Here is a 125,424-nt window from a genome sequence, read left to right on the forward strand (position 1 = left end):
ATTCCTTTCTTCGCTATAGATTGTCAATCCTTGTTTCCTCTTTGTCGAAATATTTACAATAAACAAAAAAACTGCTATAAACCTAAATAACAATATGCAATAACATAAATTCTATTAACTATATTATTATCAACACTATTAACACGAAAAGCAAAGGATAACTAAAGCAATACAAGATTTGTGGTATACTGAAAACAATTGTCTTATTGAAACTAATAAAACACTACAGTAAAAACCCCACTATTATTTTCACAAAGTCGCAAAGACTCATAGACACGTGTAGTAGATGTTTGTGAAACAGGAATATTGCAGTGAACAGTGCGGTGCGCATGCGAGACTGTTTCCCCTCCGCCCCGTCTAAGTACTGCAGCCACCTTCTCCTGGCGTGACAACAGTAGTTTACTTAGGTGTTTCTGAATTGGAATAATTCTATGTGCATATAGGTTTGGTACATATTTAATTATATTAAATATAGCCCCCTTGGAGTCGGTAAGTATGCAAATAGATTTTTCAGAAATTTAAGTAACACACTGAAGAGCAGCATAAATAGCTAGCAATTCAGTGTCAAGACTGGAGGAGGATGAACATGGTATGAAATAACTTTCTTGATATTTTGGAATATAATACCCTGCTCCTGATGTCCCATTATTAGGATTTAGAGATCCATCTGTATAAATCTGAAGGTTGTCCTTATATGTGCTGCAGAGTAGTTCCATAGCATCAACTTAAGAATGGAGGATCATTTTGGAATGATTTCCTGGAATTTGTATGCTATGTTTTGGAATCACCCATTTCCACGGAGGAATTTCGTTCACAACTGGAGTTTTAGCAATGAGTGTCTCTGTGATATAGATTGGTATTTCTTTTTTTTTATTTTATAGAAATTACACAGGATATCATCTGACAGTCGTTAATTGTGGAAACATGCCTTGCAAATATGCAAATTTACTGCCATCCTTGATGAGGGCCTTAACAAAATTCTTCATCAGCCGAAGTTTTATATGTAATTGAAGAGGAAGAATCTTATCAGGTGGAACTCAGTGATGTTTCTTGTATATCACTTTTCCCCAGAACATATTCCTCCTGCTTGTCCCACTGTTGCACCACACAACAATTTTCTGTAGCACGATTGTCCCACAAACACAAAAACCAATATTTTGTGAAGCTCCCCTACAAACAAAGCAACGAACCAAATACTTTAAGAATACCATATGGGCAATTCTATTTGTCACGGAATCGGCTTTGGACTGTCTTCAAATAAGTAAATGCTGACAGTTTTAAGAATATAACAAGGAAAGTAATATGCCATGCACATTGCAGTGTACAGTTACCTCTGTACATCAAGGAAAAATGACATATTGAATTGCAAGAAGCATACCACAAATAAATAAATATAATATCACAGAATCATCTTTGGGTCAACCATAGTATGATGGCATGTTGTAACAATACCATATCTCTGGGATTTATAAAGCAGAATAAGGAAACTTTTTTTATTCAAAGGAAGTATATAATGCTAGAAAAACAGTGCAAAAAAACATATCTATTAATTTCAAGTATACAGGAGTTCTGTAAGAATATCTAGAAATGACATTATGTCACAGTATCAGAACCTGTCCCAACATCACTAATGTACATACAAAACAAGTAACATTTTCAAAATTAAATATATTGTCAAATCAAATAATAATAATAATTTATATATCACCTGATAAATGCCTGTTATTATTCGGTTGAGAATCTTTTATCATCCAGTCTGTTGTCAAAAAAACTGAAAGATAGAATTTATAAAACAGTTATATTACCGGTTGTTCTTCATGGTTGTGAAACTTGAACTCTCACTTTGAGAGAGGAACATAGGTTAAGGGTGTTTGAAAATAAGGTGCTTAGAAAAATATTTGGGGCTAAGAGGGATGAAGTTACAGGAGAATGGAGAAAGTTACATAACATACAACTGCACGCATTGTATTCTTCATCTGACATAATTAGGAACATTAAATCCAGACGTTTGAGATGGGCAGGGCATGTAACGCGTATAGGTGAATCCAGAAATGCATATAGAGTGTTAGTTGGGAGGTCTGAGGGAAAAAAACCTTTGGGGAGGCCAAGACGTAGATGGGAAGATAATATTAAAATGGATTTGAGGGAGGTGGGATATGATGATAGAGACTGGATTAATCTTGCTCAGGATAGGGACCAATGGCGGGCTTATGTGAGGGTGGCAATGAACCTCCGGGTTCCTTAAAAGCCATTCAAAAGTGTTACATGTTGCTGTATCATGATATGCACTTTTTCTCTTGATGAATGTGTGCTTTTTGAATGTAGGAAGTTGACTGTCCACCACATCAAAACACAAGAGTCTCCTATTTCTCGATCTTAGCATGATGGTTGCCTGTTTTTTTTTTCGCACTGCTCCCACTTCATATGGAGCTCTGGCTCTGGGAATATACTCTGAATGCAGTGTAAGTGAAATTGATGGAGTGTGTGTTTGTGACCTCACGCTATTTAAATATGCAAGGTTGGCATCCTGTGATGGAACATACATTTTCACAGTATAAGACTGTTCAAAGACAATCGACATGCATCTAATATCCAGGATTTGGAGATGACATTTATTATACACTGCAAATCTAATTAAACTACTAGCAACTAATGTTTTGCTGTTATTGGTGAGTATTACAAGTTACCTTTCGTCTATAAAAGAAGAGTACTTCAGCAAAATTTGTAATGTTTCGGCAGGCCTCTTTGGTTAAGTCAAAACTTATCTCGGAATGATGTTGTCTATTATCATAAAAAAAGACTAAACACAACAGAAATATAGGAACACAATAAATACATCACACTAACATACGAAAACAAAAACACATACAGATTGCATCGTCTTTTAAGAAACTAAAATACAACAATGCACACAAAAAACAATACAAAACACCTCAATACACAGACAAGACACATGAACATTTACAACCTAACAGGTGTATACAAACTAACAAGCAATAGAGTTGTAATGACTTCTACATTGAACAAACTGGAAGATTTTTTCAAACACGTTACAAGGAACATATCACAGCCATAACTAAATCACACAACAATTTAACCTACACAGAACACATCACAAACTCCAACCACAATTACAGCAACATAGAAGCTGACATTAAAATACTACACATTCAATTAAAAAAACAGAAACTCGATACTCTAGAACAATACGAAATTTAGAGACACCACACAAAAACACACCCACAACACACCTTCAACACTCAATTGAATTTCAGAACACATCCTTTTCGATACATTACTACCAATCATGAACACACTCCACCATAACAGAAACCCAGAAGATATCACGGAAATTCACTAGGATGATGGAAATTACACCAAAACTAGTGAATCAACATAATTTTAATATTAGCACAGTAAAGTTGTTACTGTATTTATTTAATTTAAAGAACTTAATAGTTCATTAGTGATATAGGCTATGTATTAAAAGAGAGTAATCAAGAATGAAGTTAATTTTTGTCTGACATCAAGAAATGGTTTCCTCTCGAGGTTTTCTCAGGAATTTGCTATTCAGACATACTTTTTAACATACGAGAGTTGATCCTTATGCTGTAGCCTCGACCTATTTCTAGTTGAACTAAAATTTCTATTTTGTGGCACACAAATGACTGGAATGTATTACGGCTACATGCCAAGTTGCAAGTCTCAACATGTTTGCGTTGGCTCATAGCAGGTGTTCGAGTGGCCAGAGGTGCTGTGTCAGTAGAGAAATTAGCCTGTCGGACAAAGAGCTGTGATTAAATACCTGCAAAGAAGGAAATGTCTTCATCTCAAATTCACCAAGATATGACAGGTACCTTGCGAGAATCTACCGTATCTTACGATATAGTAAAAAGGTCGTGTCAGATGTTTAAATAGGAAAGAACATCATGTGAAGATGAACACAGTAGTGGCCCTTTAAGAACAGTCACAATAGCAAAAAACATCAATAAATTGCATGATTTAGTGCTGCAAGATTGACGAGTCATCATCGGGGATATAGTACAGGAAACAGGCTTTTCATACTATAGTGTGCACAATATTTTGATAAACGAATTGGGCATGAAAAAAAGACTTGCAAGATGGCTGCCTCAAATGTTGATGCTGATGCCAACACAAAAACCACAAAGAGCAGCATTTAACTAATTTTAAAGTGAACAAAAATAAATCTCTTGAATGAATGTGACTATGAATGAGGCATGGGTTCACCACTATGACTCTGAAACCAAAATTCAAAATATGGAGTGGAAACATAAGGGTTCACCAATCCATAAAAAATTCAAAGTGCAGCCATCAGCAGGCAAGGTTTTGGTCTCTCTTTTTGGGATTCCCAAGGTGTTATTTTGACAGGCTATTTGCAGAAAATAGCCACAATAAAAGGCCTTTATTATGCAAATTTAATTGAAAAATTTTTGGGATGCTATCAAGGAGAAACGTTGTGGAAAATTGAGGCAAAAGGTTCTTTTCCACCAAGACAATGCTCCTTAGTTGCAATGGCTGCAATTTAAACAGCAGGAACTTGAATTGCTGGGCCATCCACCCTATTCACCAGATCTGGTACCCAGTAACTTCAGACTATTCCCAAAACTCAAAGAACACCTGCGTGGGAAGAAATTTTCATTCAATAATGAAGTCATGCAATCCGTAAACCAATAGTTTGCAAGGTTGGGCAACCCTTCTTCCAGGAAGCTGTGGAAATGTTGGAACATCACTTGGAGAAGTGTATCAATCTACTAGGAGACAATGTGAAAAAAATGAGGTGACATTAATTTTTTTTTCTCAATTATAAGTAAGTCAGGGCTGCAGCATAAGGACCAACTCTAGTACTTCAAAATAAAACCCTTGATACTGAATATTGTAATAAGGAAATTGTAAGTATAATAGCTGAAGATTCTGATGATATACGAGGCCTGTCTAAAATGTATCCGACCTTAAATTTTCCCGCGCAAAGTAGTGATTCTAAGGCGGTGCCACTGTGCACGGTGGAAGGAGGAACCATAATGCGCATGCTTGAATTTTTTCACCGCATTCGCTTGTGCCAGTCACTGGCTGGTGGTCGCCAAGTAAGGTGCTGTTCTAAGTGTTTGTCGGATTTAGTTTTTTCGCAAGATGACTGAACGAATTGAGCAAAGATACTGCATCAAATTTTGTCAAAAGCTTGGTGATTCTCAAAGTCAAACAATTCGTAAGATTCAGCAGGTGTTTGAGGAAGATGCGATGGGTGTAACACAAATTAAGGAGTGGTTCAACCGATTCAAAGATGGCCGCACATCAGCGGAGAGTGAGCAGCGTTGTGGGAGGCCCCAAACTGCTCGGAGTGCAGCTGTTGTTGAGAGGGTGCGAAATTTGGTGATGGCAGATCGTCGTTTGACCGTGCGGGAGATTGCCGAAGAGGTTGGAGTGAGTAAAGATTCTGCACATGCAATTTTGCGTGATGATTTGAACATGAACCAAGTAGCTGCGAAATTCGTGCCCAAGTTGTTGTCCCCGGAACAAAAAGACCTCTGTCGTGACGTTGCACAGGACCTTCTGGACACCGCCAACATTGTTCCTGGGTTTCTGAACACCGTTATAACTGGAGATGAGTCATGGGTGTACGGGTACGACCCAGAAACAAAAAGACAGTCGTCGCAATGGAAGCATCCCGAGTCTCCAAGGCTGAAGAAAGCGCGGCAGGTGCGAAGCAAAATCAAGGTGATGCTGACTGTTTTCTTTGATGTCCGTGGAATTTTGCATCACGAATACACACTGGAAGGACAAACGGTGACAAAGGAGTACTATCACGATGTTCTCCGGCGACTCCATGATGCAGTTTGGCGCAAAAGACCAGACATGTGGACGGCGAACAACTGGCACTTGCATCACGACAACGCCCCCGCACATTCATCCCAATTGATCCACACTTTCTTGGCCAAACATGGAATTACAACCGTTCGCCAACCTCCCTACTCTCCAGACCTGGCTCCTTGCGACTTCTGGTTGTTTCCAAAATTGAAGACACTACTGAAAGGATCCCGTTTTGAGAGCAGAGAAGAGATAATGCGGAAAGCAACGACGGAGCTGAACACTATTCCAAAAGAAGACTTCCAGAGGTATTTCCAGCAGTGGAAGGATCGGTGGGCTAAGTGTGTGCAAGCACAAGGGGCCTACTTTGAAGGGGATTAGGGTTCCAACCCCGTCAGATATTTGAAATATTTTTTCCGGCTAAAGGTCGGATACTTTTTAGACAGGCCTCGTAGACTACATGACCAGGAAACTCACTGAAGAATATGAGAAGTCTGGACTAAAGTTTAATTTTGAAAAATCTACAGTAACTATATGCTTATAGGAGGAGAGAAACAAAATTTTATAACTGAAAACAAGGCGTTATTAAGTGCAGTAACAAATATAAATATTTAGGTGCTACAGTCACTGATGATGGAAGAAATGACATAGAAATTAAATGTCTAAAGAAAAGAAAATATGCAATATCAACTCTTAATCAGATATTATGAGATAAAAAAAATCACAAAAGAAACTAAACATAAAATTTATAAATCAATTGTTACAAGCACTACTTTGTATGGTGCAGAAACTTGGCAATTAAAAAATATAAAAAAAAAAAAGCTTTTGGCATTGAAAATGAGTTACTGAAGAAGATCAGCAAGAATTTCAATAAGGAATAATGTAATAAGAGAGAAAATGGAAGTTAAGAACAACATTGTAGAGGATATATTAACAAAACAACTAATATGGAAGAGGTGGTGAAGAAGAAGAAACCCAGGGAAAACATCCGAATCACTGGCACTAGGGATCAAGGAAATATACCCATAACAGCTGCAGATAAAACAGCATGGCTGTATGGGGATGCCTACACCAATCTGTCGAGAAAGATGGCCTGACCAAATATCTAGAAGTAAATGGAATAAGTCGAACGATAGAATGCGAAGAACTAAATGTAAAAGGAACAAACAAAGCCTTCAGAGTGGGCATCCCATTTGAACTAAAAGACCTGATGGAACAACCGGAATTCTGGCCAAGAGGAGTCATCGTAAGACAATATATCTTTCGGAGACAGGGTAGACAAAGTATACGATTATAATATCACGAGCAACATCTTAAAGACGGCTACATGGAACACGGAAGGCTTAATAAACGCTTTGGACATGATACCAGAAGATAACCTCGCAAAGTTTGACGTGGTAGTACTCACCGAAACATTTCTGAGAAAGGAATGGAATGCCAAAGGCTTCTACATGATTAACATGCTTTCCACTCTAGGTCAAAGAGGCAGACTGGTGAGTGGCATCACTTGCCTCATAAAACCAGAATTAGCTCCATTTAAAATTGAATGAAATGCTGATAAATAGAACCAAGCTGTGCACCGTCATAGGCGTGTACTACAAAGAAGAGATCATAGACATCATAAGTGGCGGACTAGCGAAAGTGCAGCAGCATGAGCTTGTGATAATCGCAGGAGATATGAACTGTAGGATTGATGTACACAACCGTAAAGCTGAAACTGTCCTACAATTTCTCGAAGAAGAAAGATTAACCTTAATAAATAAAGCTCCCGAGAAAACCTACGTGTGCCATAGTGGGAGCAGCACAATTGACCTTGTGCTGAAGAACATGAAGAGCGTCAGAAAAGTGACACAAGAGGTGCTCAAAATAGCAGCAAGAAAACACATGCCTGTTGCAACGACATTTACACTTCAGAAGGAAAGCCCGACCTGCCCCTGGAACCCAAAGATCTCAAGGAAATTAGATACGCAGAGGACAGAACAGTCCCACACCCGAATCAAAGAAGCAGAATAGATACAAAACGGACGCATCCACAGACCGATAAACAAGTTGGAACACATTATTACAAATGCCACAAGAACCACGAAGCCCAATGAAAGGAAGGCAAAACCCTGGTTCAACAGGATCTGCTACCAGGCTAGAGTCAGCCCTCCACAAGCTCCACAGCGCCTTAACCTCGCGATCAGAAGAGACTCTTAAAGAATACGCAAATGAAAGAAGAAAATACAAAACACTCATAAGAGAATCCAAGAGGGAGTACTGTGAAGAAAACGCCAGAGAGATTATAGAGGAGTAAAAAAACGACCCATTCAGAGTCCTGAAGCAAAGAAAACCAATGTTTCCAAGGGATATCCCCAGGGACACATGGGTCCAACACTTCACTGAAATTCTGCAATCAAAAGACATCAGGCCACACAAGGAAACAGCAAAGAAAGGAGAAGACTTTTCCCTCGAGTCATTCACATAGGATGAAGTCTTGAGATTGGTCATAGGCTCAAAAGACAAAAAGGCCAGCGGTCCGGACAATATCTTTAACGAGCATCTAAAGAACGCAGCCCCAATGCTCATAAAAGCCTGGACAGACCTCTTCAATGAATGCTTGTTGAGAGGGAGTATTCCAGAGCGTTGGAGAACATTGAAGATCAAAACGCTGTATAAGGGGAAAGGCAACACTAGTGACCCTCATGCATACAGAGGCATCACTCTGGAGTGCACAATCCTGAAAATACTGACAAAACTTGTCGTGGAAACACTAGTGGACCATCTTATACCAGTAGAGCAATTTGGCTTTAGAAAGAACTGCTCCACAATCCAAGCCATGGAATGCCTCCAAAAAAAAAAAAAAATAAAATAAAATAAAAAAAAAGCACTCCACCACCCGAAAAGGAAACTATACACGGTGTTTGTGGACTACACAAAAGCATTCGACACAATCAATAGAACAAAACTCACAGCCAAATTAGAGAACCTAATAGGAAGGACAAACCCAATAGCCAGACTGATAAGGGACATCTTGATAGAGAATAACATCTGGATTGACGACACAGTAACAGTATCAATACGGATCGACCAAGTTCTGCAGCAGCGAAAGCTAAAAGAGTGTATCATCCTGCACATTGTTATTATTATTATTATTATTATTATTATTATTTTAATTAGCTTCTAAGATTATTTCATACAAACACACAAACATTCTCTGTAAATTAATATTGATAAACATAAAGGCCGCCTTAAATAGAAGGAGTCATTTGTTTTGATTTCATTATAGCCATCATCATCGTTCCTTTAATAACTCTTATGTGACATATTTATCAATTTTCAGATTTTTGCTCTATTAAATAACTTAAATAGTGATATAGCAAATAATAAAATCTCCTATATGTAATTATATTTCTTTCTCTCGAAAATGTAAGAATTCATGATCTCCTATGTACCACTGCCATAGAATGAATAAATGTGTGTTTTCTTCCTACTTAAAAATTTTATATTTTGCACATAGGAGTTATTGCAGGAACAATGACGCTATAATCTGAGGCGGCAGTGAAAATGTATTGTATTGTTATTTTAAAACTCTTGTATAGCCTTAAATATCAGTCCTATCAAAATTTTGCATAGAATAAAACTTATCGGAAATCATTTTTAAAGAAACTTTTGTTATGTAACATTTTTCACAAAAATCAATAATAAGCAAGATATTTCGATTTATTTAAGGCCCCCTTATAACCCCCTTTTAAATAAAGTATTTTGAATGCCATATAGCCTAAAATCTAAGTTACAACGAACTTAATTTATATTCTAATTTTCATCAAAATCCGTTGAGCCATTATTGCGTGAAAAGGTAACAAACATCCATAGAGACACAGACAGACAGACATACATACAAACAAAAATTTCAAAAAAGCGATTTTCGGTCTCAGGATGATTAATTATATAATTATGTTAACACCAATTATTTTTGGAAAAGTGAAAATTATCAGAAAAATTTCAGTTACAGATTTATTAGTATAGATTACATAAACTAAACATGAAACTAAATACTTCAGCTGCAATTATTTCACCATGACTTGTAAATATGTGTGAACTATTTTTTTCTTTCTTTATGGGAATACCAGGGAAGGCATCACACATTTGTGAGTTTTGTTTATAGTGTGCACAGTTCATTATTTTAATTTTACGTTTTAAAACGTCTGATTAGTGAATTATGTTACCAGTCAGTGATGTATACCATAGAGGGCAAGCCACCAGCATAGCTCAGTCAGTTCAGCTAAGGTGCTTGCCTGTCGATCTGGAGTTGCACTCGGGTGCGGGTTCAATTCTCACTTGGGCTGATTACCTGGTTGGGTTCTTCCGAGGGTTTCCCCAAGCATAAGGAAAATGTCACGTAATCTATGGCGAATCCTAGGCCTCATCTTGCCAGATATCATCTCACAAAATTCCTACACTTTCCACATTAATTTTATTTCAGGTTATACAGGTTTCGTTTATTCGTTTTTCATACTTATAAATCATATTTTAAACTCCAGAAGATACGAAACTGTAGTGTTCTTTGTTAAGATGAGACCTACTGTGAAATTCGTCGAAGTTCGCAAATTTTGCCTAAAGCCTTTCCATTCACAGACAGGGAGACAGGGTTCCTTTACATGTTGTAAGACCTACAACACAGGTCTGCCCTCTACCTTCCCTCTAACAAAAGCAATATTAAGTGATTTCTTCTTCCTCTTCTTCTTATTTGGTATTACAGCCCAGGTGGGCCTTAACCTCCTCTATGGCTCTCTTCCATCCTTCTCTATCCATCGCCAACTCCCTCCAATTCCTTATTCCTAATCTATTCACATCCACTCATACACAGTTCCACCATCTTGTTCTTGGTCTTCCTCTTAATCTGGTTCCATCTGGGTTGTTATTGAAGACAATCTTCACTTTCCTTGTTGTTTCCATCCTTGTGACGTGTCCCAACCATCTCAGTCTTTGACATCTTATGTGCGCCTCCAAATCCGATTCCTTGTACAGTTCGTATATCTCATTATTATATCTGGCTCTCCATCCATCCACTGTTTCAATTGCTCCGAATATCCTTCTTAAGATTTTCCTCTCAAATACTGCTAGTTGTTTGCATGTATTTTTATTCAGAACCCATGTTACTGTACCATATGTTATAATGGGTCTTATTAGGGTTTTGTAAATCTTGATTTTGATTTCTCTAGATATTATTTTATTTTTAACAATTGGTAAAAGTGAATAATATGCCCTGTTAGCCAGATTTATTCTTCTTTGTACCTCATTCCTTAGGTCATTATTTGCTGTCAATATTGATCCGAGATATGTAAATTCTTTTACTTTTTCAAACTTGTATGTTCCCATTTTAACTTCCTTCACTTGATCATTTTGTCTTTTGGTGACTGACATAAATTTAGATTTCTTTGTATTTATTTTAAATCCCAGCTTCTGAGTTTCCTTATCCAATGCTATCAAGGCTTCTTCAACGTCTTGTATCCTTCTTCCGGTGATGATGACATCATCCGCATAGCCTAAAATCTGTTGTGTCTTATTAAAAATAGTTCCATTAATTTGGACTTCTGATTTTATTATTGCAATGTGTAGGGCTATATTAAACAAGAGAGGTGCCAGCCCATCTCCTTGCCTGGTTCCTTTCTCCAATTTAAAATGTTCAGTTGTGATCTTTCCTAATTTCACTGTTGCCTTTGGTTCAGATGACACAATTCTGCATACATTTATCAGTTTCCTTGGAAAACCGAGTTGATGCATGTGTCCCCATATTGTCCTAAGTATTAGATTATCATATGCAGATTCAAAATCTAAAAAGAGGCAGTGTAAATCGATGTTCTGTTCCCAGCATTTTTCTGTCTCTTGTCTCATTATGAATAGCTGGTCCACCGTCGATCTTCCCAGTCTGAATCTGCACTGATAGTCCCCTACTATTCCTTCCATATATGGTAACATTTTTATATAGGATGTTAGTCAAAATTTTATAAACTGTACACAGTAAAGTTATTGCCCTATAGTTCTCACATATCATATTATCACCCTTTTTATGTATTGGAACTATCATCCCTGTTCTCCACTCCTCAGGAATAGTCTCGGTTACCCATATCCTTTGTTTAAGTGATTTCTATCACCCTTAAAATCCCATCAAACTCAGCAATATTTAAAATTCACAGGAATCAAATATGAATTATAAACTGCACATTTATTTTTTCAAAATATACTATAATAACACGACTTGCAATATGAAAGTATGTGTGTCTATTTACTACAAGCATTCTGTTACTTAATTTTATCTCGGTGTTTCTGAGGAATGCCAGTTCTTCGAAATTCACTGCGTTCACTTAAGTATTCTTCTTTACAACTATTCTTGAATTCTTCATTTTGATACCAACGATTTAAGCATTCCTTGAGGGCACTGTTTTCCTTTCGACATGTAACAACCATGAAGAGACTGGATTCCTTGCAGCATTCATTGAAGGCTGAAGAAGAAACTATATGTTAGTATTACTGTATTCAACACAATAATAAAATGTAAAATCGCACAACTTCATATTGACAGATCATCTTCTTCAAATTTTTTTTGCACATTTTGAAAAATGACATTATTTTATAAGATTTAATCTTATCAATAGATGCTACTAGAGATGTATGGAAATAAGCAGAATATTTTTCTAAAATATGCACTATAAATATTAAATTAAATTAATGCAATTAAGGACCTAATATTCTAAAATGTGCTAAGTGCCAAAAACAACTTTCTGAGATAATGATGAAAAACACTGCAAAATTCATGTTGAGTTATCCACAGCACCATCTTTTGGGGCACAAATGAGACACTTACAGTTGAACTACGACAAAAACAATTTAGTATTACATTGTCTCCCTTAGATTGAATAAAATGAAATTTGAAAAAATTTGCACTTAGCACATTTAGAATGTTAGGTCTTCAGTTGTAGTGACAATGAGATATTTCATTCTCTGCTGTTGCAACGAAAATCATCCTGAGATATTCTTGGATAAAACTTTTATGTCTGCCAGTGAGGACTGCTTTATAAATTCAAAATGCTCTTTTACTTTCTACAATAGAGAAAAACGTCTCTAATTTCGACTAACTGGGGGAAAATTCAGTCTGAATTAATCAAAGGCCGAATATAGAGAATTTACTGGAACAAGATTATTTCGACAATTTAAAATATGATAGGTACCAGCATTGTCAGAGGGCTACTCATAAAGTAACTTCCATTTTATTGTAACAAAAAATGGCAATGTGTTTATAGGATTTGTTTACAACAGTTTGAAACTGCAAATTTTTATTTATTTTTCAACATAGTTTCTGACTAAATTGAGGCACTTATAGCATTTAACGAGATTTTGAGTACCGTAATATAAAAATCTCCAACTTGTGACTGAAGCCAACCTACGACATTGGACTGCAACTCTTCATCATTGTCAAAGCACTGCAATGCAAACCACTTCTTCATATACATGACTGCTATCACTAGGCATCAAATCAGGGCTGTATGGAGGATAACCAAACACTTTCCAGTTGAAATTTTGCAGTTCGGACACAGTATGCAGGCGTTGTCATGGAAAAAAACCACTCCAGAGTGCAACGTGATGGATTTTAGCTACTTTACAGTTTTTGTCACAAAAAATCATATTACCGAGTTCATATCTGACAGCTGGAGGGATTCCCAATTCGAGCACATATTTTGAACACCCATAGCACTGCAAGTAACAGCCACACGATCCTCTCTGTACCACTAATCAAACCAAACTGAATCACACAACAGCAAAGATGACATCACAATGCCGATTACTGTATACTCTATATGAAAACAGAAGTTACTTTACGAATAGCACTTGTATATTTGTTTAATTACTAATCATTCTATTTTACAAACATATGAAACACAAAACATTATTTTAAATAGAATAAGTTTGAAGTTCTTCAGTCCAAGACAATTACTGCATGGGAAGAACATACTGTAACTAGCTTTTACAAACAGATGGAACACAAAACATTAACTTCTTTAGTCCAAATCAATTACTGTACGGAAAGTAATAGGTTTGGAAATTTCAGATTGTAATTTGAAGGAAGAGGTAAGTGTTGTCTGTATCTGTTAACAGTGTTGTTCTTTATGCACACCAGAACACATTTCTTTTATGACAAGAGAACATTTCTGATACTTCAAATTACAATCCACAAATTCAATTAATGTATATAAATGAATCTTATGTTGGATAATTTGAATTCATAAACAAATTTTTCACTCTTTGCTTTCACTTCTACCTTCAATATGTTGAATATTAATCTCCAAGAGTCATATGAGAGATAATTCCCAATTATCAGGAATTCCAAATTAATGAAGTCCGAATTAGCAGTTTCACTGTACTTACATATTACATAAATGGATAAGAATATATTATTACCAAATTTAAATATGTATTAACAGTCACGAATTTTCTTCCTGTGATCATATCCACAAATATCTCTTAAAATAAAAGTTTCATTATATGTAGAAGTAGGAAATGTGATTGCAAAATATTTTACATAAAAATGACTAATGTCATAGGTCTAAATAGCTCCCTAAACATATACTGTCACCAAATTAATATAAGCAAACTTATATTTCAGCTTTCCAACCGCCCTCAAATACAAAACACAGAAAAGTGATTTCTGGCAACTACTGTATCATCTCTGAATGCGTGAAGTGTTATGCAGTTCTTAAAAACATTGTTTTAACCAGCACAATTTCATATCCTATCCAGTGACTTCCTGTGTCTACTGTTAATTTCATTCAAGATTATATTATTGGCATGGCTACAGAGTGAGTTCTACACAGACTTCACAAACTGGCATGTAATTTTATTCCAAGAAGATAACTGTATACTGGTAAGTTAGAAGTTAAAAAGGAATAGCATAAACACTTTTAAATATCATAATTTGCTAAAATGGGTGGTAGTGGTGGTGGCGATGGTGGTGGTTGCAGTGGTGGTGGTGATGGTGGTGGTGGTGGTGGTCATGGTGGTGGTGGTGGTGTTGGTCACAGTGGCGGTAGGGGGTCGCAGTGGTGGTCACTGTGGCGGCATTGGGGGTTGCAGTGGTGATGGCAGTGGTGGTCGTGGTGGCGGCAGCAGCAGCAGTAGTAGTAGTAATAATAATCACCACCACCACTCATGAAACTCACCTTTCACTTCGTCAAAACATTTTTCATCTCTAGCTTTTTCTCTCATTTTCTTAGGAATAAGGACTTCAATCTCTACATTTCGCAGTGACCTGTCCAGTGGATCACCTGTAAACATTATAGGTTCATCTCATTTTCTGCCTACTGAGCAGTAAAATTTAGTTATGAATTCAGTTCACCAAATTGATATAACTGCTTTCAGTCCGCCATCCAGGTACTGTGAATATTAGATTATACTAAATTCATTCTTTGCTCCGTAAGTATATGAAGAATTGTTTTGATATTAACCTTAAATCATACAGACATAAAGACCTGAACAGTGCAAGTTACAATAATTATTAAATTGTGCGATGAGTCTCAGTGCCAATGTAGAGGCATAAAATAAGACTAGCAGTTAAGCAATCGAGCATGTGAAATTTTCCCTAGACTTTGTACTGCCAGATCTGATGGACATTTCTCAGAAACAACGGTACTTCTGATGGACCTTCGTCTTTTCTATTTGTAGTAAATCTCCTTCAGTTGAAGAAAATATCACAAATGGCAACAATTCACAATATTCTAATGCATTCCCTACACTTCCAGAGTTTTTTTTTTTTTTTTTTGCACAGCGTGTAACTACCTTAGCATTACAAACAATTCCTAAGAGACTATCTGAACCGATGCGTGACTTCAGAAAATAAATTACAGACTTTGCAAAAATCTGTCCCTAACTTGATTCTGATGTAATATGTTCCAAATATTCGGATCCTAGCTCTTTTAAGTAGGAATATACTCCTCTCTTACTCCTCTTCGATTAAATGCATTCTCAGTTTTCCTTAGCACAGTGTTTTGTCTTTTCTACCAATCCTTTCGCATTCAACTGTAAAATCACTTTGTAAATTGGAACATTCCTTTCCAGAGACCTTCGAACTTTATTCCTGTCAATAACAGAATTCGTATTGTATTTATGATGATACCTATGTCTTGCAACATAGCCAATGTAATCGCTGCAGCTGAACAATCAGAGACGCCAAATCGATCACATAGTTTTGCCACAGTAGGAAGTGGCACAGGCATTTGACATTTGTGAATCATTCCCCATTGGTTTTTCTATACCCGCAACAGTTGAATGAGAAGTATTCAAACAGATTCAATAATGAACATGATCAGACTAATGATTAACTGATTCACAACTGCGAAAATTAAAGAAAACAACTTTTTACTTAAAGTTGTTTATATACTTCAACGTTTAAAGCCTGATAGAGTCCTCAAGATAGTATTTAAAATTGCTGAACTTTTGCAGAATTATAATACTAGGTAATTATGTTACCCATCATGACAGCACAAGTAAAGTACAAGAATCGCATTTTAAAAGTTAATGTCGGTTTGAGAGCATTTATTTATTGTTAAGAAATGGTGACCAAGTAATAAAAAGAACAATTGTTGAATAATGAAGAGCTACCATATTTTTCTGTTGAGACACGGCCTTATTGTCTGATAAATGTGTGTGTAAATTGTAGAGTTATGAAATAAGCAAGTTTTCGTACTTCATTGTTTGGTATACTCTTTTAACACTTGTATAATCACTGATTAATAACTTCTTTACTGTGTTAATATTATAAAAAATGACTAGTTTCGAGGTGTGTTCCTCAGTGTAATTATTGTAAAGAATCAGTGAAGTTTTCATAAGGTCAAGGATCAGTGACAGGCTAGATTTGTTTTGTACAGGCTTTTGGTATGCCTTTCATGTACGTATTTTGGCAGATAGGTAGAGGCAGTAGATAAAAAGCGAATTTTAATAAGGTCGAGGATTAGTGACAGGTTAGGTTTTGTTTGTTCAGGCATTTAGTATGCTTTGCCTATACGCTTTTTGGTAGAGAAGTACATAGATCTAGGTTTAACTGTGCTATGTGAAAAGTTATTCCGTTTTTTTTTTGTTTTTTTTTTTTAGAAATTATCCATTTCTAAAATTGAGTTTGTAACCTGTTAGCCCATTTCATGAGGTTTTAGAAATGTAAATTGTGTTTTCCACCATCGAAGTTTCAGATATGTTGCAAAGTTCTGTTTATGAAGATGAAGTTAAAATAATGTGTCTCAAGAGTTGTGGATTATTTTTTAAAATAAATGAAGAAGACAGATCTTATATGAAACAACCAGATTTTATGCAAGTTATCTCAGTTGTTGAAATGAAAGGGGACAGAATGTTTTACAAAATTGATAAGAAGCTAGATATCAGAGAAGTATAAATGGGTTTATATTTTATATGTAACATCTTTGAATTTAATGTTCTTTTGAAATAAAATGTTCATTTGTCAGTGTGTGTGCATTGAAAATTTAAAATGACAGGGGCATAATATACCATGTGATAAAGTAAGAAAATCACCTTGGATGGCAATATTATAAAAGACAGTTGTTAAAAAAGTTTATTTTTCTATATTTTCCACTAAGATTTATGAATCAGCTGTATAACAAAACACAACGGTCACAAATTTACACTTACAGACAGAATGTGATGCGAGTTATATAACACGAGTTACTAGCACTTTCTAATAAAATTATTTTCTTTTATTTCTTTTTTTATTATCCATGGTTCAAGAAAATGTTGTAAATATATTAAACAGTAATAATGATAAAACTGGAAACATGTAAGGCTTTTACTTTCAGAGAGATTTGAAGAAATATTATTGACTTCACTTAGAATATCTATGTAACATGAGTTAACAACTATTTCATTCCCGATTACTGGCTACTGCCATGAAGAATGTGCCTAAATGCAATGAATAAGCCAAAAAACTTTCGTAAAAAGCTTGTTTTAGTATATAAATAAGTTCACAAATTTGTCTACAAGTAACGTGAGTTACCATGAAATGACCCATATAGGCCTACATGGTTACAAATCACACAAATCAAAACAAGACAATGACTTGCTAATAAATGTTAAAGATAGGTAGATAATGGGGTTTAAAAAGGGCGCATCAGGAATTATGGCTATTTGCGCCCTTAGCTACAATTCTTTAAAAAACAAAAAACAAAGATTTGAAGAAATACCTATTATTGCCTTCACTTAGAATATCTATTTTGTGTAACATGAGTTAAACAACTATTTCATTCCCAATTACTGGCCACTGCCACGAAGAATGTGCCTAAATACAATGAATAAGCCAAAAAACTTTCGTAAAAAGCTTCATCTCTTGTTTTAGTATATAAATAAGTTCACAAATTTGTCTACATGTAACATGAGTTACCATGAAATGACCCATATAGGCCTACATGGTTACAAATCACACGAATCAAAACAAGACAATGACTTGCTAATAAATGTTATAGATAGGTAGATAATGGGGTTTAAAAAGGGCGCATCAGGAACTATGGCTGATTACAGAAAAAGATACAATTCCCAATCAAACAAGGAAAGAATCGGTAGCAGCATTCCGCATAGCAACAGGCCACAATTTATTTTATGTGCACAAATGTAGGAATTTTGGAGGTAGAGGAGAAGGGAGAATGCCGTGAACTGAAGTTTATCCCAGCAGAGCATCTTCACCGACTCTCCATTCTTCCCTCACATGTGTTCTGTGCAAAGATTGCAATTTGGTATCGTGTACTGGGACCATGTTAAAAGTGTAGTGCTATGATAAACTTCAAGTAAGTCTGTTGGATAGTAATTGTACTGGGAAGTATTATGAGAATGATCTTATGCAAGGTGTCTGGGCACTAAATTAAATTAATAATAATAGGCCTACCTAGTTAACAAAACACTAGCATAAGGCGAGATGGTAACAGTGAAATAATGCATAGTTACAAACAAATAATATTATTCTTCGACAATAAAATTGGGCTTAAATCGTCCAGTCTTGTATTGTTTATTCAGCGCCAGAAGCATTTCAAACAAGTAAAATTCGAAGAAAAAAAATAGGGGGGGGGGGAGGGTTTCTACAGCACACGACATTGAAGGCTTTTTGACGAAAAGGGTGAAAAAATGATATAATTTTGAAAGGAATGGTAATTTTGAATGTGAAGAATTTATATAGGACGTCAGTTGACTTTAAGACATATTAGAAAATAGCTAAAAATTGAAAAGAATTAATCTGTGTAGGTAACCTAAAAGTGATTATTTAATACGTGAAATAAAGAGGTAGAACACTTCAAAATGAACGCGAAACATATATCTCACTTCACTTAGTATATGTAAGTCATACCAAAAGCTTAAACTAACCTAACCTGTCACAGATTCGTACATGTGAGGCATCGAAAACCAAACTAACCTTTCACATATTCCTGAACCATAGAACTTTGAAAAATCCAAGTTAGAAGTTTCGGTGTCGTGTGCTATAGAAAACGCAAATGATTTTTTTTTACATTATTTAACTTCACCTAATCCATGTGGTCCCCCGCCAAGTTTCTTAGATAAGACAGACGGATCTCCTACTGACTCCATATTCTTTTTATTTTATCAGGTTGCAGTGTTGCCAACACATAAACTGTATCCCCGTCAGCCTAACACAAGAGGAGTACTCCTCTTGCGCCAATGTCAACAGAAATCACACACAGAGGTTACCAGGAACAAGAGGAGCTCGTTGCCCATAACAGAGAGCAAATGTTTTATTCTCTCTGGTCCAGAACCCATCAGTGTCGCCAATATAGCGAACTTATCGCTAACTCTTATGACTATGAACTGCTTTTCAATGACAATATATTATAACTTTATCATTACTTAGATAGGGGTTTAATGACATTTTCAGCATCCTCTAGCGACAAAAGTAAAACTTTCTCTACTGATAATAGGGAATATAGCGACTTTTGTACTATTATCTGGCGACTTTTCGTACACTTTTGTGACAATTCTGTAATTAATCCTGCTGTAATCGTCGATTGTCTTTTTTTCCCCGATGCAAGCCGTTTTCATATGTTGCTATAGCTGTACTTCGTGAGGTTGCACATTTGAGGTTGCAATTGATATTCTGTTATTGTGTAAGCTATACTCTTAGAAAATAAGTTGATGTATATGTTACACTATTCGAAAAGATATTGAAGTTCTGTAATTTGATAAAATACCGAAAGGTATAGTGCTTTTACTTTGTAAGTTGAAAATATGTGTGTACGTGTGAATTTGACATGTTCAGTGGCATGTGTTTTCATTAGCAATTTCTTGACATTTGTATACACAAACTTATGTTGTGGAATTACGAATCTTACAAAATTATTGAAAAGAAACTTTACAATTGTTTCAGATTTTGTTACAGAGGCGGAATATTGACAATGGACCGCTTGTTGAGGTTAGGTGGTAGCATGCCAGGTTTGAGTCAAGCACCACCACCATCTGACGCTCCAGTAGTAGACACTGCTGAGCAAGTGTATATTTCTTCACTTGCCCTTTTGAAGATGTTGAAGCATGGTCGCGCTGGTGTACCAATGGAAGTGATGGGTCTAATGTTGGGAGAATTCGTTGATGATTATACTGTTCGAGTTATAGATGTTTTTGCTATGCCGCAGACTGGAACAGTGAGTATATTTGCGAAGTTCATAATCTTACAAATTACAAGATAATTTGGACAATTGAGAAAGTACAAAGGCTATCCAGTACAAGTTAGCAACGCAGAACTAAGTTAATATTAGATTTCTGACTGTGCACCGCTGTTTAGGTACCTAATTGACTATGTATAACTACTTAAATGGAAGTAGGCCTTTACATGAAATTAATAGCTCTTGGAATTTTTCAAAAAGAGATGGTGGCAGTGGCCATCAATGAATGTGATTGGTTCTTATAAAGGGCGGAAATTGACAGATGAATGATATCGTGCACTGGTGTGTCATGGTGGTGTGTTCTGCTGTGTTGTTTGTATTGTTTGTAATGAGCACAACGTAAGTAAAAAAAAATAATAAACCCTATGTTAATGGCTTATAAACGTAAATGTCAACGGATCAGTTATTACTGCTGGTTCAAGAAATAAATTCTTTGTGCTCTCCTTTCTTTGAGAGAGATGTCAGTATGAATTTTTTTTTTCAAAATCTTACTAGTAGTGCAGGCAACAACTCGTACAGCCGCCATGATAGCCATTGAACCTTCCAGCAGATTTGTTCCTAGTTCACTGCAGCGTGGCGTCATTGATGTCCACCAGTCCGCTGAAATTCGGAATACGCCGTATGTGACAAGATTAGTGGGTTAGTTGAGGGGGATATCTAAGTGATGTCACTTTCGTGTAACGAATCTTGGAAATTAACGATGTGTTTGTCAGACTGATGTGGAAGTCGAAATTCAGGTTAGATTAAATTAAATTAGGTTACCGGTACCTCGCTACTTTTTTTTTTTAAGTTCTTTTGAAAAAGGGGTTAAAAATTGGGGGTTTTCAGGGGAAAAAAACCTGGGATTCTTTTGTTATAGGATATCGCTTAATTTTCGTCAAGTCTGACAAAGTCGATGGTGGAATGGATCTCCACAATTACCCTCAAAAGTACATTGTGACTTTCAAGAATACTTGATACGCGCCACTGCAAATGTGTTGTAACTCTTCTCAGGCTTTTTAGTACAATATATGAAATTAGGGACAAAGTAGAGCATTCACCCACCAATGTAACGACATCCATTCACCATGATGTAACGAATATTGCACACTTTTATCATTGCCAATGTGGCGTTATAAAGCAATTTTCAACACTTTTATCACAGTCACAACACTGTTCTTATTGAACTATATATATGGAATTATCACTATATTAACCCATTTATTATTTCACAAAAAACACACTGAACGAACTAAATGTATTAAAGATTTTATTAATTTGTCCTACAGAATAATATGTGTAATATTGAACTAAATATAATTATGAAAGTCGCCATATTTTCTTCCCACCATCACGATCCACTTCCACTAGGGGCATCCAACATGGCACGTGAGGTAATCTATGGCGAGTCCTCGGCCTCATCTCGCCAAATACCATCTCATTATCATCAATCCCATCGACGCTAAATAACCTCGTAGTTGGTACAGCGTCGTTAAATAACAAAGTAAAAAAAAAAAAAAAAAGAAAGAAATGAAAACAGGCTTGCAATTTTGGTATTGGTTTCTGATTTTGTAGGGAGTCAGTGTGGAGGCAGTGGATCCAGTATTTCAAGCGAAAATGTTGGACATGTTGAAGCAAACAGGGCGTCCAGAAATGGTGGTTGGATGGTATCATTCTCATCCAGGATTTGGTTGCTGGTTATCTGGTGTGGATATCAACACACAACAGAGTTTCGAAGCATTATCAGAACGTGCTGTTGCAGTAGTTGTTGATCCCATCCAGAGTGTGAAAGGTTAGTATAAACTACTGATAATTCACCTTATAAAATAAACAGTAAGTATACAGGTGTCTGTTGAGTGTTATGGGTTAAATTCTGTCAGTGATCCAGAAGCTTAATAAGCAACTGCTATTTATAAGTTACAATGTTTTCAATTTATAGATGAAGAATGAATTTATTCATTGTGACTTTTGAAGTTCTGTTACAGTGCATGAGGTTTTATGTGTCAGGTCCTTAAAGACACAGATAAAGATACCATCTTTCTCTTTTCCTGTGGACATCCTTCCTTATTGGGATGACACTCTCCAATGATGATGAGTTGTCAGTGACAGAACACTCATCTTCTAATTCTTCGTAATCAGAAATTGCGTTATTTTCTACATTTTCATCATCCAAATCCTCTAAATTAATTATGAACTATCACTAATTTCATTCATTAATCCAGCCTTCTCCCAGTAAAACTATTCTCTTTTTTGTATATGCTCACTAGCTAGTCTCATTTTTATTCCGTAACTTTTTCAATAGCATTCTCAGACACAGAGGTATTTCTATGAAATGACAAAGAGCGTAATCCTAAGTATGATACTGTTGTGGAGAATATTGGATAACAGTTGATTAAGAAGCCAGTCTTTAAAGACAACACTGTCCATATCTTGATGGTAATCCTTTGTGGACTTTGATATTTTCAAAGTTAGCAGGATGTTGATGAAATCAGTTGAACATGCGGCATGTAAAACTATGAAGCTCTGACCTTTTCCTGTTAGGTATTTTAAGTGGAAAGTCATCGTCGTTTTTTTCCTCCATACTTTGCTTTTGGTATGATATACATTCGTACAGGTTTCATTTTAGTACACAGTGGAATGACCCATAGCTCTTAACTGTTTCATTGTTCTTACAAATTTAAACCTCTTTGAAACAATATCCAGCCTTTCCATTAAGAACTTTCTTCCATTTGTGTTTTTAACAAATCTCCTCCTCTTCCTCCTCCTTCTTCTTGTTCTTTTTCTTCTTCTTCTTCTTCTTCTTCTTCTTCTTCTTCTTCTCTTCAAGTATTAGGCCATATGGCCTGTTACGATCTCACAGTTGAATTTTCAATCCAGTGCTTTTTGGACAACCGAGAGATCTCTTCCTGTTTGGACGTTGGTGGAGCATGACTTTTGGGATTCTATCTCTACGCATGCGATGCGGATGATTTATTCAGTTGTTTCGATAATGTTTCACGTGATTAATTACAGGTTCTAGGTGTAATTCTTCCATTACATCTTCATTGCGTTTGTGATCCCATTTCATATATCCTGCTGTATATCTCATGAATTTCATTTCATTGGCCGTTATTCTGCTTTTGTCTTTCTTCCTCAATGTCCATGCCTCACTGCCGTAACAAGGCACAGGTCTCGCCAAGGTCTTGTATATGCGAAAATAATTTATTTTTCTTAAAACTTCCCTTAAACTCCATGTACTTGCCTTGAACAAATTATCTTTTTAGAGCATCACCTACATTCTGTAAACTAGGCACAACATCTGTCTGATATAAGGAATAGATGGTTCATTCTATAGCAGCTGCACAGAAATAGTCTGCTGATGTTTTTTTAGGTGTCCATTTCGGGAATTTCTTTTCTGGGATCTGCAAAGTATAGTCACTTGCATGAACTTTCTTTTGTTCACTAAAAATTCTATGAATCTTACGAGCAGATACAGAAGTAGATGCAGCAGTTCTTTTGATTATACTTGTTACTTAAATTGTTTTTTTTTTTCCACATTTTAGTGCCTTACATTCATCAATGAAGAATTTATGAACTTTAATAATAATTTCCCTTTTACCTGACTTTATGGCTTTTTCCTGTTTACTAACATCAGTTGTTTTAAATACAAGCTCAGTTGCAAGAACAAGATTTAGAAAAATAGTACAGTTCAACACAAACATGTTGCTGATTATATGTGTTTTTAGGCTTTCACAGTGAACGTAAACAGAAATGGACTTTTGGGTATTCTGCCGTGTTCTGGAACTTGACATTTCCAATTTTCGGAATTACATGCAGGTCCTATCATAATGGCAGATAGGTATGACCAGAGGAGTCATCAGTTCTGTTGGGCTTGTTATATCTGGCTCAGTCGCCTGGAGTAGCCCAACAGAATAGGCAACCTGTTTGATTATGTATGTAATTCCAAAATTTGGAAATGTTAACTTCCAGGACATGGTGGCTGGAATACCCAAAAGTCTAATTCAGATGATGCTCATTGTTTACACTTTGCAAGTTGTTTAACTTAAAACAGTATGTACTCAAGTTGAAACCGCACCTTCTCACAGAATACACATGATTAATATTTCCCTCATCACTATGACTATAGCAGTATTTACGTAAAGATTATTATTTTTTTGGTCCTACAGAATATATCTGTTATGGTAACAATTAATATTGAGAAAAATTCTCTCCGACGCCGGAGGAGGGGAGTTCGATCCAGTGCTGTGAATTGAATTTTGGCATAGCTCAATGGTGAGAGCGCTTGGTACGTAGAACCAAGGACCCAGGTTCGATTCCCGGTGCTGAAGCGAATTTTTCTCCTATAATATTAATTGTTACTATAACAGATATATAATCAGGTGGCCCGGGTTCGAATCCCAGTCGGAGCAAGTTACCTGGTTGAGGTTTTTTCCGGGGTTTTCCCTCAACCCAATACGAGCAAATGCTGGATAACTTTCGGTGCTGGACCCCGGACTCATTTCACCGACATTATCACCTTCATATCATTCAGACACTAAATAACCTAGATGTTGATACAGCATCGTAAAATAACCCAATGAAATAAGTAACAGATATATTCTGTAGGACCAAAAAAATAATAATCTTTACGTAGATGTTTTAGCAACAGTGCATATTTCTGTACAGATTACTGTGCATATTACTGTGGAATCCCGGCCACCAAGTCAGTCAGAGTGCACTCCTTGTATAATAGCAGTTGACTTAATATAAAATGTGAACATAGTGCCCAACTTGCAGTCAGGCCACAAAGGGAAAAACACTGGTGGAGGGGAGTTCGATCCAGTGCTGTGGATTGGACTTAATGGCTTAATGGTGTAGCTTAATGGTGAGAGCACTTGGTACATAGAACCAAGGACCTGGATTCGATCCCCAGTGCCGGAGCGAATTTTTCTCCTATAATATTAATTATAGCAATATTGGTAAGAGAGAGGAGTTGTAAAAGGCCTGATATTTCTAAGAATTCAGACAAAAAGAGGTAGTTGACCATGTTTTTCCCCACCCTCTTCTTTACAAGCCTAGACAAGGACAGAGCAAAATCTGCCAGCTTAGCCCTCCGCTACTGTAGTAATGCACACAAATTGTTTTGTTTAATGTTAAATAAGGTTGTTTTATAACATTTGTTGTTACTAGTGGTAGAGTGTCTGGCTACAAATCCAGGAACATGGATTCTATTTATGGCAGAGAAGTGGAAATTTATTTTCCTTTATAATTGAATGTGTTTCCCTTGTCCTGTTTGCTTTTCACTGCCTTAAATGGTGGCCTTGCTTGTACTGTACTGACCATATGATCAAGGAGTCTTCGTGTTTTTTGTATGTTTAATGTTGGGTCGTAATCTTCACATTGGTGAGGACAGAATAGGTCATGAAAATAGATGATGATAATTCTGTAACAAGACGACCTGGTCTTCTTTGGTGTTCTAGTGATTTACATGCTTGCACTATAAGATTCGAGGGATGCAGCTTCAAATTTGGTCGAGAATAATGAATTTTTAGGAGCTATAATATTTCTTAGGGTAACTTTCTCTGGAAGTAAAATAAATCAGGGATCATATTTTGTGCATTTATAGCATTAAAGAGAGATCTTCTACAAAATTACTTGCAAACATTTCTCTGCTTTATGCAAATACATCTATCTGTAGGCCTGTTACACTGAAGTGGTCTTTAGAGCTTGAAGATACTAACTTACTTACGGCTTTTAAGGAACCCACAGTTCCTAACAGTGTTGCAAATATTGTGAACCATTCTGCAAGGTTTTTAAAAGTTGCAGAAGACATAGAATTGTGTTAACATTGTTTATGCAATCTATTTTGTTGTACAATACAAAAATTGACATTCTCATTGCGATGCATTTATTTGGAAATACTTTATGGGAATATATATCTTGTTGTTATTTTCTAATGCCAGACGTTTGACAATAAAGTCATTTGATCTCTTGCACTCGAATATTTTCAAAGATATTGTCATGGTCAGCCACTGAAGCACAGATTTTGAGTGTTCCGAATTCATTTCTTGATTTGAATTGCACACTGGGCAGTTAGGGGACTGATATATTCCAATTCTATGCCAACATTAAGGTTTGCTTCTTGAATAATGATATCTACATTATTATCTGAAAGTATATTGGCTAGTACAGTCTTCTTAGCTGATGTTATACCGCCAGCATTCCATTGTAAGATGTTTAGTTGATTCTGTACCATTGAAGTAGTCCCCGCCCGGTGATCTGATTGGGGGACTATTTTACCTCTGGATAATTTTACTTTAATGGTACTTATTTCATATTGGAGTGGTTAAATGGCAAGTTGTAGCCGATTTAAGTGAACACCATATTTTAACGTTTTGGTGGCTACTTCATCCACACACAAACCCCAGAATGTCTGGAGGACCACACCTGCTGTTGGTCGACGGGTCTACTAGACTTAGTTGAGAGAGCTTGTTGATCACCAGCTTTCCCTCCTTAAGCCACTGGAGGACGATTTTAGTGCCATAGCAGGTCAGCACTAGGAACAGAAAAGTAGAAGGGTAGGAAAGAAAGTGAAATGAATCCCTAGGCCTCAAATGTTCTAATACTGTCGAGGTCGAAGAAAGTAAGAGTTCAGTCAGAGGACTGGATAGGAAAGGGTAAAGAGAGAATTAGGTATTGAATAGAGGAAAATTATACCAAATTCGGTCATTAACTCATCAAGCTGACCAATGCTAATTGATGAGTAGCCCCTTCCTTTAGTTCAGCTTGTAAAATTATGCTTACTAACAGCTGTACCACGGGAAGGTAGGGATGGGACATTGGGTATTTGTCCAGGTTGGTTCCTTAAAGCCTTCAGGGGGAAGGATTAATGGCTCTCCCCCCTGTATTCGACAAATACTCTTTCATATCACTGATGATTTGTTAGAAGCTGGTTGATGATAGATTATATTTAGAGTATACTTTGTAAAAATTTTTAAAGCCTCTATTCTTTAATATTATGTATGTCTTATTCATTTTACTTCTTCTGTATTTAGAAAAGTAGAATTAAGAATTAAAAAAAACTATGAATATATAATGAATTAAGTTTTTCTTCATTTTTGTTTGACAATAGGAAAGGTTGTTATTGATGCATTTCGGTTGATAAATCCTAACATGATGGTATTAGGCCAGGAACCACGTCAGACTACATCCAACCTTGGTCATTTGCAGAAACCATCAGTTCAGGTAATTCTGTTTTCTTTTTCTTGCTCTTTCTCTCCCTTCGGTCTCATTATGTAAGATTTATGTGATATTATTTACACATGGGTCTGATTTTCAAGGACATAGCCTCCAGCAGTTGTAGGCCTAGCTTGTGTGATCTGCATGTAGCTACTACAGTCAGGAATAAAACTGATACATTGACTATTGCAATTGAAAGTTTTAATATAAGTCTCGCTTATTACGAAAAATGAGAGCATTGGTCACAATTATTTTACACGTTAAATTTATGGTACAACTACATTCAGATTTGTTGCATTGTTAATTGATACTTTTTGATGATAGTGATTTACAATTAAAAAACCAGTGATGTTAAATGTGACTATCAGTGACATTATCAGTAAGGTTTTGTCTTAGAATGTAAGGGAGTTATTTATATATTATGATTATTTAATTTATAGATTACTCATCCATGAATTAATTTTTTATAGGCTCTGATTCATGGCTTGAACAGACACTACTATTCCATCAGTATTAACTATCGAAAGAATGAGTTGGAACAAAAGATGTTGTTAAACCTCCATAAAAAGTCATGGATGGATGGACTGATGCTTGCGGACTATTCAGAACACTGCAAACTAAATGAGACAACAGTTAGTGACATGCTGGATTTGGCACGGAACTACAACAAGGTAATTGCGGCTTTTTTATGTGTATGTATTTATTTACACTGCAAGTGGGCAAGCACCCGGTGGCAGTGGTATACACAATAAAATTACAATACACAATACAATAAGAATACACAATACAGTTTAACATAATAATTACAATTAATAATGAAACATAAAATAACCTAATTTTACAATACAACCTACATATGTATAGGCCCTACATAAGTTTCAATAGTCTTTCACTTTACTCTCATCTCACTCACTGTAGTGGCACTATGACGCATTTCACTGACACTCTATAACACATTTCACTGACACTATAGAACACATTTCATTGACGCTATAAATTATCACTGATCGGAACTATTCACTGCACTGTAAAACCATAACTTCACTGATACAACAGTTCAAATAAGACAAATAATTACACCCTTATGCATACTTATAAACAGAACTACATTTAAGCTAAATATTTCTAGTCTAAGGCCCTCTTACACGCTATTTTTAAATAATTTACAATTCAAACCAAGGGAGTAACTCGTCAGGCTAAATAAATACATGTCACCTTAAAAAATTAAATGTTAAATGTCACCTTAATTTTAATTTACACGTTATACACAACTTTTTAAGTTATTCTTGAATCACCTTAAGGAAGGACAGCCCTCAAAGACCACTGCAGGTAGGTCATTCCAATCATTTATAGTTCTATTTAAAAAATGAGAATTTACTTACATCCGTTTTCTGTTTCCTACATTTGATTTTAAAATCATGATCATTCCTACCATAGTATGTTGGCTTTTCTAACCAAGCCGTTATGTCTACCCATGCTTTCTGACCTAGATGTGCTCTATACAATGATGTTATTCTAGTTTTCCTATGTCTGTTTTCCAAAATTTCCCATTTAAGTTCTTTTATCGTATCGTTTCCATCTTCTCTTTTACCTTTAACAAATTTAGCTGCCCTATACTGGATTCTTTCTAAGGAATGTAGATTTCTTTAGAAGTAATATTTTATTTGCTTATATTACATAGAGACTGTTTCTTCAGCAAATAGCATTAAATGAAGGTGGTATTCCAAGAACTAAAATAATGAATATTTTAATAGTCATTATTTAACCCAGGGGTCAGAAGCTCATACTGAAGGGGCAGTAGCAACCTCACCCCACTTTTTGTTCATGCACACAACACTAAGTCAATGAAAGGCCACTCAACTTGAGTGCAGTCACAGTCTGCATCAGTGGCGTAGCATTATCATCTGAAAAGTTAATGACATTAAATATGGCTAATTGAGCAATATCTTTATTATCTGTACTTTCATCTAGTGCCAAGGAGTACCACTTCATAGTTTGTATTTTATTCATTAATTGTGCCTCTTCATCAGAACTAAGAGCCACTATTCTGCCCGCAACTGTGTGAGGTGACAGACTGATGCACTGGAATTGTTCGACTATGTTAGGGCAAACATCTTTTGCAGCTAAAACTAAACAGTCTTTAACATTCTCTCCCATTGTGAATGGTTTCATTCTATCCGCAATATATTTTGAAATGCGGTAGCTGGCACGAACCAATTTTTGTGCTGTGTTTGTTCACTATCTTGTGCGATTTTTTTAGTGTTTTGCCTTTTTAGACTTTGTAACAACTACTTCCTCTCATCCCCTATAATTAAAGACTGGAATTTTTTGTTGAGTTCAAAGTGCAAAATGTGGGATTTTCAAATGGAAAAATCAATGTTTTCAATTGAATTTTTCGGTATTTTCAAAATACACAGCTTTAATAGCACGACAAATACCCTAGCTTTCAAAATATATTTCAGAAAAAAGATTGACATTTTCTGTTGACAAACACGTTTTCCCAGGTATTCGCAAGTTTCCTTTTTCTTTTTGCACACTGCTAAAACAAGTAGCAATAGAAGTCTGCACAGAAGATTGTTCGTCTTCCTTGCGAAAATTAATCGCCGATACATGTTTTGCCGACTTCAAATGTTTCTCAACAGTATCTCTTCCTTCCCACGAGACCTGACAATTACAAAATTTACACATAATTGTACTTTTGCCTGTGCAATAATATACTGGAAAGCTCTGTCCCTTGCAGATATTTTATTATTAAGCATTCTTGTAGCCTTACTTGCACAGGGACACAATAATGTTCTTTTGGCTATGTGCAACACTATAAACAGATAAAACAAGCACACGCAGCATGCTCCAAAATAATATCACAGTCGTATATACAGTCACGAAGCTTGAGTTGTTGAGGGTACTAGGAACAATAGACTGTGCCGGTACTATTTCGCATTGTCTGTGATGAGGCAATATTAGCGATCATAGTGGTTAGCAACTGTTTGTGATTGCTATAGAGTTTTAAGCCTAGTTCGCAGAAGTCTGATATGTAGTAATAGACAACAGAGTCACAAGGACTGGGTAATGAATCTTGTAAACTGTGCACTAATTTGTAAGAGTTAGTTAAGAGGATTAGAGACCTTTAACAGTACCAAAAGGAAAATACTGAATGACAAGAATGATGTGTCAAAGAGGTGGAGGCGTGGCTTCTATTTTATAAACTATACCGAAGAACAATATTAACTTTTAGCACCTAAAGTTCCGGGCTCTAGTGATAATACCAGTGAAATGAGTCTGAAGTCCAGCACCGAAAGTTACCCAGCATTTGCTCATATTGGGTTGAAGGAACCCCCGGGAAAAAACCTCAACCAAGTAAATTGCCCCGACCAGAAATCGAACCTAGGCCACCTGGTTTTGCAGCCAGATGTGCTAAGCGTTACTCCACAGGTGTGGACCGTATGCATGTATGTATAGATAAGGAGGGAAGACCTGGCATGTGAGCTGTGAGAGAGGGGAAAGAATGAGGTATTAGAGAGTTTGTTTCGTAACAGTTAATATTACAGGGTGTAACAACTTTAATATTTAGAATTGCTGGAACATGTTCTCTGACACATTCTACGTTGATTAAACCTAACATATCTATATCCGAAATTGAGAGGTTACAGAGATAACAGAGCTGAAAAAAATAGAATTTCTTGCAGCTCCAAGCATTATACCGTTTATACAAGGTCTATTTTATGGCATTACTAAGTAGAGATGCATAAGAAACATTTGAAAAGCAGTGAATGAAGGAAATTTTACTTTTAAGATAAATTAAATTAAAATTGTTTAGGTTGTTAAGGAAACGAAACAGACAACAGTTTAAAATAACAGTTGTGAGAAAAATAAACCGTATTGTGACTAGTCTTTTTATTGAGTTTTGACCATTAAAACATGCCTTTTGTGTACACACATCAGGAATACGCCGACATAGTTTATGTGTATGGACTATGTGATGGCAATGCAACAGCATCTGTTTTGGCATATCAAGCACGGTTCCCAAATCGTAGGATTTCTAGTGCACAGGTATTTTCACGTGCCTATTGGCAAATTTCAAGAAGTACAGTGTTTGGAATCTTAAGGACATTTTTTTTTTAACTTTACACAACCTATCTTCCCCTCCATACTCATTGATGATATAGCGAGGCACATAAGGTCACAGGGCAGATCTTGCCTCCTCTACTGTATGTATGTATCTAATGCTCTTGATTTGGCAATAAAGCCATTATTCTGCATTTAATTTCCTCTCGAGTGTCATTTCTTACTGTTGCTTCAAGGTACTGTACTTGAATTTTTCCTCCTTTTCAAAGGATAAATTTCCAATTTTTATATTTTCATTTCGTACTATGTTTTGGTCACGAGACAAACTCATATACTTTGTTTTTTCGGGGTTTACTTCCAAACCTAACTCCTTACTTCCAGTACTTCAGGTAAAATTCCCTTGTTTTTCCTAATCGTTTGTGGATTTTCTCCTAACATATTCACACCATCCGCATAAACAAGCAGCTGATGTAACCCTTTCAATTCAAAACCCTCTCTGTTTTCCTGGACTTTTCTATTGGCATATTCTAGAATAAAGTTAAAAAGTAGATTAAGATGTACAGTTTATTTAAATATCTTGAAAACTTTCAATTTTATAGTTGCACTGTTCACTTAAATTGTGGAATATGATCTGAAATCCAGATAATGTGATGCACAAAATGAGATGGTTCTTTTCAATTTTGGCACATGACAGCAATTTCACGACTAAAATATTCTCCACTGTAGTAATAAAAAATTTTGTCCCCTACCAGGCACTCGAGGATGAAGAAAAAATGACGCCAGAACAGTTGGCAATTAAGAACGTTGGTAAGCAAGACCCAAAGAGGCACCTGGAGGAGAAGGTTGATGTTTTGATGACAACCAATATTGTTCAGTGCCTGGGGGCAATGCTGGACACTGTTGTCTTCAAGTGATGTCGAGGATTGCCGAGGAGTTTGTGCTTCAGATTCACCTGTCACACATGCAGTTACAGAAAAATAAAAACATTAATCCCTGTGACACGTTGGAGAACATTTATTTTATCAAAATTATTTATTAAGAACTTGCAGTTAAGAAATCTATTTCTTTTAACAGTCAAAGGGATAAAATGTTTTAATGACCCTGCAGTGTTTTGCTGTGAATGATAACTCAAATTATAAAACGAGGTATGCAAATGTTCTAGTTTGCAATTGGGAAGTTCTTGTACTGATTCTCTTCAATAATAAGATATTAAAAACAAAATTATTAATCTTTTTAATTATGGTAACATTGTGCTGTTTTTTTTTTGTACAGCCCATCTTGTCATGTGATTTTATATTGATCAAATGATATACTGAAATGTGACTTATTCACAGAATCATCTTAAGTGATGATGACCCCCAGCATGATGATCATGAAGAATATATACATTTTTTTTTTCTAGTTGGTTATTTAATAACATTGTATCAACTGCTAGGTTATTTAGCATCGATGGGATTGGTGATAATGGGATGGTATTTGGCGAAATGAGGCTGATTCGCCAGAGATTATCTGACATTCGCCTTGCAGTTGAGGAAAACCTCGGAAAAAACTCAACCAGGTAATCAAACCTGCGTCCAAGTGCAACTCCATGTCGACAGTCAAGCACCTTAGCTGACTGAGCTACACTGGTGGCTTTTCCATTGTTGAAAAACTTCTTTCACACAAGTGGTTCATTGGTCGTCATCATCTGTTTTCGTGTCCCTGATTCTCGTTATCAATTAAAGTGGCCTCATTTGATAGTTCTTTAATAACCACTTCATGAATTCACATTTGACCAAAATATTTGTCGTGCGCCGGTCTCCGCTGACGTCCCTCTGCTGAATGCTGTGGTCACAGGTGTTGAGAGGGGAAACAGAAGTGACAAGACAAGATAGGTCGAAGTGTGTGTGTGGGGATGATATTGAAAGGAAAAATTCTGCTTACAGATACAGATATTTATTTCAATAATTAGTTCCTCTACTCGGTCTTGGGCAGGGAAACGGGAGTGTCATTAAAAAAATCTCGAATATTGAAATATATGTTCCTGTGACTCTGATTGAGACTAGTTAAAGAGCTGACGGAGCTAGGACGGGAGATATAAGAAGTTAGGGGTAATGGGAGTATCTGGAAAGAGGTGAAACTAAACTTGCTCGAAAGAAAAGGGGGCGACTAAGGTGAGTAAGAGGGAGATGTGAACTAGGTACCTTCACCTATCGAGCTCGCAAACATGGCTCGCGAATCCGACCGATGAAGAGATGGGATGCAGTTATCGAGCTTGCTAGACATAGCCCGCGACTCCGACCACTGCAGGGAGTTTGAAGGAAGGACTAGGGTTGAACAAGCCGGGGGGGGGGAGGGGATGAATGTGGGAAGAGAAGTGAGAGAGTGAAGCGCTCAGAGGAGAAGAGAAGTGGTTAGTTTGAAGATGAGAGACCGACTGGCTCTAGCACATTCGACACGAGCTTATAAAGGCTGGCTCCCCCATCCATCACGTGACTAGTGACGTCACATTGGTGCAGACCAATGGGGAGAAGGCAATTCCCCCAGTTAACGATGTGTCTTGCCTGAATGCCCTCTTGTGGATTTTAAAGTAAACTACTTGTGTGGGCTACACTGGCCGCATTGGTAGGGTGGGTGATGCAATGTTGACGAGGCAAAGTAGCCGGTCATTGGGAGTAAAGTCTTTCTATTACCTGGGTGGCCAAACCGTTCTCCCCTTATTTAAGAAGGGTGGCGAGGGTAGAAGGCAGGGGGAGATGACCGTCTGCTCTCTAAGATTTGCCATGTGGCGAGTGAAACTAGAGAATAAAGAAAAATCGAGGCAGGCTCGCAAGGAGCATAATGAAGGAATCACAACATATTTTATGAGATGTTTAATGAAAAATTGTTTTAATCTGTATTCACATGAAAATTCGATTAATTAGTCCTCCAGTTCAGTGACTCGATGTTACTCTCCATGTTCTCCTCAATAGCCCGTGGTCCAGGTAACACAGGGGTTTCCTCCAGGAATTCCAATTCCCCTCTAGCATTCCAACAAATCTCCATGATCATCTCATTTTATCGGTGGATGTAGTGTAGACCAGCTTTCTATGTCACACCCTGTTCAACGATTCTGTCAGTAAATTGGTCTACATAACTGGCTTCAAATGGGTGAATGACGTAAATCGAGTGATATAATCCTCAGAAAGGCTTCCTCTGGCAAAGTAGTGAAGATGTGGGTTCCATATAGTGGATTTAAAACACGTAAAAGAGTCCTGTCCATGATAGAGGGCTCCAGGCAAGACTTTTTAGCCATTTCACGTTGAAAACCTCTGCAGTTGAAACCATCATTAAATAAGATATTGCAATTACAACTGCTGCTTCTGATCTCTTGAGGTGGGTTATGAGTAACGATGATTACTCAACATGCTTAAATTCAAATAGATGCGCTTGCTTGGATGGCATTCTCGAGAGTATGGCTTCACTTGACTTGTTGGTATAGAACATCAAGGATATAATTGAACTTTATATAATTTTCATTTAAAATCATGGATGTCTTTTATTTACATAAACTCATTTACAGTTACGTTACTTTCCCTGTCTCTCATATGTACTGACACTGTCTTCAGTGGCGTATGCTGAACCTGGAGTATGGGTGTTCTGTTAAAAATATATAATTGGTCTATAGTCGCACAAGTTTAGTAGAAATTTCAAATTCATTAACTACTCGTGCTACGTGAGTAAATAAACCATCTGCTGTTCAATCAGCACTAACATCTACAAAGTCCAAGAATCTTTCATAGACATAGCAGAGAACTGTAGATAGTTGAGATTTGTTCTCAATATAGAAGTTTCATCAAGTATTATAGCTACAAATGAAACTGAGTTAATTTCATTTTCTATTTATTCGTTTTTTACATCAGTAATAGCTTCTATGGTATCATTTTGAATCAATGAAAAAGTTCCTGGAAACACTGTGGAAGAATTTAGATGGTTTTCTAAAAGTAAACCATATTTCTTTAACACGTTCAAAAATTCTAAAAAATTTCCTTTGTTAAAGCTATCTGATTCGTCATGTCCCCATAGAGGGAGCTCCTGGTTAGCTAGAAAACAAATAGCATCAATGATTCGTATTAATACATCTCTATTTTTCTTTACCCTTTCGTTGTATTTATTGGTATCAGTTCTTCATTGATCATCAAATAAAGTATCAATTCACTTGAATAATTTCAAGAGAAAAATTGTTCCGGGGCTGGGTATCGATCTCGGGACTCTTCGCTTAGTGCACAAATGCTCTACTGACTGAGCTACCCCAGGAACCATACACGACACCGTCACAATTCTTCCCTTTATATCCACACAACTCATCCCCATTTAAGTTGTGTGGATATAAAGGGAAGAATTGTGATGGTGTCGTGTATGGTTCCTGGGGTAGCTCAGTCAGTAGAGCATTCGTGCGCTAAGCAAAGGGTTCCAAGATCGAAACCCGGTCCCGGAACAATTTTTCCCTTGAAATTATTTAAGCCTGCTTCACAGGAAGCTTCTACCTGAAAGTCAAATTTGCATATTAATTCACTGTTTGCCAAAAAGTTTTGATTTCAGGAAACATTGTATGTGAGTTTGAGATTTTGAATGTTTTTGCTGTGCACTACAAAAGTGATTTAAGTCAGCAAATCCATACTTACTCCAAACCCCATTTTTGTTAGAAAACAATAAGCATGGCCAGCAAAATAACCTGTTTGAAATTTCACAGACCTGGCACGAGCTTTTCAGGCCTTAGGAACAAATTTTACTGCAAGACAGGTCTATCTACAGTAGCGTGCAAATTAATCCGAACAACGTAATTACTTATCCAAAAACACTCAAATGGGATAAAAAAAGGATCTAAGACATACCTCAGTAATCTATGCGGCCTCCCTTGTTCCTAATAATAGCTCTGAGACGATTTGGCATGGATTCCACTAATTTCCCATAAATATTCTTCATCGCGAAACCATACACCAATGAGGGCAGAAATCATCTTCTCCTTTGTAGAACAATCCATTTTTTGCATTCTTCTTTTGCAAATTGACCACAAGTTCTCAATGGGGTTGATGTCAGGTGAGTTGCCTGGCCAGGGGGGTACCTGAATATTCTTGTTGAAGAATTCTGTAGTTTTTCAAGACGTATGGCATGGTGCCAGGTCTTGTTGGATCACACCTCTGCCATCTGGAAATGATTTTTGCAGCTGGGGTACGCTTCTGGTTTCCAATAAGTGAATATATTTGTCAGAATTCATCATTCCCTTGATAGGTATTAAAGCTCCAGGCCCTTCATGTGTAAAACAACCCCAAAACATTACTCTAGGGGGGGGTATTTGGGTGCTTGTTGGAGATGAGCTGCTGTTACTTTTTCGGATCCTTTGCATACGTAAGAAACACGGTGACCGTGGACCTCGAAATGAGACTCATCGGAAAAAAGTACATTCTTCCAGTCATTCACTGTCCAGAGTTGATGTAATTTTGCCCATATTAAGCATTTTTTGCACATAACAGGGGTTAGCAGTTGCTTCTTAATAGACTTACGAGCCCTTCGTCCAGCTTCCAAAAGCCTACGCCGCACTGTTGTGACGTGAATATTCGCCCCAGTGGTAGCCATTAACTCGCGGGTTAAGTCGACAGCAGTTAGTCTAGGATTTAATTTACTTTTCCTGACAATCTGCAGGTGAAGTCTTCCTTTTCTGGCCACAGTTTCCTTTTTTCTGGGGTGTGATGGATCCAGTCTCCCTGTATCGTTTTATGATCGAATTAACAGTAGCCAAACCGATGTGACATTCTGCAGCAATTTGCCTCTGAGTCATAGAAGAATGCTCTGCTAATGTTATAATTTTAGACCGTTTTCATGGAGTTATATCCATTTGTGAAGACGACAGAATGTACACAGGATTGCAGTATTAAGTCTTCAACACAACTGAAATGCTTATAAGTACAAAACGACAGGCAAAATGTCACATATTATTAAAAAAAAATGACAGACCTTCAACAATGGAATTACACGTACTACAGATGTCAATTAAAGCGGTATAAGCAACTGTGAGGCCAACAATGACAGAAAATGTAAAAATATGTCGTGTTCGGATTAATTTGCACGCTACTGTATATATATCACAAAGTTTTCAAATGGAGTACTTCTAAAATGCTATATGCTTCATTCAGTAAATAATATATTATAAAAAAGCACAACATTCTTTAATTAATTTCAGCCAAGTGACTGAGGCCTAGCCTCAGCTGCTGTGTCACAACTAGTATAACCAGTTTCTGAAAGTGAATATAATTTTGAAATATTTGTAGGCCTACAACTTTCTTTTGCATAATTTCCTAATTGTACACTTTATTTGCTCGAATGTTCTTTACTCTTCAGTCTTCTCAATTGTCACCTCAAGATCTTATTGAAAATCAACTTACTAATTTCTGACAATCTCTTTTTATGCTGTGAAATATACTGACTACAATAGAACTTCAGGTAAATATTGAATAGATACGACTTTTATTTAAATCACGTTGAGTAAATAAGTGAAATTTATTCAAATTTTTAAATGCACAATGGTTTCTAAGTACACCAGTAAATACAGTTTCGAGAAACAGAGAGTTTAATTTAAGTAATGTGAAGAGAAAAAACTGTTGCAATTGTCGTTCACAACATTCTAATGTAAATCCGTAATGCAATGTTCTTTACAAAATCTCGTTTTCTTCTCTCTCTTGTGATGAAATCCACCTTCTGATTAGCACTTCATGAACCTGGAACTTCGATAACACTGAAGGAAACTCCAAATTTTCGGGGCTTTCCTCAGAAGGCCAGATCACTTGGCACAATAATATTTCCTGAAAATATAAACACAGTTCCAATCAAAGTTTTTGTAATAACTAAAAACAAACATTTTTTTTTAACTTTTCCATAATTATGTTTCAGACATTCTAAAAGTGGGCTTTTGTTTTTTGGACTGCACATAAAAAGTCATTCTTCATAATCCTAAGAAGTTAGATATTTAACTTATAATGATGTAACTCTCAATACATTGTATTTACTTCTAGTATTACAGCTTTTTTTTATGAAAATCACTATAGTAACATGAAATTATATTAGTTCTTTATAATGAGATTCTGTGTTATTTTCCAAGTAAGAAGGTATTACAGACTCAGGTGAAAGTAATTTATGGACAAACCATCTACAAAACAAAGTAAACTATTGCATCTGGCAGTAAAGACAAGGTAACTTTTCATTACAATGAGCAACCTTTCCTTATTATTTACATACATAAGTGTTCTGCCTAAGGACAGGCCTTTCTCTGCAAACCCAGCATTCTCCAATCTTTCCTATTTTCCACCTTCCTCTTGTCTCCGCATATGATCCATATATCTTAATGTCGTCTATCATCTGATATCTTCTCCTGCCCTGAACTCTTCTCCCCTTCACCATTCCTTTCAGTGCATCCTTCAGTAGGCAGTTTGTTCTCAGCCAATGACCCAACCAATTCCTTTTTCTCTTTCCAACACGGCTTCGTTTCTTATTCTGTCTGTCCACTCCACATGTTCCATTCTTCTCCATATCCACATTTAAAATGCTTGTAGTTGCTTCTCTTCACTTCGTCGTTTCTACCCCATACAATGCCACACTCCACATAAAGCACTTCACTAGTTTCTTCCTTAGTTATTTTTCCAGAGGTCCGCAGAAGATGCTCCTTTATCTATTAAAAGCTTCCTTTGCCATTGCTATCCTCCTTTTGACTTCCTGGCAGCAGCTCATATTACTGCTTTTAGTACTCCCCAATTATTTGAAGCTGTCCACTTGCTCTATTGCCTCATTTGGTATTCGCAAGTTTACCTTCTTTATTTTTCTTCCGACAACCATACTGCTCACAGATGTCATTTAGCCCCAGTAACATTCCCTTAGTATAGTCTCCTCTTCTGCTAACACCACCATATCAGCAGCAAATCTTATGCACTTTATTCTTCTTCCTCCTATTATCACCCATCCCATGTTCTGAAAACAGTTCTTCACCAAATCCTTCAAGTAAATGTTGAACGGAGTAGGTGACTTTGACTCGTTTCATATAAAGATGTTATTCATTAACGGTCTTACTAATAAAAACTCTATATACAGACATTTAACTCTCTTATACTTATGCAATGAGTAGCTCGTTTATAAGTCCTGTGTAAATTCCTTACTAATAATCACTCCATACGTCGTGTATAACAGTATAACTGTTAACACAGCTACGTCATAGCTTCGTCATTACTTCATTACGAAAGGTAATGGAATATCTGAGATTCTCTATTGCATCCAGTAGAGCGCTCTAGTGTGCCGTGTTAAGAATCGATAGTACAACTGGCTCTGATCGATTACCACACTATATTTTGGTCAAAGAGTACAAGCTACAGCAATAATATTCTGCTTATTCTGTGCTCTTTGGTGTGTTCTTCTGTGGTTACAAGGCATTCATCATCATAAAATGACAGTCGATACGAACAGCTGTTAGAGGGGCGGCCATTTTTTCTCTATATACAACGCTTAAACAAGGGGTTTCGTGTATACTACTGGGTTCAAAAAGTTCCCGGAATTTTACTACCATTTTTCGTATTAATATATAACAAGGGATATTATACATTTGTTTTGTTGGTAACATTCATGATATCATTTTCTTAAAGTTTGTTGATAATGGCGATTGTTGGTTTTGAGTTGTAGGCAATTGTTTATCATAGTGTTTTGTTTGTTCAACGCATTTTGTAATTATGTCCACAGAGCAAAGTACAAACATCAAGTTCTGTGTTTTGTTACACAAAACTCCTGCAGAGACATTAAGATTGTTGGAAGAAGCATATGGCGAAGCAGTAATGAAAAAAACTCAAGTGTATGCCTGGCATAAACGCTTTTCTGGTGGCCGCGATAGCATCAAAGATGACGTACGCAGCGGCCGACCAACAACTGCAACAAATGAAGCAATCGCTCAGCGTGTGCATAATGTTGTGAGGGACGACCGACGTAAAACCATAAAAGAGATAGAAGCAGAGGTCGGAATATCAGTCGGAAGTGTACACAATGTTCTTCACAAGCATCTCAACATGCATTACGTGTCTCAGAAGTTAGTTCCGAAAATGTTGTCGGCAGAACAGAAAGAAACAAGAATGACTCTTGCTGGGGACATGATCAGTATGGCTGATGAAGATGGTGATTTCTTAAACAAAATTATTGCTGGTGATGAAACTTGGTGCTACTTGTACGACCCAGTCCCTAAATGACAGTCATCTTAGTGGAAATCGAAAACACCTCCTCGGAAGCAAAAATTTCCTAGGGACACTTCCAAAGGCAAATTTATGTTGGAAGTTTTCTTCGACTCTCAGGGTCTCAACCTCCATGAGTTCATTCCAGAAGGTCGTACTGTAACGAAAGAATTGTACGTAGAAATCCTCCGTCGCCTCCGGGACGCAGTGAGAAGGAAAAATCCAGAAAAGTGGGTAAAAAACAACTGGTTCTCTATGCATGACAATGCACCTGCTCATCGCGCAATTATTGTAAAGAATTTTCTTGCCAGGCACAACATAACTGCTTTGGATCATCCACCATACTCTCCTGATCTCTCACCACCTTATTACTTTCTGTTTCCCCGTCTGAAAAGTCATCTGAAAGGACGGAGATTCAATGCTGAAGAGGTTATCGCAAACGCGACGAGAGCACTAAGACGGGTTTAACAAAATGGCTTCCAGGCCTGCTTCCAGGAACTCTACATGCGTTGGCAAATGTGTGTTGTTGCGGAAAGAAACTATTTTGAAGGGAATGCTGTAGAATAATATTTAAGATACGTTGTTTCTATGATACTAGCAAATTCCGGGAACTTTTTGAACCTAGTATGTATAACTACTGCAAAGCAATTCCCATTGTATAGTTACAGATTGTTTATACATCCATCGCTTATGCATGGTTTATTAGTAACGTTTTCTGTCTCAACGCTGCATAAGTCTCGTATAAAAACTATACACAGTTTATTAGTAAGACCGTAAAAGAAAAAAGTAGTCGGTTTCTTTTCATAAGAGATTTACTCAGTTACTTTTAAAATATTTTGTTTATGAAATAAACATTATGTATATATCAGATTACAGGTATTTGGGAGAGATCTGTAATAATCATATATGAGGTAGATACCTAGACTAATTCCTACTGTCATGTTTTTTGTTAAATTATGTTGAACACATAAGCATACAGCTAATGTTTCACTTTATGCAAGAAATCTTACAGCACTTCCAGCTTGTGCTCGCTACTATAAATGAATCGACGGTTGCAGAAACAGCACATGTCAATACGCCACATTTCTGCAATCCCCGATTCAAATAAAAAAATGATAAACACATTACATCAACACCAACTACTTCTCAATGTAAAAAATCATGCTGCCTTTCACATCTCACCTTTCCAGCTGACTCTGCAAGTCTATTCAGTCCCATCAATCTTGTCCAAGATAATGTTCTTCCAAATCCTGCTATCCTTGTCCTGCTAGATTTATCTACAACCTCTATCACAACGATATATGATGCATGATAGAATGGAGGACCATGTTTATATAATACTGAAAATAATAATAATAAACATAGTTTTATACTTTATAATATTATTATTTTCAAAATAAACCTTTACCTTCATGACCTTTTAAGAAGGCATACTTTAATAAGAATCAACACAAATACTTCATACAGCGCATTCCCTGGTGAACTCAGCCAGTCATTGTGCTCTAGCTTGCCCAGCCGATACACCTGTTGTCTCGCATGTATTATGACTTCTCTTTCCGCATTCTAATTTGCCTTCAGTTAACCATAGTGCTACCCCCCAGACTAGGCACGTATTATCTCATAAGTTAAGTATCTGCCCTTCCCACGTTCTAACTTTCATTTCCCTGTCATGTCAGTCAGAGCCACAAGAAAGGACGTGTTTTTTTAAGTGTTTACTTTAAAGTGAAGTTTCGTAAATTAGGAGTGTTGAAAGTTGTGTTATTAGTGTCTGATTTTTCCAACAACTTTTTGTTGAAGTGTTATAAATAGTGCTGTGATAATGCCACAATATACATACACATTAGAACAGGGGCGGCCCGTCCTTATGTGCTACAGTACAATGATAATTATTGCTCAAATAATGTATTTGTAATACCATAGTATTTGATCTATCATTTGACAATTTCCCGTGGTTATGTTCATGACGCATTATAAAGTGTTTAGTCTTTGCTCTTCACTCTTTGGTGCCTCAGGGGGTTCGTTGTGCTACTCAAAACTCCACATGAGAATGTAGACAGTTATGCGCATGTGCGAAGCTGAAATCATTGCTCTGATTGGCTATTTTTACATGGGAAAGTGCTGTAATCAGCTTCAGCACTACACAGCTTGGAGATTGCAAAAGTAAAGCGTAACGAAAGAATGCTTGTTTGTGAAGGAACTCGGAACTATTTACAATGTATCTGGTAATTCAAGTGTCTGACTGCTGCTGCCATCTACCTGTTGAAGTTGCTGTCGACAGCTATACTATGCTGAACAAAAGTGTGTTCCATATACGGATTTCTATACGGAAGACCTGATTTCCGAAATATAGATGACTATTCAATTGTTACAATACATATAGTCTCCAACAATTTACAGGATCCATTCTGTGAAGTAACGAAGTTGTTAAATATTTTGGTTACAATAACCAATGACCACTGCTGAGCCTGAAAGATGTTTTTCTTGCTTGAAAAGCATAAAATTGTTTTTAAGGAACACTATGTCCCAGGATCGTCTCACTGCTCTTGCAATACCGTCAATAGAAAAGAGTATGATGTCCAAGATGGAGGGGTTTAACACTAAATGGCTGAATGGCAAGTTCTGCAGTACGAAAGAACGTCGTATGGACTTCATATTTCATCACTAGGCGAGACTCAAATTAAGATAAATACATATAAGTGTAGGCCGATATACAGATTGTAGCACACTCATTATTTTGACCACCAGCCACTACTGGATTAGAACAAAGAATTTTTATATATGATACGTATGTGATTAAAACTTCTTGCAGGGAAGTTACAAGGCGGTTTAATTCTCTAGTGTGCCTTCACCACACAGAGAGACAGTGCGTTTACTTGTTAACAGATTTAGGGAAACAGGAAATTGCTACAACTTGAGATGAATTGAAGCATGTGAACACCGATTTTCTTTGCAGATGTCAGAAATGTGTGGATGTAAGACATCATTTCCAACATCTCGTGTGGCAAAGCACATGCATGTAGTGATTGTTATTGTAATTTTATATTATGTAAAATGTAATTAAGAAACAGCCAGAGCCTGAGCCATGGTGGTAGTATATCTGATTTTGCGGGAGTTGGTGCATTGGCAAGCCGCCAATTTTGCTGCGAACTGGCCAAGTTCACGAGGGAATGCACTGTTTTTACAATGAAAAGACTTAAAAATTAAGAATATCATTTTATAGGAACCATGTTTTAACACGACAGTCAATTGAAACATGGAGAACTTATTGGTAATTTCCGAAAAATGCTTGTGACTATATAGTTTACTTACTTACTGGCTGTTAAGGAACCGGAGGTTCATTGCCGCCCTCACATAAGCCTGCCATTGGTCACTATCCTGAGCAAGATTAATCCATTCTCTATCATCATATCCCACCTCCCTCAAATGCATTTTAATATTATATCTTCCCATCTACGTCTCGGCCTCCCTAAAGGTATTTTTCCCTCCGGCCTCCCAACTAACACTCTATATGCATTTCTGGATTCGCCCATACGTGCTACATGCCCTGCCCATCTCAAACGTCTGGATTTAATGTTCCTAATTATGTCAGGTGAAGAATACAATGCGTGCAGTTCTGTGTTGTGCAACTTTCTCCATTCTCCTGTAACTTCATCCCTCTTAGCCCCAAATATTTTCCTAAGCACCTTATTCTCAAACACCCTTAACCTATGTTCCTCTCTCAAAGTGAGAGTCCAAGTTTCACAATCATAAAGAACAACCGGTAATATAACTGTTTTATAAATTCTAACTTTCAGAGTTTTTGACAGCAGACTGGATGATAAAAGCTTTTCAACCGAATAATAACAGGCATTTCCCATATGTATTCTGTGTTTAATTTCCTCCCGAGTATCATTTATATTTGCTACTGGACTATATAGTTTATATAATTAAATTCTCTGTACTTTTCTAAACATCATGACTATGTTGTCTTCGTAATATTTAAACATGGCAACAAAATTTGTGGGAAGTTTGAGGCTGTGCTGAGAGAAACATGAAACTACATCATTGTGAATACTGAAATTTCATAAAAATAATCTCTAAAATTTTACTAGGGAGATTTTTCATAATTTGATCATATAAAAATATAATTTGTGCATGCTATAATTAATTGAAATTATATGAATAGAAATAGCTATGTAGAGATTAATGATTGATAATTTGATGCAATCTACACTGGCCATGCAAGCATGTCTGATGCGTGTGTTCCCAACCAAGAGCCAAACAACGTTTTGTGCAATACTATAGCAATATTTATCACTATGCAAAATTATGAACTTAAAACTCATCTACCAACACTATTGCAGCAGGTCTTGTGATCTCATCAGTGTGGGGAATAATTATTATGTACAAAATATAAACCCTATTCATATTTCTTGTTTTACATTTATATTAAATTACGTGCTTATTTAGCATAATTAATATGTTACTATACAAGGAGTAAGCAAAAAGGTAATGAAAAATAATTAAAAATATATACTTACAGAAATCACCTCCAAATTTGATTCCTGGCTTCACTATCCATCCTTTAGAGCGGAAATAATGGTATATGACATATTTTGGAATGAAATCCTTTTGAGACTTGCAGAATAATTGCCACATTCCATCCAGAGCAAGGTAATTGCCAAATAAATCTATTACTTGTAGACATCCAAGACCATAACTCAAAAAGAAAGCTTCTTCAAGTGTAAGATGTAAGGTTTCGCGAATTGGAAAAACTTCTTTTTCTAATCTAGGGCAAAGGTTGGTCAAATAGCCTTCATCATCACTATCACTGTCAGGCACAACCACAAACATCCTTTCTTGCATTCCATCTGTAGGTTTCGTACCTTCTTCTTCAGTAATGTGACTCCCTGACAAATTCACTGTACTGTTAACTTTGGATCCATCACATTCAACATGTGCAGTTCTTTTTCTTTTAATCCCTGTAATACTATTTTCTTCACAGTCATTCACTTCATTACTCTCTGATAAACATCTGGCATTACTTTTATTGTCTTTTGCATCACCTGATTTTGCTGAATTCTTGTCTATGGCACTAACATTATCTTCATCTGTAGAGTCAATTGTAATAATTTCATCATCCGTATTCATTACTTCATGATTGATTTTTGTAGTTCTAATACCAGAATTCTTAGTGTTCTCAATTACACATTCAGTTTTCTCGCTTGAAATTGTCGTAACATCCAGCTTACCTGATTGTTCTATTGAACTCTCTTGTTTAGTATTTATGCTTGAACATGAACCGGGGCTTGGTTGGTTTTCTATAGAAACTGTTTCTTTTTCATTATCCTTATTTTCTACAACAGTCTCCTGTCCATTAGTCACTTCTTGAAGAGTTTCTCCTTGTTTTCTATTATATTCCACCATCATAGTTTTCTGCTGTTCTGCCCATTCACATCTTCGTTTCCACTGACGATGACGTATGAAAGGTGGAATTCCTTGTCTTTCCTTACCAAACTCTGGACCTGCACGAGACAATGATCCTTTGCCAAAGAAACCCTATAAAAAAGCAAAAATGATGTATCTAATGGTACATGTATTTCAGTAATGCAAGAAAACAGCTTCTACAATGCTTTTCACGCGAATTAGTTCGTGTGTCTCATCTTCTTCGTGGCTACAATATTTTGTCTGGGTGCATGTAACATTTAAATTGCCAACATTAACAGCGACTAAGTCTTAGCAATATAACTAGACAACATTATTTAAACTCGAATGGCTCGTGTTGTTCTGGGTGGCTAAAAAGCTGTGACCTCCATGAATTAAGTCGCATGAAAAGGGGCTTACAAGCAAACGTTCTGATGGGGGCAGATAAAAAAGTTAATTTTTTTCTTCCACCATGTTTATAATGTCAAAAGAAGAGCTTATACAAATTTTGGTCACTCGACCGCAATTACGAGGGCCGTAAAAAAATAAGCTCGCCAGGGGCTGTTAACAGAAAAAAAAACACAATTTCATTGGACAAATTTATTGGAATGGACACAGCAATTGTTGAGCTATTTTTCAATATACTCGTATTTTCCATTGGAATTGAGACATTTCTCATATCATGGGATCGACAGAGAGAAGTGCAGACGCAGTGAAACGCCGATTCCGATCTGAGTCAACTGACTTCTACGACACAAAAATTGATCCTATGGTATGACAAATGTTTTAATTCCAGTGGGGGATATGTTGACAAATAGCGCAACAATTGCTGTATCTGTTTCAATAAATATTTCCATGCAATAGTGCTTTTTTTTTTTATAAACGGCCCCAAGGAAAATCACTTTCTGGACGGCCTCATAATTGCGGTCGAGTGGCCAAACTTTGTATAAGCACTTCTTTTGACATTATTAACATGGTGGAAGTAAAAAATTTAACTTTTTTATCTGCCCCCATCAGAACGTTTGCTTCTTAGTGAAAGTTTCATTAAACTGTGCAGAAGGATAACGATAATGATATTGATAATGATGGTTAGATTAAATTACTTTCAGTGTCAGAGGTGAGCAGGGGCGTAGTCTCTGTGAATTGCTTACAGATCAAAGTTACTAAAATAAATAACATCTCATTTTCGTTAAGTAAACCACAGTAACTGCAACACTGTTTATTGTGCCTATAGCTTTAATGTTGGGGATTTTCAGTTAGTGCATTAGCGTTGTAAGCAGACTTGAAGTGTGTTTGCATGTAGGCAATACTGTCGCTATGTGCATGTGTGAGGAAAGTTGGCTAGTTTGGAGAAAGTAAAAAAGAAATGGAACATGTTACTGCTCAACACTGTGAGTAAACATTTAGCGAGAATGCTTCTGTGAATCTGTATTGTGGAAATACAGGTTCTTGTGACAGTGAAATGGGTTCACATAGTGCGGCAGTATGTCTAGGTACATAATTGAAGATGTATTGTAAAACTTCTAGAGACTGTACTGAAAAACTCAAAATTATTTCAGAAGGACAACCAATTCCATTAAATAGACCTTATGAAGAAAGCTTTATACATACGAGACAAGTTTCCAAGAATCAGTAATTTTCTAAAGTGAAAGTGTTTGGTATTTAACATGTGATAGTTTCACACGGATTGAGATATATACAGGGTGTAACAACTTTAATGTTTAGAATTTCTGGGACATGTTCCCAGACACATTCTACGTTGATTAAACCTAACATACCTATATCCGAAATTGAGAGGTTACAGAGATAACAGAGCTCGAAGAAATAGAACTTCTTGCAGCTCCAACCATTATACCGTTTATACAAGGCCTATTTTATGGCATTACTAAGTAGAGATACATAAGAAACATTTGAAAAGCAGTGAATGAAGGAAATTTTACTTTTAAGAGAAATTAAATTAAAATTGTTTAGGTTGCTAAGGAAACGAAACAGACAACAGTTTAAAATAACAGTTGTGAGAAAAATAAACCGTATTGTGACTAGTCTTTTCATTGAGTTTTGACCATTAAAACATGCCTTTTGTGTACACACATCAGGAATACGCTGACATAGTTTATGTGTATGGACTGTGTGATGGCAATGCAACAGCAGCTGGTTTGGCATATCAAGCACTGTTCCCAAATCGTAGGATTCCTAGTTCACAGGTATTTTCACGTGCCTATTGGCAAATTTCAAGAAGTACAGAGTTTGGAATCTTAAGGACATTTTTTTCAACTTTGCACTGCTTCTTTCATACTCGCAAGTAGTTGATATTAAAATGTAATATGGTAATAATAAAAACAATGACATAGACATGTCACTTTCGGAAATTGGTGTTACTTCTTTCATTATTCAGCGATAAAATCAAACTCAAAAATTTAACTTTAGGGTACAAATATTCCAAACCTATAGAACTTTGGATATAGGTATGTTAGGTTTAATCAACGTAGAATGTGTCAGGGAACATGTTCCAGAAATTCTAAACATTAAAGTTGTTACACCCTGTGTATATATATATATATATATATATATATATATATATATATATATCGTTAAATAAGACACTAAAAATACGTATTCAAGCGTAAAATATACCAACATACAACATAAAGAACAGTAAATTAAAACAGTACTGCTAAGGTCGGCAATATACTGCATCGAACAGGACAGTTTTGTCTCAGACTGTGTGATGTGATGGTTATTATACGCATTCTTATGAGGATGCAGCATGTTGCATTGGTATTCAACTGATGCGGTATGCTGCAGCTTCATAAGAATGTGTGTAATCACTGTCGCATCAAATGGTTCAAGACAAAAATGTCCTGTCCGAGACAGAATGACTAAATTAATATTTATATGGAAAAGTAATAATTGTGTACAGAAGTACATAAATTGTAAAATATGGGTAAAATAATATGTATTTATGAATAAGCACACAAAGTTATGTACTGAAACATAAAATGTACCAAAATATGTAAAGGTATGTAATACAAACAAGCCTGTAATGTGTGCAATTACTCTATTGACTGACAAATATACATGAGCATACATTTTATTTATTTTTTTAATAGGTTATTTTACGACGCTTTATCAACAGCTTAGGTTATTTAGCGTCTGAATGAGATGAAGGTGATAATGCCAGTGAAATGAGTCCGGGGTCCAACACCGAAAGTTACCCAGCATTTGCTCATATTGGGTTGAGGGAAAACCCCGGAAAAAATCTCAACCAGGTAACTTGCCCCAACTGGGAATCTAACCCGGGCCACCTGGTTTCGCGGCTAGACGTGCTAACAGTTACTCCACAGATGTGGACAGCATACATTTTACTAATTTACATCAAAGACAAGTTTGCTTTGTTACTTTCAGTTACTTTTAATCAATACTCCGTAATTAATTGAATAATTATCCATGCAGTACCTATCAGTAATATTAAGATTTCTGGTATCTATATTAAAGTGCTTACCATAGTATGAAGTGCTAGCATTTCATCTGGTGCATCCACTACAACAAAATCGCCACTGTACTTTCCAGTGTACACTTGCCAGAGTTCTTTATTTGCTGATATTGCATCTCTATTAAGAATAGGGAAAGGCTGCTGCACAGAGACACGAACTCTACGCTTTCGTTTAGGCTCTCGGAGTTCCATTTTCAACCAATAGTCTGTAATATTAAATTATTCAATTGGTATACAATGCCCTGGTCTGTGGGAATTACGTAACTATTCACACACGTAATCTCGTTGTACTTCTTTATGACATCACTAATCACTATGTGTGCACAAATGCAAAGATTCTACAACCATATTTGCTGGTTCAATATGAAATAGCCAATTTACAAAGTTTTGCAAGATAATCATAATAAGTGTAAATAAAAAATGTTGCTACTTCTTCCGTGATAATTAGGAATTAAATCTGAATCATGTAGAAGTGTTCCTATTTTAAGTTTCTTATGACAATAGAAGAAAAAGCACTGATTCAATATGAAAACCTTATCAGATTACCAGGAAACAATTGGCATTCATACAGTCCTCTCTGTAGATTGAAAACTTAAAAAAGTTTCATATCCATTGTTCAAGAATTAAAACAGAAAATCAATATCCCGAATTTAAAAGAAAACTTACAAATTAAACCAAACCCTTTAACTCTATTAAATATAGAATATAATCTAAATTTAACAGAAGAAATACTGAAATCAGAAGTAAACACTGAAATACTGAAACAATTGTCTTTAGAGACAATTAATATTAGGTACCCTCCACAAAACTGGCTTCATTTATACACCGACGGATCCTTGATCTCCAGAGAACAAGGTGCCGGTGCAGGTGTTACGTGCTGTCCCTTCTCGCTTTATAGATCTCTTGGATATGGAACAACAAGTTTTGATGGTGAAATCATTGCAATAAGTGAATGTCTCAGGAATCTTCTATGCCACATCAATAAAATTTAGGAATGCAGTTATATTGTCAGACTCCAAAGCAGCTATTCTATCAATAGTCTCTAAACACACACCTTCATCTCAAACAGCAGAAATAACTAAAATGCTCTCTCAATTAATATCACTCAATAAAAGAATTGTATTCCAATGGATACCATCCCATTGTGGAATCCTGGGAAACGAGAATGTGGATGCTTTAGCAAAGAAGGGCAGCACTGCTACTTACAGACCTGTTACTAAATCTACGTATTACTCTGTGAAGAGATTTATTAAATCTACATACTTAGACTTCAACAAACAAAATTTGTTAACTCAATCCCAAGGGAAAAAATGGAACTCTCTGCATCAAAATCCACAGTTAATTCCCGATTTACCACGCAAATCGTCTGTAGCTGCATTTAGATTGGCAACAGGCCATGATTGTTTGGCCAAACACCTGCATAGAATTGGAATATATCAGTCCCCTAACTGCCCATTGTGCAACTCAAACCAAGAAATGGATTCGGAACATCTCAAAATCTGTGCTTCAGTGGCTAGTCATGATAATATCTTTGAAAAATATTGGAGTGCAAGAGGTCAAATGACTTTATTGTCAAACGCCTGGCATTAGAAAACAACAACAACATTTTAAATTTCTTATATTTTCAGCAATTTTAACTGTAAATCATTTATTAAATTTTTCTCTTTTCGCTGATGTACAGATATTGAAATAAAATTTGGAGCTGTCGGCCTAGGTGGCACAGTCGGTAGAGTGCTGGCCTTTTGTGCCCGAGGTTGCAGGTTCGATCTGGCCCAGGTCGATGGCATTTAAGTATGCTTCCTCAACAAGCTGGTTGGGGTCCATTTTGTACCCCATACCACTTTTTTTTTTTTTTATCTTTAAAACGAATGAAAAAATGCGTATCTTGAATTTGGTCTTGTTAATTCTAAGATAGTCCAAACAGTTTGGAAAAACAGAACCAAAATTGTTGGTGCATTTCAACTTCACAGATCAATAATAAAGCAATTACGAAAACCTGAATGATGTGATGCCAAAAATGTTATCATTCTACATCTCCCTTGGCTGACAGTTTGTTTAATGTATGTATTATACATGCATTTCCAGAAAAAAAAAAGGCTCATCTGAATTTTCTAAGTTCCGGATTCAACACAAAGTACATGCTCAGTGCTCCAAAGCAGTGATACACATGAGATCGTGATTGTTGTTGTAACCCAAAAGGCATTTGAGAAGATGTGATGAAAACTGATCTATTCTTAATAGTAGATGAATATTTATAAATCATGCAGTTAAATACAATGATGTAAACGAAATTAACCTGCATAATTAATTTAAAAAAACTCTTTCTCAACAATATCCTAATCCTAAACTTTGTTAGTTTGCAAACAAGCACTCTAGCACAGAGCTACCAGAATGCTTGCTATGAATTATCATAATTTGGGGTATCATACTGTATCATGTTTGTTTATTAATGACTCTTAGGCATCAATTTGATATTATTTTCAGATTAATACCTTCCTGTAATACAATTCAAATAATACTGGGTTGAAAACTGTGAATCGTGCTCTGTAAGGAGCTTCAAGAGTTGGGCTGTGTTTTGTTTCTAGGATTGTACATCTCGGTTATGACGACACTCAATTATAGCACAGTTTTTCAGATCATTTATACTGTATTTATTTAAATACAAATTATTCTTAATTATTATAAAATCTTATATGTATTACATCCAACATTTTATTGAGAACAACTAAATTAAGATGATGAAAGATGAGTGGAACGGAGAAAAATTCTCTCCGGCACCGGGATTTGAACCCGGGTTTTCAGCTCTACGTGCTGATGCTCTATCCACTAAGCCACACTGGATTCCCATCTTGATGTCGGATCGAATCCTCTCAGTTTAAGTTCCACCTCTTGTGTTCCCTCTAGAGGCATACCTCATGCACTGCGTCATAGATGTATGACAGTGGGACAGTGTCCACATATGTGCAGAGATGCACTTGTTATGAGTGACTAAGTGGCCGGGATCCGACAGAATAAGCGCAGTCTTAAATCACTAAAAAGTGATTATTTTTCGCATATCATATATTATTATGATATACGAAGTACATATGATATTTCCGTGCAGTCACTCATAACGAGTACACCTCTGCACATGTGTGGACATTGTCTCACTTTCATACATCTACGACGCAGTGCAAGAGGGTAGGCCACTAGAGAGAACCCAAGAGGTGGAACTTAAACTGAGAGGTTCGATCCGACATCGAGATGGGAATCCAGTGTGGCTTAGTGGATAGAGCATCAGCACATAGAGCTAAAAACCCGGGTTCAAATCCCGGTGCCGGAGAGAATTTTTCTCCGTTCCACTCATCTTTCATCATATGATGATGCAGAATATCTGCACGGAAATATCATATGTACTTCGGTACATCATAATAATATAGGCCTAAATTAAGATGGTATAAAACCATTATCCAACCTGTATAATGTTATGGTTACAATTCCAAGTGATCACTGAATGAATTATACATATTTGAAAACAGAATACTTAGAACATTTTTGGCCCATTTGCGGAAAATGGGCTATGGAGAATTCGAAAAAACAGAAAAATCAAAAGCATGTATCAAGAACCAGATATCACAGCAGTCACAAAAGTAGACAAATTAATTGGCTATGACACGTTCTCTGGCGAGAAGAGATCTCTCTGTTAAGTACCTCTCTCGAATTAGAACCATGTGGCAGATATAGGTCATGTTTAGAGTTCCGTAGTTGATGAAATATCATCTTTTTTCTGAGACATTATAGACAATGCAGGATGCAATACAAATTCATTTGTAAACTGCTGTAAAAACAAACATATAATTTAAGAGTGTATCCCAAAACTCGCTCAGCTATTTTTATAATTTATGCATGTATATAATTAAGCTTGAGCCCTCTATTATTATATTTTAAGCATATTTTCTTCCAAAATAGCGCCAGTCCTCGTCTGAAAGACTGTGTTATTGTGCATGCCATTTGAAAACTCGTACAGTCTGTACAGATGATGGTGGATGAAAATGTTTGTCTGTAATGTAGCTCAACACTGGAGTCACTCCAAAATACTTACTGGTAAGTAGCTACAATTCGCAATGTTGTGAGAAATCAAGGCCAACTGTACAGACAAGTTTGTGAAGTAATCATTTCAGAGAAAATCCTTACCTTTCAATTACTGATTTTTCTTTTTGTGCAAGGGAAAGTACTCCAATTTTTTGGTCCAGGGAAAATATTCGCCTTCATTCTCTGATCAAACATATCACTCATTTTTACTTGATATTTTGCAACAATTTCACTAAGTTAGCCGAAGATTTTGGTCCAGGGATATTAATCGGAATACATTACATAGCCATCTTTACCGATCTGCACTTATTTCTTCTCTCCTTTGGTTCGAGGCTCGAGATGGCATGATCACTAATACTGAAACAATTTGTTTACCTTTACCTGTATTCTAGAGTTAGCGTCACCAAACTCAGTAGCTGAGAAATCTAAAAACTATAAAAATAAACTTTTAATCATGTTATCACCACCATCATCTATACAAATATATCAAGCATCAATATATTATTCTTTACTTTAATTATTATTCCCTTCTCACTGAATATACGATATAATGAATTTGACTTGAATTAAAGATTAGCACAGCAATTAGGCATAGGGTTTTGCAGAGGTCTTGAAGTGATTGTACTGTAGTACCGGTAAATTATTTCTGTACTACTGTGTTACCACATTAAGATACAAATGTATTTAGCATCCTTGGCTTCTAGTCGAGTCATACATATCGTAAACAAACAAGAAAAATTGAGTGCCCAGGGTATTTTAGGGCAGAGAGGGAGAAAGAGTGAGTGAAAGCGTGTGTGTAATATTACAATCTGAAAAGTTGACTCGAACATTTCGGAAGGAGTACCGGTTATTATTTACTTAATCGATACCGTAGTTAATGGTGTCTAAGTGTTAAATCATTCACATCGGCATAGTGCATTATGTTTGTAACATGGCGTTGTTCAACATAAGTAACTAGACGTAATATAGGTAACTAAACCTAGACACCTGCGGTTGCTGAGTGGTTAGACCTCCGACCTGTCACGCAGGCGGCCCGGATTCGAGTTCCGGCTAGATCTGGAATTTTTCACTGAAAAATCCATAGTGACAGTTGTGGTGGACAAGATCGCAGTTGGGGGTTTCTCGGGGTCTCCCGTTTTCCCCATATTAGGCATCTACATCATTCCGTCACAATTTCCCCATTTCGTTATCATTCCATAGGATTCCCCGATCAGCTGGCGATGCACGGAGGGGGCTGGTCTAGAGACCGGGGGGGGGGGGGTTGTCTGCTCGAAACCTGGGTACGCAGAGAACCTTAGTGTAGTCAGCCAGTGTGGGTTTGGGAATGTACTTGAGTGTTGGAGCAATAGATCGTAACAGATTGCAGTGCTGATCCATAGCGCCCCCTCCCGTAAATTACATTCCAACCTAACCTAACCTAACCCGGAGGAGTGAGGGGTAGACTGAAGCATAGCTAGATGGAAGTCACATAGGAAGGAGAGAAATAGTGAATACAAACAGAATCGACAAAGTAAATACTTCGGCATATCATTTCTTGCATTAAATGATCATACAACCTGGCAACCTTACCAAGGACCTACGTCAATGCTTACAGCATAGTTCTAGTGGTTCTAGTACCGGTACTTACTGAACTTCGTATCACACCTGATCGCTTATATACTACGATCTAGGGTATCACATGTGATCTGTAGAAGACACTTGTCGCTTCATTTCGTGGTTATTTATATACGCTGCTGCCAACCTCTCAGATTGAGCTCGTCCTGCATCGAGGCATTATTGGCATAACGGTAAAGTTTGTTTCTGCAGCGAGTTTGAAAACTATTCCAACCTCAACTATTGCGCATTCGAACAGAGGTGGCCATGCTAGTTTTAGCGCTGAATTGAGAGTGATCCTCGTATTTAGTGCGTTAATATTGTGAATATTTCAACCTGAAGTGTCAATTTTAGTATTTATAGTTGTTTATTTGGTTATATTGTTATTTACTTACTAAAAATAATTGCTTAATTAGTGCTTAATTTAAAATTAGTATCCATTGGTGCGAGTGCCTGTTGTTTAATTACTAAAAATAATTGTGTAATTAGTGCTTAATTTAAAATTTGTATCCATTGGTGCGAGTGCCTGAAAAACCTTCTTCAAGCATTGGTTAATCGGATGGAAACTGTGAGTAGTCATGGATAAATATATATTACATATTTATCCATGGAGTAGTGATGTAAATACTAATAATTGTTGAAAATATATGAGTCGGTTAGAGTCATAACTCAATTGTTCCAAAAATGAAAATTTTCACAAATGAGGGAAAACATATTTGTAATACTTGGAGTCCATTTTCTTCACAATGAAAGTTAATAAATGAAAGAGCAATGATTAAAAACTACTATTCAGATTTGTAACCGTATTTATTTATACAGGAGTAGGCCTACTTAAAAGTTATTTAGCTTTAAATTATTTAAGATGATACTAGTTTTGACAATGACATTTGGATCATGAGTGTTCTGAGAGTGCTCCGTTCGGAACATGTGAGTTTAGAAAGTGACCAGTTGGGATCATGTGGAATTTAACAATAACAAATTAAAATATTACACTAGAATATTGCCTCCAGCATAGTTTTAAATTCAATGTAAAAAAATAGGTTTCCAATTGTTAAATTCTTTACATGAGTCAGGAGCGGCCGGTCCTTAGGAGACACCGGGGCCGTGCCCCACCAATATTTCGTCCCCCATAATTTTTCTTTTCACATTTTAAAATACGTAAATTTTGCTCAGCACAGTGTACTGGATTCATAAGTTGGCAATGGTTGTTGTTGTTTTCTAATGCCAGGCGTTTGACAATAAAGTCATTTGACCTCTTGCACTCCAATATTTTTCAAAGATATTATCATGACCAGCCACTGAAGCAATGGTGCAGGGACTGCTAAAGTTTACCATTGCCGCTATAATTGTTACAGTAAATTTCGTCACATTATGCGATGTGTGTCGGTGAAACGTCAAAGGCCTCCACAACTTGAATCACTTTAGCGCTCAACTGCCATGGTGCGCGGCGTGCAATGTCGCATTCGCTACCGACTGAAATTCACGAAGTGTTACGAAGTTACCGTTACAAGAATATGTTTCGTTGGGGCCCGTCCAAGCTGGCCCGCCTGACGGACGGAAGCAAGTGTCGCAGATACTTGCTCTTCTGTGAACAACGTTGCTTACGGGATTACACAAGCTGGCGCATAGCACGATCGAGAGTAGGTCTCTGTGAGTCATGACAATTTCTGCCGCTAGGTTCGCCTCTCTGCCCTATGAAATGATGAATAGTACCATTACAAAGCATTGTGCATCGTGAAAATAGTTCGATTAATTGTGCATTACTGATTGAGTACGAATATTATAAATATGCCAAGCATATTACAGTGTTATTTGAAGCTTGTTCAGCTAAGTTATATTCGAAAATTGTCTGTGTTTTGCTATGTGAAGAACTCTGTACCAACAGGTCGTATCTTTATAGGTTAAGGTAAATGTCAAAGTTCTCTCATATAACAAGCAATGCTATGTTAAAAGTGGCGAATTGCATTTTCCGACTCTCGAATGATGTGACCCGAAATGTAAAATAATTTCATGCATTGTTTCACTTACCAAGCATTACTGATATAGGCCTAATGAAAATTTGAACGACGTGATGTAAACATTGAAGATAATGTTGTTACTGTTTTCCCTTTCTCTTTTAGAAAATACCGACAAAAGTAATGAATTATCTTCATGCTGTACTTATTAGGTAATTAATGTGTATTTGTCTGTATTTTAGACCTGTGTATTGTTACGTAATTATCAGTGAATTAGGTTAGAGAACTTAACAAGGTTAGTATGAGATTAGGTAATGCACCTCAAACTGTAACTAATAATGGCTGCTTCCGAAATAGGCTGAGGTGATTATCGTGTGAAACAAATTATATCTGGAATATCTAGTTTTATTATATACGGATACGTAAAGGTTTTTTTTTTTTTTTGTTTTAGCATGTGTTTGTAATTTTGTGAGGTTATGTCTAGCCTAATTTCTTTTTATTCTTGTATCATTACCAATACATTACGCGTACACGCACTAAAATACTACAGCGTTTACTATTACTATGCTCAATAGATTAATCAGTAGGCCTATAGAAATGTTTTCACCACTGCAAGAAAAAATCGCGCAATAATTATACTTCTCAGTTATTGTGACGTCCGTATTTTTTTTTTAAGAGAGGGAAAAGTTAGGCCTTCTTGCAAATGCGTAATTATGAATTCAAGGAAATTAAAGATAATGCAGTACCTTAATTAGTTGCAATATCTTATTTAATAACAATATTAATAATATTAGGTGAAAAGGGTAGGCTATAGTGCGTATATGTAAGATGTCAAGTTAATTTATTTCCGGAAATGTTTGGTGTATGAACTGAAGTACAGAGCAGACAGTCCCTCAGTTTATATGTAATATGTTTTAATATCAAGAATGACAGCCTTTTATTGTAATATAATTGAGGAGTAGAAGTTTGGAAATTACGTCTATTGTCCATAAAATATTGTACGAAGCATTTAATAAGCAATGGTGAGTCCTTTAAATGTCCCAAATGTCAATGTCATTTAAGTGTTCTGCTATGAATATATAGGGCAGAACAGCGCTCCGAGCGGCGGAATTGGCATTACGAGGGAACCACTTCAGACTCGTTTTTCAAGCTCTATGCGCCAGCTTGTATAATCTCGTAAGCAACGGTGAACAATCACACGGCTAACGGTCTGAGCGAGTTTCTAAAACAAAGTCTAAAACCTCAATAAACTCGTAGCTCAAGCATAAGATGGCACTGCAGTAATGAGTGGAAACCAGGGTGAGGTCCAGACTTTGAAATGAAATGAAATGAAATGCGCACAATGTGCATAGGATTTGTAGGTTAGTCTTTGCAGAAGTTTGTGAGCGAGGTTTTCCTTTCTCGGCAGTTTTCAACGTGATATCGTCCACATGGCTTCTGACACAGTTCACACACACATTCGTCGTTGGGTTCGTGGTATCTCTTGGTGGTACAGATCTTATGGTGAAAACCATGTACTGCGTAACGGGTCACTATGTGTCTCAGTTCGTAGTTTGTGTTTGCCCAGTCTCTGGTTGTCATGGCGTCTGTTATGTAGAACTCGCTCCAGATGGCGTTCTTCTTTCCTCTGAGTACTTCCAGGGCTTTCTCGTATGCTGGGGTGTTCGGCATAGGTCCAGACTTTGATGCCTTACAAAAATGCATCATTATGATAGATTCATCAAATGCACACTGGATACACTCGCAATCATTGTCACAACCACCTGTTAAATGGCACACTTACTACAATGATGTCGATGCGCGAAGGGTTTCAATTTTGTACAGCACAGCAGCGCTCGCTGTGCGTCTAGGTAAGTATACTAGGGGCACAAGAAATAGGCGGGTATGGCGAACCCCTCATTCACTACCCCGACTCCTACACCCTCTGAACCTGCTTGGTGTATGGTCCTGTCCCAAGTAACTTACTCGTCCATTCACACGTTGTGCACTATCGGAAAACTTTAAAGAACAAATAAAATAATATCGTGATTTATAGTAATTACAAATACCTGATTTACTTACTGAATATTGTTGTTTTGTTTAGCCAACTCTCCGAACACAGGTCTGAAACTCGTGACAGCAATAAGGCATCACTCATGAGGTAACTAAGCATACATCGCTGAATAGTAACACATTACACTAATCAGACTTTAGATGATAGTATAATTTATAATATTTAGCAAGTTAGCCATTTCATGTAATAATTATTATAATGTAATGTAAACCTAATACGAGAAATAAAATATTTAGTATCACACACAAGTAGACCTATTTTGTTTTTATGTGTTTTCAGAATATTATATTGAAATAGTAAATACTAAAATATAATGTTTATACAGTTATCAACTTTGTGAATCATGAGAAAATAAAAAATTAAAGTGTAAAAAATTAATATATTATTTTGTACTGTGTGTAGAAAATGTACACATTATTATAACATGAACGGCTTAGCTTAACAAAAGAAATAACACAATAAATATGACTAAAAAAATTCTTTTATAAATAAAATTAGGCACTCAACACTACACCGAATCTATACGATGAGTAGACATCGGATTTTTAGGCACTAAAAATTGCAGTTTTAGGCGCCTAAAATAAGCTCAAAATTTGTAAAATTAGGCTCTATTTTAATGAAAATAGGCATTTTAGGCACATCAAGGTATCATACTTATTTCTTTCACTGAAATTTTTAGTTATACACTAAAATACGCACAAAAAGTATGTTTAAACATTAAAAAAAGAATACTATATTATATTTATAAACAGAGCTGCACAAATTTAATATATTGAAACTAATGAAATAATGATTATTGATATCAAGATTACTTATTTTAAGTTATTGAAATTCAGTTCCATGCTCAGACTTTATTATAATTATCTGCACAGTACACCACCAGAATTTTTTCTAAATTCTCCTCAGTTAACCTTTGCCTTTTGTCACTGAGAATCATTTTGAAAGCAGAAAAACTTCTTTCAACCGAAACTGATGTGAGAGGCGCAAATTTTAAATTAGGTACAATAGGAACATCAATACTTACTGGAAAATTTACACTTTCCCCCGATATCACTCTTGATACTTTTTCCAACAATGAAAATCCTACATTCTTATTTAATACGTTGTCCCACTTATTTTTAACCTTTTTCCCAGTTTCGCCCAAAGCCGAATGTATGTTCACTTGAGCTTCCTTTACTATTGCTATTTGGCTACAAAGAGATTGTTTTTCACGTTCTAATTGTTCAATGCTTGCAGGTATGAAAGAAAAGTTTGATGTTATGTAGGCAATATCGTTTTTCACTCGTGAGTCATTCAGACAATCTTTCACTGCTTTCACACACGCTGCACTATCAGTTTCAGGTAATTTATCAATAACTGTGACCGCTTCTTTAAAATACTTAGAATAATACACCACTGACTGAATCCAGGTTCCCCATCGTGTAACAACCAGCTGAGGTGGGAGTGGGATATCTGGAAAGTTCTCTCTGAATATTGAAATCCTGGATGGGGCTTTACAAAAACAATTTTTGTGATAGAAATAAACGAATTGATAAGAGGAAATTCATTCCGGATTGTTTCAGAAACCCTGTGAAGGCCATGTGCTAGACAGGTTACATGCGTGAGGTTAGGATAAAATGTTTTAAGAAGTGGAGCTGCAGCAACCATGTATGAGGCAGCATCAGTACAAAACAACAGAACTTTAGAATCGTCTATATTACCTGAGTATAAAGACTGTAGGCCTTTATTTACAAAATAAGCAATGGCTTGGCTATTCACTTTCGAAAGTTCCTTAACACATACGAGGTGTGGAATCGAAGGTCCATCAGGACTAAGTTTTCCTACTACCATATTTGCTATATACCTATTCATAGGATCTGAGGTTTCATCCACAGAGACCCATATGTAAGAATCACCTATATCCTCCCGAATGGAAGCTAAAGTTTCATAGTATATTCTGTCTAAGTAATTTTTTCTTAGGGTCGACTCAGATGGGATATTTTGTTTGCAGTATTTTTGTAAAAACTGTCTTAAAACCGGATTTTCAATTGCATTCCAGGGCATGTTAGCAGCAACAAACGCTCTGGTTAAATCAGCATAGAAATTGCTGCTGAGATTGGATGAAGTAGGCTGTGTTAGTAAAGTTTGTTGCAGTTGATTTTTCTGCTGAGCTTTAGCCTTATGAGCCGCTCCTTGCACATGCTGCTTTAGGTGGCACTTCTTTTCTTGCGAAATCTAAAAATGTAAAGTAAACTGAATTAAAATAAAATCCTAATTGTTGTATTGCCGTATTTCTATCACAAAGTTAGTGGGTTCCAACAATCAAAATTTTAATGACCTGCAAATACTTTAACTATCGGAATTTAAAAGGTTAAAGTGTAGTGGTCTTAAAAAGAATTATACCTCAGGATAGCTCAGTCAATGTATAAATATTATAGGCCTACTCATTAAAATTAATAGAATTTATATATTTCAACTATTGTTACATACCTGTTTGCTACAAATCTTGCGGAATATTATTTTTCCATCATAAGTGAATTCTGAATATTCTGTTAGCCATTGCCGGATCAATGTAGATTTTGCACTTAAATTTTTCGGCATTATCGCGTTAAACTTCACAGGAAAACGTCCTACCGCTCAGAACTTCTCAACACAAATAAGGTGAGGGAAAGAGCAACTGTTTACGAGCATTCAAATGAACCGTTGTTATTGAGATTCAATTGGACAAAAATACAAAGTTCCACTTATTGTTGCATTTCCTGGTAGTGTTAACACTAGGAGGGCCATTCTTTTAAATATTTTGTAACGGTTTACCCTACTAATTCGCAGTTTTACGACTTTTCATAAATATTTCAAAAACACTCTTTCTCCAAAAATTGTGATTTTATGACACTCTGAAGGGCAGTACAGCTAATCGGTTTCAGACCGAAAACAGTCATTTTTATAATATAGTATATCTCTGAATCGGTAGCAGCACATGTTGTGATTGTTGCCTGCTTCAAAACTAAGGTTGGTTCTTTGTCGGCATTTATGCCTCCAAACATGTTAAATTCGGTGAAATCTATTGCGAGTGTCGTGAGATTCAAAACATTTTGTTTCCTTTATCAATGGTTTCATGGCCGGTGTGAAGCAAACTTTCGACTTTTTAAATGCCTTAAATTTCGCAGTGAATGCATGTATAAATTATAAAAAGTAAGAATAAAATGCGAAACATTACAGTGAGTTAGGCATTTTTAGGCGAATATTAACAAATTAGGCTCTAATAACCGTTTTATGTCATTTTAGGGCACTATAAAACTCTTTGAATACCTTTCAATTTCCATGAAACACAAATATTAATAATTATTTTTACTTTTCTCCTAAAGAAACAAAATAGGCATTTGCCCTAGAATCCGATGTCTGACGATGAGTTTCCTTCAGTTTAAATTTGTATATGAGTCTGTATTATTGCAACCCATCAACAATTAAATACAAAAATAATTGTGGATCTGCATTATTAAAGTAGTTGGTCCACATATAAGTTACATATCGCGGAAACAGTAAAAATTAATGTATTGATTTCGACTCCGATCAAAGTAGGTAGAAATTATAAACAAATAAAACATTCAATGTAATGAGAAGCACTGCCATTAATGTTTGTATCTTTTAATTATACGATTATAACTTTCATCGTCATCATCATCTCAGTCTGAAAATTTGTCAGTTTTGTCAGTAATTATTCACATTAGGCCTACACAACAAATTATTCACTTCTTCACATTTAAGGGGATATTACTTATACGGCATAAGCAAAAAATATTACAGCAAACTTTTAGAGAACTGATAAAATATAGGCATCATAAAATTCAATTTGTTCAATGTTTAAAAAAATCCACTACTTCGAAAACATGCCAAAATTCACCGTCATTATCACTGTCTACTTCAGAACTATCACTTCCTAGATTTACTACAATTATTTCCATTATCACATCCCTGGCCACTTTCATAAAATCCTCTTCCTGTATTTTCTCAGAGTGCGTCACACATTTTTTCCAATCATGCATTATTACTCTGTCCAAAGCTTCTTCCAGCAACATTCTAACGTCTTTAATTTTAAATGTTTTATTTTTTTCTGCAACCTCCCCTTTTACTGTCGCCCATATTAGTTCGATTGGATTATACTGACAATGGTAAGGCGGTAGACGAACTACTTCATTACCCATCTCTGCAGCAATGTTGTCTAACTCGTACACTTTGGGAAACAATCCTTTATATTTATCCACAATCTGGAGTAATTCAGGAACGGACTTTTGAGGATCATGAGGAATTTCTTTACTGGCGAGCCAGGACACAATTTCTAACTTTCTGAAATTTGTTGTGGGAATGTTCTCGAACACGCGCGAATGGTACGATGCATTGTCCATGACGATGACACAGCTTTCTTCCAGACTCCGGAGAAGATCGATGAACCACTCTTTAAACACATCGCTGTTCATTTGCTGATGGTAGTCATCATTGTTGCTTGCTTGAAATACTATCTTTGCCCCTTCAATAAATCCACAGTTCGATGAGCCTGCGTGGCAAACAGTTAGTCGTGACCCCTTTCCAATGGGCACCTTAAGACCACCAGATGATGAATAAGTCCATATATATTTTCTACTGTGGCTTTGGTTCACCCATGTTTCATCTATATAAATTATTGGGCGCGGAGTTTCTTCTTCTCTGATGTTGTGCATTTTCCTTAAGAAAGAGATTCGTGCTGCAACGATGTCGTTGCTTTCCACAAGAAAACGTCTGCCGTCATTGCTCCTCTTGTATGTATATCCAAATCTTCTCAGAATTTTGCCCATAGAACTCTTAGAGCCTTCGAAATTAACAGCTTCCATCATTTTTTCCCGCGTGGGGTACATACCTTGGTCATAAAATTCTTGAATTTTACGCCTAATGAGATCCTTCTGGAAATCGTCTATATCAGTGACAGGCTTCTTATGTTCTACAGTCTTCTTCGGAGACGAAAAAGATGGCTCCGCAGCATTGTTTTCTGCTGTTCTTCTCCCTTCTGCACAAATTCTCTGAACCGATCGCATAGAAACATCACACTCCTTGGCAGTAGCTGTCTCCGTTGATGATAGTAGGGGAGAGAGGGGATACAGTGGACATGGGGATACAATGGACATATGCAAATTTCCGTCTATATGACCTTCCATGTTGGCATCAATGACCAGAGATATTCATTTGTTCATATCTTATGAAAGTACAGTGTTTTTGACCAGAAGTACAAAGAAGATTTTCGAACAGCAGCATTTTCCAGTTTTTCGTAGTTTTGATGTAAATCTTGAGGTAAGTGCTATTCTCTATTAAATAGTTTCTTTTCAAATCATAGTGCAAGTTATAACGTTGTATATATGTGGATATTATGAGAATTCATTTCATGTATAATACTTTAGTGAGGTTGAAATCCTTTGTGAAAGAAAAGGAAAAAAGTACCAAACCAGAACATGGGGATATATTGGACAGCGATGTCCAATGTATCCCTTTGCATTAATATTCTTTTTTATTTTTTTTTAAATATGTCTACATTAGATCAATTAACTATTTACTTTATTTGTCTGCAGATGCCTCGAGTCTACACAAGAAAAACAGATCGTGAGTTTTCTGAGGCGGATATTAAAGCAGCAGTTGATGATGTATTACATAATAATATGTCTCTGCGAGCTTCTGCAGAACAGCATGGTGTCAAAAAATCCCGCTTGGCAATGTATGTGAAGAAATCAAGGGAGGTTGGGTTTGATTCAATGAATTTCAAGTCCAATTTTAAGAATCGTCAAGTAAGTCCAGGTCACTTGGAATAAGCTCTTGCTGATTATTTGTTGTTATGTTCAACTATGTTTTATGGGCTGACACCAAAACAAACAAGACGATTGGCTTTCGAATATGCTAAAAAGAATGAACTGATGACAATACCTGCATCTTGGAAAGCAAATAAGGAGGCTGGTTTGGATTGGTTCTCAGCATTTTTGTAAAGAAACCCAGCACTCGCCATCAGAACACCAGAAGCTACAAGTCTAGCCAGAATGCAGGCATTCAATAGAGCAACAGTGGGCCAGTTCTTTGATAAGTTGGACATTGTGCTGCAGAGACGTAAATTCATGCCGTATCAGATTTTCAATTTAGACGAGACTGGCTTGAACACTGTGCCACCTGTGGTAAAGTAATCGCAAAAAAAGGTGAAAAAGAGGTAGGACAAGTGACTTCCAGGGAGCGGGGTGAACTTATGACACAAGTTGGTATCATTTGCGCAAATGCCTTACCTCCTGTGTGGATATTCCCCCGCGTTCGCTTTGACAAAGCACGCATGATGGCTGGTGCACCTACAGGGGCTTTGGGTCTTGTCCACAAGTCAGGTTGGATGACAGCGGAAAATTTCTTGAGCGTTTTGATATTTTTTAAAGAAAATGTACGTTGTTCAAATGGAAATCCGGTGTTGCTGATCATGGATAATCATGAGTCCCACCTGAGTGTAGAAGGCCCAGATTATTGCAAGGGAAATGGCATTACCATCTTGACCCTCCCACCACACACATCCAATAAGCTCCAGCCCCTGGACCACTGCGTGTTTGGTCCTTTCAAGAAATTCTTCAATGAAGCAGTTAACGCCTGGCACCTTAGTCATCCAAATGAAAGTGTGACAATCTTTGAATTACCACAAATGAGTGCAACTGCATGGGACAGAGCAGCGATCCCAGAAAACATTAAATCGGGATTTAAATCTTGTGGAATTTCACCATTTGACCGAAATATATTCCCCAATGAACATTTCTTGTCGTCTGTAGTATCAGATCGCCCACCTCCAGTGCTTTTGAACCATCAAAGTTCTCCAGGATCAATTGCAGAAGAACAAGCAGGATCTAAAGTAGAAGATGCTGTAATTACTTCAGTTGTCAGCTCTAGAACATTAGAAACTCCAACATCTTCGACAACCGAAAATACATATGTCAGTCCTGAAGAAGTAAGGCCCTTTCCAGAAGCACCACCTCGCAAATTGTCCTGTCGTGGGCGAAAAAGGGGTCGTTGTATGATAGCAACAGATTCTCCAGAAAAAAATGAGATCGCAGAATGGAAGTGTAAAAACTCAAAGGAAAAACAGGCAGAGAAGAGGAGAGTTCGTCAGAGGTCTTCATCACCTTTAGAGGAAGTTGGTGAGAATACCTCTGACTCAGATCAAGATTCACATGAAAATGAAGTTGAACCCATTTACTCCCTACATTCTGGCGATTTTGTAATTGTCAGAGTTAGTGGCAAAAACACTTCAAGAAATTATGTAGCCCAAATTGTTAATCGAGCCGTGGATGGATATGATGTGAAATTTTTTAAACGTCAGATCGCTTCTAATCGGTTCATTGAAACTGATGAGACAGTATCATTTGTGTCATACGAGGAGACTGTGCTGAAATTACCTGAACCTATCAAAGACAACAAAAAGCGTTTTGAAAATATGACCTATTTTGACTTTGATTTCATGCCATTTTGTATCCAATAATGTATTGTATTGATTGTACATATATGAATTTAGTTGTAGTTTGTTAGTATTATTGTATTTGAAATTTAGAGACCATGTATGATCATTTTTTTCTGTATACAAAATATTTTGATTTCTGTCCAATGTATCCCCATATCTGGGGATACTCTGGACAAAGTGTATTTCTTCAAATATATTCAAAAGATGATTTCAGTTTTACTAATATGAAAATGATTAAAATTTTTAATGACAGCCAGATGTCCAACAAATCAAAACCAGGTGGAAAGAATATTTTTAATTCATAAGCTTAGTGCACAAAAATTTAATAAGATAAACTGTCCAATGTATCCCCTCTCTCCCCTACACTTTTAATGTCCTCACAATCTTTAAGTTCTTTCAAGAAACAGTAAACTTGATAAATAACGCCTTTAGTATGACTTCTGATATCAGGGCTCGACTGAGACTTGATAGCGATTAATTGGATGATTAGTATTTAAAAATACTGTTTGTAATCAGTAATTAGTATTTAAAAATACTGTTTATTGTTGTATATATTTGCGGACAAGCTATAACACAGTAGTATCATAGATCATTATTGCTTCCACTTTCATCTTGGAACACGCGAACTTTGATTCACAGAACTTCTTCGCTAGGCCAAGAGTTAAGCACGGGTAAACCGTGGTCCTCCAGCCGACTACCTGTACAGCAGTAAGCCCACTAAGCCTACCCGCGGTCCTCGTGGACTCTTGCTTCAGAGTTCGAGCTCGAGCAATGAACTCTAGCCCAACAGAGACCGAGACCGCTAGCCCGAGGAGCCCAAGCAGACCTGCCTGCGAACCGCAGCGATTCCTTCACAGTTCGCTTCTTTACTTGGTGCATAATATTTCTGTAGCATAATAAATCTTATTCATTTGGAAATAGTACCTCAAGTTTCAAACAATAGTCCCATATCTGGGTTGGGTGAAAAGAATTTTAGTACATCACGTTATTGTTTTACATCGAAGCTCCATAGTATAAGAATTATTTCATACTTCATATATCTATTAATTGTAAAATATTTTTCATTTGTTTTTTCTTTTTATTTTATTTTATTTGGTTATTTTACGACGCTGTATCAACATCTAGGTTATTTAGCGTTTGAATGATATGAAGGTGATAATGCCGGTGAAATGAGTCCGGGGTCCAGCACCGAAAGTTACCCAGCATTTGCTCGTATTGGGTTGAGGGAAAACCCCGGATAAAACCTCAACCAGGTAACTTGCCCCGACCGGGATTCGAACCCGGGCCACCTGGTTTCGCGGCCAGACGCGCTGACCGTTACTCCACAGGTGTGGACTCATTTGTTTTAGTAAGACAACATTAATTGTGTCATTAACAAAGGGATTGCAATACCGCATATTTTATTTCAAGATACAAAGTTACACAACATGAATTATGGTACAAATTGCACAATTAAATTATTAAATAGTATCCACATATCAGACCTAAATAATAAAATTTCATATTTCAAGCGTATGATATATTCATATAGGTACGTACGTTTGCATAATTTGTATTCGATACATTCCATTCGGTGAAATCGCACAGAAAGAAATTCGCCTTTTTTTAATTGTTAGCCTGCTTACTTATAAATGACTTTCACAGAAACCGGCCCTGTCCTGAGGTAAATTAATCCAGTCCGTAGCATCATATCCCACCTCTCTGAAATCCATTTTAATATTACCCTCCCATCTATGTCTCGGCTTATCCGAAGTGTAGAACGCTGAAATACACAACACAGTATGACGAAATGACATTGTTACGTTTTCATGGTTACCAATTACCTTTACGATTATGAACATCTATTTCAATCGATGCATTTAATATCGTGCTAATTGTGACTTGATTAGTGATTAACAGGGAAAGGATTTATATGTAAATACATATTTACTTATAAAGCTAATATAATTTATATTTTGCATTATCTTTATGTTTCACAATGTGTAGGGTTGAAAAATCCTACTTTTATTTTCCATATTTTTCCATATTTTAGAGTTTAGTACATATTTTCGTTAATTTCCATATATTTTCCATATTTCATATAAAACAGTCCATATTATATTAGGTTTAACAATAAAACAAAACAAAATTCCATTAACTTTTAAAAATACATTTCAACAATAGAGATTTAAACACATGTTCAGTAATCCCTTTAACATCAGAGTTATCTGAAAATTAGCAGTCCTATCAACAATGGGAAAGTAAGTTACAAAACTGTATTAATTTAATTTAAAATTTTTAACAGACTTCAGTTGTGCAGCTCAACAGTTAAATGCCAGTCAGAGTACACATAGGTTCAGTTTTGTAAATCATACTATAAAGACGGTAAATATGCCAAAAGTACGTCATTCAGTCAATTTAAAATCAAAACTAACAAGTTACATTTCAGAATTTAAAGAAGATGGTTTATCAACTGACAATAAAATATTATTTTGTAATTTGTGTCAGTGTGCAGTATCATCTACACAAAAGTTCCTGGTGCAACAACACATTACAACTAGTAAACATCAGGCCAACAAACAACTAAATTCCAAGCAGAGACAATTGTTTTTAACACAACCAACAACATCGAATGTAAGATCTGAGTTTAACATCGACCTGTGCCGTTCTCTCATCTCTGCTGATATTCCTCTCTACAAACTAAAGAATAAGGTCTTCAGGGAATTCCTTGAAAAATATACTCAACATACAATCCCGGATGAGTCAACACTTAGGAAGACGTATGCTCCATCCATCTACGATGAGACAATACAGAAGATAAGAGATGAAATTAAAGATAGTTCAATTTGGGTTTCCATTGATGAGACTCCCGACAAAGAAGGTAGACTTGTTGGTAATGTAGTTATCGGTTTGTTAAGTGAACAATATTCTGAACGAATTCTTTTACATTGTGATGTTCTAGAAAAGTGCAATAACAAAACTATAGTTAAACTGTTCAACGAAGCTATGGGTATCCTGTGGCCAAAGGGTATTATGTACGATAATGTGTTATTCTTTATTAGCGATGCTGCCCCTTATATGGTCAAAGCTGGACAAGCATTATCTGTTGTATATCCTAAATTGACTCATTTTACTTGTGTGGCGCATGCATTTCATCGTGTGGCAGAAGTGGTCAGAGACAATTTCCCTAAAGTAGATTTGTTGATTTCATCAGTGAAAAAAGTATTTCTCAAAGCTCCCAGTAGAGTTAACGTGTTGAAAGAAATGTACCCTGAAATTCCATTGCCACCAAAGCCAATTTTAACTAGATGGGGTACATGGCTAGAAGCAGTTGAATATTATGCCGAACATATAGACTCTATTAACAGTGTTCTCCTTGCATTGGACTCTGAAGATGCAGTCTCAATTGATACTGCGAAAACAGTTACCTGTGACATAAGTGTGAAGAATGACTTAGCTCACATTCAGCATACATTTTCATGCATCATAAAAACGCTCAAAAGTCTCCAAAATAGGCACCTTTCACTATCTGAAAGTTTTGAAATTATAAATAGTACTGTGGAACAACTGAATCGTGGTAGAGGTAAAGTTGCAGATGCAGTAAGAGCTAAGGTGGACACTGTACTTTCAAAAAACCCTGGATATGAAGAACTACAAAAGGTTGTTGCTGTGATGAGTGGTGAATCAACAGTGAAGATTAACTTGGACTTATCCCCAGCAGACATTGTGAAATTGAATTATGTACCAGTTACTTCTTGTGACGTCGAACGCTCTTTTAGTCAGTATAAATCTATCCTCAGAGACAATAGAAGAAGATTCACTTTTCAGCACTTGAAAGAAATGTTTGTAACCTATTGTTATGGTAACAGACAATAAAAATTGTGTTTTGTTGAAACTACATTGGAAGATAAGGTACGTCCATTATATTTTTTGTTTAGTTTGATTAAAATGTACCAATATTTAACGTACATAGTCATTTTTTTATAATTTTAAGTCCATATTTAATTCCATATTTTGGTAAAAATCCATATTTAATTCCATATTTTGGTAAAAATAACTACATATATATTTACATATTTCATATATTTTTAGTCCATATAAATCCGTTCCCTGGTGATTAACAAAGCGCGTGAAATGTGAGCAGGATCAATCTACATCTGTAACAAATATCTAAAAGTAACGCTGTGACGTAGGTATAGCCTACAATGTGATCCGTAATCAAGTCTTCAGATAATTCAAGCAAGACATGGCATGGATCCTCAGTCTGCAGCCTAACGTTTAGTGATCAATGAAACTTTTCATCGGAAAGATCAGTTGCATCCTTTTTATTAAATAATCTAAGGTTAGAAGTTTAATTGGCATTAAATTAACAAAGGCTATGTGCTGTGTATGTATATTACTTCCAGCACAATATGATTAATAACGTGACAATAATTATATAACTTGTGAGATACTAAAATTCGGAAGTATTTAGTAAAACTTTACTTTCAGTGTACTTCAAAAATACAGCAAGGGACAATAAAATATAAATTCTTCCTACAATGTGATTTGTAATCAAGCCTTCGCTTACTTCAAGCAAGACATGACATGAATCCTCAGTCTACAGCCTAATATGCAGTAGGCCTTTAGTGATCATCGAAACATTTATATACCGGTATCTAATATTAGAAGTTAATTCACATTAAATTAATAAGGTTTTATTCTATGCACATTATTTCCATGTAGACCTACTTATGTTTTCAGCAAAATATGGTTAATAACGTGGCAATTCTTATCAAACATATGCGATAATTAAATTATTTTCTGTGTAAATATTTCAAAATGCTTTGATTTTCAGAACAGTAGGGAACAATAGGCCTAACGTACAACCTCTTACTACAATGTGTTTTGTAAAGAAGATACACGTTAATTCAAGACAGATATGATATGAATCCTCAATCTGTAGCCTAACATATAAGTTTAGTGGTCATCGAAACGTATCATCAAAAAGACCAGTGCTATGTTGGAATTCGAAGTATAATAATTCGTATTACATTACAAAGTTTTATTCCATGCATATTATTTGCGAGTACTTTTATTTCCAGCGCAGTATTTTTAATAACGTGGCATTCTTGTAGAACTTATGCGAAATTTAATTTCGGAAGGAGCGTTTAGTAGATAATTTTTCAGTGTGATTATTTCAAAATACTTTGATTTTGAGTCCAGTAAGATACAATAACGTAGAAACTTCACTGCAATGTGATTTGTAATGAAGTCTGGCGTTAAATATAGACATAGCATGAATTCTCAATCTGCAACCTAAGGTATAGTGATCATCGAAGCGTTTCTTAAGAAAAGCCAGTTCTATCCTGGGATTATAAGTTTAATTGGTATTACATTATAAGATTTTATTTTATGCATATTATTTGCGTGTACTTTTGTTTGCAGCATTATATTATTAATAACGTGGCAATTCTTATTTAAATTCCGAAGAGTATTTAGTACATTTTTAATTCTTTGCAAAACGTGTTATGTCCACTGATAATATTTTGTTGTTTTTTTGCGCCATGTTGTTCCTTATTATCTTCTCTATCGATAAAGCTACAAATAAAGCGACTAAACGTGTTCTGTCCATGGTAGAAAACGATTGAAGAAGTTAGGTGCAGATGCAAGGAATGTTTTGTCCTCTTACTATACAGTTACATAATGTATTAATTCCTCAAATATGTAAAATGTGTTTTGTTCAATCATACATCCTCTGCTACCACTATTACATCTGCAACCAAAGTAATTACTGTCCAATAAATGATTCCTTTGTGTATAATTCATGCTATTTCTTCTTTGTTGTGGTACCATGTTATTTTAATGATTTGAAGAGAATTTTAAAAAGAATGTTGTAATGTTTTCAGCATTGAAGAACAGCTATGTACTGATTATTGTTAACAGGAAAAGTGCTTTTGTAGATACGATTGGAGTTTTAATAGTTGCCATTTAATACAGTGAATTGACAGTAATCATGAATGAGGAAAATAGAGTGACAACCTCAAACAACAAAGTAACATCTGCTGCTCCCGACAGAGCTCGAAAAAAGACGAGAAATGAACAATCCTTGAAAGGAAACAAGGTGAAACGAATGAGGTTAGCTATGTTCAGTTACTGCCTACTGTATTCAAATATTAGTATAAATAATTTATTTTATGCTCTATGATAACTTGTTTAGTTTATTATCGTTTCTATAATGCATGTAATTTTACAATATTACTTTATATTGTTTCAGATACACTGCAAACGTTTCCCAAGACCCCCAAATTGTCAGCATCCACAAATTCAAAATTCAGATGCTTTGAATTTACATTACAGGATGTGAGATTAATCAACCAGAAGTTCTTCCAGGAGCCAGATCTACATGCAAAATGAAATGGTTCTGAAGTATGTGACGGTGCTATCACCAAAACGCAAACTATTATAACGTCTTTGAACGCAAACGATCTCGCAAAAATTCTTTCAGCAAGTCTGTATCAGTAAAATGTTACCGAGTAAATATGAAGAGAGGATAATGTTCACTCAGGTATGCACAGAGCGGTCTATGACATTCTCTACAACACTCGGCAGCAAGTGAGCCCGGCACGGTGTCAGCGCTTGTCATTCCCGGTGAACGGGGTCCACCACAGTCGCACGCTACTGTCTTTCTTTCTGTCCCTGCTTTCTCTCTCTGTTTGCCTGCCTTAAAGGACATAGCACATGGCCACATTGCAACAGATAGCTGCTCTTCAGTTGTCTATGAGTTCTGTTGACGTTTGTATTGATGTACCTATGTCTTAGATGAAGATTGAAGATTGTGGCTTAATAACTGTGGCTTGTAAACTTTTGTGATGCCATACTAAGCCACAATCTTCATTCTTCATCTAAGACGTACGTACATCAATTCAAACGTCAACAGAGCTCACAGACAACAGAAGAGCAGCTATCTGTTGCAATGTGTCCTTGAAGGCAGGGACCCCGTGCGACTGTGGCGGACCCCGTTCACAGGGAATGACAAGCGCTGACGCTGGGCCCGCTTGCCGCCGAGCCCGTAGAGAATGTCATAGACCGCTCTGTAGAAATAATTCTGTTCCTAGAAGCACTTCAAATGGGAAGGTCTCGTCTTCAAAATTTATGTAACAAATTTCTCAAGCAAGGTGTTTGGTAAAAAAAACAAGAGGTGGCATTTTTCGAAATAACAAATTTGCCCATAAGAGACAATCAGTTAAAATATTAATTGAGACATAACCATCTCAGAGTCACTACTGCAGTTCAAAAAATGTAAACCAGCCATTTAAGCATTTCAGCTATGTGGGATGAGTACAAGAAAGCTCATGACTAGGAGCTTCATGTCAATTATGAATACTTCCGAAGTATATTTGTTAATGAGTGCAACATAAGCTTTGCAAGTCCTGCAACTGATTGTTGTTCAACATGTTTACGAATGAAGGAGAAAATTAAAAACTGTGCAAATCCTGCAACAAAAGATGATTTTCGATTACACCTTAAACTATATGAAAAGCGAACTGATGTATTTTTCTTCTACTTAAGTCTAATGAAGAAGAGCATCTTACTTTGAGCTATGACTGCCAAAGAAATTAGAATTAGTAGAATCTATTCCCATGATATCAGCCTCAACACTAAGTGCAAATTATATAAAACATTAATAAGACCAGTCTTGCTGTATGGATCTAAAACCTGGGCAGTTGGCAGTGCCGACAATTGTAGGCTGAGTATATTTGAGAGAAAGCTTCTGAGGACGATATACGTACCAGTAAATGATGAAGGCAGTTGGAGAAAAAGATATAACTATGAATTATACCAACTTTTTAAAGCACCATATGTTTGCAGAGAAATTAAAGCTAGGAGAGTCAGGTGGCTGGGCCATATCTGTAGGAAGGATGAAAATGATCCTTGCAAGAAATTGACTCTCACTATACCTTTTGGCACCAGAAAAGTAGGGAGACCTCAGCTAAGATGGCTGGATGAAGTGGAGAAGGATATAATAGCAGCAGGTGTGAAGGATGGAAAACAAAGGTGTTAGATCGAAGGACATGGAAAAGCATCGTTGGGGTGGTCAAGGCTGGAACCCGGCTGTAGAACCAAAGAAAAATAAGAAGAAGAATCTATTCCCCGTAGAATTGATGTAATTAAAAGTAAAAGTTGTCCTATAAAATACTGAAATTCCCTCTCTAAAGAATGAATGTAAAAATAACGTGAATATTTAAAATAAGTGTTCTTTTTTTCTCAAAAAGTTTTTATTATATTTATTTACTTTTCCTTCTCAGCACAAATTAGTTTAAAATTTTCTTGATATGTTTTTAGCATGCAATGAATACTTCTCTATGTAGATGTGTTCTGTTAAATTGTTGTGCTTTTATCAATATGTTTCATCATATGAAGCCAGTTGTGTAGACCAATTTACAGACAGTCATCCACGGTGCGCCATAGAAGATTGGTCTTCACTACACCCACTTTGAGAAGAGGTTGTGGGAGATTTGTTAGGATACCTCGGAGGAAAAGGAGCTTCCGGAGAATACCTGTGTTAATGGATGCGTGCTTATGCCGGAGATCGAACCTGGGTTCACAGGATTGAGTCCAGCGCTCTAGCCACTGGGCCATCGTGATGGTTTTTTATAATATGTATAAATATTGTGTGTGTGTGTGTTGTGTATATATATATATATATATATATATATATATATATATATATATATATATATATATATATATATATAAGTGCTCTGCCCATGGGCAGGTCTTTCATTGCAAACCCAGCATTTTCCAATCTTTCCTCTTTTCTGCCTTCCTCTTAGTTTCCTCATACGATCCATATATCTTAATGTCGTCTATCATCTGGTATCTTCTTCTGCCCCCAACTTTTCTCCCGTTCACCATTCCTTTCATTGCATCCTACAGTAGGCAGTTTCTTTTCAGCCAGTGACTCAACCAATTCCTAAATATAATAAATTATTTGCAAATAATATATATATATATATATATATATATATATATTGTGTCTATTTATGGAATTATCCGATTTACATTTTGAACACATTACAAAATTTGGTTTTCCCCGTTTGTTATAATTCTTACAACTTTATATGCAGCATTCAGAAGCCACCAGACTGAGGATACTGATTTATGAAGGGAGAGTAAAGGTAAGTGAAGGAAAAATGGAGGTAGTGCTGAAATGGTATTAATAGAAATCAAACTACTTTTGTATATTCACTAATACAATTTCTTTTGTTTTATTTTGTTTCTTTTGTTTCAGGCCCCGCTCATATCCTGTGCCTCATCGTGGCGAGCGGGTGAAACAAAGAATGATGCATGATGCCAGTTTTATTAATGGCTGAAAGTATTTTTCCAATTTTCCGTGACTTGCCTTATTTAGGACACTCGATATTTTAATTAATTCATGTTTAGGCCTATAACAAATTTCTAAGATGTCACTTACATAAAATTTCTTAGTAAAACTTTACCTACCAACACAATAAATACTGTAAAATGGAAAGGTTAATGCGTCCTTCTTTGGCTAAACAGGATAACTACAAGTAGTGGTACATACATAAGGCCAGGTCATGGACGCTGTTGATCGGAGACTCATTAAAGTAAGTTAGAGATTACAAATTGACTTATTTTGTTTTTAAATATGTTGTTGTTTTCTAATGCCAGGCATTTGACAATAGTCATTTGACCTCTTGCACTCCAATATTTTTCAAAGATATTGTCATGGTTAGCCACTGACGCACAGATTTTGAGATGTTCTGAATCCATTTCTTGATCTGAGTTGCACAATAGACAGATAGGAGACTGATATATTCCAATTCTATGCAGATGCTTGGCCAGTTGCCAGTCTAAATGCAGCTACAGACGATTTGCGTGGTAAATAGGGAATTATCTGTGGATTATGATGCAGAGAGTTCCATTTTTTCCCTTGAGATTGTGTTATCAAATTTTGTTTGTTGAAGTCTAAGTATGTAGATTTAATAAATCTTTTCACAGAGGAATACGTAGATTTAGTAACAGGTCTGTAAGTAGCAGTGCTGCCCTTCTTTGCTAAAGCATCCGCATTCTCGTTTTTAGATATAAATGCATCATTGGTTATAATTTGTATCACACATCATTGACTTGAAATTATTTTTTTGAGTAGAAATATTCAACGAAGTTCACATGAAATAGGTTCATAGTGAAGTCTTCTTTGTATTTGTTTCCATTTTCTCCTTTCGTCCATTTTCTCTGTGACTCAAGATTTCTTCATTTCCACACCTTCTCTGGATTCTATTGTTTCTCCTGCTGGTATCTTTATACAACTTTTTAGACGAGTCCAGTATTCATTGCTATTCTCAGGTGTGGATTTTAATGTAGCAGCTTTCTCTTGAAAATTTCTTCGTTACCTGTTTTCCTCTTATCTTCTTCAGACGAAAATCTACTTCGATTACCAACAGGACATGGTCTGAGTTAATATGGTAAAGCCTTTGCATTTTTTAAGCAATTTCGGAATATTTCCTGTACAAGTATGTAGTCTAATCTGATTTCGTACCTTGGATATATCCAGATGTATCTTCTTCGTTTATGTTGTGGGAATAGTGTATTTTCAACATTCACTGCATTTCTCTTACAGATATTCACCAAAGATTCTCCTCTGTCATTTGTTTTTCCCAATCCACATTTTCCAACTGTTCGTCCATCTTGTCCTTCTCCTACTACTGCGTTCCAGTCGCCCATAAGGATTACGCAGCTCCCTTCTTCTCCTTCTCAACTAGCTTTCTTCCACTTCCTAATCTGGTATGTAAGTTTGCATAATAAATCCACAAAACCAGGGTCGTCTTATATGCAGATAAAAGAAAAAGAGATATTACAATTCTACATTAAAACCACAGTCTACTATATACAGTCGCGAAGCTCAATATGTAGTAAAAATGCAAACATGGGTAGTTTCACACCACTAGGATCGCTACTATCGTCTCATCATCAGAGATCTCTCCTAGCAGATGACAAAATATGTTACACTTTCATTGTCGTGTTCTTTTGGAAAAATTAACACCTTCCTTCCATTATTGAAATATTAAATGGATGAAGTTCATTTATTATTTTAATGAAGTATATTAAATTCCACCATAAACTCGAAGATACCTGCAAGAAATAGGTTAATATTATTTTTGTTTGTGCAAAACGAACTGAAATTTACTATAAACGCTTCACTCATTCAAGACTATAGCGATAATGAACTATGAAACCAATAAATATTAATTTGTATTTCCCTTTACAACAATATAATAACAATAATAATGGAAATATGAATTAATGGGAGTAACTTACATGTACCGGTACTTGTAGTGTAGGCTTACGTAGTTAACAAAGTGGGATGAGGTTAAGCAATAATAATCACACCAGAATTGGAAATAAAACGTGACCAATAACTTTTATTGTAACAGAGTTACTTTTTCTACGTCTCTAGTAAAGCAACAAATAAAAATAACAAAATTAACAGCTATAGGCACCGTGCATGGGTCTCAAAATCGTACTGCTGGCGCCGTGCAGTGTCTCAATTCCTAATTACCTACAGGCTCGCAGTCATTCACTAGTCATGTGTGATACCACAGTCTAATAGATATATATTAGACTGTGGTGATACAGACGTTACATGCGGCTTTCTGCCGATAAAAAGTTGTAATATTAGTAAGAATGGGTTCATTGATTCATAGTATTCTGCCCTAGGGCAGGTCTTTCACTGCAAACCCAGTAATCTCCAATCTTTAATTATTTTATAGATTCAGTGGAAAGTTCAGTACTGCTAGAGGAGTGTAAAAACGTAACTACAAAGTTCCTTAAATATCAGTGAAGTTGTTTGGCATTTAAATCAGATTTCAGACAATTGAATGAGGGTGAACAGTCATATTACGAAAACATTGATATACTTATATTTGATGTCATGATGTGCGTAATATTTGTGTGTATAATGTCTCTATAAATTACGTATTTTAATGTGATTTAATTCTAAAAGTAGTCTTAATTACACTTCCTGAATAATGGGCGACTGCAAATTCTCTAAAACACAACACATAATGAACAATATCATTAACATACTACCTCTAATTGAAGTTCTGGCTGATATGTACATCTGTTATCAGACTGTACATCCCATTTGACGATATGTGTCACAGGAAGAACAATATTGTTTGTATGCATATGACGTCTGACTAGAGTAATTTGTAGCTAGTCGGCGATATATGTAATGGAAGGGAAAAGGAATTGGCCACTCTACCCCATGATATTCTGGCCTAGTTGCCTCATAAGTGGTGCCTTGTTGGTATCACTTATGAGGTTCAGACTTCTCTTTGGACAGTTGAATAAACAACAATATCAACATGCGGAAGCAGTTCAATTGATAGTTTGTGTAAAATGTTATACTGTATATTTTAATTCGCTGAATGCACCTTTCAACATGAATTCGAACACTGGCAACGCTATATGTAGTTTCGACTTCTTCAGCTGTTAATTTACCATCGTGCAGATACGGTGGAGTAACAACAATGATCCCTTTATCGGAGAGGTTTGTTATTATTCCGGGAAAACCTGACTTCATCACCACCTTCTAATAAAGTCAATAATCCGCAATCAGTTGTTATGAATGTGTCACTCGATCTGTCACGGTAGCATTTAGACTTGAAGGCCACCATCTGATCCACGTTGGGTGGCTGTTCCACTTCTTAACAATTAATTGTCACTCTACATTTTTCAATATTGCAGGCATTGTTTCCTGAATACTTTCTCTCCTAGGCCAAAACCCAAAATTACAGTAACCATTGTGAATGTCAACAACATTAAAGTGTCGGTAAAAATACATTATAATTATAATTGTACGATTAACTTCGAACATCACCCTCATAGCAGAATACGACAATCCAGTTTTCATTTTAATTGGAAAATATGAGTAGACGATTTTCTTTACTAAACTTACTCTTGGACAGAATTTTTCGAAAGCTTTCGATGTGAAATTCACTAATAAAAATGGCAAAAATAATATGTATGGTCTACATCTTGGGGCGTTTCGACTATCTATGGTAGCTATTTTTGGGTTAAATGATAGAAATGGAAATATTTCTTATTATGATTCTACGGGTATGATTGTGTTTCAATTGGCAGCAATTTTAACAATACAAATGTCACTCATTAAGTCTGGTAGTTCTGTCTCATATTTTATTGTAGAATAATCTCGGAAACCTTGCATTTCATTAAACATATCATTTGTTCCTGATAACATAACATTTATGTGACTTCAGTTCGGCATGTAATGGAATAGACACTTGAATAGACAATTCACACAATTCAACCGTGAAAGAAAAAACAAAACCACTAAGAATGGTTTCATTTACTTCTGCCTGTATGGCTACTTCATTTTTCGAAATAACACTTGTTGAGCATCCGCCTTCCATAAAACTTAAATGTTCATCTTTTCTTCTTCTTTATGCGTCTCTTTCGTACCTTTCCGGAGCTAGTTGAGATGAGGCAGTCTTTTTCTTGTAATCTTTTATAAAAATACTGGTAACGGTATGCTAGTTTTGGGGGTGTTCTGATCTCGTTCCCAATAAAATGAATACCGCAAATTCTTGCTGCGGGTGTTGGTTTCCAAGGTGAACCATCAGCACTTGAAATCAAGAATTAAATATTTATTTATTGTTGCTAATATTATACATAATATATATGTAAACAACTCGTAATTATGTACTTTTTGAAATTTGAATGATAAATTCCTGTCGTTAACTTAATGGTTATTTATAAACATAATACTATATACATTCTATTTTATTATATCAGGCCTAGTATGTAATAATACTATAATTACAAGCAGTGTAGCCTTATTTACTTTCGTCTGCGTACTGCATGGATCCACAATTAGCGTCGTTGCGCTTCTGTTTTCTGTTTGGGAATGAATAAAAACAATATCGGTTGGTGTATTCCTATAAGCATTACTACATTCAAGAACACAGCAATTTGCGTTACCTTTCCGCTTTTTAGGATCATCCATATTTCTAATCATGTAAACTGAGATGTTAAGTATATTCATACGCTTCAAGCACAACTCTATCGCTGCCGTCCCGCAGTTAGTAACAACAGTCGCCACCAGAGGAGCTTGCACGGTGCCTATAATTAAAAACATATCCTTTGAAAAAAAAAAAAGTAGGCCTAAGTTGTCTGAAAACGTACAATTATTCAAGGAATCAGCTGATACAGACGTAGAATTAGTGCAAAGCTTTTGTTTCTCAGCTGCAGGTAATAACAGAACAGGTTTATTTGAAACATCAAATAAAGCCGGAACTGCATTCCAGATTAATTTATTTTTGTTTTCATTCATAAATTGTGTGTTTTCGAAATGAAGAGAGCAAAACTTTATATTATTATAAAGATATGCTTCACTCTTTGTCATTAGATCTTCCTGTGGATTTTCCCTCCTGCTGTTTATTAACCACTTTTTGCATCTAGAAGTAAAATAAGAAATAGATGTTAGGATTTTTCTTCAGGAGCATCAATGCGAAATACGCAACGACCTAGCACTCGATGGAAATACGACTCAGTCCACTCTAAATCCAAAGTCGACCGTGGACAGTCTATTGTTTCTAGTTGCTAACCGCTTGGAGCGCTTTATCGCGAGATTTGCAGAAAATCACCTCAAGCTTCGCGACTGTATATAGTAGACTGTGTTAAAACCATTATAAAAAAACAACAGATCACATTCGTTGTCTGAGGCAAAGAGCTATTAAAATATATCCTGACTTTGACTGTTGTATGAATGTATGTATTTATGTATGTATGTATTTTATTTCGTCCTAATGATCATACAGGATGATGTTGGACACATCAAATTAATACTAAAAACAGTTCTAAAACTAATACACATTTACAAAATAATGCTAATATACATAACATGGTGTATTATACTGACAAATGATTGAGCACTACCACTAAAATTGTCAAATCTTCGCACAATAAACCTAGAATGAATAATTATCTATGAAACCTTTATCATCTACTATTAATAAATATATACGTACAACTTAACATTTAATAATTGTAAATACTAACATTCAAGATATTCTTGTACTGAATAAAAACAACCATGCATAAGAAATTTATTTAATTCTTTTTTGAATTTAACATCAGCATTTAAGTGTTTAATTGACCTGGGTAATTTATTATAAAGAAGTCTGCTGTTATAGGAAAAACTTTTTTTCAAAAAGAGAACTTTTGTGTCCAAACAGGTGCAAATTAGACCTTCTTGTACAGTGATTGTTGACAGCGCCTTATATTAATTACATATTAAATGTAAGAGAAAAACACTTTTCAATAATTACAAATATAATAATAATAATAATAATAATAATAATAATAATAATAATAATAATAATAATAATAATAATAATAATAATAATAATACACTGCAATTACTTACGCATTAGGTATATACAACAGAGAAACCTACTCTTTTCCTTTAGAAAATAAAGATTTGTTAAATCAGTGGATAAAAAACACAACAAGGGTTAAATGGCATCCCACTAAACACAGCTTCCTATGCTCTCCACATTCAGAAGACAAATATATGTACATGACAAGGAGTAGGAGGCAGTTGTTGACAAGGGAATACAAACAATTGCTGGTTGTCTTGCACATTTACAGAACAACATGAACTTCAGATCCTCACCTACGAAACGTAAAGCTTATGATATAATAAAGAGAGTGTTAATTTCTTTCTTTTTTTTTTTTTTTTCAAGAAAATGTAGTTCACCAAAACTACAGTAAATAATTTAGGGACTTGAACAATAGGTTGTGTGCAACTGCATCAATTATAAACAAATGTTTTGATGGAGTACTGAAAGAACTTCTAAAAATTAACAGCTCGGAGAGACACCATTTGTCTCGTTTCATATTTATTATCCACTGTTTCAACATTTCCTTTTTTTTTCAAAGGGAATCTGCAAGAAAAGAAAAATACTGTACACCGCATGGTATGCCGGGCGTTGTTACACATTTATGCATGAAAAGAAATTCAGCTAATTAACAAAACTATGGACTTAACTTCATAAAATTTACATGAAATATGATAAATCAGTTGTCTTTTTCCTTTTGACATTGCAGTTATATGCAGCACATACAACAGGCATGTTTTTTCTTTGTTTTTTTTTTTTTTTGTAGCTTTGCTTCCGTATACACAACATTGTAAGCAGACGAATTTTTACAACGGTGGGCGCTTAGTTCATATCTGCCGTGTTTCGCGGTGGCACCGCAAAGAGCACTGTACATGATATTCTTCTCTTTCTAACTCGTTGGTCCGATACAATGTAGTGAACGCGGTTACATAACAATTACAGCAAAGCTAGTCTTTTTCCGATTCGTGCTATTGGTCCGATGAGTGCGATACGATGTAGTGAACGCTTAACTTGTGTGTACATTGTGCCACTGTCACACATCTGTGACGCAGTGCATGAGGGTTGGCCACTAGAGGGAACCTAAGAGGTGGAACTTAAACTGAGAGGATCGAGGCATCGAAATGGGAATATGGTGTGGCTTAGTGGGTAAAGCGTCAGCACGTAGAGCTGAAAACTCGGCTTCATATTCCGGTGCCGGAGAGAATTTTTCTCCGTTCCACTCATTCTTCATCATACGACGACACAGAATTTCTGCATGGAAATATCATATGTACTTCGGTACATCGTAATATAAATAATAATATAGTTGAAAAGAATTTGAAAAAACATCAGCTTTTGCTTGAGGATCGTAGACCATCTCTCCATGAGCACATTGTAGAGGTGTCGCTCCTGAATGGGTAATTTTTCCAAGAAGATTTTTTGTGAATGTCCAGAACTCTTTCCCACATGGCTGTAATGATTCTGTCTTACCTGAAAAATCTATAATTGTGTTTACGTCTGATGGCTCGCTGATAGCGATAGAATGCTCGTTTAGCTTGTGGATCTCTGAACTGTTGCCATCTCTTTCTTGCAATATTTTTTTAGCTTTAAGTAGTGGTGTTAAATCATCGATTGTGTCGTTTGTTTGCTTCATAGGAGACGAAATCGTAGTTTCTTCAAGTGTAGAAATGATAGTGTCGGTAAGAAGTTTCACTGTCATGTCTATATCATTTGGCTGGTGAATAATAGGGTTTGCAGGAATGCATGAGTAATGTCTTTTGGTGTATTCGTCCCAATCAGTATTCCTCGATAATAGTGTCTTATATGGTTCCCGAATGATTGGATAGCTCAAAGTTCTAGACATACTTGTTTTTGAGGAATTTGTTTTGTCTTGTAAAGACAAATGTCAAGAACATCAGGTTGATGTGTTGGTACCCAGGGATAACGAGTAGGTCCTGTTGGCCCAGTAACTGCATAATTATGTTGAGTGGAATGGTTTAGTAATAACTCCCCCTTAGATGTAGTGATGAGGGAGTTCCATATACGATGCTTTGCATTGAAAGCAACTTATATAATGACATTTGTATGCACAGAAACAAGAGAGGTTAAGTCTGACTCATACATCCGATAATATGGTGGATAGTAAGCAGATGCAATTAACGCATCTACACCATCTAATTTTATATAAACGCCAGTAGTCTCCAGAATATTGAATGTAGACAGAGTAGCAAGACGGTGTGGTATTGATTTCTTAATAGCAATTGCTGTACCACCACCTTCTCGTTCCAATCGATCAGCGCGATAGATGATATAATTACGTAGTCTAAATTTCATATGTGGCTTTAAATGAGTTTCAGTGATGCATGCCACATCAATACTATGTAATTTAACAATAAATTGCTTGAACTCGTATCATTGATTGCTTATGCCATTGGCATTAAGGTTTAACAAAACCAGATCTTTGAGTAATAATAAGGATTTAAGAGCCATATTCAGATTCTTGGTTTGTAGTGCAAAGTGCAAAGCCTTCTATTATTATCAAAATTTTTTACATTGGGTCACTTGCAGTTTTTAGACGCTGTAAAGTGTACTGGAAGATATTAAGAATTTTCTTAATATTTAGGCATCGCATTAAAGTTATAATATCTTTGAGTAATTCTGAACCAGAAGAAGAATTAAATGTGTTTTGACATGCATGAACATTGCATGGGATCTGGTTTTGGTAATGTAGGAAAGTCAAACGACTTCCACATAGGGGGTACACTCTCCTTTATTGTATCACAGTCTACTATATACAGTCGCGAAGTTCAATATGTAGCAAAAATGCAAACATGGGTAGTTGCCCACCACTAGGATCGCTACTATCGCCTCATCATCGCAGATCTCTCTCCTAGCAGACGACAAAATATGTTACACTTTCGTTGTATTCTTTTGGAAAAATTAACACCTTCCTTCCATTATTGAAATATTAAATGCATAAAGTTAATTTATTATTTTAATGAAGTATATTAAATTCCACCATAAACTCGAAGATACCTGCAAGAAAAAAGTAATATAATTTTTTTTGTGTGCAAAACGAACTGAAATTTACTATAATAGCTTCACTCATTCAAGATTATAGCGATAATTAACTATGAAACCAATAAATATTAATTTGCATTTCCCTTTACAACAATAATAATGGAAATATGAATTAATGGAGTAACTTACGCTTACTGGTACTTGTAGTGCAGGCTTACGTAGTTAACAAAGTGGGATGAGGTTAAGCAATAATAATCACACCAGAATTGGAAATAAAACGTGATCAATAAATTTTATTGTAACAGCCTTTTTCTACGTCTCTAGTAAAGCAACAAATAAAAATAACAACAAAATTAACAGCTATAATTAAAAACATATCCTTTGAAAAAATGGGCCTAAGCAATAATAATCCCATCAGAATTGAAAATAAAACGTGATCAATAAATTTCATTAAAACAAATTTAATTTTTCTACGTCTTTAGTAAAATAACACATAAAAATAATAACAAAATTAATAGCTACAATTAAAATTATATCCTCTGAAAAAAGTAGACCTAACCTTTATTTCTCTGGAAATTTAGCAGCCTAAGTGACAGAACTTTAACCGGTATCTAATGTCCTTTCGGTTAGACTGAAACATATCATTGTGAAATTTAAGGATATAATGTATTCTAACAGTCACAAAGAACTTCAAAATTAAGTTTTGTTTCTGCACAGCATTCTTGTGGAAATCCAGGAACCTTTCTGAATCTTTCGGAAATCGGAAAAAGGATAACTCTGGCCTCTTTCTCTTACTGTTGCTACAATTTATAGCACTACAAACGTCTCCTCCTTGTCCCATATTATTATTCCAATTATTATATTTTAGCCACTAACATTTTCATTACAACCAATAACGAACATTTCACAAGCATCAATGTGAAATACGCAACGAGCTAGCACTCGATAGAAATACGACACAGTCCAAAGTCGACCATGGACAGTCTATTGTTTCTAGTTGCTAACCGCTTGGAGCGCTTCATGACAAGATTTGCAAAGAAACACCTCAAGCTCCGCGACTGTATATAGCAGACTGTGATTGTATTATGTTTGTTTCTAATCTTTTGCTGCAGAACAGCTCGTTTTGAACTTGTATTGGACACTGTCCATAGCTAACATGGTTCCCATTACAGTTAACACATTTTGGCAGAGTTGAAGCACCCTTAAATGGGCAATCTGCAAATAAATTACTATTGCCACATTTAACGCATTTTATTTATCTCTTAGAAGTGTGATTAAATCCCTGACATCTGTGGCACTGAATCACATTGTGGTTTTGGTTTGTATGTTTCTATTTTTATTATGTGAAAAATTGTCCTTGAATGTTGGTTGTTTGGTAAGGTAACTATCCAGACTGATATTGGACGTCTTTGTGTACTTTAATCTTCTATCAAGAGAGGGACAGATAATTGTCGAACATGTTCAATCGAATATGATAATTTTTCTAGTTTTGTTTTCAATGTTTCTGCTTCGACGAATGTGGGAAGTCGTCTGATAACTACTTGAAGCAATTTATTTTCTCTAGGCTCATGGAATAAAATTGTATGTCAGCTATAAGAGTTGAATATAGCTTAATATCATAGTCAGACCTGTTGGCAGTGTAATATCTTATACCTTCGTGTGTATAGCTAATTTTCATTGGATTTGAGAGCAATGATTGTAATTTATTATTTTGGGCAATGAAGTTTCCACCTGATAATTTACTCACTGTTACCGGTGGCATTCTTGGCTGTTTTGAGTGTTGAGGCTTATCTCTTGGTGTAGTTCCTTGATTAATAAGTTGTGAAGTTCCTATGTCAGCACTATCAACTGTAGTTTCAAGAGGGGAAAACCGATTGTTCACAGTTACAGATGGATGTACCATATGTTCAAGTTTTGAAATAGAAGATTCTGAAATGCTAGATATAGCACGATTTGGTTTCATCTTTTTAGATTGATCTTGCACTTTCGTGTCATTACGCATTCGTGAATAAGCTTTCAGATTCGTAGGAAGCTGAAATTGAATGCTCTCTGAAGAGACGGCATTAATTGTATTTTGTGAATCATTCGCAATATTTTGAATATGTGGCCCTTCAGCCATGTAAAAGTTTACACTGTTAATAACACAATAACTTAAATAAAATTAAAAGGAAAAACAACAAACAGCAATTCCTTAACACTGAACACAGTAATATATTTAAACTTTATGTTGTTTCTATATTATTTAAATATTAAATTAAAATAATAGCCTAGGCAAAATGTGCGCGTTGTTTACTTTTCCAGAGTCCTAGTAGATAGCCACTTTGGTTGTGCACACCAAAGAGTTGTCGAGACATCTGACGGCAATACTGCGAACCTATAGTATACGTGCACGGCCGACATACGTGTAATTACTACTTATCCATGTACTGTACCATGGGTACGATCATAGACAAATAACAGATCGTCTATGGGACGGTTTTATTTTCATTTCCCAGTGTTCAGTCGTTATGACTTGTCAACATAACAATCTTTGAGAAATGTGAGACGCGTTTTTCAATCATGAATCAAATGGATGGAACTGAATGTGTTTGTCGTGTTTGCGGTTCAGCAGCAGGGATAAAATTGAACATATTTCAACCCGGAATGGATTATGTGGCGAAGATACATAACTTACTCCCAATAACGGTAAGATAAGTAGTAAAAATTGTTTTCTATATAACGGGACACTAGGTTTATTGACGAAAAAAGTGGGACAGTGGTCTAATTTTGAGAGGGAAAGTAGTTTGGAATGTGAAGAAATCATATAGAATGTTAGTCGACTTGAAAACATATTAGAAAATGGGTAAAAATGGGAGGGAAATAATTGCTCGATGTAGGTAACCTAAAAGTGATTATTTAACTTGTGAAATAATGAGATAGAAAACTTCAAAATGAATGTGAAACGCACATTTCATTTGGTGAATATTACTTATGTACCAGCCACAATAGGAACTTGATAAAATACCTTGGATTTATAGTATTGATGGGTAGAAATTGATGTGATCACAGAGAGAGAGCTAGCTAGCTAGTAGCTGTTAAGCGCACCCAACCCGCCTGTCATCGATTCGACCAAAGCGATTTTTCATAAGGACGAATCAGGACAGGTCAGATTAGTCATGGTATGTCGTGGAAGAAAGTTCACATTCTTAGACAATTGTGAATGTATGTAAGGCATACCAAAAGCCTAAACTAACCTAACCTAACCTAACCTGTCACTGATTCGACCATACGAAAACTCATTTTTTCTCTGCGATCACTAGGGAAACACACGGAAATGAGAAGTATGTGCTTCCTTTTACTGCTGCCTATTCCTTCCACCTCGACACATTGATCTCGCCTGCCTGGATCTCTGCCAGCTCCCATTTTCACCCTTATTTCGGCACTTAATTTTTCTTTTGTTTACAGTACGTATGACTCGATTAGTGCCCAAGTACGTAAATACATTTGTACCTTAACGTGATATTAAAGAATTATCATTATGACAAAAGAGTGTAATTGAAGAGGTGGACTCCAAACTGGCCTATGTCAAAATGACAAAACTGATGAAACAAATTTGACACTCCTAGTGCCTGCATATTTTATTTAATTAGGTAGTTGAATTTATTTTGATACTTTTCTGAAATATAGAGTCACTCTGCTTGTTATATAGATTTAACAAACTTAATGTTTTTTAAATGGATCTAATTGTAAGTTAAGACTTACGAGGGTTTGCAAAATCAATTTACACAAGTTTAATTATATGGGCTTGCAAAGGATAGGGCCTAAATTAAAACGTGAAACAGCTTTAGAAGTTTTGAGAAGGAGCAAATTTTTTATCCTGATATTTTTCTTTTCATATTTCCACATAAGTTATACCCTAGATCATATATGTAACAGATAACACCTCGCTACGTTAAAATCGGCAGCACTTTGAAGAGAACAACCGCCAGGATCGCCACCCGTCCTCCGTAAACGAACACGAGATGGCAGCACAGTCGTTAATGCAATTCAAATGGGAATTATAACGTGACTCCTTATGTAACAACTAGATGGCAGTGTAGTAAACCTGACAAAAGTTGTTAACCTCAAAGCCTATAAGCCCGACATATCTGTTACATATATGATCTAGGGTTATAGTTTCTTAACACTAAACTGGAGGGTGGAGGGAAAAATTGCTTCTTGCATAATTTTCCCCTGCTATATGACTCTCCCGACATTTAAATTCCAATATAAATATAGTAATTAAATTTGAGACATGCACATCCTTTGTAGTATGCCTGTCCTGAAACTTTCTCTGAACTTTGCCAATTCTATTTCTCTCTCTCAAGTCACAATGGAAATATTGAGAGAGTATTTTCCGTAACATCTGCTCAGTGGACAAAAGAACGAAATCACATGCTGATGGAGACAGTCAGAGGTATCATCATGATGAAATATACCGTAATTTAAAGGGTATGTCCTGTGAACAATTCATAGTTATTTGGTACAAGATAGAAGTTTGTCTCTTCAGGCTCTTCTGCATAAAGTGGGCACCATCGATAAGTATAGATGTAATACTGATCCAGCAACTAGTAAGAAAACTGAGCCATTATTTTTATCTTTAATTTTGTTCATACCAATTTTTAAAAAGTCCTCCTTTTTTCAGCAATGTCTTCTTATTTTAGCTTCCACGTCCTCCTATAGTATTTCTTCTCATGGTAACCCTATACCTGGTCTCTTGTTGCAGATTTTCCCTTTCAGTTTCTGCAGGAGATTAGAATAATATTGTTCTCTCCTTTGCTAGATAGTCAATAACGATTATCCCCTTAGAATCCCAGAACACTGACTCCATGACTTTCCCAATCGATTGAATGGCTTTTGTTTTCTTTATTTCATTGTTTCGACTGTTTGTCTCTGCTGTGTAGTAGTGAATCTAGATTTCATCAGTGGTCACAAACCGCCTAAAAATCGGGTGTACAGTTATTTTTCTCGAATCAAGCCAGACAGTCCCTCGAAATTTGACATCGGACGTGATTTTGTTCTTGGAACCCACCTTGTGGAGACCTCGGACATGTCCAAGACATTGTCTAAGATGTGTCACACCCGTTCAGTTGAGATACGCATAACCTCACTAATTTCCCGCACTTTCAGTCGATAAAACAGTTTATTAAAGTGAGGTATGACATTATCTTGCTACATTAAGTAGGTGGCAAATGGTCATATCATTGCTCTGGAAGACAGACTACACCACAGTTACTCCTGGTAGGTAATTGCTCGTTTGTTCATAATATGTGGATTTTCATTGGATCAGGACACACAGTTATGTTGATTATAATGCTATTCACATGACTTAATTTATATCTCTTATCTTCCTCGTGGCTGCAATATTTTGTCTGGATGCATGTAATATTTAACTTACCACAACTAACAGTGACTGAGTTTTAAAATTACAACTAGGCAATGTTTCTTAAACGTGAATGGATCACGTTGTTCTGGACAGCTAAAAAGCTAAGTCACATGAAAAGGGGTATAACGGTACTGGTACCATACAGTTGAAATGTGACTTCATCTGACTGAACAAATCTTGAAAATATCCTCTTTCTTCACACATGTGCAACAACCACTCACAAAATTGATATCACATACTTGGATTAAGGGCCGCCGAGAAGGGGGGGCAAAGGGGGCGAGTGCATATGGCATATGGGCCCGTGAGCAATAAGGGCCTGTCAGATTAAGTGAGTCTGATTACTTTTTATTATCGTGAATAATTATTCGTAGATACATATGGGTACTATAAAATTTTGTAAGAATATTTGTTACATAAATTTGACATATTAACTCAACAATAGTAGAATTAATACAAATTACCACTTCATATGTAAATATTTGACTTTTATATATAATAGAATATCGGTTTCCCACATTAATATTCACCAAGACGACAATTGAGGGCCCCGGCATTTGTCTGAAGTATGTTCCCGTTGCTTGTACCGAACACGTTCAATTATTTATTGGCTTGTCCTTTTTAACTACCGGTACCAAACCCCCACTGGCCCGCCGTAATATGCTAGTGGACTCTCTCAAACTGAAGTCGCAGGATCACGTTTCCTTTTGAGTACATTGTATGTTTCGTGTCGAAACTTTCGTCTTTTCGTTGTCGTTTGTCTAGTAAATTCTGCTCATTAGTGTTACTGGTTATAGTTTAACTGCACAATGGACAAGTACAGGCATAAGTCGGGAGCTGAGAAGCACAAGAAGAGACAAAAAAATTGGAAGATATTAATATGGTTGCTAGACTGCGTGAAAAATATTATGAAGACATTAACAAAGAGATCAGTGATGGGCCGAAATATTTAAAATCAATTCATACCTCTAATTTAGGGCCAACCCCACTGAAACCTACGAATGTCCTAAATAGTCTGAGGGAATTAAAACTAGATAATTTATATCCAAATATTTGTATAACCATTAGAATATTCTATACAATTCCTGTGACAGTTGCTGAAGCTGAAAGGTTCTTCAGCAAAATGAAGGAAATAAAAAATTTATTCAGATAAACAATGTGTCAAGAACCACTGAGTAACCTTGGCTCCTTGGTCTGGAGAGCGATCTTGCTAGGTTTTTAAATTTTGATGACATAATTGATGATTTTGCATTGATGGAGTCAAGGAGAGTTGTTTGTTGATGTTGGACTGCAAGTTAGAAATTACAGGTGTTTAAGAATAATGTTTTATGAATATAATATATTGTGCTAATGTGAAGTTTTGCTAAAAGTTTTCAATGTAATAAAAGTGTATATTTTTAGGTTCGTATCTGTGTATGGAGTTATCTTTTATTTATTTTGCAAATAATTATTATGGTTAGAATAACTGGTAACTTATAATTGTTACTTTTTTCAACGGGGTCCGAGTACAGTATTGCATAGGGGCCCATAAATTCTGTCAGCGACCCTGCTTGGATTGTTATCATTCATTGCGTGGAACAACAATCTCGGAATATATGGCTTCCACTTCTTACCCCACAAAATGTAAAGATCATTGCCTTACGAACTTCTTTGAGAATTGTGTGAATTTCTGGAACACCATCGCAACACCACCATTGTCCATTGATATTCCCTATCTTCACTTTGTTCCTTGTTCACTTTTTGTACCATTTCATTATCCTCAAATTTATCACACAGTCTTGAATTGTTACATATGTTGGTGTTTCAAATTCCGTTCTCCAGTGTTCTTACACCTAAGTCAAATTCTCTGTTTTTCATTAATACCTAAGGGACTCACTTTCACTGCCCAAATGATAATTGGCTTTGTGGTTTTTATTTACATTGTTGTTAGTGCCTTCTAGCATTCTTTCTGTCACTCTGTTTTCATTTTTATGTTCAATATTATTAACATCCAAAGTATGTATACATTTTATTGGGACACTTTGCAGTGTTATAAATTTAAAATTTAATATCAAACTTAAAGAGAGCTTGAATAAGAGATACATGTAAATCTAAGTTTCTCATTGTAACCTATTAATCTGTTCAGACAAAAGCAATGTTAAAACTCTAATAATCAAGTTGTTATTGTTGTTGTTTTGTAATGCCAGGCATTTGACAATAAAGTCATTTGACCTCTTGCACTCCAATATTTTTCAAAGATATTATCATGGTCAGCCACTGAAGCACAGATTTTGAGGTATTCCGAATTCATTTCTTGGTTTGAGTTGCACAATGGGCAGTTAGGGGACTGATATATTCCAATTCTATTCAGGTATTTGGCCAAACAGTCATGGCCTGTTGCCAATCTAAATGCAGCTACAGACAATTTGCGTGGTAAATCGGGAATTAACTGTGGATTATGATGCAGAGAGTTCCATTTTTTCCCTTGAGATTGTGTTATTAAATTTTGTTTGCTGAAGTCTAAGTATGTAGATTTAATAAATCTTTTCACAGAATAATACATAGATTTAATAACAGGTCTGTAAGTAGCAGTGCTGCCCTTCTTTGCTAAAGCATCCACATTCTCGTTTCCCAGGATTCCACAATGAGATGGTATCCATTGGAATACAATTCTTTTATTGAGTGATATTAATTGAGAGAGCATTTTAGTTATTTCTGCTGTTCGAGATGAAGGTGTGTATTTAGAGACTATTGATAGAATAGCTGCTTTGGAGTATGACAATATAACTGCATTCTTAAATTTATTGATGTGGCATAAAAGATTCCTGAGACTTTCACTTATTGCAATGATTTCTCCATCAAAACTTGTTGTTCTATATTCAAGAGATCTATAAAGTGAGAAGAGACAGCACGTAACACCTGCACCGGCACCTTGTTCTCTGGAGATCAAGGATCCGTCGGTGTATAAATGAAGCCAGTTTTGTGGAGGGTACCTAATATTAATTGTCTCTAAAGCAGTAGCGGCCCGCGGTTATAAAGGTTGGCAGTTCTGCATGAAAAATAGTGTATTTAGCAAACACATGCTGTTTATTGCATTTAAATCGGATAACGCGTGTAATTACAGTCCCTTCTCGAAGTTGTACTCCAACAATCCGTGCGCCCTGCCCACCCCATGCGCTACACCTCTCCCACCTGGCACAACTAGTCACCTAGTGGAGATATGCCCCTCATGTTGATACCTGAATGAACAACCATCAGGAACTTTTGATTGTTCGAACGCTTTTAACTCCTACCGAATTTCTTTACGTCAACTTTTCTAGCCTACACCCGTACCGGCAGATGGAATTATAAAACAGAGAGCTGGGAGTTCCTACAGATTTGCAATAAAGTATGGTAACTTGACCAGTTTGTGAACATGTTTGTTGCATTATTAAATTTAATTCCTTGGCAAGAAATATGTTGTGGAACACAATACAAATTCTCCGTGTTTCCCACTCATTACGTTAGCCCCGCCATTAACCAGCACAATTAATTCATGTGGTTCAATTATGACTGAATTTCCGTTAAGCCTAAATTCCATTAAGATAGTTTGCACCAAACTTTCAGCGTCATGTCTTGGTGGCACTGAAGACAAATTTCCAATAATTTTATTGCTATCCAGCAATTAATTTTGAATTGTTTTCGTAGTTCCTTTCAATTGTGACGAGCCCTATAAATGATCTTTGGAAGTTTAATCTAAATGTGGAGTAAAATCAGTCAAACCCCGAAATATACCGCGGTTTGTTGAATCTCCTGATTCAGCAAGTCCTCGAATCGCTAATTCAAATGCGGCACAGAATTTCACACAGTTAATTTATTTTAGATAGACCATATCTCTTTTTAGAAACATTTCCTTCTTGTTTCTGAATGTTAATCCAATACGCAGAATCAAGCTGTGTTAGAATATTTTAATATCGTTAACAGTGACAAATCTGTTTGACTTGAAATGAGTTTTCGAATTTTCATGCCCTTATAGTTTAAGTCAAATTAACTAAATCCTTCACTCCGGTCTTTGTCCATGTATTTTCTCCTCTAAACAGAATACACGGGTGGGGGAGAAAGCGTTTTCATGATCGCAGCAAAAAACCAATCGTTTCCATTACACATTTCGGTATTAAAATGACTAGTAGGCTACATGATTTCTTGGACTTTTTCCAGAAATTTCCAAATTTAAATTTGGTGTAGGATGTCCTAATTTCTTAAGTTAACGCGCAATTTCTCTTTTAATTTCGAAAAGGCTTGGTCGTTTAGATTTTCATTTCATTCATTTTTAATATAAAATATTTTCTTAGACACACTGACTAATCATCACATCACCCACAGTACTATAATACACTGGAACTGTAATGATATACAGTAGTCTAGAAGCCTACGTGTTCTAACGCAGGTCATAAAGAGATGAGGGTGTTGACTGTTCTTTTTATACTCGAACAGATCTGCTTCGGTTGCAGCTCTAATGCAGTCTTATGGGACGGTGAAGAAAACCAGTTTTCTGCTGCCGACTACCCTACGTTGAGCTTCAGGAACTGCCGAGCACAGATCTGAAAAGTACACTACAGATAAAATTCTCCAGCAGTTCAAGGCTCCTACAGACAGTAAAATCTCGAATCGAAGGAGAATGAATTGGAAAAATAAATGAAACAATGAACTAGATTACATAAAAGCACATTTTCCATTTTTAATTTTACAGGTCCATTTAAATGGCGGTTCTGCAGCTCTGCAGTTCTTATTGTAGAGCCGCCACTGCTCTAAAGACAACTGTTTCATTATTTCAGTGTTTACTTCTGATTTCAGTATGTCTTCTGTTAAATTTAGAGTATATTCTATTTTTGCTCATAGTCATTCTCATTACCAACTGCTGCTAGATATACTATGAATTAAGTACGACTTTAAAAACATGGTGGTGAAATTTGATAAAACATATTCTTAAATTAACTTTCATTCCAGATTTATGAGCAAGATCCATGGTCAAAAAAAATCTGTCATAAGTGTGCTTTTAAACTTGAAGAGTTTCATAACTTCAGGGAAGTATGTGTGAGGACAGACAGTTACTTCAAGAAAAAAGTACCATGGGAGCCAGTAAGAACAGAAAAATCTTTGTCTTCAGCTACAGAACCACTAGAACAGGTGAGATATTGTTTGCAAGTAATCTTATTCTTCTGCTAGATGCATGACTGCATATAAAGCAAATGACTGATACAGAGGAAGAGTAGATGATAAGTCTGATGCTTGGTGTGTGTGCAAGGTGTAGTCAGTATATCCATGGACTGATGGCATAAGAACATATTGTCTTACCTTACACATTAATACATTCCAGACCCAATACGATCAATGAATCAATTGACAAGTTGAATTGTGACTTAGCCACTGTCTCCACTTGGGCGGCCAATTTCGGACTCGCACTTAATCCAAGTAAGACTCAAGCTATAATTATTGGCCATAAGCGTTTAGTTAACTCTCTTAATAACAGTAATCTTTCAGTTGTTACCCTTGATAACACTCTAATCCCTTATTCATCTGTCGTAAAAAAAACTTTGCTTCTTTTTCGATAATAATCTAAATTGGAATTTTCAAGTTAAAGAAACGATAAAAAAAATCTGTTCCTCCATTCACTGTTTGAGTCGCTTAAGAAACTTCTTGCCCAAGCAACTAAAACTTACCCTAGTACAAACCCTAGTAATGCCGCATTTCGATTATTGTAACGTTTTGTTAAGTGACATAAGTTCTGAACTGTCAGTCAAGTTACAGCGAGTTCAGAATATGTGCATCAGATACGTTTGCAACATCCAACGATACGATCACATATCACCGTCCTTCGCAAGTCTTTCGTGGCTCCGACTTAAAGAACGTAGAACTTTACACTCCTTGTCATTGCTCTTTCGAATTCTGCACACTTCAACACCAAATTACCTTTTGTCTCATTACTCTTATCTATACTCTAACCACGACGTAAATACCAGATCACTTATCTGTGGCGCATTAAGTATACCTCTTCATGGAACATCTCGTTATTCATCATCTTTTACAGTATCCACCTCGAGACAATGGAATTCCCTGTCACAAAGTATTAGGGGCTGCAAGACAATAAACACTTTTAAAAACAGTTTAAAAGATAACCTTCTTAGCATTTCACTCCAATCATACTGACTACATTGTTACTCCTTCCATTAGATATGCATCCTGATAGTGCTGAATTTTCAAAATTGTCTCATAATAATCTCTTTCTATTACCTAACATTATTTGAAATATATTAACATTCTATGTATTTTAGCTCAATTCTGCTACATAGTTTGTATGTCAGTGTTTAATTAATAATTCATAGTATTTTGTTGTTTAATTCGTAAATAACTCTTGTATACATGTAGCTCTTATCTAAATCAAATTGTTGAATTCTTTGTAAGTTGATACATATATATGTATACTTTTTGCTGGTTGAGTGGAAGAGAAGGTCTTACGGTCTTAACTCTGCCAGCTAAAATAAATCATTATTAGTATTATTATTATTATTATTATTATTATTATTATTATTATTATTATTATTATTATTATATTATTATTATTATTATTATTATTATTATTATTATTATTATTATTATTATTATTATTATTATTATTATTATTATTATTAATGCCCACAATTGCCTCAGAGTAGTCTGTTTTTTTAGGCTAGACAAGGATCCCAGCAACACTGTCATGACTAGAAGAATTCTTGGAAATAATTTTCTTTTAGCTTGTTCAGTAGCACCTGTTACTTGAACTGAACTTCTTCTACCATATAGTAGAATCTTCAACCTTTCGGCCTCATTTTAATTTTCAGAAACACAATGCAGCAGCATCATTATCTCCTCACATTCTTGTATAAGCCTTTAAAAATTCAATGTAAAAGCAGCATTAAATGTTTCACCAGGAGAAAGAAACACCTTTTAAACAATTCCCTTCTGGTAAAAATCACCAATAATTATGTTTAAAAAAGCTGGGATTATTAGCAGCCTGCTATTTGAGGTCGGTGCAAACACCAAAATCTGTCATACAATAGTGTGCAGATTAATGTGAACAACATTTTCTTTTCAAAACTTCATTTTTTATGGTTGCTAACACTGCTTATTAAAACAGTGATTCTTTCTAATTAGCACAACTGCTTTTATAAATCATTGTTGTTAAATTTAACTTCAATTAGGTACAAACAGTTATTATAGAACATGGGTTGTCAGCACAGAGCACGCTGGGGCTAGCCTCTCTCACCCACGGAAAATGCAATGCACCATGGTGCACTCCGTAGCTGCTAGCGGGTATGCTCTCTATCTCTCTCTGCTGCACGACGGTGCACATGGGACGGTACCGCGTACTCTTTGCACATTTCAGCCAGTTCTGACAACCACAGTTATAGAAGGTTTGAAATAGCTTTTAGGTATTGCAGTGAATATTTGAAGGAAATTATATCCATCATTTTCGTTGGTGTTCACCATGGATATTACTCCAAAAAATAAAAATAAGATTGTAACTCTCAGTAAGCATACTTCTATGACTCAGAGGAATATAAACAGTGCTGTCATGGTAATTTTTTTCTTGGCCATACGTCTTGCCCCTTGTTTTCTCCTTTGAAATATATTGTAATTTTATTTCAACTCAACAATAGGATTTTATTCTTCCAACAATAATTCCTTCCTACAATTCACCTTAAACGCTCTCGTCAACAATAGGATTTTCACTCAACACAGTATTCGTTATAGCACTCCACTGACGGCAGTGACAATTTACTTGGACTATTACGAACAACAATGAACTGTTAATCTTAACTAATATTTACAAAGCACTATTTACAAATCAGAACTATCAGTCCTCAGTTCACAGTTCTTCTAGCTCAGCCAACTGTAGTCCACTGCACTCGAACTCAGGTCCCTCCAACTGCGGTCCACTGCACTCGAACTCAGGCCTTCGGATGCTGACACCGTTGCGGACGCACACTCGAGCCGAACTCCGGTACACAAGACTGGCTTGCTTGCTCTGGCTTACTCACTGACTGGCTGACTAATCAACTGAGACTGAAACTGAAACTGCCCTAGTTCGCTGGTGTTTCTTCTTTTATAGCAAAATCATAGTCTCGAGAAATTTCTACGGGCGTCCTCTCGAATTATCTGGCTATCTCCACTTCGACTGACTTCTGGAAGAGTCGGGAGGGTCCGTCCCCCCCTCACTCCGCACGCAGCTGCGCGCGCACTCTCCCCTCGTCGCGTTGACATAATACACCTCCTCTGCCCTTCAGCATGCAGATGCTTCCCGTACCAGCGTTTCGTCTGCCGCGCGCCCTGTCGGACACGTGTTCAAACTCCGTTGCAGTTGTCACAATATTTTACTCTCCTCTCTCAAACTCTCAGACTGTTATTTAATGATTTTTTTTAATATTAAAGAAAAAGTAAAGAAATTGTTTTGCTTTACATTTTAATTGTACAAGAAGTTTGATTTAAAGAATACACCATGTAGCACCACCGTAGATGCACACTTGTCTTGATGAATCTTGGAGTGTGTATTTGCAGCACTTCTTGTTTTTCAATCATTATTTTATGTAATTCTGGATTCCAGTGCTGCAGAGGTGGGCAGTTTTTGTGTATGAACATAAAACAAAATACATTAGGACAGCAAGAGATGATCTAAGATCTGTACATATCTCCGCATACAAAACTTAGGTACCCATATGCCATATGGCTCCATACAGACAAAATTTTCTTTTCCCCATGCGATTAATTAAAAAAAAATTGTAGGTTCCCATATGATGTAAGACCCTATATGGCCTCTATGACAGCACTGGATATAGGCTCAGAATGTGGAATCAGTTTAGGCTGTGTCAACAAAATTCTTAAGAGATATAACGAATCTGGCAATATTTCTCTTCAGCATAAAGGAAAATGTGATAGAAAGAGGAAAACAACCGAGGGATGACTCAATTTTAATGAGGAAATCGAAAGAAGATCCAAGAGTAACTAGTTTTGACTTAAGAGCAGAATTAGTTCACCCAGGCATTCATATACACGATTCTAGGGTTTGTCATCAATTTATTGAATGTGGTCGAAAATCAATCCACCATCTTAGAAGAACATTTATCGTTCATACCAACAGTTCAAGGAGACTGATTCTGTGTAAAAGGAAGAGCAGATAGTGGCCACATGTATCATTTGCAGATGTCGACAGATTGAAATAAGATTTCTCAGCAAGCTCGCAGAAATCCACATACATCAGGTGCAGCTGTCCTGAAAATCATATGACTTTTTTGATTGATCATCAAACCATACAAATTGCAGTTGATACAAACTTTGACACCAAATGACAAGATCATATACACATGATGGTACATGGTGATACAAACACTTTATTTTTGTTATTTAAAAGATAATCTGTTCTGTTTAATATTTAAGTTTGTTAGTACACTTTTATTGTTTTGTTGGTAATTCGATTTTTTAAAATATAAGTACTTAGAATATATAAATTAATTTATTATTCAAATAAAATAACCTATTTTACTAGAAAATAGGTTAATTTGGAGGGTGGAAATTTTGCAGGTCATGTAGTTTTAGGTGACAGAGTAACACCACAGTCTAGTGCATACAGTAGCATGCAAATTAATCTGAACACGACATATTTTTACATTTTCTGTCATTGTTGGCCTCACAGCTGCTCATACCGCTTTAATTGACATCTGTAGTACGTGTAATTCCATTGTTGAAGGTCTGTCGTTATTATTTTTTTTTTATAATATGTGACATTTTGCCTGTCGTTTTGTACTTATAAGCATTTCAGTTGTGTTGAAGACTTAATACTGCAATCTTGTGTACATTCTGTCGTCTTCACAAATGGATACAACTCCACGAAAACGGTCTAAAATTATAACATTAGAAGAGCATTCTTCTATGACACAGAGACATATTGCTGCAGAATGTCACATCGGTTTGGCTACTGTTAATTCGATCATAAAACGATACAGGGAGACTGGATCCATCACACCCCAGAAAAAAGGAAACTGTGGCCAGAAAAGGAAGACTTCACCTGCAGATGATCGTTTAATTGTCAGGAAAAGTAAATTAAATCCTAGACTAACTGCTGTCGACTTAACCCGCGAGTTAATGGCTACCACTGGGGTGAATATTCACGTCACAACAGTGCGGCGTAGGCTTTTGGAAGCTGGACGAAGGGCTCGTAAGCCTATTAAGAAGCAACTGCTAACCCCTGTTATGTGCAAAAAATGCTTAATGTGGGCAAAATTACATCAACACTGGACAGTGAATGACTGGAAGAATGTATGTACTTTTTCCGATGAGTCTCATTTCGAGGTCCACGGCCACCGTGTTTCTTACGTACGGAAAGGATCCGAAAAAGTAACAGCAGCTCATCTCCAACAAGCACCCAAATACCCCCCTAAAGTAATGTTTTGGGGTTGTTTTACACATGAAGGGCCTGGAGCATTAATACCTATCAAGGGAATGATGAATTCTGACAAATATATTCAGTTATTGGAAATCAGAATCGTACCCCAGCTGCAAAAATCATTTCTGGATGGCAGAGGTGTGTTCCAACAAGACCTGGCACCATGCCATACGTCTCGAAAGCTACAGAATTCTTCAACAAGAAGAATATTCAGGTACTCCCCTGGCCAGGCAACTCACCCGACATCAACCCCATTGAGAACTTTTGGTCAATTTGCAAAAGAAGAATGCAAAAAATGGATTGTTCTACAAAGGAGAAGATGATTTCTGCCCTCATTGGTGTATGGTTTCACGATGAAGAAATGAAGAATATTTGTGGGAAATTAGTGGAATCCATGCCAAATCATCTCAGAGCTGTTATTAGGAACAAGGGAGGCCACATAGATTACTGAGGTATGTCTTACATCCTTTTTTTTATCCCGTTTGAGTGTTTTTTCATAAGTAATTACGTTGTTCGGATTAATTTGCATTCTACTGTACAGTCACGAAGCTTGAGTTGTGAGGGTGCTAGGAACAATAGACTATGCCAGTACTATTTCGCATTGTCTGTAATGAGGCGATATTAGTGTTTCTAGTGGTTAGTGACTATCTATGGATGCATATTTACTACGTATTGAGCTTCATGATTGTATATACTAGACTGTGGTAACATGTCATGTAAACAGTAAGATCTCTCAACACAATCTGCGAATATGGGACACAGAAAATGCTCATGTCACCATGGATGTGTTCGAGATTGATGCATATCACGTTTTTTTATGTAGGACACCGTAACTGGATGACCTTTCTTTATATGTGGAGCAGTGGCTAACCCCAGAGCTAGATGAGAATTACGAGTGCCTGTTCCAACAAGATGCTGCACCACTCCATTATCACAAAGCAATCTGGCATTACATTGAATGGACATGTACTTCACCCCTGTATTGGCTGTGCTACTGTTAATGACATGGTATTTCATAGTTAGCCTCCGATGTCACTTGCTCTTACTGTGATTTTTTTTCTGTGAATGTATGTTAAATTTTGTTAATTTCACTACTTGTGTACTTTGTGACCTGATGGAGTGTAAGATAAGGTCCTATGGCCTTAATTCTGCCAGTATAAATAAATAAATTAATAATATAATAATAATAATAATAATAATAATAATGATAGTAATTATTAATTAAAATGTGTCTCAATGAAACTTTCAGCAGAGTCCATATAGGCCAGCTTCTGTCTGATGCTTTTCCAATTCACTGCGGGTTAAAGCAAGGAGATGCACTATCATCTTTACTTTTTTACTTTGCTCTAGAATATGCCATTAGAAAAGTTCAGGATAACAGACAGGGTTTGGAATTGAACAGGTTAAATCAGCTTTTTGTCTATGCGGATGACGTGAATATATTAGGAGAAAATCCACAAATGATTAGGGAAAACACGGGAATTTTACCTGAAGCAAGTAAAGCGATAGGTTTGGAAGTAAACCCCCGAAAAGACGAAGTATATGATTATGTCTCGTGACCAGAATATTCTACAAAATGGAATTATAAAAATTGGAGATTTATCCTTTGCAGAGGTGGAAAAATTCAAATATCTGGGAGCATCAGTAACAAATATAAATATGACACTTGGGAGAAAATTAAACACAGAATAAATATGGGAAATACATTTTATTATTCGGTTGAGAAGCTTTTGTACTCTAGTCTGCTGTCAATAAACCTGAAAGTTAGAATTTATAAAACAGTTATTGGACTCTCACTTTGAGAGAGGAACATAGGTTAAGGGTGTTTGAAAATAAGGTGCTTTGGAAAATATTTGGGGCTAAGACGGATGAAGTTACAGGAGAATGGAGAAAGTTACACAACACATAACTGCACACATTGTATTTTTCACCTGACATAATTAGGAACATTAAATCCAGACGTTTGAGATGGGCAGGACATGTAGCATGTATGGGCGAATCCAGAAATGCATATAGAATGTTAGTTGGGAGGGCGGAGGCAAAGACGTTTGGGGAGGCCAAGACTTAGATGAAGAAGATAATATTAAAATGGATTTAAGGGAGGTGGGATATGATGATAGAGACTGGATTAATCTTGCTCAGGATAGGGACCAATGGCGGGCTTATGTGAGGGCGGCAATGAACCTCCGGGTTCCTTAAACGGCAGTAAGTAAGTAAGTTATATTACCATTTGTTCTGTATGGTTGTGAAACTTAGACTCTCACTTTGAGACAGGGACAGAGATTAAGGGTGTTAGAGAATAAGGAAAATATTTGGGGCTAAAAGGGATGAAGTTACAGGAGAATGGAGAAAGTTACACAATGCAGAACTGCACGCATTATATTCTTCACCTGACATAATTAGGAACATTAACCCAGATGTTTGAGATGGGCAGGGCATGTAGCACGTATGGGAAAATCCAGAAATACATATAGAGTGCTAGTTGGAAGGCTGGAGGGAAAAAGACCTTTGGGAAGGCCGAGACATAGATACAAAGGTAGTTGAGGTAACAAAACAAACGAAATACAATCGCTCGGTAATGAGCCAGTGGTGACCAAGGGTATCTCATATCAAAACACTCGACAAATATCCCTGAACAACCTCTGAAAGTTTGTCGGTAGAGTTTATACTTACCCTGTATATATATATATATATATATATATATATATATATATAATTATTCCAGTCTATCATAGTGTAGAAAGTATCCTATCAGCCCTGTGTAATTTTCAGTCTGTTTAATTGCAGTGTTAAGAAGGAACGTACATCTCTCTGAAATATGTATTTATTTGTTTAGTTACATACGGATATTTTCATATTACAGACAACTGTGAGAATAAAACAGGAAGTGGAAGATGGACCATCTTTTCCTCAACTACCACCATTGGATCCACAGCCATCATTCCAACCAATGGTGAAGTTTAATCAGGACGCCATAGCAACGTGTTTGATGTCTAATGATACAAATTCAAGAGCACATTCTGGCAGACTTAAACAGTCGCCAGTAACAAATAGGCAGCCCACTTCATCTGCTCTGCTATCTCAACCAAATGTTGTTTTTCTGAACTCGGAACAGGGTGAATGTTTTTTGCCTGAGGATCCAGAAGCACAGGACTCCGAGAGTGCAACTCATAATGCAGTGTAAGTGTAGCATAAAAAAATGTATCTATACCTAACCATTTATGAAGTCAGGAAACAATTTAGTGGCTAATGCCTTTTCTATAATGTTTACAGCTCTTGTGTCTAGTAAAATCAAGAAATAGTGGCTTGTTAGTCACCATCTGTAAAAGCTCCGTTTCTTTTGGATTATATGAGCTATTCCATCTCAAATCGACCGAAATATAGAGAAAATTGACCTTACAATTTCTAAATACAATGAAACTTTTTTTGGACGTAGAGAACTGTGATATAATGCTTTGTGCAAAGTTTGAGGCATCAGAACTTCATAGTGTTTAAATTAAAAATATTTAAATTTATCGTATTTTCACAAAAATAGCAACTTTAAACTGTTGTAGCTCCGAAACCCTTTCACCCAATGATTAAAATCATGGTTTATTTTGATGCTGAGAAATTAAAGTTTATATTGACATATAAACAGATTTTCTTACTTTTTATGGAAATGGAGAAATTTAGATTTTTCCTCATTAAGACGCCTTTGCCAAGGAAAAAATATTTTGAAATATATAGTTAGATTCCACATTGAAAGTACAAATAAGCACATATTTTTTACTGATGGTATGTTGATAAGAAAGTATTGAAAATATCAAATAAAGAAAATAAATAGTACGCACGTGAACTAACCAGCTGACTGTGAGACGGGAGCTAGCCGAGACAAGCAAGGCCAGGAGACAAACACGTGATGTTTCGTCTAGTAGTGCATAGCTGGGCTAGCTTTATCACAAATTTTCATAAACACAGGAGTAAAATGACGCCCAACGCTCGCTTATCTTCAGCTCTCGGCCAGTGTGTGCAGTACTGTGCCGTTCAAGTCCAGGTGTGTGAAAATAATCTATTTAATACCCTCGAAACTTATTGCCGTACCACTAAGCAAACAATGCCGAATCCCTCTTAATAATGCAAGGTTTTTTTCTCAATATTTTTTTACATTTTTACAAATTGGCAAAAAGCCTAAAAGTAAGTAAAATCAGATTATCTGTCTTTCTGTGTACAATAAAAATAAGCATTACTTCTTAACATAACCTACCAAATGTCAGCTTCAAAATGAGCTCCCGTTCAATGTTCTGCAATAAATGGTTCCAGAGTTCTGAGCGCTGAAAGAGGCTTGTTTTTATAAAATACGCTAAATTTGTCGCTCAACAATACGAAAACCATTTGACTTTCGATAGTATATTTTTTAAAATGCACTCTTCTCAGCACCTTGTATAAATAGGGAAAAAATTAGAGTATAAAAAAATGCGAGGTTTTTTACTGATGGATTTCATATGGAATAGCCCATATGTAACTGTTTCACAAGTAAAGTTGGATGGAATTCTAGTCTCCGGGGATTTTTTTTCTATGGGCCTAACTGTTTGTTATTCCTTTCGTTTGTTTTATTACACTTTGTTGTATGTTTATCGCCGGGAATTATATTTATTATTTGGAATTATTCATTACAAACATAAGAACCAATAAAATAAATTGATTAATATTTATATCCCCACTTAATCATTGCTATACAAATCTTAAATATTATATATTATATATTATTTCTTGTACGTTGTCACTTTTTTTCTAGATTTCCCGAAATTGAAAATGGTAACATAAATGGCGAACAGAAGAACAAAGAAAAAAGTGGATCAAGAAAACGGACTTATAGTTCTGCAAGAAGTGCTGTGAACACTGGTACAAGTTCTCCAAAACCTCAATCAAAATCTAAGCATTCTAACTCCCAAGTCACCAGTAAAAGAAAGAACTTCGAGGACCGTAAAATTATTAATAAACAACAGAAAGAAAGTAGTTCGAAATGCAAACCAGGGCCCAAATCTCTTGTTGAAGATGCAAATGATAATTTAGATCATGAAGGGTCAGATGTTGAATTTGTGCTTCACAAACCTCCAAACAGTGTATTAGATACCATAGATATGACAGGTGATATGGACAGCTCTCAAGATGAACCAGAAGATGCCACTGAAGTGCTAAAATCACATATACTGTTAACAAAAATTCCCGGTATTTGTGTTATTTATACGTGCACTGTTTGCGAATGTACGTTCACCTCAAAAAATTGTGCTAATTTTCACATATGTAAGAAGAATGGAAATACATTTAATTCAGTGAACAGACCTGGAATTGGAGCATCAACAAATCAGAATAAGACATCAGATAATAAGTCACTTAACAGTTGTAACAATGTAATTGAAAATAAGTTATCTTCAGTATCAAGTGAAGCAGGACGTGAAACACTTCGGAGCATATTGACTCACACAAAACACGTAAAAATTGAAAGTAATGGTGGTGATAGTGCTAAGAATCATAATAATATTTCAGATGATTTTTTTTCGTATACGTGTGATGTCTGTGGAACAAAATTCACCAGATATGTTACACTGATGGCACACAAGCAGAAACACTTGAATCCTGAAGACACAGATGAAGACATCAGTGATAATGAAGGAATGAAAACATAGAAGTTGAATGGATAGTAAATCTTTTCTGTAAAGTGTTACATTTTCTTGACAGTAGTAACATTTAACTGGCACGAAAAAGTTCGTGAAATATCAACAAAACCCACTCCTGTCAGTTTTCTGGTAGGAATATTATTTCTCCCCCTTCGCCCTCCTTTTGAAAAATTTCCCAAAATTTTATTTGAAGGTTTGAAGTAAGTAAGGGTATCAGTGCCATTTTCAAGCGTATGAGGGAAATGAATCCTAAACAATATATGTTGAAGCTATTGACACATACCCCTATGGCTGGTCAATAAATTCGACTGAGAATTCAACAGGAACACCATGTGACTGTTGTAGCAGCTGAAACTTGCCTCAAAAAAAGTGATAGAAGGTTTGTATCATTGATAGAACAATAAGAAGACTGGAGAAAACAGATCTCATCTCTTTAAGATCAGGCAAGGATTCCTTGTTGACATATCAACATTGGCAATATACTTTTGTACATGCACATCATCTTTGAATAGTGGAGCATTAGTGACCACAGTCTACTATATACAGTCGCGAAGCTTGATGTGAATTTTTGCAAATCTCGTGATAAAGCGCTCCAAGCGGTTAGCAGCTAGAAACAATAGACTGTCCACGGTCGACTTTGGGCTGTGTCGTATTTCCATCGAGTGCTATATAGCTCGTTGCGTATTTCACATTGATGCTTGTGAAATGTTCGTTATTGGTTGTAATGAAAATGTTAAGGGCTAAAATACAATAATTGGAATAATCATATTTTACTAGAGACGTAGAAAAATTAAGTTTGTTTTAATGAAATTTATTGATCACGTTTTATTTTCAATTCTGGTGGGATTATTATTGCTTAGGCCTACTTTTTTTTTTTTTTCAAAGGATATGTTTTTAATTATAGCTCTTAATTTTGTTGTTATTTTTATTTGTTACTTTACTAGAGACATAGAAAAAGTCTGTTACAATAAAATTTATTGATCACGTTTTATTTCCAATTCTGGTGTGATTATTATTGCTTAACCTCATCCCACTTTGTTAACTACGTAAGCCTACACTACAAGTACAGTACACTTAAGTTACTCCATTAAGTCATATTGTCATTATTATTGTTGTAAAGGGAAATGCAAATTAATATTTATTGGTTTCATAGTTAATTATCGCTATAATCTTGAATGAGTGCAGGGATTTTAGTAAATTTCAGTTCATTTTGCACAAACAAAAATAATATTAACCTATTTCTTGCAGGTATCTTCGAGTTTATGGTGGAATTTAATATACCTCATTAAAATAATAAATTAACTTTATGCATTTAATATTTCAATAATGGAAGGAAGGTGCAACTACCCATGTTTGCTTTTTTACTACATATTGAGCTTCGCGACTATATAGTAGACTGTGTTAGTGACCTCTTCACCGTACACAATGAAAGTGCTTGTCTCCAGTCCTATTCTAGAGGTTTTCCTTTCTGCAATATGTTATTAGCTTAAACTTATGAATAAAAGGAATAGTCCCTTCTGTCCTGACCTGATATTGATAAGTGAAGAAAAAGTACGTTGCCCAATTGATATGTACAGTAGTGGCAAAAAAAACCGGACCAACCCTTATAGCTGATTTCAGAGCCTTGTTCACTCCAGAGACGGTAGACTGGTAACTAAGACTTTCGTGGTTCGAATTCTGCCTAGGAAGGAAACTTTTTTTTTTTGTTCCTTATTCAGATTTATTCCCAATACTTTTCGATTGCAGCAATATTTTACTACTTAATTAACTTATTATCCTGAGAACATGAATTTTACCAGCAATCGAAAAGTATTGGGAATAAATTTGAATAAGGAACAAAAAAAAGTTTCCTTCCCAGGCAGCATTCGAACCACGAAAGTCTTAGTTACCAGTCTGTCGTGCTCTGGAGTGAACAAGGCTCTGAAATCAGCTACAAGGGTCGGTCCGGTTTTTTTTGTCACTACTGTACAACAAAGACAAACTGGAAATGATAATCTTATGAGAGACAAAGAGAAACTTGGTCTGGTCTTGAAGAGATGAGGTTTGCCTCCTGTAGTCTTCTTTCTGTTTTCTCACTGGCACAGACTACCCATCAACATATTTTAGAAAAGCTAACATAAGATTCTTGAGTCTGAAAATGGCCTGTGATTCTTCATTTAGATTTTGGTTAAATTGAGCAAGGTACTTGACCCATGGAAAATAGGAACTGTGTAAAATGAAAAAAAATTCATCCAATAGTTATTAGCAATCCTTTGTGAAAACGTTTCGCTTGCCTGTCTGGGGAATAATTTTTTCCCAACATGTGAAAAAAAAGTCGTGTACATTTATCGAAAGACAAATATGTTCATTATTCGTAATTTATAAACTGGACTTCAAAGAAAATTTTAGTGCCTGTGTGATAAATTCTATTTACCTTGCGTTACTGATACTCAAGTAAGAGAAAAACAGGATGTGTGTTTATATTAGAGTGTAGGCTTTCACGGCCGGCGTCAGTAGGAGAAAAGTTTTTCAGGCTATCAGGTCGTGGTCCGTTGGTGCTGCAGTGAATGAAATGTTTGGTCTCACAACCAACGGACGACAGCCTGATAGCCTGAAAAACTTTTTTCCTAAGGATGTGTGTTTGCTTTTAAGTTGTTTGTGAAAGCAAAATCAGTATTGAATTCATTACTAAAAAATAAGCAGTGTCACAGCGCCAATAAAATGACGCATGTTTTCTCGTTCTACTTATATAGAAATTAAAATAATTACTGTTTTGAGGAAAGATTTGTCAGATTATCTCGTCACATTCTTCCATATCTTTCTATTGCAGAAGTCGCAACAATCCCACCTTGTATGTGTTTTTACAGTAATTTACAACACACAATAAGATGAAAAGTCCCATTCTTGCACAACTATGTTGTACTTTCCTCACTTGTTATAATCCTCTTATCAACTGATGGGAAAATCTAGAAGATTGAAAAACCAACATACTGTATTTACTCGAATATAATACGCTCTCCAATCTTTTTATCCTAAAATCCAGAACAAGAAAACATACTGGCGAATATAATATGCACCTATGCTAAAAACCACTCAAGATTAAAATTGTATTACCAAAACTTACATCACATTTATTCTCACTAGCAGTATCAGAATTGGAACTTCTGTTAAACAAATCTGGGTTCCAAATCAGAACTTTGATTGACAGTGGCGAACATCTTGCCAGTCTTTCATCAGTAATTGTTGGTAATTTCTTTTGGTTTATTTAAAGACACATCATTATTAAAAATTTTATACATAGAATCTCAGATTAAAAGAAAAAAGTGTCATTAAGTCATTACCACAGTTAAAAATTATATTCGTATTAATAATTATTGTTGTCAAAAATGGACATGAAATTACGAATGGAAAATACACAAAAGATGAGAAAACACGAACCCGCGTTGTTTACATATCTTGCAGCATAAATTAAGCATTGATTTAAGTACAGTAATTTGTTTGAGTAAGAGTGTTAACATTCGAATGTAATACATATTCCAATTTTCAAGGTGAAATTTTGTCAAAAAGGGTGCGTATTATAATTACGTAAATATGGTACAGATGCTAAGAGTAAATCTACCTGTGCTGCATATGTCATACCTTGACAAATACGTAAATGACTAAAATTCTATTATGATTTCTACAAGTAATTCATGTAGACTGGGACGTCATTTTAATTTTTGCTTGAAAGGGGAAGGGGCAAGACTTTTTTAGGGAAAATCTGGCACAGATATACTGTCTGCAAAATCTTTGAACAGTTCGACAGTTATTAGAAAGCCTGATGACACTCCCTATCCAAGCCAGCGCTGAACACATACCCTAACATCTGTAAGCAGTAAAGTAATATGTATCACGAATTCCGAAAGACATGGGTTTGGTTGGAATTATATTCTACTGGAAATAATACATTGTTAGCTCTCGTCTAGGTCTGCGATTGCAGTCTTCATGAATTTATTTTATATACTGAAAAATTTGACATTAACTATGCAGTGGATTAAAACACCAGATTTTCTGGTGCATTCGTAATGGATCAAGGCTTTGGTGGATGATTTGCCATTGCCACAAACAATTCCCTGAAACAAATTTCGCCTTTTATTTCTTAAGCATTTGTAAAAGTTTAATATTTTAATATGAGAGGTACAATTCTCATATTTTTTAGTAGTACTACTCAATTATAATTTTTTTTTAATCTTAAACTCGAGGGGAGGAAGAAAATGCCCTACCTTTCCCTCCCTAAATGCTTGTAGATCCCAAGCAGAATTTATATTTGAGAAATGCTGTAGATATTATTATTATTTATTATTATTATTATTATTATTATTATTATTATTTATTATTATTATTATTACTACTACTACTGAGCAAACTATTTTTTAGGGATGTAAGTTTGTATTGTGTCATATATAAATAAATCAAGAAGAAAATGATTACACTTTGAGTAATAATTGTTATAATATTTATATTTAATGTGCAGAACACTGTTAGTCAAACAGCTAGTGTCTGCTTTCCATGCTGGTGACTCAGGTTCGAATTCTGATGAAGTCATCATACGGTGCTGTGTAGTTTGTCTCCCATGGTGCACTGAAGACAATGTGTATGACAGTAAAAAGAAATACAGTTTCGTCACATTACTCAGTCGAAATGTACGGAGAAATTCGGCTTTTACTTTTTTTTATAATTGTATATTATCTTTAGTTTTTTATTTAGGTCCAATTTTTGTTTTGTAATTTATTTAATGGGTTTTAAGAAAAAAATAAAAGCCGAATTTCTCCGTACATTTCAACCAAATCACAATGTACTTTGATTGACATTGGCGAACGTCTTGCTTGGATGTATGATGCAGAGTCAAGTATCTGCAGTTAGATAAAAATAAATATTGATCAAAATTAAATCAACCCTTAACAAAATGTTTTTTTTTTTTATTCAATGCAGTGGCACTTGACTAGAGTCATTGGCCGTACAATGGCGATAAAAACTAAAAGGAAAGAAAACGAAATAAAGTGAACAATGAAACTATGAAGGAGTGGATGTCAGCACTGCTGCATTCTTTCTCTGGCCTCCCAGTACCTATCCACAAAGCTGGCAGATGAAAGAGCTGGACAAGTCTTAATGTGGTTTGAGTCCATGTTGTCGGAACATCCACAGAGCATGCAGTGGGGGCTGGATAATACACCCAGGCGGTGGAGGTGATTAGCCAGACAGTCATGACCTACTGCGGTGCGGAACGTCGCAACAGCTTCTCTTCTGGGCCATTCGGGGAGAGTGGAGTTTAGTGCGTCCTTCCAGTGTTTATCTTTAATTTGGTCCTCCAAACTCTTATGGAAACACTGTCTCACTCGACTGCTTATATTTGTAGATGCTCTATGGAATGGCAGCATGTTAGAATATGAAAGGGGGATAGTTGTTCCTTTCTTTGCTAGAAAGTCTGCTGCTTCATTCCCGGCAATACCGCAGTGAGAAGGTATCCATTGCACATGTACAATTTTATTTAGTTTCTTGATGTCTTCTCTGCATTGTTGAATGTCATCATTAGCTGGTTGTAGTAAGTAGTTTCCAATTGCAGATATTGCTGCTTTTGAGTCACTGAGGAGGACAATGTTTGGAAATGGGAAGGACCTGCACAACAGTTGTTTCACAGCAGTACATATGGCTCTTACTTCTCCATCAAAAGATGTATGGTTGTTGCCTAGAGTGAGATAGGTAGAGAACGGTTGGCAATAAATTCCGGCTCCAATGGGCCCGTGTAGGTACCATGATTCTTCTGCTTAGGTGATAGACTACTTAGCCGTTTGTTATAAATGTTTCCAGGGTACACCACAAGGAGGTGAGTCAATCATTGTACCCCCTTAACAAAATGTTGCACATATGAAACAACCTTGAACACGCAATACAGACAGTTGTCAATTTCCTCTTCTAATGGCCTTCCTTTGGGATCCTTTAGCCCATTTGGAATCTGGCGTCCCAGTAGAGGTGCGAGATCATGTTCTTTTCTTGCTTGGATTTGTATATCTTGCTGCAGCATAGAAGATGTTTGTTCATTGGGTCTGAGCTATTGCAGAGTGTGCATTGATCTGATTTGAAGATTTTTAATCTATGGAGATGTTGTGCTTAACAATCATAACCTGTATCCAGTCTGAATAAAGTCACTGCTTCCTTTCTTGGTTTGGTGCTGTTGATTTTCCATTGTGATGCAGGTGTCAACGTTTTACAATGATTTGACCTTTGTTAACAGTTTGATGATCTTTGAGTACTAACATTAAATCGTATTATGTAATAAGAAAATCATAATGCCATTGTGCTTTGAAAAGCCACTCTGTGACATTTTGGTCAGAAATGAGTTATGTGGTGCAAAAAGATCAGAAAACTGTATAATCCGGTATGTGAATACTCAATAGTTTTGCTTGTACAAGGTGGGGCATGGGAACCAAGTGTTTTTGGAATGGCTTGTACTCGGTCATTATGAAAGGGAGAGACGTGAGGCATGTGAGATTCCATTTCGTGGCTCATAGCATTTCACCTGCAGTCGGTATCATGGAGCAGTGGACGCAAGTTTGCGTGTGATTGTTTTGTTAGAAATGGTGAGTCGGTGATCTCGATACGGCGTAAGTTTTGCTACAGATTCAATATTAATCATAATGATTCTGTTCTCGTGCGTGATACAATCTTATGTTGGGTTAAAAATCTTTGGAAAAAGGCGCAATACTGAAGAATAAATCGCCCAGCCCCCAACACAGAATGTGCACTCCAGAAAATGTTGAAAGAGTCAGACAAGCGATACTGCGGAGCCCAGGCCGCTCTGCTTGAAGACATTCAGCTGCTCTTGGAATCAGCAATCGTACGGTAAGACGGATTTTGCATGACGATTTACATTTACACCCATACAAGATGGGTGGTTGTGCGGAAATTCAATCTAAGGGATTACTCCCCAAATGCTTGCACTCCACGAGCAGTATGAAAACATGATGGTTGCAATAAGTGATGAAGCCTATTTCCGCCTTAATGGAGCCGTTAACGGATAAAATTTTCGATATTGGGCTGCTGAAAATCCGTGACACTTACACGAAAAATCTCTGCTTAGCCCTAGAGTAACAGTTTGGTGCGTGATGGGTCAGTTTGGCGTCATTGATCTCTACTTTTTTCAAGAAAATGGGGTTACAGTTACTGTGTGTTACATTGAGATAATTAACACCTTTTCCACCCCTGAGTTACAAAGAAGAGGTACTGATCGTCATCGTTTGTGGTTTCAGCAAGATGAGGTCACGGTGCATATCTCCAGAGTGTCAATGGCAGTTCTTTGCCTCCTGTTTTCCAATCGTCTCATTTCGAGATTTGGTAATGTTCATGCTCGGTCCCCTGACCTGTCCACGTGATTTTTTTCTATGGGGGTAACTAAAGGCACGTGTTTACGAGGATAAGCCCCGAATATTAGATGAATTAAAGGACACAGTATGTCAACACATCACTCAAATCAAGAGAGATCTCCTGGAAAGAATAGAGGTAAATTTTCGTCAGCGCCTTCAACAATGCGTCAACGCAGACGGACATCACATGCCAGGAGTAATTCTCCGCTCATAATTAAAATGGTATGTTCCCATAAATGTTGTTCTACCAATAAAATGTGTTGAAAACAAAAACTAGCTATTTTATGATTATTTTAAAAACACTTGGTTCCTATGCCCAAGTCAGTATAATGGAAAAATAAAAACCACTTTCTATAACTCGTTTGAGAATTTGTAATGTTATTTGCTTCTCCTGAAAAGTGGTTTTTGTACATAGTGGTTTTTCGAAGTGCAACAATGATAAAGTATTTTTATCATCATCGTCATCATCTTCCAAACATGTTAGACCATGTGGTCTGTTACAGACTCAATCCATCTTTTAGCGGGGTTCCAATTGATCTTTTCCCATGGGGTCTACAATGAGATTCTTTTGTTGCCCATCCTGTTGATATGGTTCTTCAGTCTCCTCTTTGTGTTTGTATGTCCTCTACTACAGGTTCGAACTGAAGCTCTTTTAATAAGTCTTCATTTTTTTTGTGATCTCATCTTGTGTATTCAGCTGTGCATCTTATAAATCTCGACATGAGAAAAAGTAAGGTATAGCCATACTAGAATAAAAGAAAACTTTAAGAATAGGCCTGTGGAAAAAATGTATAATCTGACAATTCTATCAGCCCGTAATTGAAGGGTTCAGAACCATAATGGGCCAAGCGCCATTTACTGAAACTGTAGAAAACAAGGGTTAAAATGAAGTTATTCAATGGAAACCTATAGCAAATAATATAAAGTATACACATTAAAACTAAATGATATGTCAATCTTCATTAAACTATGGTATTCACTTAACTTTAACCCTTGCTTTCTCCGTTTTTAATAAATGGCGCTTGACCCACCATGGCTCTGAACCCTTCAATTAAGAATACGATCACATGATCGTGCTAACCACACGATACCTCCATTCTGGTTGGATGATCGTCCACCTCTGTTTCGGCACATGGGTGTGAGGTCAGCAACCGGCTGGTCAGTCTAGGCCCTTCACGGGCTGTAGCGCCACGGATTAAATTAAAATTACGATCACATGTTTGCTAGTTGTCCATTTGAAATGTACTGGCATATATTCTGCAGAATGACATTTTGTAGACTTTTGACTATCAAATTCTGTGGTAGTAAATGGACGATCATTCACCTCTGCTGAGGTATGTGAACATGAGGCCTGCAGGCCACTGATTGGCCTTTTATGGAATGTCACTCTACGAATTTAATTGAATTTGCTAAATATGCTTATGAAGTTTCATTTTACTTCATCACATCTATATATAAAGTTATTAAAATATGCGCTCCTGCATATGTGACATATACAGGGTGATTCACTAGGATTTACTGCAACTTACAGAGCTTATTTCTGAAGACATTCTGAACAAAAAAGTCATATAAACGTGTGTCCTAATCTCAATATTTTCAGAGTTACACTAATTTGAAGTTGTTGGTAAAATACTTATTTTTTCTTTAGTTTTAAGGGTAAAAGAATATTACAAATAGAGAATGAACTATTCAGATGTATATTTCTTTAATTGGCTAGTGTTCTTATGCTAAGAATGTGTTGTTAATTGTTTTGTACAGATTTTGTTTTTTAATTTTTAACTATAAATTATATCATTTTTATGCACTTACCACAAAAATTGTTACAAATCATACAACTTTAGGAACTTGATTCTTTACAGGTTAATTATGCATCCTAATCTACAGTCTTAAAGAATTTACGAGAGTGGCGTGATTTGTAACAATTGTGATAAATGTGTAAGAAAAATGTAATTTTGTAGTTAAAAATCGAAAAAAAAATTCTGTAAGAAGCAACTATGGAATTCACAACACATTTTTAGCTTCAGAATACTAGCTAATTAAAGAAATAATACTCCTGAATAGTTCATTCTTTACCTTTAAAACTAAAGAATAATGGTATTTTACAAACAACTTCAAATTAGTGTAACTCTGAAAATATTGAGATTAGGGGACATGTTTATACGACATTTTTTGTTCAAAATGTCTTCGAAAATAAGCCCTGTAAGTGACGTAAACCCTCGTGAATCAAGTAGTAGGTCACTGACTATACAAAGGAGGAGAGTTCGGCCAGTGAATCAGGTCTTGGCATAGCTCAGGTGGTAAGAGCACTGAGCGCACCAAGCTGAGTATCCTGGTTTCGATTCCCGGTTCTGGAACGAATTTTTCTCCATTAATACGTAATAAATCATTACATCTAGTTCAACATTCCTGAAGGATGTGGCAGTGGTTATACTAAAAAACCTATATAGAGAAAAATAATTATCATAAATACAATATATGCTCATTTTGAGATCTCGTGATCATATTTTAACTGCTTCCTAAGTTGTGTGTTATTGCATAATGGAATTTGTGATCGTGATAATTTGTAGAGTAATTAACATCTGGCGATAAAAACTTCAAAGAGCATGCAAGTTACGAAGTATGAAGTAATGGACTTCTAATCTAATGGCCCTAGAGTTTGAGTTTGTTTCTATGTGCTACATATTATGCTGTAGAGAAGATCATTGCTGCTGTGGCCCTGAATGGACTGCAATGGCAATATCATATTAATTGACTTGAATTGCACATGAACACGAGTGCATATAATTTCATGTGTGACATGTGTTGAGTGATGAAAGTGTAAACATGAACAAAATTGGTTGTTTGTTAAATGTCCCATTTTATTTATTTTATTCTGGTCCCACCAACAGAAAAGGTCATGAGCTGCCACTGCATATTAGAGGTCTCATCAATTTATCGAAAACGTGTTCCAGTTTTGAAGGCTATTTGCTGAAGGGCCTCAGCTTAGTAAGTGTCACAATAATCCACAGAAATTTTTAAATTGTAAAGTACAAAGGTTGGATAAAAAGTAATGGCAACAGTTCGATATTTCTGATATGGCTTTATTCACAGGGGTACAACATTTACGTACCTTCAATATAGTCGCCCCTCTTATTTATTACATTTTTCCAAATGTTTGGAAGGTGTCGTACACCATCAGCATTTCCATGTTTGTTGATGTTCTGTATTGACCGCCCTATTGCACGGATAAGTTCATCTCTGATATTGTACCGGGTCCCTCACAGTGTTTCTTTCACTTTGGCAAAGTGATCGTAATCACATGGACTCATATTGGGTGAGTACGGAGGATGTTCCAGAATCTCCCATTGCCAGCGATGCAAGAGCTCCTTGACAGCAGCAGCGGTGTTACTCCTTGCATTGTCATGAAGAATGATGGGATTCTGTACCATCAAGTGTCGTCGTTTTCTCTTGAGGGCTGGACGAAACTGGTGCTGCAGGAACCTGCAGTAGTGGTCCGCGTTTACCATCTGCCTTGGAGGTACATCGTGGTGCAGTAATACCCCATCAATGTCATACGCCACAATGAACATCACCTTCAGAGCACTTTGTGTAGGGCACACTTTCTTCAGACAAGGAGAACTGGGATGCTTCCATTCATTTGATCGGCGTTTCAAGTTTGGTTTGTACGAGGTTTTGTCCATAGCGACGATTCATTCAAGAAAGTCGTCACCTCCCCTTTGGTATGGGTCCAACAAGGCCTGTGCGATTGCATAGCGGTGCCATTGTTGCACCTCAGAAATTTCATAGGGTATCCAACATGCTGCAATTTTGCGGTAACCCAGAATGTGGAGCACAGTTTTGTGACATACTTCGACTTCCTCTGCTAACTCACGCACAGTCCATCAGCGATCAGCATCCAACAGAGAAGCAAGGAGTTAAACTGTGTTGTCTTCCACGTAGGATCGTCCTGTATGGAGGTTGTCCTGAACGGCATCTCTGCCTTCCCGGAACGCTTTAACCCATCGTGCCTCTGTGCGATATGGCAACATTGCATCGCCGCATGCTTGACGCAGTCCCTGAAAACATTCTTGTGCACTACGACCTCGTGCCACTTCAATTTTGATCCAGGATTGTTGCTCTAGTTTTGTAAACGTGGTCTTAGGGCGCTTGCACTATCCCTATGAAAGTCAACGTTCTACACACTGCAGTAGATTGACAGAGTACTGTGGTCGCTGGCTGCACTAACTCATCTAACAGTCCTTGTTCATGTCCACACAGTTGGCAGCTCTCGAACGCACCATCGTCATGTGACAGCAGTGTTGCCATAACTTTTTATCCAACCCTTGTATTTCACAAAATTACATTATATACATATGTTTTATAATTGTGTAAAATGTTAGTTATTCAGAAGAATTATTGTTTAGATGTGTTATAATTTTGGCAACATGGGTTAGACATAAAGATTACTTTATAGAAAGTTCTAAGTATTCTAAATAGTAGTCAATGGCATTGGAGAGTAGTTGATCTGCACCATTAAATATGAACTTGCAATTTTTATATTGTCAGAGTTTTACTGTAATAATAGCAATTGCTTATTTATAAGTCTGTGACTTCGTTTGAATCTGACAGAGTTTTCTTCTTGATTTTTCTTTACGCAATAACAGCATTTGCTATTCCCGAAGTGTTTAGTTCGAAAGCATTACTATTACATAACAAAAAGTATGATTCAGGAAAAAGTTTGTGTGAAAAAAGAATGAAAGAAATACATTGCTTTCATGATGTTAATAATGTAAAGTTTATTCCCCTTCAAATGGTAAATCAGGATTACATATTTGCTACCAATTGTGTGTACAGTAGTAGCATTATTTATGGAATTTCAAAACTTATGTAAAATGGATTAAAATGTAGTGTAAGTGTATTGTATGCATGTGCAATTTAAGTGACATTTTATTTTATTTAGACAAGCAACTTCTGTATTATAATTGCATGTATTTAATTTGTGTAAAATGTTATTAAGATTCTCAGGCATTATAACTCTTTGGAAACATGTCTACAGTAGGATTCAGCGAATACTTTTTCCTAAAAAATGTGCACCTGAGCAATGCATTAAGAATGTCTGAGAATTAATTTTTTTTAGAACAGTCGAGGATCTTGACATGTTAGATGTACCTGTTATTATCTTTAATTTGTTACTTAGTAAGAAGAGTTCAGGTTTACAATTTCAACAGTTTATTTGTGAATGGAGTAAAGTTTATTGTACGGTATCTTGAATGTGGATATAAATACCACATAATAATAAGAAACGTAACAAATTGTATTTGGCTGATGATTTTGTTTTCATTTCTTTAAATAAAATAAAAATAAATTAGTACTTTTGATTATATGAGAAAATGATGACTAGCAGAGTTTAATTTCGTCATTTATAAAAAAGAGCTAGTAAATTTTTTCTGAAACTCTTCAGATTCAGGGACAGTTGTTTTGTGTGATGTATTTGACACAGGTCCCTGGCTTTAACTTCTTCCTGAAGGAAGAATTTGATCACCCTATACCAAGTTTAAATCTGCAATTTTAGATGTAATGAGGAATGTGGTGTTTGATTGCCAAGGAAAGTTTTTTTTAATTGACATATTGTCATTAATACAAGGGTAAGTCAATATGCAAGGTGAGCCATAAAAACCAGACACATTTCAAAGACATACAGTAAAAGTCTGATACAGCACGGTTGTTGGGGGACATACTTAATCCCTGTGTTATAGCTGAACCGCAATATATCTGAAGTGGTTATAGTCCATTTATTAAGGAAATGACAAGTCACATGGAAATGGGTAAAGCCGGTAATGTAATGCACTATAACTATACGTGAATATAAATAATGTAATATATAGTGTGTGTCCCACGCCGTGGCGTCGTGGTCTAAGGCATCCAGCCTAGGACTCGCGTTACGGAATGCGCGCTGGTCCGAGTCCTCATGGGGGAAGAAATTTTCTCATGAAATTTCGGCCAGTGTATGGGACCGGTGCCCACCCAGCATCGTTATGCACTTGGGGAGCTACGATAGGTAGCGAAATCTGGTTGCGAATACCAGCTATAACAGCTGGGGGGATCATCGTGCTAACCACACGATACCTCCATTCTGGTTGGATGATCGTCCACCTCTGCTTCGGCATGTGGGCGTGAGGCCAGCAGCCGGCTGGTCGGTCTAGGCCCTTCACGGGCTGTAGCGCCACGGATTATTATTAATATATACTGTAATATAAACTAGACACTCACCAGTTATGCAGTTTTTCCATAAAACTTATTATTGTGTTGTTTTTAGCAATAGTTATAACTGTTTATAAACTATTCTGATTTAAGCTGCTAACTTATTACTTTAGTGGTTAAACTCCGTTTACATTTCTAATTTATATAGTTCAATAATTTAAAAATGCATTCTTTATTGCAACAGGATTTCACGGACTACATGTAATTATTGGAACAAAATTTTAACATTGCAACATAACATATGCATTTTGTAGATGTTGTATGATTATTCTTATATATTTCTATTTAAACTGACAAAAAAATTCCGTAAGTTTTGTTCGGTGGACTAAATCACTGCGTTTTTTCTCTGCATGTTGTTTTATATTAGCAAGATGGAGGAGAAAAACACTGTTTGGTTCACTTTGTCTTTCCAACTGAGACATTACATCATTTAGATGAGATATCACTTCAGTAACACTTGGAATATTGTCTTTCTCTTCTATAATATTTTCATCACCATCTTCATCGTTGTTTTCTTCATTTTCACCACCGCCACGATTTTCATTCCGTATGCATTTATGATATCTTCACTGTCTAATTGTACCTTTTGGAATGCTGCATTCCCACAACAAGTTTGGCTTCGTTTCTCCGCTTTTTACAATGTCAATTATTTTAAGCTTTTCACTCACTCGTCTTTGTGCACTTAATGTTTAATTAAATTAAAACTCAGAATGTGTGACACAGACTAAAACACGGTACTGTATAACTTTCACTTTACAAGATTTGAGCAAACTATACAAGATTTGAGCAAACTAAAATAAAAATGCATTCATGACTTGTTACGGCACAAATTGTTTCTTGTTATGCCTGCAAAATCCCTTGGAATGCAGTTTTACAAGCCCGAAGAAAAGATCATTGTCCACTAAGAGCTGTGCATATACCTGCTGATGCAGCACGTTATACTGCAGAAACACACTATACAGTATTATCTTTCACATTGTTTTTTTTTAAGATTTATTTCCACCAAACGTATTGTATATTTTATGTTTTTAACTGGGCGACATACTTTCTTCATGTTAAATCAGACTGTGCTATATCGGGCTTTTACTGTATATTTTATATATATTATTATATGAACATTGTTGCAATTAAATATACATAATCCGTACACTAAAGCATTTGCTAAATGCCCATTTCTGTTCACTTATTAAACACTGTATGCTTGAGATGAGCGCCATCATAAATTATGCACTCGTGCACCTTGTCTCGCATGGCATCCATCATTTTGCATAGCATGTCTTGAGGAATTGCTTCAATTTCAGCTTCAATTCATTCCTTTAGCACAGCAATACTGTTGGGGTGAGTTGTGAACATTTTACTTTTGAGCCAACCTCCCAAAAAAAAAAAAAAGTACGAGGCGTGTTCTTAAAGTAAGTTCCAAAAGGATGTAGAAAGTAAACGGGAAGATATTTACAAACCATTTTTGTTGCATTGTATTCCCCATGCTTCAATTACTTCTCAACATAATCTCCACCATTATTGAGGCATTTATAGAGTCTTGGCACAAGTCTTTCTATCCCCTCATTGTAGAATTCGCCTGCCTGCGAACCACTCCGCGACATTTGTGGAAAATTCAAGAAAAGCGAAGAAATTGTGAACCTCCTGTCCTCATGAATTTTTTCATCGACAGCATGCACCAAATCATCATTGATCAAAGATGGCCGACCGGTACGCTGCTCGTCATGCATAGAGACGCGGCCCTCGTTGAACTTTCTAACCCATCTCCTTACCATTTCATCACTAATGGCATCATCACCATACACCTCACAAAGTTGACGATGAATGTCAGCTGGTTTGATGTTTCTTGCATTCAAGAAACGGATAACAGACCGCATCTCATAGTCAGCGGGATGCTTGATCACTTTAAACATTTCAACTGATCACAACTAACCACACACATGGACTGAAGCTCTGACACTGTATGCAGAGCTTGCCTGAGGACTGAAGAAGAAAACACGCATGCGCAAAATAACGATTACAGCGATGCGACGGCTATAATTGAAAACGGAACTTACTTTAAGAACACGCCTCGTAATAACGTGCAGTTAGATCAGGTGATTTTACTGGCCATGCAATATTACCATGTCGGGAAGTGACTCAGTTTGAAAACATCTGTCGAAGGATCCCGAGCAATGTGAGCCATGGCTCTGTCCTGTTGCCACCACAACTCCACAAAGTTCTGTTCACTGTTGTTAATCTGGGGAATCACGAAGTTCTGCAGCATCTGAATGTAGTGATCTGAGTTAGCAGTTACTGCAACACTGTACTGATCCTCAAAGAAATACAGCCCAATGATCCTAAATGAACTTACTCCTCACCATACAGTAACCTTTGAACTGTGCAGGAGACACTGATGTATTGACTTGGGGTTCTCAGGAGCCCAATATCGGAAGTTTTGCTGCTTCTTCTTCTTCTTCTTCTTCTTCAACTTCCCTAGTATACCACTATTGTGGTGTTAGGGGAATTCCTCGGATCCATCTACTTATTTCTTCTTCCCATGTTGTCCTTGATCTTCCTACTGGATTTCTTCCTATGGGTCTAGCTTCCATGAACTGGCGTACTTTCCTATCTACATCCATCCTTTTAACATGTCCAAATCATGACAGTTGTTTATCATTTTGCTTATTGATGTAAATAAATGAAAGTGAGCTTCATCTGTCATGATCAGATTTTTTAGCAAGTTGTCATCTTCCAGCATTTCCGTAAATTGCTCACAAAAACATAGGCAAGTCTCAATATCATGGGCTGTTATTTCTTGAACAATCTGGATCTTGTACTGGTGAAAGCTAAGGTCCTTACGCAAAATGCGATGAGCAGTGGTATTTGGCAACTACAGAGCCATCGAATGACATCGAGCAGATTGCTTAGGACTTCGAAGAACTGCATTGCAAACTCTGTCTATGTTTTCCAAAGTGCAGACATTATGCAACCTTCTTGATGATCGTTTCTTATTCGCTGATACTATTTATCGGACATTTTTTACCCATCATTTGATGGGACAGGAGCAGTACAATGAATGTTGGAGTGGCATTGGAAGAAGTTATGAGTTGTCGCCAATGATTCATTATTTTTAAAGTATGCCTCTAGCACAAATGCACGATGTGTTGAACTCCAATTCTTGATATTTATTTATTTATTTGCCATAGCAACTGAAATGCTATTCTCCTACGCTGTTCTTCAAACCCTCTTCCCCTCCATCCTCTTAATTCTCCAAGCTGAATAAGGGGTGCGCAAAATGTATCTGGTTTTATGGTTCACCTTATATAAGTTGCAAAACGAGACAGGAAAAGAAAAGACTATGACTGCATGACTGAATTGTTTTTCGGCATGATCCCATGTACATTCAGACACTCATCTTGTTGTTTCACAAGTCTTTGAATGCCAGCAGCAAAGAAAGTGACCTCGCTGTTTGTGTATCATTATCTTCGAAATGGCGACTCCCCAGGTGATATTTCAGGGTCCCAAAAAGATAGAAATCACTGGAGGCTGAGTTGAAAATGGCTGCTCCAAGTGTTCTCAACCAAAAGTTTACAAAAGCTCTTGTGGTGGTCTGGCTGTGTGAGGGCAAGCATTTTCGTCCATCATGCTTGTGTTGAGGATACCAGAGTGTTTCTGGTAAATGAACTGTCACATTGTCTGCAAGATGGCAGTATATGAAATGGCATTGACAGTTTCACCATGAGTCAGGAATTCCGACAGTATGATAGCCTGTAGGTCCAAAAAAAAAAAAAAAACAGTACAATCTTGCTTGCTGTTGGGATCTCCTTGAACTTTTTGCTGCTTGGGAGGAAGGATGTTTCCATTTTGATTCCAGGTGAAATGGTGGACCTACCACTTGTCCCCCAAAATGATTATTTTGATGAAATCCTCCCCGTCTACATGATACTGCATGAAATATTGCATGGATAAGCTCATTCTGTTCATTTTGTGTTATGCAGACAACTGACATAGGATCCATTATGTAAACTTTATGGAATTTTAGCTGTTCATGCATGATGTAGGTAGTTCCATAGCAGGCCATACTGTCAGCTATGTTGTGTATTGGCATATGTCAGTCAGCATGAATCATTGTTTCCATATGCTGCATTGTGGCCTCGGTTGCAACGTGGATGCTCCTTGTTTGTGTTGCTTATTCGTCCATTCTTGAATTACTGGGCTTTTCTTGACATATGCCTGTCTTTGTACACTGCAAGCATTCTTTATGAACTTCCTCTGTGCCCAGTTCTTTATCACAAACTTTTATTATTACAGGATTAAGAATATAATATATATATACATATATATACATATATACATATATATATATATATATATATATATATATATATATATATATATATATATATATATATATATATATATATAATTTGAACTGGTAATGGAAATTACGGGAAAACGGCTGAACGGATTTTAATAAATGACCCCTCATTTTGAAGCTTAGAACCCAAAGTTTTTCAGAAAAATAGTAGTTTTCAGTGAAATATCAATTTTACTACATCATTTTCCTATTTTCCAAAATCCACCTTTCGTCAGTTTTGAGAACTAATTAATTGCATTTCAGAATAAAACAAAACACACACTACAATAAACAATAGACTATTACACGAAGGCCATGACCTACGGGATTGCTGACATAGAGTTCAGATGGCTCAGATTCTTTCACATAATGTCAATATGTCGATCTTCATTTGTGTAATTTTTTGATAACGTATAAAAAATAATTTACAGGTCTGGTTCTCTGGTCTGTAGTTTTCCGAGTACAGCTGTGTATTGGATATTAAGAACTACAAAACTTAAGAATGTTTGATGACATTATTACCATTAA

At 36.1% G+C, this 125,424-nt stretch overlaps 5 protein-coding genes across 9 annotated transcripts; 3 read left to right on the forward strand and 2 right to left on the reverse strand.

Annotated features, from left to right (window-relative positions):
* Positions 1-12,012: 12,012 nt before the first annotated feature.
* On the reverse strand, positions 12,013-19,513 carry LOC138700244 (COX assembly mitochondrial protein homolog). Its single transcript, XM_069826726.1, has 3 exons — positions 19,371-19,513; positions 15,021-15,125; positions 12,013-12,308 (listed from the first exon to the last, which is right to left on the reverse strand). Exons 1-3 carry the CDS (start codon positions 19,432-19,434, stop codon positions 12,109-12,111), a joined length of 369 nt encoding a protein of 122 aa, XP_069682827.1. The 5' UTR covers positions 19,435-19,513; the 3' UTR covers positions 12,013-12,108.
* Positions 19,514-19,772: 259 nt separating this feature from the next.
* Positions 19,773-33,027, forward strand: Rpn11 (regulatory particle non-ATPase 11). Of its 3 annotated transcripts, none has more exons than XM_069826724.1 (6): positions 19,773-20,075; positions 20,228-20,498; positions 22,074-22,290; positions 27,610-27,722; positions 28,187-28,387; positions 32,534-33,027. In XM_069826724.1, the coding sequence occupies exons 2-6, from the start codon at positions 20,256-20,258 to the stop codon at positions 32,693-32,695; spliced, it is 936 nt and encodes a 311-aa protein (XP_069682825.1). In that variant the 5' UTR covers positions 19,773-20,075; positions 20,228-20,255; the 3' UTR covers positions 32,696-33,027. The 3 variants fall into 3 exon arrangements, with proteins under 3 accessions (XP_069682825.1, XP_069682826.1, XP_069682824.1); XM_069826725.1 differs by having other exon boundaries at positions 19,773-19,967; XM_069826723.1 differs by having other exon boundaries at positions 19,778-20,057.
* A 5,253-nt stretch (positions 33,028-38,280) lies between these two features.
* On the reverse strand, positions 38,281-55,747 carry Tsen2 (tRNA splicing endonuclease subunit 2). 3 transcript variants are annotated; one of them, XM_069826720.1, is made up of 5 exons: positions 55,591-55,747; positions 49,902-50,098; positions 45,517-46,534; positions 42,179-42,336; positions 38,281-38,599 (listed from the first exon to the last, which is right to left on the reverse strand). In XM_069826720.1, the coding sequence occupies exons 2-5, from the start codon at positions 50,082-50,084 to the stop codon at positions 38,450-38,452; spliced, it is 1,509 nt and encodes a 502-aa protein (XP_069682821.1). In that variant the 5' UTR covers positions 50,085-50,098; positions 55,591-55,747; the 3' UTR covers positions 38,281-38,449. The 3 variants fall into 3 exon arrangements, with proteins under 3 accessions (XP_069682821.1, XP_069682822.1, XP_069682823.1); XM_069826721.1 differs by lacking the exon at positions 55,591-55,747 and adding an exon at positions 54,066-54,302; XM_069826722.1 differs by lacking the exon at positions 55,591-55,747 and adding an exon at positions 53,583-53,603.
* Positions 55,748-64,656: 8,909 nt separating this feature from the next.
* LOC138700245 (uncharacterized) lies at positions 64,657-67,405 on the forward strand. The gene is made up of 2 exons (XM_069826727.1): positions 64,657-64,862; positions 65,138-67,405. Exon 2 carries the CDS (start codon positions 65,797-65,799, stop codon positions 67,060-67,062), a length of 1,266 nt encoding a protein of 421 aa, XP_069682828.1. The 5' UTR covers positions 64,657-64,862; positions 65,138-65,796; the 3' UTR covers positions 67,063-67,405.
* Positions 67,406-87,907: 20,502 nt separating this feature from the next.
* On the forward strand, positions 87,908-108,275 carry LOC138700246 (uncharacterized). The gene is made up of 4 exons (XM_069826728.1): positions 87,908-88,133; positions 95,815-95,994; positions 104,148-104,464; positions 106,059-108,275. The coding sequence occupies exons 1-4, from the start codon at positions 88,008-88,010 to the stop codon at positions 106,948-106,950; spliced, it is 1,515 nt and encodes a 504-aa protein (XP_069682829.1). The 5' UTR covers positions 87,908-88,007; the 3' UTR covers positions 106,951-108,275.
* Positions 108,276-125,424: the final 17,149 nt, after the last annotated feature.

The sequence above is a fragment of the Periplaneta americana genome, chromosome 5 (genome assembly GCF_040183065.1).
Source record: "Periplaneta americana isolate PAMFEO1 chromosome 5, P.americana_PAMFEO1_priV1, whole genome shotgun sequence".
NCBI classification, from domain to species: Eukaryota; Metazoa; Arthropoda; class Insecta; order Blattodea; family Blattidae; genus Periplaneta; species Periplaneta americana.

Bases quoted from the DNA above. Each gene is read 5' to 3' on its own strand.
- LOC138700244 (XM_069826726.1), bottom strand. From the start codon at position 19,434: ATGGAGTCAGTAGGAGATCCGTCTGTCTTATCTAAGAAACTTGGCGGG. The intron at 15,126-19,370 runs GTGAAGTTAAAT...TAATGTTTACAG, and splicing joins CGGGGGACCACATGGATTAG to GTGATCCACTGGACAGGTCA. The intron at 12,309-15,020 runs GTGAGTTTCATG...TTTCTTCTTCAG, and splicing joins ATGTTTTGACGAAGTGAAAG to CCTTCAATGAATGCTGCAAG.
- Rpn11 (XM_069826724.1), top strand. From the start codon at position 20,256: ATGGACCGCTTGTTGAGGTTAGGTGGTAGCATGCCAGGTTTGAGTCAA. The intron at 27,723-28,186 runs GTAATTCTGTTT...AATTTTTTATAG, and splicing joins TGCAGAAACCATCAGTTCAG to GCTCTGATTCATGGCTTGAA. The intron at 28,388-32,533 runs GTAATTGCGGCT...GTCCCCTACCAG, and splicing joins TGGCACGGAACTACAACAAG to GCACTCGAGGATGAAGAAAA.
- Tsen2 (XM_069826720.1), bottom strand. From the start codon at position 50,084: ATGGAACTCCGAGAGCCTAAACGAAAGCGTAGAGTTCGTGTCTCTGTG. The intron at 42,337-45,516 runs GTAAGTATATAT...TATTATTTTCAG, and splicing joins CAAATTTGGAGGTGATTTCT to TATTATATAAACATGGTCCT. The intron at 38,600-42,178 runs GTGAGATGTGAA...TTATATTTTCAG, and splicing joins TTGCAGAGTCAGCTGGAAAG to GAAATATTATTGTGCCAAGT.
- LOC138700245 (XM_069826727.1), top strand. From the start codon at position 65,797: ATGACACAAGTTGGTATCATTTGCGCAAATGCCTTACCTCCTGTGTGG.
- LOC138700246 (XM_069826728.1), top strand. From the start codon at position 88,008: ATGAATCAAATGGATGGAACTGAATGTGTTTGTCGTGTTTGCGGTTCA. The intron at 88,134-95,814 runs GTAAGATAAGTA...CTTTCATTCCAG, and splicing joins ATAACTTACTCCCAATAACG to ATTTATGAGCAAGATCCATG. The intron at 104,465-106,058 runs GTAAGTGTAGCA...CTTTTTTTCTAG, and splicing joins AGTGCAACTCATAATGCAGT to ATTTCCCGAAATTGAAAATG.